This window comes from Mesoplodon bidens (assembly GCF_964165515.1).
Source record: "Mesoplodon bidens genome assembly, chromosome: 6".
In the NCBI taxonomy this organism is placed as follows: Eukaryota; Metazoa; Chordata; class Mammalia; order Artiodactyla; family Ziphiidae; genus Mesoplodon; species Mesoplodon bidens.
In genome coordinates, this window is record NC_138162.1 from 5,812,121 (window position 1) to 5,918,110 (window position 105,990).

The 105,990-nt window shown below is 48.3% G+C and overlaps 1 protein-coding gene across 3 annotated transcripts; it reads right to left on the minus strand.

Moving 5' to 3' along the window:
* Positions 1–13,232: 13,232 nt before the first annotated feature.
* On the minus strand, positions 13,233–62,165 carry FUBP3 (far upstream element binding protein 3). Of its 3 annotated transcripts, XM_081236734.1 has the most exons (19): positions 62,002–62,165; positions 50,372–50,477; positions 39,331–39,364; positions 36,938–36,987; positions 36,502–36,573; positions 35,156–35,213; positions 32,995–33,157; positions 31,643–31,741; positions 29,088–29,192; positions 27,926–28,028; positions 27,004–27,104; positions 24,842–24,983; positions 20,859–21,019; positions 20,117–20,190; positions 19,702–19,782; positions 19,496–19,572; positions 17,059–17,130; positions 15,642–15,769; positions 13,233–14,591 (listed from the first exon to the last, which is right to left on the minus strand). In XM_081236734.1, exons 1-19 carry the CDS (start codon positions 62,083–62,085, stop codon positions 14,583–14,585), a joined length of 1,719 nt encoding a protein of 572 aa, XP_081092860.1. In that variant the 5' UTR covers positions 62,086–62,165; the 3' UTR covers positions 13,233–14,582. The 3 variants fall into 3 exon arrangements, with proteins under 3 accessions (XP_081092860.1, XP_081092861.1, XP_081092862.1); XM_081236735.1 differs by lacking the exon at positions 17,059–17,130; XM_081236736.1 differs by lacking the exon at positions 50,372–50,477 and having other exon boundaries at positions 62,002–62,055.
* Between the last annotated feature and the right edge of the window lie 43,825 nt (positions 62,166–105,990).

Below are 105,990 nucleotides of genomic sequence, written 5' to 3' on the forward strand. Positions count from 1 at the left end.
GAGAGATAAAAGACATCATGCGTGGAAAGCTCATAGGATAGAGAATGTACTTGATATATCGAAAACATTAGCAACTTTATTACATTTAAAAGTAACGGGCTTTCCTGGTGGCACAGTGGCTAGGAATCGGCCTGCCAATGCAGGGGACACGGGTTCGAGCCCTGGTCCAGGAAGATCCCACGTGCCTCGGAGCAACCAAGTCCGTGAGCCACAACTACTGAGCCTGCGCTCTAGAGCCTGTGAGCCACAGCTCCTGAAGCCCGCGCACCTAGAGCCCGTGCTCTGCAACAAGAGAAGCCACTGCAATGAGAAGCCCACACACCGCGACGAAGAGTAGCCCCTGCTCACCGCAACTAAAGAAAGCCCGTGCGCAGCAACGAAGACTTAAGGCAGCCAAAAATAAATAAATAAATTAATTAATTTAAAAAAAGTAACACATGTCCATGCTTGAAATTTTGGGAAATATAAAAGTACAAAAGTGGGTACCAAATATCGCCTACAAAGGGACATTGGAAACCATATGCTAAGGTAGTTGATCTGTATGCTAAGGAGTCTGTGTTCCAGTCCATGTCTTACAAAAAGCAGTTGGAATGAAAACAACCACCACCACCACAACAATAATGTAATGAACACTTGCTGGGCACTCACTAAGTATCAGTACTTTTAAGTACTTCACATGGATTTTTCTCAATCCGTCCTCACTCCAACACACTGAGGTAGCTGCTCTAATTATCTCCATTTACCAGAAGGGCAAACAGGCACAGAGAAGTTTTAGGTGTCTTAGGAACACTTCTGGTCCCATCAACAGTGGACCTGACCTCAACGGCTGCTGTAGGAAGGGGGTTATTTTCTCACAAAACAGATTGCAGAGGTAAGTAGGCATAAGTTTGCTTAGCATGTCAAGGGTGAGAGGCCCGAGGTTCCCTCTGTTCTCATGGTCACAAGGTGGCTGCTGCAACCCTGCCGTCACAGGTGAAGGTGAAGGGGGCAGTGTCACTGACATGCCCATGGGCACACACAGTGAGCAAAGAGCAGAGCTGAGACTCAAACTCAGGCAACCTGACTCCAGGGCTGGGCCTCCACCACTGTCCTGTACAGCCTCCTGGCTGGGGCTGCTAAGTCACAGTCGTGACTTAGGCGGACCCGTGCACTGTCTGTCAATGCCAAGAGGCTGTTCCCGTGGTCAGGAAAACACCTTTCATTTGCTGTGGAGGAACTAGGCATGAAGTGTACAGAGGTGAATAGGCATGCTTCCAGGCATGATGGTGTGAACAAGCTTGAAGGACCATGAGGCCTCTGGACTTGCTTACCTTCTCTGGGCGGCATGAAGGAGCTTCTGTGTCCCAGCAAAGTGACCTCTGGGGACCGCCAGCCCCTATCAAGCTGGCACAGCCAACAAGCTAGGGGAGCCCAGATCCTCTGAACCCTGGGGCCCGGTTAAGATGTGGGAAGAGAGGCCGAGGCCCAGCCACAGATGCTCCCACCTGAGTAGACATGAGCCGTTGGGATGGGTGTCCTCAGGCCTGAGAGGCTGAGCCAGAGGGACCCACTGCTGGGGACCAGGCCCGCCCAAGGCTTTTCTTTTCCTCCCATTCGTCCCAGCCAGGGCCTCAGACTCCCTGGGCCTCCCTGGGCCTCCCTGCCTCCAGTCTGTATCCTGTCCACAGAGAGATGCCTCTCCCGTAGCACCTGATCACCACTGCTGTCCTAGTTCCAAAACCATCGGCAGCGTGAGGATAAAGTGGTGCTGGCTTCCGCTGTCTGAGAGCTCCTCTTGCCCCTCTGCTGCACTGGGTCAGGCACACGCACGCGAGACTATGAACAGTTCATGTAGCAACTCTGCAAGATAGGGCCCAACATTCACCCCATTTTACAGCAGAGGAAATGGAGGCTACGCAAGAGTAATGGATGCTCTCCAAGCCTGGGCCCTTCCCTTCTATGCCTTCCCTGCTCTCTACAGCCAGAGAAGAAAGCCCTCGGGGTTGTATCATCATATCCGTGTGCCCCATGCAAGACTCTAGAGGTGTCAGGAAATGAATGTTAAACTGGGCTGGATGGAGATTTTTTTTTAATTAATTAATTTTATTTTTGGCTGCCTTGGGTCTTCATTGCTGTGGGCGGGCTTTCCCTAGTTGTCGCGAGCAGGGACTACTCTTCGTTGCGGTGCGTGGTGCGTGGGCTTCTCATTGCGGTGGCTTCTCTTGTTGTGGAGCACGGGCTCAAGGCGTGCGGGCTTCAGGAGTTGTGGCACGAGGGCTCAGTAGTTGTGGCTTGCTGGCTTAGTTGCTCAGCAGCATGTGAGATCTTCCCGGACCAGGGATCGAACCAATGTCCCCTGCATCGGCAGGTAGATTCTTAACCACTGTGCCATCAGGGAAGGCCAAGATTTTTTAATGTTAGACTCATTTACATCCTCTCACCTCTTCCCTCCTCTTTGTCCAATGGCAGACTTTGGGCAATCAGGGAGGACAAACTCACCTGAAGACCAGTTAAATAAGGTATAGTTGGGGCTTCCCTGGTGGCGCAGTGGTTCACAGTCCGCCTGCCGATGCAGGGGACACGGGTTCGTGCCCTGGTCCGGGAAGATCCCACATGCCGCGGAGCGGCTGGGCCCGTGAGCCGTGGCCGCTGAGCCTGCGTGTCCGGAGCCTGTGCTGCACAAAGGGAGGGGCCACAACAGTGAGAGGCCCGCGTACCGCAAATAAATAAATAAATAAATAAATAAATAAATAAATAAATAAATAAGGTATAGTTACAATGAAAGGGAAATGTGCTGCTCCAGGTGTCCAGTACGTCACAAACTGTATTTATTCTGGAGGCTTCTGGACACCCCAGACTCTCAGAGCATCATGTATTTATTTTAATTATGCCAATATTTCATGCACACCTACAGTGTGCCAGGCTGGACCTGGAGCTTGGAGCATCAAGCAAGGGAGTGTCACGTCTTGCAGCGTCAGTCCAACCCTGGTAGCTTCCAGTCCCAGAGACTTTAGTTAGAGGTTGTTCAGTTCAACCAGCAACTGCGAAGAACTTGCACCGTGCCAGCCCTGTCCGAGCACTGAGAGGCTGAAAAGGACCCAGCTGGTCTCCACCCTCAAGATGCTGATGCTTCCTGAGCAAGCCAGGCACATCCTCGTGCCCAGGCTGAGAGGTACTAGCTGCAGTTGTAGAATTCTTCTCCATGGGATGTCAAGGAGAAAAGCCTCGCCTCCTGGATCTCCAGCCCGCTTGGAATGTCCTCTTCTTCCCTACAGCTCTCGGGAAGGGGGTGCCTGGTCCTGTGCCAGGTCTGTGACCCACCATGAAGTGAGGGGCTGCACTTTCATATCCCCGGACGGGGTGGCGGTGGCTTCAGGTGCCGGGTGAGTGGTGAAACGCTTTCTTCGGATGAGATCTTAGGAAGGAATCTAATTAGAAAACAGCGATAGGACTTCCAGGTACAGCTCCGCCACGTAGAAAACTGGGAAGTCATCACCCTCACCTTTACAAATGGAAAATCAGCAGTTTTTCTTGGACCCAGCAGAGAACTGAGGTTGCCAGGCAAACTGTCACGCTGCCATCTGGAGGGAAGGGGGGACTCTGGAGGGTCACAGCTGAGATCTGTTCACCTGGAGCAGAATCCCTGGACTCACAAACTGGTAGGAACACTGAATGGCAATTTTGATGAATTGCTGGAAGGCCGAGTATGGACTGGCATCAGGGTGAGAAACTCCTGGGGCGCCCAGTCTTGGGGGAGAAGGCTTGCACTTCCATGGGTTTTACCACCAGGAACCCTACCAGGTTCTCCAGGAGAAGATCTGAGAAGACCTCCTAGTGTCTTTGGTAGGGGGACAGGAGAGAAATCCTGGTGAAGTTCACCCACAGCCTCATCCCACGTGGGGGAATGGAATTCCTCTCCCTCCAGCCCCCTCCAGACTTCCTGTCTCACCTAAGGGAGAAACAAACAAACAAACAAACAGGGAACAGGAATTTGCTTGGAATTACTGCAGCCAGAGAAGGGAGGGAGAGCCAGAGGGAAAAGCTCTACCACTGGAGAAGCAGCCCTGAGACACAGGCGCACTTAAAAGACTGGCATTTAATTGGAAGATGATAGGATACTCCCCATCTCCTGCCCCCCACCACAGCACCAGCAGGGCCCCAGTATGCTAATGGTGCCCTACAGCTGAAAGAGCTGCAGGTCTTAGACTCTATCTGAGGAGGAGCACGTAGGGAAGCCCAAAGTCAAGGGAGGAGACAAAAAAAGACACTCGAGAATTTGAAGCTTGGGACACCTACAGCTACAAACTCCTTGGCAGATTAACATACATCTAAAAGCCTATTAACCTCATTTCCTATCATCTCATACAACGTGTGCAGCTTCCAACAAAAAATTACAAGGCATTCCAAAAAGCAAGGAAAAATACGATCTGAAGAGGCAAAGCAATGATCAGAACCAGACTCAGATAGGACACCAAGCCTGGAATTATCAAAAGGGAATTTAAAATAACTATAATTAATATGTTAAGTGCCGTAATAGAAAAAGTGGGCACCATGCAAGAACAGATGGGTAACATAGGCAGAGAGATGGAAACTCTAAGAAAGAATCGAATGGAAATGCTAGAGCTTGAAAACACTGTTACAGAAATGAGGGATCCTTTTGATGGGCTCATCAGTGGACTGGACACGGCTGAGGAAAGAATCACGGAGCTTGAAAAGACGTCAATAGAAACTTCTCAAACTGAAGTGCAAAGAGGAAAAGGAATGAAAGAAACAACAGGATAGGTAACCAAGAACTGCGGGACAATCTCAAAGGGTATAACGTTTGTGAAGTTGGGATACCAGGAGGAGGAGAAGAAAGAGAGATGGAGCAGAATATTTGAAGTAGTGATGGCTGAGAATTTTCAAAAATTAGTGAGAGGCACCTTATTTATTCCTCCTAATCTAGGAGCTTGGGATAAACAGCTACACACTACTGTATATAAAATAGATAAATAACAAGGTCAGGGACTTCCCTGGTGGCGCAGTGGTTAAGAATCCGCCTGCCAACGCAGGGGACACGGGTTTGAGCCCTGGTCCGGGAAGATCCCACATGCCGTGGAGCAGCTAAGCCTTGCGCCACAACTGCTGAGCCTGTGCTCTATAGCCCGCGTGCCACAACTACTGAAGCCCACGTGCCTAGAGCCTGTGCTTTGCAACAAGAGAAGCCACCGCAATGAGAAGCCCACGCACCACAATGAAGAGTAGTCCCCGCTCGCCGCAACTAGAGAAAGCCCGCACGCAGCAACGAAGACCCAACACAGCCAAAAATCAATAAATAAAAATTAAAACAAACAAAACCCCAAAACAAAGCAAACAAAAAGAAACAAAACATTTATTCAAAAAATGAATGAAATAAATTTTTAAAAAACCAAGAAACAAAACAAACAACTACAAAAAAACAAACACACAAAAGATGCCACACTTCGGCATAACATATTCAAACTGCAGAAAACCAAAGAAAACAGATACAAGTGGCATTTAAATAGCAAGAGATGAATAAGTTCACGTTTACATACTTACTTGCCAGTCAGTCCATGACAGCAGTGAGGCTGGTGATAGAATCAAAACAAGGAGTTTGGGGATGAGTTTCACGTGAGCCACAGCATCCATGTTATTTCTGAATTCGTTGCACAGTGTGGGTGTGACCTCGATTCAGACAAATAAGCAGTTGCTAAGGACAACAGTATTAAAACTGCTTACCTTGTTATTTTTATTTATTTTTTTTAATTTTAATTTTAATTTTTTTTTTTTGCAGTACGCGGGCCTCTCACTGCTGTGGCCTCTCCCGTTGCGGAGCACAGGTTCCGGACGCGCAGGCTCAGTGGCCATGGCCCACGGGCCCAGCTGCTCCGCGGCATGTGGGATCCTCCCGGACCGGGGCACAAACCCGTGTCCCCTGCATCAGCAGGCGGACTCTCAACCACTGCGCCACCAGGGAAGCCCTACCTTGTTATTTTAAATAGTCTTTAATAGAACAAATTCAGAAGATTCAAAGGCAAGGTGTAGGAAGAAATTTTTGTCTCAAAGCTGAGTTGCTAAGTAGCCATTGCCGGGCGTAAACGAACACCTTTCCTGGATGGGAAGCTCCGTAAGGGGAGAAGTGGCTTTGCTTTACCCCCCAGGGCCAAGCACAGTGTCTTGAGTATGGCTGGTGCTTTAGCAATATTAGTTGTGGGTGTTAACGGCACAATGACCACTGGCCATGGTGAGATGATCTGCCTCGCTTCTAACTGAGCATGGAACTCAGTAACAAACTGAGTGATGAACTTTTTGGTACGATGCCTGCAGGCCTGAATTCAAAGAGCAGCCCAGAGTGAGAACATTCCTCACCAGGAATGTGAATGGTGGTGGCATAACCCAGATGGAAATGGGTTAAGCTAGGAGCATGAGTGGGCATGTTTCAGGTCTTCAGTGGGTTAAATTATGGTGTAGATTATAGACCGATTGTTCTCATGAATATACATACAAAAATCCTAAACAAAAATATTGGCAAATCAATCCGATGATACACAGGAAGGATAGGTAATACATTACAACCAAGTGAAATTTATTCTAGGAATGCAAGGCTGGTTTAACATTTGAAAATCCATCAATGTGATTCACTATATTAAAATTAAAAAGGAGGTTATTCATGTGATGCTGTCTATAGATGCAGAAAAAGCACTTGAAAAATTCCACGCCCATTCATGATAAAACTGTCAGCAAACTAGAAACAGAAGGGAATTTCCTTACCCGATAAAAGGTATATACGACAAATGTACAACATATAATTAATGGTGAGTTATTGAAAGTGTTCCCTTAGAATGCAAACAAGACCAGGATGTCCACTCTCACTGTTTTCAGTTGACAATGTACTGGCAGTCTTGGCCTTGCAAGGGAGCAATAAAAAGAAACAAATGGCATAAAGATTGGAACGCAAAAAATGACACCATCACTATTTATAAATGACATGACTCTGAACATAGAAAAGCCAAATGAATCTACAAGTTATTAGAATTAACAAGGAATCTAAGTATGGTCATTGGAATCAAGGTCAATGTGTAAACGTAAATTATATTTCTATCACCAGCAACAAAGAAATTAAAAATGAAATTTAAAAATACCATTTTCTTTTTTTTTTAACATCTTTATTGGAGTATAATTGCTTTACAATGGTGTGTTAGTTTCTGCTTTATAACAAAGTGAATCAGTTATACATATACATATGTTCCCATATCTCTTCCCTCTTGCGTCTCCCTCCCTCCCACCTTCCCTATCCCACCCCTCTAGGTGGTCACAAAGCACCGAGCTGATCTCCCTGTGCTATGCGGCTGCTTCCCACTAGCTATCTATTTTACGTTTGGTAGTGTATAGATGTCCATGCCTCTCTCTCACTTTGTCACAGCTTACCCTTCCCCCTCCCCATATCCTCAAGTCCATTCTCTAGTAGGTCTGTGTCTTTATTCCTGACTTACCCCTAGGTTCTTCATGACCTTTTGAAAAAAATGTTATTTATTTATTTATTATTTATTTTTGGCTATGTTGGGTCTTCGTTTCTGTGCATGGGCTTTCTCTAGTTGCGGCGAGCGGGGGCTACTCTTCATCGCGGTGCGTGGGCCTCTCACTGTCGCGGCCTCTCTTGTTGCAGACCACAAGCTCCAGACGCGCAGGCTCAGTAGCTGTGGCTCACGGGCCTAGTTGCTCCGTGGCATGTGGGATCTTCCCAGACCAGGGCTCGAACCCGTGTCCTCTGCATTGGCAGGCAGATTCTCAACCACTGTGCCAGCAGGGAAGCCCCATGACCTTTTTTATTTAAAAAAATACCATTTTCGATAACAGCAAAATATCAAAAAACCCGGAAGTCAATGGAAAGAAAGATGTGCAAGGCCTCTATACCGAAAACTACTAAAATTACAGAGAGAAATCAAACAACTAAACAAGAGATAGGGATACACCACATACATGGATAGGAAGACTCAATACTGTTAGGTTGTCAATTCTTCCCATAGATTCAGTGCAATCCCAATCAGAATCCCAGTAGCTTTAAAGTCATTTTTGTGGGGAGTAGGGGATTGATAAACTGCTTCTCAAATTTTTATGGAAATGCAAAGAGCTGAGAATAGCCAGGGCAATATTGAAGAACAAGAAAGTTGAAGGACTCACTATATATGTACAGTAGTTAGGATAGCATTTCATTGACACAAAGATAGACAAGCAGATGGAACAAATGGAAATTCAGCATATGACATACTTGAGTGCATGGTGCTTAAAAAATTATAATGGAAAATGTTTAAAGACATTTAATGCATTTTATTGGAATTGGAATTGAACAACTGGGGAACACTAATACAATTTGGAAACCACTGGTGTGGTCTGGTTCCCGAAGACAAACTGAGATGAAGAGACATGATCCGCTCAAGTCACAGAGCAAGTCAGACATCCAAGCAGGGAACAAAAGCCAGGACTCTGGATGCCGCAGCTGGTCGCTGTCTCCCCTTGACTGAGGAAAAGGCAGGTCTGGGAAAAAACCTTTCAGTAAATACACTCAGACAGGTGACCTCGTGGCATGACATCAAGCCCCAGGACGAAACTATGATCGCTGTCCTGTCTGCACCTAATCTTGATCGTCATCCTTCTCTTAAACACAGAGCTGCAGCTGCAAGCATCTGACCGCACCCCAGTGAAAGGAAGGTACGTGGACTTTGGGGGCTTGGTCTGAATGCAGCAGAGTGGCTGGCAGTGAGTGACAGCTGGGACAGGTTGGGGGCTCAGGTCCCTGCTCAGGGGCCAAGATACCTGCTTCCCAGCAAAGTCAGGATTAGAGAATCTGATGCAAGAGGGAGAGACCAAAGGATCACATATTCCTTTTTGATGTGCTTGAAAAGGTTTTCCTTATTATTATTTTTAATTTTTTTGGCCGCGCCGTGCAGCTTGCGGGATCTTAGTTCCCCGACCAGGGATTGAACCCAGGCCTGGCAGTGGCACCGGCGAGTCGTAACCACTGGACCGCCAGGGAATTCCTGTAGAGGGTTTCCTTAAACAGCATCTTGTGGGCCAATACTGAGCAGCCTCGAATCACCGAACAACTGGCCCAAGCCGTCACCCACCCATCTGTGTGTTGGGGTCGGGGGTGGTCCTGGTCCTCATCTGCCCCTCGGGGGCAGCTCCTTCCTAATGGCCTAGCTGCCCGGACCTCAGGGGACCAGCGAGCTGGACCTGGGATCATGTGTCCTGGGGAGACCAAGAGCGCCCAGGAGAAGCTTAGAGGGTTCGTGCTGAGGCTGACATTTGTTTCAGATCACACAGTCTGTCCTGGTGCTCAGAGGGGAGCAGAAGAAGCCACCAAAGCAGTCAGAAGCCCTGGACTCAGTTACCACTCTGAGCTGCCACTGTCTGAGAGCTTATGATAAGCCAGATGTCAAGGGCTTTACATACGTGTCATTCAATCCCACCTCAGCCCCGTGATCGGGGAGGTAGTTATTATTCCCGCTGCAGGTAAGGAGACTGTTGAGTAGTGGAGCTTGAGTTTGTACCTTGAAATCTTCCAGTCTGTGCCCCCGGTGGGCTGAACCTGTTAGGTCCCTCTAGAACCAACTTAGGTGTCCCTCGCATACGTGTCTGTCCTCGGAGTGGCAAAGTGGGCCGGTCTTGCAGTCTGACGGAGGTCTGAGCCCTGCTCTGTCGCCTCCATAGCCAGGACTCTGGCAAGAACCTGTTCAAACCTGTTTCCTCATCTCCCAGGTGGGTCCCCAGGGCCAAGAGGCTCTTACGGGAAAGTAAGGTATTGGCTGTTCTTGTTACTTGCAGTGTGTTGCTCTATAAAGTTGCAGAGAAAGTGGGCCAGCGAATACTGAACCCTTGCTCCTCAGGGAAATACAGGCTCACCGCATTTTTTCACCAACCAACCAGCACAATAACTTTGCTTTATGTGTGTTTCTGTTTAAAGCCATCTTATTTAATATATATTGTCGATTCATGAACGTTGAACTCACAGCCAGCAGCACTATACCTCGTGCTTGAGCAAAGCTTGTCTAACACCTGTGTCTTCTCTGTAAAGGACATCATTAGACAGCACTTCGCTTAGGGGTCATTTTAAACGCAAAATAACCAAGGGAAAGCACAAAAATGCAAAATACACGGCACTGAAGAGACTGCCGGGAGGACCCTTGCTTGGAACAGGAGCCGGAACAGGAAGGCAGACTGTTTGCCTGGTTCGTTTCAGCTGGGAACACGAGCAGCGGGCAGCTCAATTTTTTTTTTCTTTTCTGGGAATGACCACAAAAGTGTGGTGAGTGTTGATTTTAAGGTTATAAATAAATTTTAGTGAATAGGTGAATTTGCAAATACGGAATCAGAGATGATGATTGACTGCAATGCAGTGACAGGGCCTGACCCGTGGTTGGCACACGGCACTAACTTTTAGGGCTGTGTCCTCATCCTATCAACTGTCTCACTTGGTGGTGATGGCCGTGTCCCCCTGCTTGACCATGAGCCCCCTGTGGGCAGTCGTGATGCTCTCTGTTGAAGGCCTAGGTAAAGGGCAGCACAGAACTTGGCCCAGAACCCCACGTACTTGTGTGGATAAGGGCAATTGACTTAGCTTTGGACTCTGAGCCCTCGTCTGTAAAACGGGAAGAACAGACCTGCCTACCACCCTAGGTGTGGAGAACCCCAGCAAAGGAGATGCCTGGAAAGGGCCAGAATGTTCTTGGTAGATGCTACTAAAAGGCCCTCAAGACAAAGGCCAGCGAAGATTCCCATTGTTTCAGGGCTGTCTTCACTTGCCCTTCCACCCACCCGAGATGCGGACCCAGGACCAGCACGCCCCGCGGAATTGAGCGTCAACCCACTTTCTGGCCATTAATCTCGAAGAGTCTATCAGGGCCATTTGCATTAGCCCATCTTAAAAACCCCAGCTGGGCCCCAGTGGGCCAGAAGTGGGCTCGGGAAACAGTGCTGCCGTAGCCAGCTAGAGGCTGAGGCCCCCTGGCGTCCAAACTCCCTCTTGGACCAAAGCCCTGCAACACGCCATCTGTACCCCAGCCAACCTGACTGCGGGGGCTGCAGGAGGACATCGTGGATGGTCACCACTTGAGAGGGACACTGGGAAGACTGCACCTCCTACCTGAGACCAGGGTTAGTGATGGAGGCACACTGGCTGGCGGACTCCCTGCCCTCAGCCCAAACTCTTGGGTGGGTTGGGAACAGCCCAGCTGGGTCCTTGGATCCTGAGTTTGGGCAGAGCCCAAGCGTGCAAGTGTGCTGGAGTATGGGAGGTGGGGCGAGAGTCCTGCAGACAGACTGGGCACCCGCCCTCCTCCCCTGCCTCCCCCAACACACAGACTGTCCCTTCCGTGATGACCATGCAGCTTTCTTAATGGAACACAATCGCTGAACTTGGTACATTTCAAGCACTTCAGCCTTCCAGGACACCAGACTGCTGATGAAAACCATCTTCCGTGGGCGCCATGTTAATGAGAGGCCAAATTTCATATGCTTGCAAACTTTCCCCCAGCCTCCTGCTGGACTGCACCCCGCCTCTCCTCCCCCGTGCCTCAATAAAAGGCTGCATCAGAGAGGGAGAGAGAGAGAGAGACAGAGAGAGAGAGAGAGAGACAGAGAGAGAGAGAGAGAGACAGAGAGAGAGAGAGAGAGAGAGAGAGATTTCCATAATTTATAGTATGGGCATTTCACTGGGGACAAGGGCTAATCTGTACTCACCGATACATTTAAGAAAATGCATCCTCCTGCAAGCCTGCACCATTTATGACTCTTGGCACAAACCGCAATGCTCAGTCTTCAATTAAGGGACACCTTAGGGTTCATTATCACACAATCACTCCCTGCGAACCATGCCAAATGCTGTTTTGGCACAGGGCTTGGAAGATGAATTAGAAGGAAGCCTTCTCTGTAATGCCCTCTCCCTAATTCCCTTTCCCATCATCAGCGTTTATGCCCTCCTCTGGCTCGACCCCTCCTTCCTTCCAAGTGGCTTTTACTATTCAATTTCTCAACGTCAAACTCGATTCTCTAGAGGTGTAGTTAAAGATGCCACATCTCCTTTTTGTCTTCCGGCTCTCAACAGGCCTCGGAATGGCTGCAGATGGGCTGCTCTCCATACCCCTTTTTGGCCTAAAGGAGCCACAGATGCTTTTTTTCCCCTCCTCTTAGAGCCTGGGGTAGAGAAAAGAAAAGGGACCAGAACTGCAAAACACACACACACACACACACACACACACACACACACACACACACACACACACACACACACACACACACACACACACACACACACACACACACACACACACACACACACACACACACACACACACACACACACACACACACACACACACACACACACACACACACGAGAACGAGCCATCACGAGGGTTCTAACAGGATCCTCCTAGCAGCACTGTGTCTGAATGAAGAGATGCCTCCGTGTACAGCGAGCGGCAGAGGCAGGGCACGTTCACAGTCAAGGGGAGAGCTGTGCTCAAAGCCGGCTGCTTCCGTCAACGGGCAAGGAAGCAGGAAAACAAGGAGTCGAAGGCCCATCTCCTTTGCTCCTCAATAACCCTGCAGTGCAGGGCCCACACTGTCCCCGTGTGTCCTGAAACCACAGGACCCTCCATGGTGGTTTCAACCGATGGGTAAGGACACCCCCTTTTTGTTTCCTTAATGAAAACAGTGAAACAAAGTGCAGCTCTCTCAGCAGCTCTCAGCAGCTCAGGGTCCCACAGCCGGTCCAGGGCTGAGAGTAAACAGCACCCACACAGGGAGGGAGCAGGCCGCGGGCCAGACTGACCACTTCGGTCCCCACTTCTCAGGCGCACGTGTGGGGAGGTGTGTGGAGGGGAGAGGGCGAGCCGCGCTGACCCCCTTCAATGAATCTTCCGGCTCCACCTGGGATGGCAGCACCTCTGCGCAAGGAACCTCGTGCTTGACTTCTTGGTGTCACACCCACGTCAAGAGATGAGCAGATGTGACAGGTAAGAGGGGCTGAGGTGACCAAGGCTCTCAAGTTAAACTGTTAGATTATACAAAGCCGTGAAGATAAAATTAGCTTAACGAAGTAGCTACAAACGTAGGCTGTGCACCAGCTAGGTCGGGCCGACGTAGCGCAAGACGATCGGCCAAGAGCGGCCAGAATCCTCGCCTTTATCTCAGGGGGCAGCGGGCAGGGGCAGCGGGAGGGACAAGCAAACAGAGAGCAAACAGACTAAAAATACTTTGCCCACAAGATGTCTTGTGGAAATTTTATTATGTAGAGTGTAAAATGAATTGTCAGTCCAATAAAAACAACACTTTTTTTAAAAAAACAACATGCATAACATTTTCCAATTGCCTTTTTTAATAGTTAGACATTTCAAGCATTATAAGGAAAATAAGGAGAAAAACCCCAGACACTGTAACTTCAGTATATCTCAAACGGAATGTCCCCCAGGTCAATTGAAAAACGCAAGAAAAAATAGCTTCAATTCCGTTTTTCTTTCCTTTAAAAATACATGTTATCTGTACAAGATACACTACAGTAAACACTGGAAATCATATTATCCCTTTTATTAAATCAAAATTATTTAATTCATATTGTGGTTAATGCTAGATTTATTTATTCATCTAGTTAATTTGACAAGTATTAAGAAAATATTTAAAAGAAAAAAGCAAAAAACACCTTGGAATTAAAAAATAGTTACTACATTTTTATGCGGTTTAATGTTCCACAGTGTTTGTTAAAAGTTATATTGAATTTATTTTTAATATTAAAAATAACAGTATTTATATTTCTGAGAGAATAGAGAAAGGTTTTTTTGTTTTGTTTTTAAAACAAGCTTGGAGGTCTTAGATACACAATTGCAATCGGCAGGTAATGGAGACATGAAAAAACGTCTGCTAAACACACAAACACATTTTTATATTATTACCCCTTTAGAACTCTAGAAATTATACAAACCCTATAAAATGCCCCCTCCCGAGCCCTGTTGGACAGCAATACAATTATCTGTCTCAATTCAGAATTCACACAATTAATTACAATACATAATAGTTCAGTTTTTAAAAAAATGCAATAAAACCAGACAGCCAAGATACAAGAAATTAGAAGTAAAACATTTAATGAATTTACACATTTAAGAATATTTAAATACTGTTTAAATTTTTTTTTTAAAGAATTTGTTACAAGCCACCTAAGACTTCCAAGCCACTTTCTGTTGCAACAGAAAAAACTGTAAATAAAAAGACATGCAAACAAAACAAAACAAAAACACACCATGTTGAAATGTCACTGCTCTGTGGCACATTCTGGTGCCCGAATTTGCAGGTATTGCTCCAAAAAGAATCCCAGAGCTTACACATTTGAAGTAACAAACAAAAATAACAAAACAAAAATTATCAGCAATTTTTAGTAACTGATTCTCCCGATTTTTAGAAAAATTCTGTTAATCTAAATATAGTGTTTCACAGAACAAAACAAAGGTTCTTCATCAAAAGGTTTGCACATCTAAAAACCTCTGTTACAAATAGGTTTTGCTCACAATGGTTTGTGGGGGGTGCGGGGAAGGGAGCTGCAGGCCACTGTCCTACTGTTCCTGTGGAAGGAAGCGGGAGAGCAGTTAGTCTGACGGCGAGTTCTCAAGTGCTGGCCTGGGCTCGGGGGCTGTCTGCAGGGAGGTGACAGGAGCTGACACACATGCACGCCCGCCCGCGGGCACACGCCACCCTTCCGGGCCTCGTCATGGGATCTGGCCCAGACAAAACCTCTCTTGTACAGGAGGCCCCGGGGCACCTCCTTCCACAGGGGATGCTGGGCGGGGAGAGGGGAGTGAGCGAGTGATACTTCTTCTCAGTCACCTACCACCCTGACACCGGTTCCCACCAGGCCCAGGCCCAGAGGGCCATTCTGGCAGTGAGATGAACGACTGGCCTTGGGTCCAGGGCCTGTGGTCACTGACACACTGTCCATAGGGACCCGACTGGCATCGGGTCGCCTGAAAAATGCACCTGAAATGTGGCCTGCGGGAGTAGTTGGTCCTCTTCCCTGCATTTGTAAGAAAAGCGTTTTGGGCCTCTCATGAGACAGAGCCTCCAGGCTTCCAGGCAGGGCCTGGCCTTCGGAGGGTGCGGACCAGCCCTGCTCCTGCTGGCCCGCACTGCCGACCGTGGGCGAGCGTGACAGCCTGGCCACACCACCCTTTTCAAGAACAGGCCTGGGGAGTGACCCCAATGCTAGTCTTACTCCCTAGGCACAGTGCCACACTTGCCCAGGGTCAGCTAAGTTTGGCACGCTCCTTTATAGCTGGGGGACCTGGGGTCCAGAGGAAGAACTGAGTGCCGCTCAGCACTGTGCTCTGGGTCTGGATCTGAGGGAAGATCAGGCCTGTCCTGGTAGGGCTGCCCAAACAATTCTTCCACTTGGCTCAAACCTGTCCTGTCTGGGGCGAGGAGGGGGCCAGGGAGGCTGCCGCGGGGCACTCTGCAGACAGCGGCCATGCTGAGCAGTGCCGGGGCCCAAGCGGTTCCTCCACAGCCCAGGGGCCCCGTGCTCTGGCCCCGGGGCTGACAGGCACACACAGAAGGCTTGGGAGGGGGGTCAGGGTTGGTCTGGGAAGTCTTGGCAGTGCTGGCGATCGGCTACAGACCTGGCTGTGGGCCTGAGCTTGCCCTAATGTTTGCCCGTAGAACGCGACCTGCTGTCTGTAATACTCCGCCCAGGCCATTGTGTAGTCCGGCGGGGAGCTGGCCTGAGGAGCGGCGCTGGCAGCGTGACCTGATCGACAAAGCAAAGCACGGGTTACTGGGGGCAGGGACGCACTCGAGGGAGGCAAGGACACCATGAGCCTGGAGGGATCCCTTCCCCAAGCCTCAGGGGCGTCCGGAACAAGTGCCCGACGCTCACGCTCTCCCTCCAGACCCCTCAGCGAGCTGCACCAGGACTGGTCTGCCCGAGCACTGCTGCAGAAAGCGCGGTTATCAGCCAGCCTCTCCTCGCCCGGTGCCCGCTCCAATCCTACAAGACCTTCCTGTCTGTCTTCTCTCTCCAGAATCACATTCTCTGCATCTGTCTGCCTGTCCTGCCAGCTCCCAGTCAGTGCCCCAGGCCGGAGGGGGAGGAGGGAGGGCGAGAAAGCGGGTGCCCCAGCACGGGGGTGTGTGCACCTGCGCAGGGCATCCCGGCCCATGTGTGTCTGGGAATCTGGATGGGGGGCTCTGGGAAGACTTTCACCAGGGGCTCCAGGTGACGGTGACCTCCCTGACCCCCACTCTGGCCCCCAGAAGGGTGCTGACCTTGTAATGATCCCAAACACAGGGTGAACATTTCTTTGACGGCCTATGACCTGAGCTCTTCCAACTAGCAAGTAACACCCTTCAGACTCAAGATACGTGAGACACCTCCTTCCAACAATACCCGAACATTCTGCTTCAGCAGTTTTGGGATTCACACCAGAGACCTTAGTACTAATTTTAAATGATTCACTTAGGGTATTTATTTGTTTGCTTTTGGTTGTTGTTATCAGGTTTCCTCCTCCTCTTTTTAAAAAGACTGGCTTAATTAAGCAAACTGGCACAGTTAGGAAAAGAGCTTACTTTGGAAGAAAAACAACTCAGCACCCGTTCCGACCCTGGACCCCCTGCTCTGAGCCTCACCGTCCCCTTCCTCTTCACCTGTCCTGAAACGGCCAGAAGGAGCCGGGTGGTGGCAAGACCGCAAGGCAGTCAGGAAACGGCTCGTGGCTGGCCTGAGTCCTAACCAAGTGGTTCTCAAGTGGACGGCCAAGGCCGGGACTGTCCCTGAGGGGAGGTGCCATGCCCTTCGGGCCCTTTGGAGTCCAGAAGAGAAGCGCGAGGAGGAGGAGTGGAGGACGGCAAAGGACGACTGCGCATCTCCCCTGACAGGCACACGTGGGGAGAGGGCGGCAAAGGTAGACGCGCAGATCCGACTCACACAGGGAAAGCGGGAAAGAGAAAAAGGGGTCAGGGAACCACGGACTCTGAAGTCTACAGTCTTGGGGGCTCTGTGGCCGGGGAGCTGCTTGTTAAGAAGGCCAACGCACTCACTCTGTTTTTTGTAATAGTCTTCCCAGGCCTTGCTGTAGTCGGGCTGGCTGCTCTGCGGCTGGCTCTGCTGGCCTGGGCGAAGAACACAAAAGCAGTCAGGCCTCCGGGCTCCCGGGGCCGAGGCCCCCAGCCCGCAGGCTCCAGGCCCTTCTCTCTGCACTCACTCCCTTGCCCCTGTGGCCCGGGTGGGGGTGGGGGTGGGGGGTGGGGGAGGAGCCAGGCAGACCCCCAAGAGGGCCTCCACCTAGGCCAGCAAGGCTGGGGCTGGCAGACAGCTGCCCCGCAAGGGCGACCAGCAGGCAGGGCCTCAACTCCCTTTAGTCGGGGACCCTGGGCTGCCACGAGCAGAGCCCCCGGGGCCAGAGTGCTATCTGCGGCTCCCTGGATTGGCCTGCAAACCGACAAAGAATCCAAACGGCGCTGACCACTCCCTTTCCCTGACCCTTCTGTTCAAGGACTGATGGCTTTGCCTTTGCACGAGGAGAAGTATAGGGGACACACAGGGAAGTGTCCAGAGACTGCGCTCAAGGTGACGACAGAAGACGGGGTACACACCTGACCCCCAGCCTCGCACCTGTCCGGGGTGAGGGCGAGGACGTGTTGGGGGTCGTCCCGCCCTCCTCTCCACATCACTGGGGGCAGAAAGGCTGGGCAGAAAGGCTGCCCAGGGGCACGGGGGGCGGGTAGCGTTTAAAAGACTTGACCACAGCTGCAAGTCGGGACCCTCTGTCTGCTGAGGGCCGCCCCCCACCCCCCAAGTCCTTTTTTGGGTTAGAATCACAGCCTGCAGCAGGCAGGAAGGACGTGCTCAAAAACACATCTCGTGGCACAATGCTTTCCCCAAGAGTTAATTTCCTCAAGGCTGAGGAGGGGCGCAGGCACGAGGACACTCGGTGTGTGGGGGGGGGACCCCTCCTCCCCGCACTGCGGCAGGACGGGACTCGGACCTGGACGCTGGCGCCAGGGGAAGGCAAGGCCTGGGCAACGGGCAGCAGGAACTGCCCCCTCAGACACGGAGACTGTGGGCAAGTGGGATTTTTCTTCTGACCGAAACCAATTCTCCATTCCCCTGAACGAACCAAGCGACACCACAGGTGAAGGCTGGTGCACGGTGCAAGGGGCAGGCGCTAGCTGCGTTTTCTCTCGCTCAGCCCATGTGCCTTTGCCAACTCCCCGCCCGCCTGGCCTGAGGCGGCAGCGGGGCGGGCTCTGCGGGAACCGCCCCCCGCACGGAGGTGGACGTGTCTCCTGCAGCTTCAACGCAAAGCCTCCCCACAGTCTAGGACTTCTCCCAGGTCCTCTGTCCTGGTCGATGGGCACTGGGGAACCCTATCTGGGTCGCCTCCCACCCTGGGGGTGCCCTCTGATGGAACAGGAGGAAACAAAACACGCCCGGGCTGCGGGATAAGTGAGCACAGTGAAATGCGGAGGGTAGAATCTGGGTGGTGTGTAGGTGTTTGTGGTGAAGTTCTTTAAGATATTCTGCACGTTTAAGGTATTTCGTAAGAAAGTAAGAAAGGGCGAAGAGAGGGAACAAACACAACCATGCAATTTCAGAGCTCACAAGTACTTTAGAAATCAAATCCAAACCCTTCATTTCACAGATTGCAGAACCGGAGCCCCAGAGAAGCGGGGACTTGCCTCAGGCTGCCCAGCACTGCTCCAGACGCGTGGGGGGGCTTCTCCAGCTGTGAACCTGACCAGGCGCCCCGGGGCAGGGTCTCACACCCAGCACTCTGCTCAAGGGGAAAGGGGTGGAACCCCGGGACCAGCCCCTTGTGGGCAAAGCTGCCTGGCGCTCCGAGGAGAGCCTGCAGACGTGCTGAAGAGCGCTTTCCAAACACCACCAGGCTGGCCCTTCAGACGTCAAAAGAACCTAAGGTAAGGTTTTTGGTTTGTTTTTGTTTTTGTTTGGAAGGCTGCGCAAGATGGGCTCTACCAGCAGTAGAGCTCAAGAATGACTCCTGAAGTTGACGTGGGGGCCGAAGAGTGGGAGGGGGTTTAATTCCAAGGAGAACCACCTTCTCTTTACAATCAGTTTTCTTAGAGAGCAAATTCTCGAATCGTGCGCTTTCTGGAAGTTCAGGAGATAGAGAGTCCCCTTCTAAGATGGTGCCGGGGAGGAGAGAGGGAGAAGGCCACCTTGAGGCCAGAGGAGGGGGGCAGGCGGGGCACCCATTAGGCGCGGCTGCTTGAAGAGGCTGCAGCGGTGGGAGGGGCCGAGGGGCTGGAGGGGCTCAGGTCAAACCACACTCTCGGGGCCCACAGGCCTTTCGGACCCGTTTCTGGGGGACCAGAGTGACGGAAGGCTGCAGTTCTGAGAAGGACGCAGTAGGTGGGAAAGAAAGGCCTGAGAAGGTGGGCCAGGAGAGAGGCGGCCCCCGTCCCCGCCCAGCTGGAGATGCGCCCAGCAGGCACCTCCTCCCGAGTCACTTACTTGGAACCTGCTGTGTGGGCTGCTGCCAAGCCTGGTAGGTGCTGCCCCAGCCCTGGGTCAGGAAGGCCGGAGGACCACTGCGGAGGACAAGAGGACTCATTCCAGGGCAGGCCGCCGCCGCCCCCCGCGCCCGCCCCCGCCCCCGCGGCAAGCACAGCGCCCTCTGCTGGAGAGGCGGCGGGGCGGAGTAAAGGCGGCCCACCCACCTCACAGGCGCGCTGTGAGGGCTTCCGTTCACTTTAGCGGCCATGTTTGGGAAGCACCCTGAGCTCCTTGGAGGAAAGGTGCTGAAAGAAAGTGGAAAACAAATAAAGACAATACAACGGCTTTTGCAAAGGCAAACAAACAAACAAACACCCCTCCCGCCACCCAGCCCCAGGGCGGTGAGCTCTCCTTGGGGATGCTGGCGGAACCAGAAGACCCTCCGCCCTCTGGGAAGGCTCTCGCCCAAGCACTGGTCACTGAGCAACAGACAGGCCAGAGGGACCACCAGTGAGAGAGAAGGGGAGGAGTCCTGCCCACGCCCAGAACTTGCGGCTTTCGGCTGGCACTCCCTGGAAGTAGCTGGAAAGGGAGGACCCCTTGGGGGCAGTGAGTTCTTCCAGTCAAGAAAAGACTCACTTCTGATGCGGCGCGGCAGGTGGCTGGCTGAAGGGGCCCTGTGCGAAGGCTCCGGGCGCTCCGAGACTGGCACCCTGTCAGGGCACAGAGGGAACTCTCACCTCCTGTCGGCTGCGCCCGCACCCTCTGCCCAGGCCCGCCCCGAGGCAAACCACAGCTTTCGGGGAGAGAGACAAGTGAAGTGAAGATACCCTACGGCACTCGCGCTAGCCTTCCTTGCCCACAGTGGGCTTTATCTGCAGAAACAGCTCCTGCCCCTTGAGCGACCGATAGCACCACACAGCCAATACTGGCACCGCCACAACTGCCCTGGCATGTCACCCTGGGGGTAGGGACCAACCTGCTGACTCTCCCGTCAATTCAGGCTGCCCACAGCTTCCTGCCATTCTATGGCCCCTCTGAGGTGAGCAGTGGCCAATCTGTCCTCCAACACTCCCTTTCTTTATCTGCTTTGAGGTGCCTGAAACTAAAGCCAGAGTCAATGAACGCTGCCTGCAGGGCCAACGGCTCGGGGCCTGAGCTGCGGTGGCCTGGGCGAGCTCTGCGCGTCTGGGCCTGGCCCTGGTGTCCCTGCGCCCCGGCCTTCCCCCTCAGCGAAGTGGGAGGGGGCTGTTGCCCTCCCATCACGTGAGGACCGAGAGCCACAGGAAGTACAAGGTTCTGGGGAGAAACAGGTGCCTTGGACATCCAAATGAAAACCCAGCTACTATCAGGCCAGGTGGGGAAAGGACCTTGTACGTACGCCAACTTTCTCATCTATGAGATGTCTGGCCAGCTCAATCTGCTGAGGAACGCCCCTGATGGTGAATATCCGCAGGTTGGGGTCCGTGTTGGGAGGGGGGTTCCGCTGAAGCTCCACGTGTGCTCCTGACTGCTGGTTTATGCTTTTGATGTTCTCACCCCCTGTGGGCAGGAGGACACAGAAGAATAAGTGGCTACAGTTCTCTCCTCCAGAGGAGGAATGGCTATTTCCTGCACACCAGTGCTCGTCCTAAGAGTAGACAAGTACCTTCCATCTCTACTTTAAAACGGCACTTGTAAACACTAGAGCTGTCTCATTTGTGAAGCCAGACTTGTGAAGCAAAGCTGAGGCGCAACGACACCACGTGGCACCAGCTGGTCTCCATCTCAGTGTCCTATGCACTGAGAAACGGCCCAGAAACCAGGTCTGGGCCTTGGCCCACAGATTTGCACACAATGAGCTCAGCTCTGGAGAAGGCACTCCATCCTTCTCAGCCTGAGAATGGTGACCTGATGGCCCCTCCATGGCACAATGCGGGCCTTCGGCCCCGGTGTGGGCCACCACATTGCTGTCTCCCGCCCTCCACAGGTCAAACAGACGGCCACAGGCCCCAACAATACCCAGAGCCCACTCAGGCCTTTAATATCCCATCCTGTCTCTTCTCAAGTCTCTGCTTCCTCCGTGGGTGGGGGACAGGTCTAGACAGAGCGTCAGCCCGAGAATGGAGGTCACAGAGGCCTGGGTGGAGCGGGGCTGATGAAAATGTAGTTGGACTCTTTGAAAAACCTGTGAGAGTCCCAGTCTCTTAATGAAATTTGCGTAACAAAAGCTCCACCAGTGTAACAATGGTTTGATTCTTCTCTTCAAATTTCACAGAACTTACAGATCAGCTCTGCTCAATTGGGGTGGCGGAGCCAGAATTCAAGGAAAACTTCGAGCACAGAGTTTTGCAGAACTGGAAAAAGACGATGCGTATAAAATCTGATGCAGGGTACCAGGGAGCCCCAGAGGGTCAAAGCGAAGACTGAAGGCCAGTCTCTGTGTCACCCCTCCCCACCCAGAGTCGAAACAAGCTGCAGTGACATTTCTCGATTCATTGTAACACGTCCACAATCCTTCAAACTCCCAACCTGCCCTCCACCGGCCCTGCTGGAAAGCCACGTCTGAACAAAAGCATCGAGGAGTAGGTAAGTAAGGGACACCAACAGCAGGCACGGCTCATCTCATCCAGAAAGCATGACAGGATTCTAGGAGGGTCAGGATGCCAAGATGGAGCCTGGGTCCGGCCATTCTTCCTGAAGGCAGTGTGAGCGGCCCTTACACCGCAGTAAGGAAACCAGGAGACCGTCGGCATTCAAGAAAGCTTGGTTCAAATGTTAGTCTGGGGAGGATGTTAGCTTGGTTTAGGGTAGTTTTAAATTTAAAAGCAAATTACAAAAAAGAAAAGCCCAGCAGACCAAAGTGTTGTATGCATGGCTTTCTTAAAGATCTGCTGCAGTTTAAGGGAGGTGTCCCCATGTTTTCGACCTTGAGCAAACACGTGGGCTCAGGGGCAGCACCAACCAAGGCAAGAGAGTCGCAGAAAGTCTTAAGCAGCTTCACTTTGCTTCCAGGTACGTGCAAGCCCCTCCCAGCCCCACAACTACCGACCTTTCCTCAGGTCATGAATTTTACCTCCTCTGTATCATGAAAAGTAAGCGGCTTCGCTCCTAGGCAAGAGTGTCCTTAGGGAGTGCCAAAGAGCTAAGAACAGGCGGAGACCTGCCCACCGCACAGCCAGCACGTGAAGGGACCCCCACCCCACCCTCTGCCCAGACCACTCGGTCCCGGAGACAAAAGCACAGAAGGGCGTGCGTGTCTGGAACGCAGAAGCCCACGGGCCCAGACCGGCTCCCCTCCATCAGGCACTTGGGCCAGCAGCCCCAGACTCCTCCCTGAGGCCTCAGGCCCATGCTAATAACAAGGCGAGGAGGCACCGCAAAGCTGCACGGGGCCGGAAGGAGTTAATTTCAGTTCATCTTCCTTTAAGATGAGGTCGCCAGCTTGGCACATGGTGGCCGTCTACAGGCTCATTCAGCAGCCTGCTCCATTCTTCCACCTGACGGGGGGCAGAAGCGACCCACCAGTGGCCCCCGGCTGGATGTGAAATCGTAAAGCAATTAATCAAACCTGCTAAAAGGCTTGGCTGACAAGAGCAGGGCTGGCCACACTATCTGTCACTATTGCTGTATTTATCATGGAAATCCAGCAGGGGCCCAGGGAGGTGCAGCGTCTGTCCAAGGGCTGCAGGGCCTGCCTGCGTGTGGCTCCCCTCACCCCGCGCCTTTCCCAAGAAACAGGAAGACCCCATACCCAGCCCCTGGGGCGGGGAGTTACAGAAAGACCCCTGCTCCTGCCTAAACGAAACGTAGCCTGGCTTCCCAAGGCTGCTACTGGAGCACCAGGACGCAGCATCGGTTACTGCTACGGTCTGCTGTCTGTCCCTCTGGGGATCGCTCGGGAGGACGTTGTGGAGGACAAACTATGAGCGACTGTCCTGTGAGCCCCGAGGTTTCACTGACTAGGAGGAACCGTCACAGTGACGACAGCAAGGCTGTGCCAGGTCTAGAGAAGACACTTCCCGTGAAAACCTCGTTGACAAAACGGTTCTCAAAAAGCACAGAAAAACCTAGATCTGATTCCTGAACCCCAGGCATCAGCTGGATTTAACCTCACGGCAGCAGGCCCGCTGATGGTCTGGGCAGCACGTGTGACTTATCACAGCATTTGGGCAGCCAACAATGTCCATTAAACACCTCCCAGCACGTACACCCTGCCAGAAAATTAAAACAGACCTAGGTCGTTCCTACCACCTCTGAGAGGTTAACCACCCAAGAGACAACACAGATACAGGAGATAAACGTGTTAAAAGAGCATAGAACGCACACCGTCCAGGAGTGGGACCCAGTGCCGATTCTGGGAGGTGAATGAGGGGGACAGGAGGGATTCCAGCCCTGTGCCAGCTCGTGAGGACGCGCCACGGCAGCCTCAGCTTTCTGCTGGTGAAGACGTTCCCAAGTCAGGTTCCACGGGACGTTAGCACCCCTCCAATAGCTAAGAGATGTCTGGTGACCACAGCAACTGGGGAAACTCTAGGGAGAAAACTGTATGTATTTCTTCCGTATGTTGCCAAACACATACAAAGGGAATAAATAGGCAAATACAAAACCCAATGCTGGTCACGAGCTTCCCGCCAGGTCAAGGGCTTTGCTTAGAGAGCAGAGAAGCCGGGCCCACTGCTCCGGGAGCCCCAGGCCTGCTCTCAGCAGCCTTCCTTGGTCAAGGCCAGCCCAGGGGAGCCAGCAACAACGGCCTAGAAACCGGCCTGTTCTCTCCCTGGCTCCTCGCTGAAGGACAGGAAGGAGCCACGTCAGCCAGTAATGAGGGTTTCTACCTAACGTCCTCTAAAATGCCTAGAAACAACTAACAGATCAATTTTTATTTCCCTCCACAGGGTGCCTGATACTCATGGTAAATACGTTGAAAAGATAAAAACCACTTTCACACGCTGTGTCAACAGAGAACAAATACCCAAATCCAGTAAGGAAAAAAGTGACGCGCTCGCTTGAGGAAATTATCTTAACGGTTCCTCTAAGCTCCCCGGAGGTGAGTTAATCACCAATCCGTCGATCGACAGACATTCAGAGGCCGCTCTGAAATGTTTCAGGGTGCCTCTTCAACAACCTGAGCTGCTTCCATAGGCAGCGGGTCTTCCTGACCATCTGTTTACACGCTGTAATGAAGTAATGGCTTTGCCCCATTCATGAGAAGGCCCATGCAGAGGACGGTTCCTGCAGAAGGCAGCTGATGCCTCGGACCTGGCCCCTCAGTCAAGTGCAGCAAACAGAAGGAACTTTGTGCTTCAGAGGTATTGGACGTGGCCTGTCTGCTCTCAGGTCAAACACCCGGAAGGGGAACGCCGACCTCCAGCAACCGCCTCTTACCTTTGCCTATGACGAGGCCGCACTTATCTGCCGGCACTGTGTAGGTTATCTCCTGGATGCCACCAGGGGTTCCCACGCTCCAGTCCCCGCGGCCACGGCCTCTTCCTCTGGCTACCGCCAGGCCTCCGAAGCCATCTCTTTCCTGGGAAGGAAGCAAAGCTCAGGTGACATTTCTGTCACTGCCACCAGCACTATTTTTCATCTCCCGGGAGGAGGTTAAGTGACAGGATGTAATCAACGCCACACATTAGAACCTGAGCACCTTCCCACATTTCAGATTCTGAAGTGGTCTTTACAAGTAGAATTAACACAAATCACAGGCGCATTCAAGAAGATGTGTGCGGATAAATCATGTGGTTACATAAACAGCACAAACACACACAACTAAAACAGGCAGTCAGATATAAATTCCTAAGTCTGAAGCCCAATGCCCTTATCCCTAGAGTTTTAATTACTGGGCCTTAATCTACAGGCATCAGGAGCTGGTTTTCTTCTCAATGCTGGGCCTACCAGAAAACCAGATATTAGATGCTGAAGAGCTACGAGCTTTTGAAAGTGACACATGAGTAGCAAGGATGACTTCTGACCCTCCCCCGACAAAGTTGCTACAGAGAACAATTCAGACACCGCTCTAAGAGTCAGAATACCCTGCAGTTCACCAGCAAAAAGAATAAAAGGGTTTTAAAGAAAAACTGGTTGTCTCGCTCCCCAAGACAGGGAGGAACAAGCCAGGCCCATCCGCCCATGGTCCGGGGCTGGAGAAGTCTCCCGACTTATTCTCAGTTTCCCCACCAGAGAGTGAAACCCACATCCAACACCTAAGTGAGGAAAACTCCTTTCACTCGAGGGCGACACACCTCATTCCAGCCTTTGTCCTTAGAGTCACTTTGGAGCAGCAACATTTAAAATCTTGGAAAGGTTGAGGGCGAACCCGGCCAAGCTGAGAGCCCCTTCACGGAAGGGAGAAGCTGGGCAGGCGCCCGGCACAGCCCGCTCCCGTCGATGAAGGGTGAACTGAATGTCTACCCAGAACCGAAACCAGCAGAAAGCCGAGCTCACTGGAGTGCTTTCTGCTGCACTCTGCTTTCATGAGCGACAAACGACAAGTAAACAAGGTGATTTCAGGGATTTATGTCAGAACACAAACACGTGGCCAACTTTCTGGGTACGCCACAGATTCTCAAAGACAAGCTGTCCCCTCATCATCTCACAGCCTTTGCAGTCCTGGGATCATCAGTTCTTACTACTAAAAAGGATGTCAGAGATGAATTAGTGACACTTCTCTGAACTTGTCTCATCCTAAGAACTGCCTGGCGCTGTGGGTGAGATCCAAGCCACCCTCTTGGATACTCTGATTCAGGAGATCTGGGGCAGGTGGTGGGGTCTATAAACCTGTAACCTCAGCAGGTGCCCCCAGATGACTTAGGGGATCACGTGGGGTGCATCACCTGGTACAAACCCCTTGGTTTGCTGCTGAAAAAACTACGCCAAGAGGAGTTCAAAGGCTCGCTGAAGGTCACACGAAAAATGGCAGAGCTGGGATGGTGATTTCTAATCTCTGGCTTCTTTCTTCAGCTCCTATTATTCTCAGACTTTTCCTCCAAACCTGGGGGACATGATGTGCCAACCTGCCGCTAGCTACAGTAGTTCTTCAGAGCAATTTACAACAGGGGCAGGTGTATCCTAACAGCATCACACAAGCCCGCTCACATTTCAGAGAAAGACGTGCATGGAATCAAGTGCATGAAGACAGCGTTAGGATTTTGGTAGATCATGAAGTGCCTTCTAAAGCCGAGATTAGACTTCACCTGTAGTTGTATACTAGGTACACTGAACTGTTTGAAACCTGGCAATCTGCACTGTTACATCCCCCAGTTTAAATAGTCAGGAACTTTGTAAAAAAAAAATCTAGATTCTGAGACAATAAAGGCAGAAGAATAATAAGCTAGCAGGAAAACAAAAACAAAAATGAAAGCGGGAAAGAGGCAGATGTAGAGAAGCCCATGGCTATAATCCTGGAGGGAGGTAACTGACAAGAGTACTGGTTTCCAAAACCGTGACTTGAGAGGGGGTGACTGCTCCAGGGTGCTGCCCCGAGAGCCCCAGGTGGCACTTGCTGCTTCTGCCGGTGAGATATTGAAGCTCCAGAGAGCCAGACCCACCTGGGCTGTAAGAATAAGCTCGTTGATGACATGTGCTGCATGCTGGCATCGCTCTGGGGGGCCCATGACCTGTGCAGCTCTCTCTGGACTAATACCATCATCTGTGGAACAAGGGGAGAGATGGGATTAGGAAAAGCCCAACTTCAGAAGGAAACAAACGTCAATCTGATTTGCAATCAAGGTTCCTACCAGTGCCAAAGGGGTAATAAGAACATCACCATATCAGGGAATCTTTTGGATAGGGAAGCGTGTACGGCTACATCTTTCTGCATGATCCATGTCAATACTCATTTCTTATGCAATTACAGCCATTTAAAAAAGATATCACTATAGAAACTAAATTAAACTTAAAAAAAAAAGTGCCACAGAAAACAGAGTTGAACGACAGCAGTATTTTCCCAGAAGTAGCCCATCGTGATGTCTTCCCGTCTTCAGAGAAATGAGGGAAATAAAGACACTGTAGACGGTTTTGCTCATAAAGGTAAATGTATAAAATTTAAAGAACGGTCCTTGATTTTACGATGTTTTTAAATGGTTTTAAGCTATCTTTAATTTTATGAAATCAAAATAACAGTTATTCTTTTTTATTTAAGTCTTTACTTGGCAAAATTAAAAACTGGAAATGCTATGTTGATTCCCCCCAATTTTACTAGTCCAAGGAAAAAAAGAAAAAAAGACTGGACACCCCTGGGCTAGAGTGTCCTGGCACAAGAAGGGTGACCCGGCCAGCAAATCCACAGAAAGAAATGAGGGACCAGAGGACAAACCTAAATTGGAAATTTGGTAACAGAATGGTGCAACAGAGAGAGAGGGTGAGGGAGAGCAAAGAACACACAGTGGGCTAATGACAAAGTCCTTGTTTTGCGAGGTGTTCCTTAATTCTTCATAATGCTGAGGACTTTTGAGAACCATCAAAACCTACCTGGTTTGAACTGAATTCTCACACCGGCATCATTCTGGATCTTTTTGATCATTTCCCCATTTCTTCCTATTACAATCCCAACTGCAAACCTAGGCACAGACACCTAAGCACAGAGAAACAAAACATCAGAGTTTTTCTGCAAACCTGGTGTGTGTGTGTGTGTGTGTGTGCGCGCGCGCGCGCGTGTGCATACAATGATTTTTATCACAGTGCATTTCTGGAAATGATACAATAAAGCATTTTTTTTTCCTCTTAGGAAAAATACTGTGGTTGATGACTGCATTCCTGTCCATTAAATGCATCCAATAGGTCTGATCAAAAATAGTTATAAAGATGAAGTAAAGTAAGAATAAACCTCATAGATGAAAGATTTAAAAAAAATTTTGAGATTAACAATTTATCTTCTAAATTCTATGAAATAAACATAAATGTACCATACACGCTGATTATACTATGGTCCTATAAAATGTTTTTCTTTTCCTTCACTCTTTTACTGTAGTAAAATATATATAACATAGTATTCATCATTTTAACCATTTGTAAATACACACTTCAGTGGCATTAAACACACTCACAGTGTTGCGTAACCACCACAGATGTCTACAGCCCAAAGCTTTTCATCATCCCCAATAAGAACTCCTGTGAAACCACAGTGCTTCCTTCCCCAGCCCCTGCTAACCTCTACGTGACTTTCCGTCTCTCTGCGTTTGCCTGTTCTAGGTGCCTCATGTAAGTGGAATCATCACAATGTTCATCCTTCTGTACCTGGCTTATCGTACCAAGCGTAACGTGTGCAAGGTCCACCCACGCTGTAGCGGACATCAAGGATATCTTTCGATCCCATCCCACCTCATCAGTAAAACAGGCTTAGGATTTTGGTAGTATCACAACATAGATCACCACGAAAACCCGGACTTCGGTCTTCACCTGGGCAGTGGGGTACGCTCTGAAGCACAGCCCCGGGGCAGGGGGAACGGCCCCATCCCCCGAAGTGCATGCAGCTGGCGCCCCACTCCCTCCTCACACCCACCCCGGGAAGCAAGTGCACTCGGAGGGTTCTGCAGGTGAGGCAAGAGTTAAGTAACTTGCTCGAGGTTAAAGAGCTAACGGAAGCGTGCCCTACAGCCTTAAACCTACCTGCTAACCTGTAACTCAAGCTTACCTCTATACTGCCTCCTCCCATCCGGGAGCTGAAATCACCGCGTACACCTCGAAAATCAGCTTGGTCTTTTTCTCGGATGATCTCTAACACCATTTCTCTTGCTTGCTGCATAAACACAGATAAAAGGTATTGAGGAAAACAAAATCCTGAAAACAGACACGACACCAGATGAAAGACCAAACCCTCTTCAATTGGGCTTAAAGCCTCAGGAGGTGCTCAGCGGTGGGAGAACTCACTATGTTATCATTGTTACATGGGACACGGGCAGGCTGCTACTGAGTACATCATGTACATCACATCTTAAATGACGTTTTCTTTACACTGTCCAAAATGTCCACACAGATAAGGGTTCACCGTCTTCTAAGCCGCAGCTGGGTCAGCACATTGGTGCTGGGTCAGAACTTGACGGTGGTCGCTCCACCGTATTTCTGACGTGCCATTCCTTTCTAGTGGGCGAGGGTGGGGTCTGAGAACTCTGACAGTGGGCAGTTCCCATGGGAAGGAAGACATTGACAACGCATCCCATGGCAGAGAAGCTCCAGGGAGGAAAAGGGAAAAGGCCAGCCTGGGAGCCCGAAAATACCTTCTGGCACTCAGAGCTCGAACATCTCACCAACTGGCAAGACCATCCCTCACACCTGACTGTCTCTAAGGTGCACTCAGTGTCCTCACCCCCAAGAATGCACTTGAGTCACTCCATCCCTCCCATGCCAGCACTGGCCCCGCAGGAGCCGTGCTAAGGAGCAACCGTGCACAACTCAAGGTCATGTGAGAACTGAAACTGAGTCCCAGTTCTGGAAAAATCAAACCAAACGAAAGCAAGAAAACCCAAAACACAGCATCTCGTGACATCTGGAGAAATCGGAACATGGACTGACTGTAATATGATGTTATGGGATTACCGTTACTTTCTTAGGCCTGGTTTTATAGAAGCAAGTTTTATTCTTAGGAGATACATACTGCAGGATCTGGAGGTAGAAAGTCACAGTATCTGACATTTACTTACAAATGGTAAAGCAAAAAATAAAACATAAACACACAAACAAAACGGTAAGCAGGTTGAGGGTATTCAGATGTTTGCTACACTATCTTTTCAACTCTTCTATATATTTGAAGTTTTTCAAAATAAAAAGTTGGGAAGAGGGAAAAAAAAAAAAGAAACCCAAAGAACAATATACCCTAAATACAGCAGACAGCTTCTTCATAATAAAAAATATGGAATACACAGTTTTAAAATAAAAAAAATACTGAAAACCTTTCTTTATAATAATTTTCCTGCAAATTCATGAAACATCCATGAAATAAGCTCTTTGCCCAGGTATTTTTTCTACAAAAGATAAAGCCAAATGTTCCACTGGAGCAGGCAAGAGTGGAGGGCTTCTGGGAGGCAGGCTTTCTGGGTCCAGCCGGCTCTCCCCTCCGTGCAAAGAGCTCTACGACGCACAGCACAGGAGTCCCAGGCTGGACTGCATGAGCCGAGTGAGCAAGATTAGGTGCAGTCTGTTTTTTTATTAACGCCCACCTGTTCACATCTAAAGGGGACCTGACGGGGCAGCAGATAGTGAAGGGCTGCATTGCTGACGGGAACCCAAGCAAAGCAGCCATTGTTATCACCGGCCCTCAAACCTGTTTTAAAATCATTACTTTACATATAGAAACCCCGATCAAAAAAAACTACCAGTGATATCATTTGAGTTCAGCTGAATGACAGCTTAAGAACTATGGGAATTCTTTTGCCAGAGACTGGTAACCTCTGCTGGATCAAAGCCCCACAGCCCCTGCAGAGGGACAGCTGTCGCTGCCGGGCTGGCTCACCAAGGTGTGTCGCTCTGGAGCTACTCTAAATGCAGCGAAGGTCAGGCAGGCTGCAGCGGGCAGAAAAAAGAGCGTTCGTGTCTCACGGGGACGGACACACGCCCAAACCCACAGCGCACACACATTCCTGCTAATAGCCCAGGTGCTGGAAGATGGAGCACCTGGGTGATTCAGACCTAAGCCCCTGCTTTCAGCACCTGCGGCTGTCCTCTAGGGCACACACGATGCTTGCTACGAGGGCACACACGTGCCTTGTCACCTTCGGTCACCTCCCACCTCAGCCAGGGATCTTGTAAAAACGGGTTGAGAGAAGAAACAAATAAAAGCCAGAGGGAGCCTGCATCTGAGCTGCCCGCAGCTCAACATCGAAACCTGCATCCGATCGGAGCTGTGCCAGCCAGTGAAACCTTCTGCGTTTATGGACAAGTTCCGTACACGGGCTGCCCTGACGGCAGCCACCATCCACACGTGGCTCTGAGCACTCTGAGTGCCGAAACAGGGCCGGTATAAATGAGGAACTCACTTTTTATTTAATCTGAACAAATTCCAACAGCCACGTGGCCAGCAGCTCTGGTACTGGGCAGCACAGCCCCGTTCTTTGCATCACCAAACTTGGTTTGGGAAAACAGCTCAAGGAACATCCAGTTCTGTAACTTCTCTCATGGCATGAAAGCTCTGCAAGTACTACCAAGTGATACTGCCACACCCAGGACCTGCCTGATCCATGGTTTCTCTCCTACCTGTACTTTAAATGGGTCTCCAGTGATGCGAAGAGGCTTGTCTGCTCCCGTGGGCAATGGGCCGTCCTGGATCATGACCATCTTCACACCCGTCCGCTCCTGTGAGGGTACACACACCGGTACAGCCCTCACTGTCAGGAAGAGGCACGCAGGACGGCACAAGCTGCACGGGTCGGGTCGTGTCCGCAGTAAGACATGCCCCACTACCAAAGGCACTGCTCTCTGATCCGGCCCGTGAGGCTGGCCTCCGAGAATGCTGATGTACACGCCGTGCCTGAGGGCATCCCAGCCTGACAGAGAAAACCGTTTCCCAAAACTCTCCTCCCTTTCCGGTCCCTGGAATATCTAAGTATGAATGAGCTACTGCTACAAAATACTAAGCACTGAGCTTGACAGTCTATGTAACGTCACGTGGTCAGAGCTCACGCACAGCAGTGGGAGGGAAGAGCCACCACTTCCCGACCTCACAGAGGAGAGCTCTGAGTAAGCTCCTGAAGGCTCCAGAGCCGATGAGCGCGGCACCGAAATTTGGATTCCGGGATTCCAAAGTCTGAACTCTTAGGAGTCCACAGTAGAATGCCTTCCACATCCGAGGACTGGGCTGTACGAGAGCACACAGGCAGGCCGCAACTTTGAAAGCCCAGAGCTCGGAAAGAAGAGTTTGCTCCGACTAAATCTGGCAGCAAAACCAACCTGAACTCCCGTGAGCGAACTTCCAGCCCACCTCTCGTGGAGTGTGATGTTAGGTTTAGCCATGGAAACCTGCACTTGGTTACAGGATGCGGCCCCAAAACGTGCTGGGGGTATTAAATTCAACAACACGTTTGGCCCGTGTCTCACGCGAGGGAGTCTGGAGCTCAGAGCAGCAAATGTGCACGGAGCCTTTACTCAGCGGTGGGCTCTGCACTAAGGGTCTCATGTAAATCAAAATAACGGGTATTATTTCAGCTCGTTACAACAGCAAGGCCGGCACCTCCCTGCTCTTATAGACGAGGACCCTGAGCCTTAGAAAAGTACATGAACATAACTCTGATCTCACAACTAATGAGCAAGAGTGCTCCTGGCTGAGGGCCCCTGGCTCTGGACACAGGATTTTTATCTGCGAGTCCTAACAGGGCTTCATCGCCACAGTGGATGCTGCCAGTTCACGGGGACCCCAGGCCTTGGCATCACAGCTGGCATCAAGCCTGGCCACAGAAAATGTTCAGAACCGCAGAGGCACTCGGGCAGAGGTTTCGAGGCGAGCTCTGCACCGTGGTGCACAGCCAGCCCAGCTCGGACAGAACCTCCCAACCCGGGAAGACGGAGGAGGCGGAGGGCTGTCGAGCGCTGCTCTGCCAAGGGTCACGCACCTGCAACTGCTTTATTGTCTCCCCTCCCTTGCCGATGACCAGCCCCACTTTAGACGCAGGGATGAGGATCTCCTGGATCGTGCTGTTGCCGTCTATGTCATTATGAAAGCCAGGTCCATTCCGACAGCGGTCCACAATCTGTCCCAGGAGCCGTTTGGCTTGTCTTTGGGAGGGAAAAGAACCACAAGAGAGCCAGCATTAAATGAACGCTCTAGGCACCCAGGAAGGGGAGACAGCACCGGGGGAACACGCGAAGGAGTCAAGGCAGCCCTCCATCCAGCTCCAGCTCCTGCCCTCACAACCCAGGAGGTCTCTGCCATCCGCCACGCTACTGGACTGGAATTTAAAAGCAACGCACACCACAACAGCCACGTTCCAACACAGCCCCTCCATGTCTGCCCTCTGCTTGCACTTGTGTCTCGCGTGCACACCACAGACACGCCTGTCTCCGATTCAAATGTCAGCTGCTCTGGTGGCAGTTGTCTACCTTTGACCCCTCTGCATCTCTTGCTGCTCCCCGATCCAGTATAACCCCTCTCACAGAGCATACGCTCAACAGATATTTGTTAAATAAGGGCAGGAGAGAAAGCAATGAGAAAGACGGGAAGAGAGAAAGCAAGGGTTAGTAATCATCATTTGAATTCTCAAACTCCAAATTTCTTCTCCATGACCGACCAGACTGCTCCATGACTTCTAAGCTATGGCTACAAATCACCAGTATGATTTCAAGGGGTGGGAAAAACAGGAGGCAGGGCCCTGGTGCAGCTGCACAGTCATATACACCTGCTTTGTGCTTTTCATGTCAGATTGTCAAGAGGCTGCATTTCACATGGGGTTTTATGCTGATTTACCTGGAGACTGGGGAGGGAAATGGCAATGCTGAAATAGAACCACCCAGCCTACCAAGGTCATCTGTTGGGCCAATTTCCTTTTCTGCACCAGAATTTCCCCTGGCTGTTATTTGCAGTATTTATTCTTTGAGTCACCACGTACAATCTATTTTGTGGTTCTTTTAATGGGGAAAAATTCAGCTACTCAACAGGCTGGCTGTGCTGCGCACTGAAGAAAAACTGTTTCCTCCTGAAGTTGTAATCCCATTGCCTCCACTGCTTGGGTAGAAGAGGAAGCAGGAATGTTTAGAAGAGCAGGAAGAAAGAAGCGAATGGCAGGAAATAGATGTTGCCTTCTGCAGTCTTGAGCCTTTGTGTATCTTCTCAGTTACGGCAGCTTTTTAATATTTTGCTTGTGTACCAGATTAACCTGTGTTGGAAGAAAAGTGTCTTGACTCCAGCAAAAGCATCCTGCTTGCCCTATAATGCACACCCGCCAGTGATATTTATTCTGGTTCACTGCTTGCAATGTTACAGCAGAACAAGAAAATTTAAACTCATCTAGACTCCCTGAGAAATGGAAACAATAAAACAGCCCTACCTACTGAGCCAGACATAATCTCAGCACCCCTGTCCCCAAATGCTACGCTACTCGGTAGACTGAAAGAGGAAGGAGAGCAGACTCTAAGTTAGTACCTCCCCTTTCCCCAGGGGCTTCTTGGATTTACGAGGCCTGCATCTGGTACAAGGCTCCAAGCATGCGTGTACCAGGAGAGCAATGCTCGTCTTAAGGCTGCAGTAAGGGCCCCAAAAGTCCAAACACCCTCTGGCCGGTCCATATGGCCCTCTGAGTGGAGCGATGGCCACAAAGAGTAGACTCATTTGGTTCACAAACATCAGAAGGGCAACGGGATGAGCCCCAGGCAAAAGACCTGATGCCAGGATTCTCAATGCTTCACAAAGTGAGAGGCTTACTGATCCAGACCTGCTCAGGTAAAGGAGATATTAACACGGAAGAAGCGAGTTAATGAGAGCATTCAGACAGGGTGAAAGTACACTCTCGAGGACCTGGTTTATGAAGCAGATGTTATGACAGCTGTGAGAAATTCTGTGGGGTTTGAAAAAAAGGTGATACCTTATGTGTTTAAGGTAACAGAACAACTCCCCTGGCGTGGCAACCTCCCAGATCCTTCTCTAAGGGAGCACCTGCTTTCGTGGCCAGATTGCCGCACAGATGGACAGTGCTCAGTAACGGTTCTGCCCTTCCACTTCTCCCCATCTGGGGAAGGAGGAAGAAGAGTGAAAGGAAAAAGTAAATAAAATAAACTTACTCAATACTTTCTGGGGTTCCGGTAAGTACACAGGGCCTCTCTGGAATCCCAGAACTCTCTATAAGAAGAATCAAGAAGATGAGGTGTGTTGGTGGGCATCAGGCAACCGTGCACCTTCGCCTCTGTGTACAGACTGTCTCTCTGGGCTGGTTCCTACACCAGCCCCACAGAAGGCCCGGCTCCCAGAAAAAGACAGCTTGCTTCCACTTGTGGAGAGAATATCAAGCTGGTAGCTCCACCCAAGATTCTCCAAATGAAAACAAGGCCTGAACGGGAAGCTGGGAGGACGCAGCAGAGGTCTCTGAGTTGGTCCTGATTACCAGCCTCAGCTTCACATCTGACCCGCTTGTGCGCTAGTAAGTGCCAGAGTCACTTAACCCGCTGTTCCTCAGTTTGTCCATTTGCAGTGCAGTTTAATGGTTATCTGTTTGCAGCTCTGAGGCACACTCGTAAGGAATTTAATGGCACGCACATCAGAGTTATGACCAGTAATTGCATGAACACTTCAAGAGAACAGTGACATCCATGTGGAACTGGTTCCAGGTCATTTGACAAGAGAGGAAAAAAATCTTACTTTCCAACACCACACACGACGCTTTATTTTGTTCCTAAAAACAATTGCCTCTGAAAACTCATATTCAAAAAAAATTAAAGAGAAATAGCTAACAGCAGTGACTGCCTTCAAGACACTGTACTAAGTATCTTTTAAAATGACAAACGTTTCTGTGGTCGAATGTCCTCCAAATCCCATCCTCTGCTGTGGAAAGAGGTCAGACTCAGATGATGAAACTTATAAACGAAAAGTAAAAACTCTCCTTCCTCAGTTTGTCTCTCTCCATATCACATGGTCAAAATGCACCAGGCTGGGAAAGGTCCTGAACTGTGTTTAACATGTGCTAATTTAGCCAGAACCTTCAGCTGGCCTCTTTCCACAAAGGGCAGGACGGTCTAATCCAGGGGAGCTGGCGAGCAGTCCCCAGGCGTGAGCCCAGAGCCCCAGGACTCGTCCACGCCCCACTATGTCTGCCATAACATTCTGGTGCAGAAAACAGAGGTCCTAGACCAGCAGGTGTTTGGGAGGGGCCACACTGGGCCCAGAGCTGCAGAGGGTCTCCCCAGAGGCCAGACGGGCGGCATCACCTCTGGGCCCACTTCTGCTCTGGTTTTTCTGGTTCTCAACTGGGAGGTCAGCTCCAAAAGTGCAAGGAAAACAGCAATCACATATACTTACCCAAGCCCCTAAACTTCTAAGCAACAAGCAAAGGGACTAAATATGAAAAACTCTGTAAAAAAAGGACTGATTTCTACCAAACTGAGATCTATGAAAAAAAAAAAGTAGCCCTTACCCGAGGCAATCTGAATTTTGCAACCAGACTCTGCTTGAATCCGTGAAATCTGCTCACCTCCCCGGCCGATAACTGAAACAAATTAAAACAGGGTGAGACCACGCCCCCTTCATTCCATATTTAACCACACACGTGTGACAATCAATTCAGCAAACATTCACGCTTGGCTCACAGCACAACACATCAGGTCGGCCTCAGCGAGCCCACAGGAATTGCATGTGAAACACAGCCGACGACACGGGGTTCTCTAGCTGAAGTGGGGGCGGGGGTGGGGGGACCCAGGGCCCAACCTTCCGGTCTCCCCCTCAGCCTGGTTCCGGGGCTCTAGAGAACACGATGTGCAGAGCATTCTACCACGGGTGACACTCACACCAAGAGATTAAAATGAAAATAAGGGACAGAAATGAGGGAAAAAGTAGATAATGTGGATACTTACTAAATCCAACCATTTTATCAGGCACTTTGAATTCTTCTGTTATTACTGCCCTAAAAACAAAGAACATTTTGGAAAAATACACAGAATAAAGAATTCTGCAGTCATTTTAGGTTCCCCGAATTTCCCATATTGGCAATGTTAGAAGATAAAGGCTTAAAAGAAATCATGCCAATTTGGCTAACAAGTCCACAACCATCCACAAGGACTGTCATCTAATGAACCCTTTGGTCCATCACTCCTTGAAAAGATCCAAGCCTCCCCTTTCCTTGTGTCAGAGGAGGAAACCTCTATTTTTTTCATTAAACCATCAACTGCACTAACAACTGCTTTTTCTTCCTACAGCTACCCTCAGCGTTGCTGAACACTTGAAGATCCTCTGGGGACTGGGGAGTGTTTTAGACTTCTATTCAAGTCTCCCTAGATGAAGAGGGACAACTACTCTTCAATATTCCTTGTTTCCCAATCTTTTTATTGCTTTCTGGCCTCCCTCTAATTTATCTGCCTTTTAGTGTGAGACATCCCAAATGGAACCGGTATCCAACCGAGGCCTAATCAGTGCTGACCAGTACAGAATAATTACCTTGCTTACTTGGCAACGTACTTCTGTTAAATGCTACCCCGTCCATTATGTGTTTGTTTTTTTTTAAAAAAACAACAACAACGATTGCACTGGCTCTTTCAAACAAATCTTCAAATTTGCTGTACATTGTGGACAATATCCAATTTGTCCAACACCCCAGAAAGCAATTAAATCTAAACATTTACCTTAGGAGGAAGCTAAATGCAAGTAGTTTAAAAAAAAAAAAAAAGTAAGCATTTTTAAACATCTCTCAACACAGCTGGAATTTTACCCATCATGGAGAGGAATGAATAAAGTGCATGTTTTCATATCATAAATGCAATATCATAAATAGCACTGCCACTGTATCATTCTGATGCGAGCAAACAGACTTCTTGTGTTTACATCCTCAGATTACATATGCACAGGGATTATCTCTACCTCTTGGGATATCCAAATTCACACCGAAATCAGGCAATTCCCGGCTTCCTGATCAGTAAGAGTGTGGCTGTTAATGCCAAGGCTCGGCTGGCCTAACAGTAGGTCGTACAATAGACGGGGGGTCCCTGTTGGGATGTTCCCTGATGGTGGTGAAGGGTAACAGTGCTCCTGTATGTGTAGCCACCAGGCTGCTGCTCACACGCAGCACAAGCTGTCTACTCTCAGGAAACAGTACTGGGGAATTTACTAGAAGGGGTTCAACACCAGCACAACTCAAAACTCAGGCAGTTCCTCAGCCCGCAGGAACAAGTTTAGCAGACTCTCTTTGAGGAAAAAACGTATTAGGATAAACTGCTTTGGGCTTCCTGGAAGACAAAGCTCTATTCTAAATGCAAGGCTGAAACTGGTCTAACACATAAAGTATAAGCATTTTGGAAAGTAAAATCCTGATTAACTATGGCTTTATAGGAAAGTTACATTTGATACTGACACAACCTCATTTCAATTCATTAAAAAACAAAGCAAACAAAGAAACAATAACTAAAAAACCCCAGAATAGATCTTTTGGTTATCTGATGCCTGGTGATTTCTAGAAACTCCTAAACATTTGCATAGAACACAAGAGGACATAACTGTATCACTGCTGGTGAAGGTTAAGGATAACATGTTACAGCAACAAATACACAGCATAAAATTTCACCCCTTAGGGAAGAGATGCCTTCCTGGCGGTTTCCTGTATATTTTATCCTTTTCTGAAGGACAACACTGTGACCGCAAATATTCCATCTTACAGACTGGTCTTTTTAAAGCCCAGAGGTCTCTGTCTCTCTCTAAATCCTCAGTGTTTAAGGGAACTCTGTGAGGGGAAACTAAGGAAGGGAGTCAACCGGGCAGCCATCCAAGGTTCCGTGGCGAGGCCTCTCCCTACAGTGGGGGGACCCGGGCTCCCACCTCCCAGACCGTGATTACTGGAGCAACAAAAGCTCCATCTTGTGAAAGCCCAGCAAGTCACACTTCTTCAGCACAGCTTTCCTCAAGCGAAGAGGTTAGGGTCCATAAAACAAATACTGGGAAAACCATCCAACCAGGAGGACAATCCTCACATTCTCTACTTTTAAATTCAATGTATGTGGGCAGCAAGAGCAGCGCCAACATCCCAGAAGTCTTCTAAGTTTACAGAAGATAACGGCTGCTTTTTAATACCTTGTATTAGTTTATCCCTTCAGCTTACACTGTCTTGGAAAGGACTACAAAAAAAGTTGAGTCTTATGGAAATCGAGCCCATGTTTTTTCACACTCTCAACCTCTGACTTTCTAACACTCTAGTACAGATGGTGGATCAATAAACAATTAGAAATGATCAATAAATAATAAAACATAACCCACTGCTTACCTTTGATGTACCAAGGCCCCTAACTGGTTACCTACTGCGGCAAAGAGAAAGAGAAAAGAAAAATCAAAGCATTAGCATGGATAAACTAACTTCATCCTTACATGAGTTCTTACCATTTCAGGGGGGAAAAAAAAGAAAGGCAGAAAGAAAGCAAACAGTAATTTAGGCTCAGTGGCTGAAATGAATGTGTTATATGATATGAAACAGGAGGGGACGTCGTGATCAACACAGTCTCTAACCCAGTGTCCAGCTGAACGCAGGATAAGAAATTGATCTGTGTGTCCACATGCTGAGAGGCCTGGGAGAAAATCCCGCTTGCCTAAATCCCTCTCTCTTCCTACCTCCCTCCCGCTTGGGATCCAAACTCAATGTAAAGATGGCGAGGGTCCCTTCTTTCTCTTTTTAAAACAAATGAGAAGATTTAACCTCCTAGCTCGGAAGCATTGTTAAAGACTGCTCCGTGGCAGCTGCAGTCACTAAGAAAGTGCACATATGTTCCCGCCGGCCATGCCATGGGGCACCCCCTTCCACTCTCCCTACCCTCTCCAGAGCACAAGCATCTCAAGGAGAGGATCTGGCCTCCTCCCTCCCCGGGCCTCTCACTGAGCCACCACCGCCGTCTGTATACAGTGGACACTAAGAGTGAGCAACCACCTTTCAAGCCCATTTCACAGAGACAACGGTGCCCAACAGGCTCTAATGATGAAAACCAAATCTGCAATCATAGCCCCACAACATTTCATCTACGCTTTTTGTTCGTTTCTCCTCTTTCAGCTACTGATGAGTGTCTCCACCAGCCATCAGCAAAAAATGATTCTGTGGTGTTTCCCTTTTGGAAAATGCAGCCCAGAAAACACGGTCAGCAGACAACAAAAAAGTATAAGTCCTAACTGTCTTACAAAGAGCTGAATGAATCTTATAATATGCTAACACGAGCATTCAAAAATATGTCTCTGGGGAAAGTTAGAAGAAGGACAGATATGCGATAAGTGGGGAAGGATCAATTACATCAACCTCAGAACAAAGACTGGAATGCTTTGACGTCCGAAATCTAGGCCTCCAATATAGCTCTCCTCTCTGCTTGAACTTAACCCTGTCATTCTCTGACCGGGGAGGAGCTGGTCATAAAACGACAAAGGAAAAGAAACCAGATCATGATGTTTTAGAAGAAGAATAAAAAGCACGGAGAAACACGCTAGCAAAAAGTACAAGAAGCCATTGAGTCAATACCATATTTCTCCCGGATCAACAGCAACATAATGGTCTACAGCCAAAATACTGACATTATATACTATTAACCTGCTTATCTCAGGGATAACAGAATTGTTTTTTATTGCATCTTAAAATTTTCTTTTTGCATTTCCAGTTTGAATATGACAAACGCCCTCACCCGGGATAGGCAGTGTTCATGATTCCCATTCCACGTGAAAAGTGGACATTGTGAGAGGGGAACGCCCACACCTAAGGCAGTGGGTATGAAAACAACACACTGAAGCAGAAGGTCCACGACAGAGTGTTGCTGAGTATGGCTGGCCCCCTGTTCCTATTTAAGGGTCAAGCTCAGCTTCCCTGCTTACTGTTGACGAATTCTTCTCTTAGGGGTAAAGGATCCAGGCAAGACAGAGGAACTAAAATGTCCTGAAATGATGCAAACACAGAGGAGAGGTGCCCAGTCCCCAAACGCGGCAACGTGGCCGGACCTTGGCTCCTGGTCTCCTGTGCTATTTGGTAAGAGGTGTCAAAGGGCTGATGATTTTCTGATATTTCAGCCAGAAAAGCCGCAGAAACACAGTAAAGGACTACACTACCATAAAGGACTTCATGAGATTCACAAGAACAGTCAGAGGGCAAGTGGTCAAAAGCCATTTGAAATTTTGTGCTCATCAGAAAAAGGAAATTCCTTTTTGTTGGCAAAGTACGTGTGACGGGTGTCATGCACACCGTATCATTTCTGACAGCCAACTGCTTTGCTGCCAAGTGGAGGCGCCTACAGAGATCGAAAATAAAAGTGCACACACCACCATCCCCCAAATAGACGGACTGCTGAGAGCCACAGCACTGAAGAATGAAATCAAATTCAAATCCAGATCCAACTCTTTGAGCTGGTGGACTCTTAAGCAGGACAAATCGCCTCCCTCCTCCATGCAAATGCTGTAGCCCAAGGCTGCAACGCCATTTAAAGTTTCATTCCCTTCGGAAACATTCCCATTTGATGCCTAAAAATGAAAACCAGCAGTTAGATAAGGGGCACTGGGCACTCATACAGCAAACCGCTAACGTCCGACTCCACGAACAGGGGGCCTTCTCTGCGCCTTCAGGATGAAAAGGGGTCAGGAGAGGGAGGCACATGGGAACGCCTATCAAGCTCAATTTATGGTAACTACCGTCATTTTACTGTAAAAAAGGAAAAGTGCTGAATAAAATCAGTCCTATTTCCTGTTCATGGCACCTGCTGGTCGACCACGGCTCAGCCTTGCCTCTGAAGCTCCCCTCGGCGCAAGCGTGCACAGGTGTGGTTCTCACGTATCCTGCGCGCTATGTAATGGGAGGCCGCCCGGGCGATGGGAAGGTGAGCTTCCTAGAGACAATATTCACGCTAGAATAAGAGAAATCCTTTCTGAAGAGTAACCCTCTGCCAGTTTCAATCATGATCTTTGAAAAAAAATAAGGCACTGGACACATTTTTTTTCCCCATTAGTGAGGAGGAAAAACGTCTCCATTTTCTTCCCCCCAAACAAATGCTATCAAAATATCGCTGGGGAACACACCCAGCTTTATAATACACAACAATCTTAACGGTTACCCCCTCCCACTCCCCTTCAGAAAAGCTCAAGGGACCAAAGCATCCGTCATCCCTCGTCACAGCGCAGACAACAGGCCGGCCTCCCGCACAGAGCAGCAGACCTGCAGCAGGTGAGCAGGCAGGTCCGGAGAGGAAGCGCCGGCAGTTCTTATGTGACCCGTGACCTGCGGAACAAAGCAATAAACCAAACCTTCCTCTTCAGCCTCTGAACACAACCCTCCTGCGCCCGTGCTTGGATTCCAGTCTCCTCGACTCTGACCGATGCCTTTCCGAGCCCCAGTTAAGGGCAGTGAGACTTGCAGTTAGCTGCAGGGACGTCTGCAGTTTCCAAGGCATTTTTAAAAAGCTTTTCTGCCAAGGACAATAGGAAGGCTTCCTGTGTTCTAAGGCAGCAACCCCCATCCCAGAGTCACAACACACGACACGCTAAGTTCAGCTGTAAGTCCCTAGACACATAATCTGTAACTAATTTGGCAAATTATTTTTTTTTAAAGGTGAGAGTAAATCCAAGTTTATCTCAATAATGTCACTTTCACTTGCAGCTGACATGCCCTGTGAGTGGAAAAAGACCACCAGTAGCTTCAAAGGGCGCTCCTGTAGGTGCCTCACCTGCACGAACCCACTGAGTCCTACAAGAGCCCTGAGAGGCAGATGCTGTTACTACCCGTCCCATTTGACCGATGGAGGCGCGATCACACCCAAGCCCTCAGAAAAGGGCACAGGTGAGCGAGTGCCCATGCCCACGTGACCTCTGAACCGTCACGCCTTTCAGGCGTTGGGCACTGTGCTGGGTCCTGGGCGTGAAATGGTGAACGAGGTCATCTTTGCCTTCAAGGTGAGAATCTCACGGGGAAAGCAGACGGCTCTGGGATGAGCAGCAACCTACCCTGGTCTCCAGGAGAGCAGAGGTGTTAGGACCCCACCCGCACCCCTCCCCAGTTCCAGTGCCCACCCAAGGGTCTCGGGAGAAAAATTAAGAGGAAAAATAAAGGGTATGATACTTATTTACAGCACTATGCCTTATTTTCATTTCATCCAGCGGTTATGAAGTCAATTTAGGGGGTCATGACCAGCTTTATTAAAAAATGAAACAGAAAACAGAAGGGACCATGTGTGTTAAGGGTATGTATTTCATAAAGTCATAATTTCAATTACACATGTGATTTTAGTATGTGTGTAGTAACTAGTTCTGATGGAGATATGAGTATTTCTTACACTGTGAGTAGTATTTTAAAAATGTGAAAATTTCTTACAATCCTGATGATAATTTCATGAGGTAAATATTATCTCCATTTCACAGGCGAGGAAACAGACTTAGAGAAGTGAAGCAAGCTGCCCAAGGCCACACAGCTAATACCACGCAGAGCTGGGATTCAAACCCCAAACTCAGACTCTGGAGTCTCCATTCTCAAGCACTCCCTATTACAGCACATGAGACAGGGACCCAGGTTCAAGTTTTCCTCTGCCACTTACCAGGTACCCGCTCTTGCTCAAACCACTTCTCTAGACACCTCTACAATAAGGAGTTCAGGCTCCAGGGCTCCTTCCGGCCTCTTCTTATTCTGTACGGGCCCTCCCACCACTCCATCTCTAAAACCTGGTGATTGCTAATCTATTTTCTGTTCCAAAAATGTCATATAAGTGGGATCATACAGTATGTAACCTTTTGGGGTTGGCTTTTTTCACTCAGCGTAATTTCCTAGAGATCCATCCAGGTGGCTGCAGGTATCAACAGTCTGTTCCTTTATATTGCTGACTGGTATTCCATGGAGACCATGGAGGTACCAGGTTGTTAACCAGTCACCTGTTGAAGGACATCCGGCTTCAGTTTGGGGCTATTATGAATAAACCTGCTATGAAGATGTGTGGGCAAGTTTTTGTGTCAACACAAGTTTTCTTTTCTTGGGGATAAATGCCCAGGAGTGTAACTGTGGCCTGAATGGTAAGTGCATATTTAGTTTTGCAAAAAGCTCATCAGGGGGCTTCCCTGGTGGCGCAGTGGTTAAGAATCCGCCTGCCAATGCAGTGGACACAGGTTTGAGCCCTGGTCCAGGAAGATCCCACATGCCGCGGAGCAACTAAACCAGTGTGCCCCAACTACTGAGCCTGCGCTCTAGAGCCCGCGTGCCACAACTACTGAGCCCGCGCACCTAGAGCCCGTGCTTCACAACAAGAGAAGCCACCGCAATGAGAAGCCTGCACACCGCAACGAAGAGTAGCCCCCGCTTGTCGCAACCAGAGAAAGCCCACACATAGCCATGAAGACCCAACGCAGCCAAAAATAAAAATAAAAAATAAATTAAAAAAAAAAAAGCGCTAATCAGGTGGTTTTCACATACAGCCAGGGTCAAGAACCACTCTGGGTCATATATTCCCTAAAAGAACTTTGAAAAACTATGAAACCCTTTTGATTTGACGATTAAGTTATTTTCCTAGGTTAATGGGTGCAAATAATACATCAGGGGGCTTCCCTGGTGGCGCAGTGGTTGAGAATCCGCCTGCCGATGCAGGGGACACGGGTTCGTGCCCTGGTCCGGGAGGATGCCACATGCTGCGGAGCGGCTGGGCCCTGGAGCCATGGCCTCTGAGCCTGCATGCCCGGAGCCTGTGCTCCGCAACGGGAGAGGCCACAACAGTGAGAGGCCCGCGTACCGCCAAAAAAAAAAAAAAAAAAAAAAAATCAGGTATTGTACGTGGCTTCAGTTATATCTCTGCTGCAACACTGATACTGCAGATTTAGCTCATTTATTTTCATGGAAGATGTCTACGATTTCATCTACTTGGCTAAGCCAGCTGTCAAACCAACCAGTCAGATCATACTTTGCCAGGGGAAAAAAAGCTCACTTCCCTTTTCCAACTCACACATGTGTTAATATAAACTCACGTGACTACAACTCACTTCTGAATTATAATCCTAAACCGGATGGATCAGATGGAGGGCAGGAGGGGACAGCATGAGCCTCTGCCATGAGCTGCTACCTGGATAAAATAAAAATCAGATCCTGACCCCTTTAATATTTCTTACCAAGACTCTCATGCTTTTATCATCTTGGGATTCCCCACTCAGAATCCTGGACTCACCCCTTTTGAGGCATTTGAGGATTTTACCGCTCTTGGTGACGAACCGCCATAAACTAAAGAAGGGCGATGTGAAAAGGGGCATGGAAAGGAGAAGGCCCACGTGGCATCCCCGGCAGAGACACAATTCTCAGAGAGATTCATTTTAGGGGAGAGGGTGCACAGAAGTGTAAGAGCTGGAGAAGGATCCCGTGAACCTGTCCACACCCACCTAACCCTGGGAGGACATCATGCACCCCAGCTTGAAGACTACTGCTTGACAACAACACCCCTGATTTACTTTCCCTACTTTGTAAAAGGCAGATCTTCCCCCACTCCCTCCAACTCTCAGGGACCGGGTTTTAGTCTTGGCTCTTCATCCCTGTAGCATCATTTTTACCCTCCATACAGGGAGAGTACGAGCATCTCTGAGATGCATTTTTCCCTCTTTCCAAAGCAGAGGCTCCTGCCTGAGGTGGTGCAGGCTCCGTGCCTGCAGCTGCACGGACGCCCCTGCCATGCAGCTGCAGGTACACTGGCCCTCGCCACTCCCGAGCACGGGCACCTCTCATCCCTCTTCTCTCTCTGAAAGTCTGGAATTTAAAACGTTCTTTCCTCCTCACTCTTTTTTCCTCCTCGTCCTTGCCCTATGCCACAAGTGCTGAAATAAAACTTGGAAAGGACCATATTCTATTCCGATCTTCCTGTATATCATTCATTTGGTAGCACCCCTAAAAATTCTCCCTCCTTCATTCCACAAGAAGACCGGAAAGTGTGGTAAATCTAAGATGGTACTACGTAAGTATCAAAGGTAAGTCTCTGGTAGAAAAGGCAGGCATGTTTTCAAAGTCACTAGCATAACACTCCCCGTCCCCCAACCCCGACCCTTTGCAATGGCAGGAATGGTGCTTTATTCACCGCAAGTTCTGATTTTGGTGCCACTCTTTACAGAGAAGACAGGAAGAGAGTGTGGTCTATTGGAACTAAAAAAGCTCAAGGGGACGTGATTACCTAAAACTCTCCCAGAGTAAAAAAAACCGGAGAAGATGCTCTCATCGCCCCTCAAAATACGGCGGGGACAATGGGAAGAGTGCCTCTTCCATCTGTCAACCAGCTCGACATAAATAGTAGAAACCACTTGTTTTCTCCAGCAGTCAAGACAGAGAGTGGAACCTGAGACAAGGAGATTTGTTTAAGGAAATGAGGGGAGGGGGGGACCCTCTGTACACCTTCCTAACTGACGATTAGGCAAGTGTTAGAGTTAATCATCTGACAAGGCTGATTTGAGATCAGAGGTTGGCAAACTACGCCTGAGGGCCAGCTTTCCACTTCTGTAAACAACCAGTTATTGGGACACAGCCATGCTCATTTGTATACATACTGTCTAAGGCTACTTTCCAGTGCCAATGGCAGAGCTGAGTGGGTGGGACAGAGACCATACAGCCTGAAAGCCTAAAGTATTTACTACATGGCCCTTTAAGAAAAAGCCTGCCAACTTCTGATTTAGAGTAAAGTTAAACTTGCATTTCTAAATCAGTTAGCTAATACTATTCTCTTAAATTTGGAGCTTCCTTTTCACAGAATTTCCTCAATGCTATCATAGGATACACAGAGGGAGAACTTAGGTATCAAGCATTTATTCACTCACTGCATGAGGTAGGTAGGGAAATAAACTGTCTTTACGATGATGGCACGTGGAATCTGGTAGGAGAGGGATGTGACGTTCCCGTCACCTGCAGAATAAAGAAGATGAAATGTGCCCCAAGAAGGGGACAAGTGAACTGCTGTCCAAGTTTAGAGCGGAGTGCCATTTATTACTTCCCGATGAGGTGGGCGTGTGAGAACGGGAGGAAGAGGGGGAACAGGGGGGGAGGAAGGAGTATAGGGGGCGAAGGAAACGAAAGAAGGGAGGGGGCACGCGAGCGGGGCACTGAAGAGAGTCAACAGGTGAGGATGAGAACAGGTTTCCAGGAGGAAGTCACATCACATCCGAGACTGAGGGTGAGCAGGAGTCAGCCAGGTAAAGGGCTGGGATGGGGGAAGTGTTTCTGGAAGAGCAAAGAGAAGAAAGCTGATTAGGCCGCTGCAGAGTGCAGAACGGGGGAGCGAGACTAGAAGGGCAGGAGGCGGTGGCCAGGTTAGGAAGGGCTGGGCCCCCCTGGTTACCAGAAGCTGCCACAAGTCATAGAGCAGAGGGATGGAACTGGTTGGATGGGCTCCAGCAGAAGCATGAAGAAAGTACTGGATGGAACCACTGTCACGCCAAGAACAGCAGGCAGCTTCTTGCATCCGTAGGGCGCACCTCAAAAACGGTGAGAAAGCACGGGTGCCAAGAAGGAAGATGCTGATAGTTAAAATGACCTGACCCAGATGGGGAGGGCAGCAGAATGACTGCTCTTCCCAGATCAGGGACCAAGGCAGGCTCTGGAGGCTGGGTGCAAAGGTCTTGCTGGCTTCCAAGTGAGCTCATGAACTGGCAGTTTGACGGACAACTCACAACTGCCTTGGTACACAACTAACCCAAATCGCTTTCTACATCAGAACACAACGAACTCAAATCGCTTTCCTCCTGTTTCACTGTCTAGCACTTTAAAAAAAATCTTCCCATTCCTACACGTGTTTGCACATCTCAATGTCCTGAATAAGCCCTATGTTGAGGTTCTTTATGGTTGACTTAAGAGTTGAAGTACCTTTAAACAGACCCAAATAACACCTCCAAAAACTTCTAGGGGACTGAACTTTAACCTCCCAGAGGTCAAAGAACCTGGCTTCCTGGGAAAGTCTGCAAGTTCATATTGCTAAAGAGGTGATCTGATGAACATCCGTCAAAAAATCCCAAAAGCCCAAACAAACCAAAAACCGCAAAGCCCTGAGGGAAATCTTTACTGCTAAGAAAAAAGTGCCAGCATTCCTGCTTGTTGTTCGTCTCTGCTTTTCTAAACTTTCATCTCACAAACAGCAAGACTGTGACCCTTAGAAAGCTGTCGGGTAAACACGAACATCACCTTCCTTGACAGGATGTGTTTATCCACATATTTATTCAAGAGAACAGAACTGGCCCAGTGACCTCACCCCTGTCAGGAGACAACTTGACAAGAGGCTGGGGCAGGCCCCAGATGCCCAGCTCTCCTTAAGCTCCACAGCAAATCTCAAACTCTACACAGAGAGACCAACTTGGAGAAAAACAAACAATTTGTGTAATTCTGTTATTTAAACAGAAGAGAGGATTAACTTTATCAAACCATTATGTAGAACGTAAAAAGCCTGAGAGAAATTTCTCATACTTCAAATACAGTCTGTCGTCATGGTAAAACACAGGCCTGGGGATGACAGGAGACGCGGTTCAAGGCGCAAAGGGTCTCCCTCAGTTCTTTCCTACTAAAGGAGACTTAATATTTGGGGGGAGGAAAGAGAAGAATTGTATTTATTCTCTAATCACAAGAACTTAGTCCCCCAAAATGCAAAAAATTATGGTTCTCAAAAAAAAAAAAAAAAAGGTGACGATACACATATAATAATGAACTGGAGTTTCAAGTGAGATTCTGGACTTACTGGTGACTTAACGAGCCACATTCTTTCAAATGGGTGTGCAAAGGATTAATGAGAGAAAAAAAGTCTGCAAGATGCCAGAGGTTTCATTTGTAAATTTTCAGGCACTCATTATGCAAAGGACATAGTGATACTATTCTCTGTGGGCACAAGTTTTACACTTCAACTCCACGCAGTGGGTGAAAAAAAGGCTAAGAGTTGTGGAATGTATTGATCTCAATTTCTGGAAATGGTGGGCCAGAGAGACACACTGTCCATTAATGAGACATATGCTCAGAGCCAGACAACTTAGTGTTCTTTTTATATTGATGTCCCATAAGAGGAACTGAAACATGATTGCCCCGAAAAGGTAAAAAAGGTTGCTTTGCATGACAGCTTTCTGCTAAGGCAAAAATGCAGATAACGCAATCACTCATGTCTGGTCTAAGAAATCACTAATGCCAATCAAATATAAGATGATCACAAGATACCGTTTCAGAGTAGCAGTGTAAATGGTCACCTTAGTTCCAGTGGCCCTGCGGTAGATTTTCTGTGAGTGACCATAAACATTAGTAATTTTTTTAAACAGACAAGAACTTTTACACCCAAATTGCGGGTTGTTCCATTAAAATCTGCACCGTGTGGGTCTATATAATTATTCCAAAAAGGTTCCCACTTACAAAAACGATGGTGATCTCTCTTTTAGAATCTCCAAAGAGACCAGAGCAATTAGTCATGCCAAATTACATTTTTTCTATGAACGTAAAACATGCACTTTTTTGGGGAAAGGAGATTACAAAATATACACTGTTGTATACCTTGACTGTTTTTCACTTAATAATGTATCACAGAAATATGAACACACATACGTGGCTGGGTACATATGCAGATTAAGGACAGGAAGAGAAGACACTGGCCCGCCCACTATGTGCATATTCACGTGCAATCTAGTGTATTTCAGAATCCCTTTTACAGAGCTACTTTGTGGGAGATGAAATATGATAAAGGAAGTCCAAGTTCTCTGCAGAAACACATCTGATACTCTTTGCCAAAGTGCTGGTAATGACGCACTTCTAAGTGGTCTCAAATTCTTTTGGGGATGAGTAGGGTATATAAACAAACCAATGAAATAAACGAAGGAATGAATGAAAGAAAAATGGATGCTGCTAGAAAGAGCCTGTTATAAATGGGAATGGCGGGAAAAAAACAGCAGATAAACTGAAAAAAGGCCATCACTCCCCTTTCCTTTCTTTAAGGTCAGTATGTAGCCACAGCCTCCCCAGAGCCATGCACCAAATCTCAGCTTTTCTCTGGAGAAGAGTGGGAACTTCAATTCCCGCGTGTGCACTGAGGAATAACTGAGGGCTAAATCAAGCAAAACTCTCGAATCAGTCAAATTACTTCCAAGCTGATGCTCGAAGACTGTCTTTTACCTTACAGCCCAGCCGAAAAGACTTCCTGTATTATCAAGGCAAGTGAGAACTCAAATGCCGTGGAACTGCTGAGGAAAATCATCTTAAATACTTCCCCGCAACCATTCTTCTTCAGAGAGTGACGCTGGAGAAAGCTGTTAAGGAAATGGCTGACACAGACTCCAATTTAACTGGCAGGTTCACTACCACCTGAAAGGCAAAGATATTTACAGCAACTTACCTCCGTCATCCAAGGGCCGTTTTTGTACTCCATAGCCATACACTGAGGGGTCCACTAGAGGTGTGGAATTATTCAAGTGAGGAATTGAATCAATTTTAGCAGCAATCTACAGAGAGAATCAGATTTAAATGCTCAGTAACAAATCATGGCTCCATCGAGGGAGAAAGACAAGAGTCTTCTTTAAAGGGCTGTTACCCCATTTCTCCCCCCGACGGACATTAGTGTAAAGCAATGTCGTGACAGGACATGGACTCTGCACTATTAACTGAGTTCCCTTTTGGTCTTAGTAATAATGTGTCTTTAGAAATGACACTTCCAAAAATTTGTCTTCTACAAGCAAATTTTTAAGTCATCACTTAAAATACAGGTATACTACATTTTAAGGAAAAAAGCAGGCCAACAATATGAAGAGCTTTGTTCAAAAGGTTTCAGCACAGGATTCCCTTAAGGAACAAATTCCCCCAGCAATATTTAAAAGGCCATGTTTGCTCAAATGTTGACAGTTCTTTAGGAATATATTCGTCCTATTAACTTTAACCCCTATAAAGTGATGATGTGATCTACAGAAACATAAAACAAGCTGCTCTTCACTGGAAGTTCAAACAGCAGGCAGATGACCATCTGTCCAGACTAGTTTGGAAGGATTCCTGCACTGGAGAAATCGAGATAACCTCTGAGAGCTATTCTAACTTTCAACATTTATCATCAAAGAACAGAACATAGCTATTAAGTTTTTCCCCTAGAAACAAATGCTATGTAGAGCTTCCTACACTTATCTGCTTTGTTTCCATTAGGAATTAAACGTGATTTTCACAATAAATTAACTCTTTGATTTAATCAAAGGAATATTTACGACTGGTCTTGATGTTAGTCCCTCACTTAAGCCTAACAAGCAAGGGTGGATTAGGGGCAGCCGGCACAGATGTCCCAGACCTACGTCTTCAGTGGTAGTTTTCCTGAGGCTGTCCAAATGTGCCCAGAATTCTGAGACTTTCTGGGACCAACATAAATTAAACAAATAAACAACCAAAGACAATCACGATACTGAAAACCTAAGGCAGACTTTAAATGTCAGGCATCCTGGGTCAGGTCTCGTCCCTTCCATTTCCTAGTTCTGTGGTGTTGGGCAAGTCCCCTTCCTCTCTGCCGAAGATCCTCTGGGTATAATACCATCTGCTTCATAGTTTTCGAAAAGATAACAACATTCTCTGAACACAAAGGAGCTCTGTACACGAGAAAGCACTTCACAAATACCAGGGCTGTGAAAGAAGGCAACTCACCCAACAAGTGCTGAGTGTCTACTATGTCCTGGGCCCTGCAGTGAACAAGAATAAGCAGGTCCTTACTCTCCCAGAGTCGGCAGTCAGTGGGGAGTCACAGGTACACAAGCTAATCAGTCAACTGATCATTTCAGCTGGTGATAAGCATGATACTAATAAGAGAAGACAAGGACACACAGAGCCCTCAGGGGAGCTACTTTAAACAGGGTGATCAGGGAAGGCTGCTGGGAGGTGAGATGTGATCTGAGACCTAGATGATGAGGAAGAGCATTCTAGGCAGAGGGCACAGCTTGTACAAAGGCCCTAAGGCAGGAGAAAGCTTGATAGGTAAGCTGACGTCACTAGAACAGAAGGAACTAGATGTGTTCCAAGGGGTGGGCAAGGGCAGTTCACATAGGGCTTCAGAGGTCATGGGAAGGGGCTTGGATTTATTCACTTATTTATTTATATTTATGTATATATTTAGCTGCATCTCGCAGTCTGCAGGATCTTAGTTCCCCGAGCCTGTGCCCCCCTGCAGTGGAAGCATGGAGTCCTAACCACTGGACCGCCAGGGAATTCTGGGGCTCGGATTCTATATGAAGGGTGATGGAAAGCAACTACAAGGCTTAGTAAGGGGAGTAACCTGCTGATTTATGATTTAAAAAAATGCCCTGGACAAGGAAAATATCAAGAGATTCTAAGGGGACAAGAGTAGCAGGACCATTTAGGAGGTATTCTAGGCCAGGAGTCAGCAAACTCCAGCTGGTGAACTACCTGCTTTGGTAAATAAAGTTTTATTAGAACACAGCCACACCCATTCACAGAGATCATATGGTGTGCAGAGCATATGTGTATATATATATATATATATGTATATATATATATATATGAAATTTACTACCTGAACTTTTTTTTTTTTTTGGCCGCACCACACGGCTTGTGGGATCTCAGTTCCCCGCAAAGGGACTGAACCTGGGCCCTCGGCAGTGAAAGCGCAGAGTCCTAACCACTGGACCACCAGGGAATTCCCACCATCTGGACTTTTGAAGAAAATGTTTGCCCTGTCTAGGCTACAGATGATGGTAGCCTGGACAGGTGCTCGTTGAAAAACACCATTTTAAGCTAAACAGTTAAAATACTAAGACTGCTGATAGAAACCCCATCTCTTAAATTCAAATTTCAAGGCAAGCGGGCATTTGCTCTAAAACAGAATACTGTATAAATCTCGCCTAATAGCATTCTACCACCAGCTTTCTACCTTGCTCTCCGTTATTTGTTTTGGATAAGCTTGTGGAGGTTGGCTACTTACTTAAGATGCAAAACTTATCTTTAAGGACTCAGCTCGGGAAGCAGGCAGATTAAAAGGTGAGGACACTGCAGTGGCTTGTGCCCTACCGAGACCCTTTCGTCTGCTCAATAAACTGAGCAGTAAATGGCCAATGTGAGGGTTTTCAAGATTACTGGCCCAGTTGTCTGATGACAGACCAAAACATTAGCAAGAGACAGTAAGGACGACCCCAAAACATGAGAGAAAAGGCTACGGTTATCAGTGGAGTCCCCCAGTAGTGTGCATGTCAGATCACCCTCAAAGACAGGACCCTAAACGTAAGCTCTACATATCTGGCACTCTCTCTACCCTCTTCTGATGAGACCTCTTAGCTTCCAGACCTCTTCTTTTCCTTCCAAATTAGCTCAGATGTCATTCCTGAGTCCTTGGCGTTCCTTAGAATTTATATGGTATGTTTCATATATTGCTGGAACGTAATTTTTTTCCCCAAAGTTGATATGCCAGAAGTGTTACAATAGTTTTCTATTCCTAATTTTGATTAAATCAACAAGCGACCTTCTAAAATGTGACTGAGGATTTCAGATTTGTTTTCAAATCATGTTTGCTTCAGGTTATCTATAATTTGGGAAATTTTCATTAAGAGAAAAGCAGCACAGGATCATGGTTAAGAGGTGTAGCTCTGAAGTCAACAACTGCATTTGAACTGTGGCTAAACAAATGTTAGATGTGAGTTTAACATTATAATATACAATTATACCATAACTTACATTGATATCACATTATATATTATATTACAATATGCTATAAAGAAACAATGTATTCCTTTATTGATACAAATGCAGCCTTGTTCTAAGACATGATTTTAAATGCCTACTAAAATAATGAGTTAAAATTCAATGAGCGCTTACCATGTGTAGGCACTCTGCTAAGAACACTGTAAAGATGCTACCCCATTTATTCCTCATGATGATTCTTCAGGAGGTTAGTATTATTGTTTTCACTTCAGGACAAGGAAAAGTGAAGCTCAGAGAGGCTGAGTGACCTGCCCAAAGTCACACATCTTATAAATGGCAGAAACAGCATTGAAGCCCAGGCCTGCCTGACTCGAGTCCATGCTACTGACCACAGCACTAGGCTAACTCTCTTTCCTCCACCCAATACTTTCTTAGACACAGTCACCTGCCGAGGACTTAAAACCTAATGATTTCCAGTGCACAGAAGTCAAGTAATTCCTCACGTCCATAACTGACCATTCTGAACAGTAGCTGCTTAAGGGAAGTGAGGTACATTTTCAGTTAATAATGGTGTAGGCCAGAAAATAGTCACAGAAGCCACGATATTCCAGGAAAACCAAGGCCACTCCAGTGGTTATCTGAAAGCAAGGCCTTGAGGGGACGCTGCTACCGATTTTCTACTACTTGATTCACTTTCCCCCCTTTCTGGGGGGAGGCGGCAAGAATGGGTTACCTCACTACCCGTGCTATTTTAAGCACAGCTAATAGATGAAATATAAATCAACGTCACAGACATTTACCCTCCGCTGCCAGCAGTCGGTGGAAATGTGGAAGAGCGGAGCACCGGACCAGGAATCAGCCAGGAGACCTGGTTTTCTAGCTGGCTCTTCCGGTGTACGACCTTGGGCAAGACCTTCAGTGGTCTTGCTCCCTGGAAAACGCAGGGATGAACTAAACCAGTGTTTTCTAAAGAGTACAAAGCAATTTGGGGAGGTGCATGGATGAATGTTCAAAAACATTTTAAGTAAGTCTAAATTTAAAATGATTTTAAAATACAAAGTAAATAGAATACTGAGGGTTCACTGATAGGACAAAAATCATAATAAGGGTGGCATACGACTCACTAAAGTTAGGAAACATGGCAATTAATTATTCCCAGTGCACATCTGTAAGTTTTGCAATCAGAGTCGCTCACCCTATAAACCCAAACAGAAAGCTGTGAATATTTCCACAACTTCACATTTAATAAAACTTCGCACTACATGGAAACAGGCAAAGCTATCTGAATGGCGGCAAGTCATCCACACACTGGTTGGGTCCATGTCATTCAACACAGTCACTGTCGATGCTAAAGTAGAGGTGACAGCTGACACCACCGCTTAGGGAGGAGGAGCCCAACCTGCTTCCCTGGAACCTCTGCTCTAAAGTCACCCAGGGGGGCCCCGCCCTGGCGAACGGACAGACCCGACTGAAAGTCTCTACTCCCCACAGCAGGAAGACACAGTATGTGGCCAGAGCGGTGGAGCCCAGTGGCTGAGAGTGAGCAAGTCTCGGAGGGCAGGTCTTGGAGCCATGGTGCACAGAGGCCAGTCCTCGCTCTGCACCCACTGCCTAGGTTACTATGAAGACAGCAGGACATCAAATTTATCGTGCACTCACTAAGTGCCTGATGGTGCCCTCATTTCATCTTCATGGTGACCTCAGACAGCAGCTCAATTCTGCGGGATCTGGAGCCAGTCCGCCTGGAATGGTACCCATGGGGATACCAAGACAACAATGTAAAGCACCCAGAACAACGCTGGGCACATCGTAAGGCATGAGAAAGGTTTGCTATTTTAACCTTCTATTGAAAAATAATAGTAATACAAAAAAAGTACATGGGTCAGTTGATAGCTTGAATTTTCGTGCACTAAAATGCCTGTGCAACTAGCATCCAGATCAAGAAACAGAACAGAACCAGCACCCCCGAAGCTGGCCTCATGACCCCTTCAGTCACTACCCACCTCCACCTCCCAAGGGTAACCTCCTAACTTCTACTATTAGCTATTCCAAAAAAAAAAAAAAACCTATCTATCTATATAGATATAGATAGATAGATAGATATAGCCACCATCAGTGATCTCCCTTTTACAGATGAGGAAACTGAAGTTTAAAGATGTTAGATAACTTATCCAAAGTCACTAAGCTAGTAACTGGCAGAACCAGAACTGGAGCTCAGAGACTGAATCCAGAGCCTTAGTAACCACTTCACTATACTACCTCTTGGGTATTCTGCAACCATCAAATGAGAGAACTTATACGAAAGCCCTTGCCTGGCACCCAGCAGGACACAAGCTCAATGAATGGTAGCTATTGTTGTCACTAGAGATGGGGCCCTGGCTGATTCTGCCCTATTAACTGACATGAACCAAAACAAGGAATTCTATATGTCAATCGAGTAAGATATCAGCTCTTCTTAGTAGCTTTTGCTGACAACTTCATGCCACCCACATTTGGGGAGAATTAAATACTCCCTTATCTGTCTGCAAAGCACTTTACCAACTACCTTTAAGTAGCGTGACCTCACTGAGAAAGTTGCTGGTTATACTGTCTCCCCATTACAGGGAGCTCTTTGAGGTGCGGACCTGTCTCAATCATCTTGGTACTCCCAGGACAAAGGTTCCTTGACTGGGAGCTCCAGGGATTAGCTTTAGAGAATTCACGAAACTCCTGAAATTACAAACTACTTAAATATTTCTGAGGAGCGGTTCAAAGTTCTCAAGAGTCTTAAAGAGGTCTGTGCTCCAAAAAGAGTTCAAGAACTTCCCTAATGCACAGCAATGTGTCTGGCACATAGAAAGTACTCATTAAACGTTTGCTAAAATTAAAGTGAACATGGAGAAGCCTGTCGGAAAAATGCTAAGATGACCAGCTGAGGCTCCAAGCTGAAATACTGTTCCAGCTAGGATCCCCCCTCCAAAGACCCTCAAGATGACATGACCATTAGTTTTCCCCGCTATGTCCCATCTAATTCCACCAGCATCCCCTTTGATGCTTTGAAGATTCTGCTGCAGAATTCTCATTGAGATGGAAAACTGCCCAACTACCTCTGTAAAGGAACCGAGTCCCTCTCAGAATGCAGAAGACATGGGTCCAAGAACTACTGCATATACTAACTGTTTGTGTGCCTCCGAGAATACTGCTTTCTCTCCCTTTGGCTTATTATTTCCAAATATAAACTGAAAATTATAACCCTTGTCCTGACTATTTCACTTGGTTGTTCTGAGGATCTCATTCCACAGTAAGATGAAACCAGCAACAAACTTGTCCTATTTATCTTTACACTGGCCCGGCATCCAGCAAGAGGCCTTGGACTCAGCAGATCCTCAAGCAATAGCAGGCGATCCCCATCACATCACAATTTCCACGAACACTACTCAGCCTTGCAAGTGGTCTGCTATCATCTGATACGAGGATAAAAATGTAGTTCACGCCTCCCACAGTACTGGCTATTCTTTCCCAAGTGTCTTTAAACAAAACTCCAAATGCAGAACATTTTCAAGAGGGATGATTAACAGAGTAAGAGAATTGCACAGCGAAGCTAGGGAGAGGGGAGCTTCAACAGACACCTAACACCACACACTAGAAAGTAAAAGAACCAAAATAATATGGCCAAAACGTTTTTCACATCTAGCTAGATGGAAGCTCTGAATGTTGGTGAGCTTGGAGGGACCACTGAGATTATCTAGCTTAATATTTCCTCAAGGTGGATCCACAGACAGTGATTTGGTTTTATGAAAAGAGGGTAGGGAGTGACAGGACTTGGGTATATTGACAATGCACATCCCAAAGCCTAGGAGGACTTAACGCACAGAAGCATACTAAGGGCTCTGAGAAGTCCTGCAGTAAAGAAGCCAATTCACCTTTATTTAACCCTGTATCCCCCAAACTTCTCTGTCCGTGAGCCCTTTTCCATGGAAGATCTATGAACAGCTTGCAGATCAAATGCTGGGAAAGGCCAACCTAGCCCAAGGTCATGCAGCTACTTGCAGGAGACTCAGATCTCCCAACTCTCCACCAGAGCTCTTTCCATTAGAAATTTAAATTATTGTATGGGCTCACAATTTGGAAAAAGGATGAGGAAAAAAAGCTGCTGACTAGGCATCCCGATGGGCAGTGCAGAACAAAAGCAAAGTGGTGAGAACAAAGGCAACTCGGAGAGTCCGTGCCCCGCGCAGAGGGGCAGCTGCTGCCCAGCTCCTGCCAGATAAAGTCACTGCAGAACGCGGGAGCAGTACGGCCAAGTATTAGATAAAAATCTCACTTTTTACGTGCAACTGTTCTAGTTTCTAAGTGTTGGCACTGTGTGGTCAAACAAAGTACGCCTGCAGGCCCGCTCTGAGCCTCCTCCAGCCCACAAGCCACCAGTCTGAAAACTCTGGTCTAGGCAAATTTGTATTGGGGACTTAAGAAACCTTACTTTGATGATACACATGGGTTATCAGATTTTAAAAGAAAGATAAAGAAGTCCCAGCTGAATATCAGAAAGGCGTTAGAGGCATACAGTGGAATGTACTGTTCACTTACCATCTACTTTTCAAAACCAAATATGAAGTCCAGTGCTTCCACTGAAGGGCGGTGACCCAAATGGGCTCAGTCACGTCATGAAAACCCTTAAACAAGAACTCGCTCTCTGTAGGGTCCTCTACTGGGTCCCATCAAAGCAAAGACCCAGAGCGACCCACAGATGTCCTGCAGACACTGCTTTTCTTCAAGTGTCTGAGAAAGCTCAAACGAATGTACATGCAGGAGTTAGTCCCTTGTGAAATGATGATCTGAGCTACTCAACCACTGGGCACGTCTAAGACAGTCTCAGTGGAGTAAACTTAAAGCCACTGAGCATTCAGCACACGTGACTCTGCCATGAGGCACAAACATCACATACGAGGTGAGCAGAGGCAGTATCTCTCAAGGAGTGCCCAAGAGTCAGTGAACACAGGCCTTTTCTTTAAACGGCGGAGGCACATTCTTCTAAAGGAAATTTAGTGTTTCCATACAGCACACGTGCCAAATCATCTACTGCTCAGGCTCGCAGTGTGAGACGGCAGCAGTGGGAAGCATTCTCTGTAGGACTGTGGAACTTCTGAGGCCCCACACCAACCAACAGTTCCAAAAAACACTGCTAGGAGAGAATAGGCTCTAGGCCTTAAAATCTGTCAAAGGTTACTTTCCACGGACTCTTCAGTGGCTTGGTCACAATCATTTGGGAGCAGAATCACCATGATGCCCAACTCCATGAGGTACCAATTAACACTGTATTTATGTGAATAGAACACGCTGGAATCACGCAGTGCAGAGGCAATGCCTGGGTCTAGGTCAAAATAGGAGCTTAAAGTCCTAAGAAGCCCTAGCAGTTTGATAAGAGAACGTCTATTTGGGTGATGACTGGCAGGCGGTTGGTCCAGCTCATGGAAGGAAGGCTGCTGGGAATGTGAAGTACACTGTGGTGTGACATCGTCCTGTTAACATGCGAATGGGTGCAACTGGTGATGGATGCTACTAAACTATCAGCCGTGGGCTTTCCAGGAACTCTTTTATATTTTTAGAAAAGCTAAACAAAACAGAATTGTATCTACTCATCCATAATCTCCATGAGGTCCCCTTGAAAGCCTGACAGACAGTAGTCAGCTTAGAGGTGCAGTGTGGCCACAGAACAGGATAATCTGGCTTTAAGTCCATATCCCATTCTTACTAGGGTCCTGCGCTCTCTAAACGACGAGTTGAAGAATTGAAGAAACACTTTATTTTTGCTAACCAGCCAGTGACTTCAGAGAACTGGACATGATTTTTTTTTTTTTTTTAAACACCCAGCAGTTTTAGATCTTCACCAGTGGGACTGAATCAGATCACATTTCTACATTTGTGTACTTCCTTACAAAATGACTCTGTTATCCCTTTGGCCAAACACTATTAGCTCACTGGACTTCGCACTGCTGCAGAAATTTTAAATTTTATATGACATCTTCAGAGACTCCCTTCAGATCCAGGAATACCATGCTTAGAGTGATCTAACATCAACAACTGGTTCCCTTTGTGGGAAAGAGTCCAAAGGATACAAAAGGAGGCTTCAAGATGCCAGGAGGGAAGCTCAGTGGATTAGGTACTGGACTCTACATATCAGACTTAATAGAAACTGCAGGTTCAAACCCCATCAGGGGCAACTCAGACTCTACTGTGATATTCTGGATAAACTGAGCACCAGACAGCTTACTGCTCCCTGACAAACTTATGAGGGCCTTACAGACTGTCCCTGGTGTTTATGAGGACATCTAAGAGGAGAGAAAGCTTTCCAATCATTTAAATAAAGAAATGCACTGTCTTTTATCTCCAGTTACCGGGGGGAAAATCACATTTCTGCAACATGCTGTGTATACAATGGCGAGGTAGAACCACCATCATCAGATGCCCAAATGATATGAGACCCTTTGAGGTAAGCTTTACTATTGATACAAGCACACAGTATTTTAGATTTCTAACATTCCATTCTTGCCCAATGCAAATCTATAATTAAACCTAAAATTACCCACAAACCTGTGTTTTCTTTAGTTTTTAAAGGCCATCAAATCCTTGGAGATAGGATCGCCCTCCAGCTGTTAATATTCGGAAGTAATACACTTACAGCACTGTCTCCATTGGGCTTACAACTGCTCCAGTCAATGGTGCATTTCGGAGCTGGGAACATTTCCAGTGAAGTTTCCTCTGCTAGTAGTAAACACCACTGCTTCAACAATCCACATTAGGTCAGCATTTAACAGAGGGTCTCCCTCCCTCTTGAGCAGGTTGTCCAAGAATATGAGTTCAACCACTGGCTCAAGAGAAGCAGAAAGTCTTCTCAATGGTTCAAAATTCATTTTATGTTCAACTACAGGCCTTCTGCAAACTGAGGATCTGAGCTCTTTAGGGTAGTGACTATAATTCTTCCTGGATACAGAGGCCGACAAGGTGATTGTCACACATCAGCACAGAGTGAAAGCCATTACAAATTAGTAGCCAGTGAGAAACAAGGTTCAGGACCCTGTACTGTAGAGGAGAGCAGTGTAACACGCCGGCAAGCAGAGTGCTGGAAGGGGAGCTGGATGGCACTGTTCATCCATTACAGCCACTGGTTGGCTCTGAAGTCTAAGTAAGATGGATACTCACTATATATTGGTTGGTGCCTAGGCAGTAAGTAACAAGTCATCGGATAAAATTTTAGGCGAAACCACAGGTTTGGAAACTTCTAGGATCCAATGTAATGTCTATAAGAGCATCAGTATTACAATGAAAAGTCAGTATCTGGGAAACAGGTAGGGTTCCCTCCCCTGGAATACTGGAAAGAGGTGTAAAGACCGTATCTTCAAGCGACCGAGTGGAGGCTTTCTTCTAATACAATGAGTCCTGTAGCTTTCTGTTAGGAATCAAGCAGTAATTAGTGATAGCCCAACTTTTAAAGTATCCGTTAGTATGCCTACAATTAAATAGGAAGAGACGATGAGTATAAGACACTCAGCAGAAGAAATTTAAGTGTTAGAGCTAACACTTAAGTTCAGTAAGTTTCACACACAATACAAGGACATGTTCTGTTCTAAACATCATACCAGAAACCAAAGAGTATTTCTGGCAGGTCCCATATTCATTCTCCAGGGAAGCTTGCAACCTCTTAAAAATCAGTTTATTTAACTCTGACAAAATGCACGACATTGTCAGATGGTCAAGTTTCACTGTTGGAATGACTTCATATCACATGCTCCCTGAAAGAGGAAAAACTATTGCCCATAAGGAATTTCTACGTCTTATGGACCACCCACACCTATCTAACATCTTTCCTTCTCTCCTCTCCCAGAGCACCCTCAAAGGTAAAATACCCTCGAATTCCTTCCACTCCACCCTCGAAATATAAGTCTGAAGAGAATGTTTTCCAAGTTTTAAAAAGCTACTGGGCCTGAGACAGCCCCCTTCTGTCTAGACCGGGTCCTTACCGTGAGCTCCCCTAGCCCCCAACCCCCGTAAACCTCAGAACCCCACGCTGGCTGCCCTGCGGGTCCAGCCCCGGCGTGGGGACGCGATAGCGCCAGGCGTCCCGGACAAATCCTTTCCCAGCGGCTGCAGGCACCTGGGAGACCGGCCCGACAGGCTGGGCCTGGGCCTCCCAGTGGCGCCTCATCCCTCGGTTCCTCTCGGCTGCAGGAGCTACAAGGAACGGCCGAGCCCAGCTGGGGCGTCAGCCAGGTTACCTCCCGCCCCCAGGCCGGACCCCCTTCTCCCCATCAGGCCCGACCCAGCCCCGCCTCGGGCTCCCGTGCTCCTACCAGCCGGCCGCGCCCGTACCTGCCGGACCCGGTGCAGAGCGTCCACGAAGCCCTCGGCCTTCATCCCCACCGGAGCGCTCTGCCCCTGCACCAGCTCCGCCATTACCGCCCCCGCCGCCGCCGCCGCTCGGCTCCCCCGTCGGGCCTCCCGCTCCGCTTGGGGACCCGTAGCCGGAAAAGGAAAGTCGCCCCACTTCCGGCGGAAGGGGAGACGGGACGCTCGCCGACGCGAGAGGAGCCGCGTCTGCGGGGCGGGGTCAGAGCACGTGACCGCGGTCCGGGCGGAAGTGGGGGTGGGCCCTGCGAGCGAGGCTGCCATCTGGTTTCGAGGGATAGGTTGCGATCCCGCCATTCCCAGACGCGATTTGATCCAGGGCCGTCGATGATGTCGTGAAAGACGTGTGTGTGTGTGTGTGTGTGTGTGTGTGTGCGCGTGTGCGTGTGCGTGTGCGTGTGTGTGTGTGTGTGTCTCGAGGTGGGAGTGACCTGGCTTTCCCTAGACGGCACCCTCGCTGCCCCTCTCAGAAACGACCATCGATTAAGAATACTGGGACTGAGCGCTTTGAAATGGCACCGTGAGGACCCAGAGGGAGGCTGGAGGGCAAGGAACAGCACCACAAAATCATGCCCCACGTTTGCAGAGTCCTGGGCCCGAGTTCTTGCATCTTAATCAGTTTCCTCGAGGATGGGCTAATACCACACCTGGGGTTGCCTAGCGACACAGCTTAGGAAGGGCGCTTCTACTGGAAAGCCAGCGTGGTGTCCTCTTACACATTCCTTCACGAACTCTGGGACTCTGGGGATACAGGAAATACCACAGGACCATCATTGCTTCCCTGCCTGCTGAGTCAAAACAGTATTGCAAGAGGGCTTCTTGGAATGCTTAAGTAACTTTTAAAAATGATGGTAACTAGATATAGATATTTCAAAGCAAGGGAAGGAATCTTAACGCTGGAACACACTTGAGCTTTTGAGGTGGATTTTACAAATGAGCAAACAGCCACCCCCCGCCCCCACCAAGAAACAAGACTTAGGGGCTTGACACACATTTTGTCAGTGGCAGATCCAAATAGAGGTGCCCCTCTTTGGATTAACAAGATTGCCCTCATGATTAATATTTCCAAGCTCTATGGTGCCAAGGAATCGAATTTAATGGAGAGTCACGTTGTCAACTACTTTATGCCCATCTTGAAGTTATGAAGGAAGATGAGCACTAAGAAAGGGGAAATGAAGTAAAATCCAATGTGACTCTTGAGCTCTCGTGTCAGCATGATAGGAGAACTTTAGATTTTGGAAAGTAGTATGAGCAATAAATGGCCAATAATCAAAGAGCAGTTCTTCATTTGTTAATGACTTCACTACTAGACTGAGTTCCTTTAGAGCAGAGACTGAGTCTTATTTTTCCCTGTATCCCTAGGTGCTTAGGAAACTTATTTTGAATTGAATAAAGCCAAATGGGATTAATTCCTAGATTATGGTAAAGTAAAAGAATTTGGCAAAATTGCAATATTGGAGAGTATCGCTTCTGGACAAAATGGTTCGAGCCATGTAGGAAAGCACATAATTGGTGGTGTTGCTGTTGTTGAAGTGCTGTTGTGAGGCAGGACCAACACATGCCAACATATCTATCTGTGGTCCAGCTTGGGTGTGTTGAGTGTTTTAATTTGCTATCCTTGTAAAAATCAAGGATATGGCATCAGCCTTCCCAAACAGGGATGGTTCTGCTGACCCAGTATCAGTGATACTTGAGTTTTGAATACTTTAAAAAATCTGAGGTGAGTATGTTGGTTCATCCAAATTCCAGCTGGCTCTCCCTGTGAGTGAAAACAGGGTTATTGACCCAAATATAAGGCCCAGTTCCAGGTTTGGTCCAAAGATCACAGAATGCCTAAGTAAGAGGATGAGGTTCTGGTTCTTCCCCCTTTTAGTTGTTGAGTAACTCTGGGCAACTCAGTTATTTCTGGGGGCACCAAAGAGGAGGATGACCCAGACCCAGTCAGGTCCAGTGTTCTATGTTCTACTAACACCGTAGACTTCATCATCTTAGCATTTATCGCGACTGTTTTTAAATCACTGTGTAATTATTTGTTTATTGTCTGTCTTTTCCACTAGAATAAAACCTTTGTTGAGACAGGGACCTCACCTGCCTTGTTCATTGCTGTTCCCAGTACCTAACAAAATGCCTGGCATTTTGTTGGCTCTCAATATTTCTGAAATGAATGAATAAGGATGATTTTGCCCAAACTGGATAGGAAAAGATTCTCAGAGGTTAAAAAAAATCCACATACTGTGGTTGTGACTCGCTTTGCATATGAGACTGTCACCTAAATAAGCCATCCCACCCTGGGATTTAGAGGTACACTACTGATGACATTGAAATGCTTCCTTAGATATTACCAACTAGAAGCCACTCTAAAATGAAATTTTATCTGTGAGAGTCTAGGTTATGCTTCAGTAAAAACGTCAAAATATCAGTGGCTAATAACAAGAAAGGTTATATTTCACATGAACATGAACATTCATGCTACATGATGAACATCGCTGGTAGGTTGTGCCTCTGCTACACGTTGCCTTCACTCTTCAACCAAAGCTGATAGAACAGCCTATCTCAAACATTAAACGTCATTGAGGCAAAGGGAAAAGAAAGTGTGGTAAAGCACGGACTGTCTTTTAAAGCTTCTGCCTCACCTCAGAAATGCTATGCATTACATTTGCTCACACTTCATTGACCAAAACAAGCCAGTGGTCAAGTATTGGCCAAATGGCAGAGAAATATAATCTACCTCCAGGGAGAAAAGGCGAATATTTCTGAACATTGATATGATTTTCTAAAGAAATTAAGAGGAACAAAATATATATGGGGAATGTTGTATAGTAGACCCTTACCCTAAAGGATATAGTATGGGTATTTCCAGTATTCATTATGCTAAGGATCCTTGACATCTGGTCATTTGTAATTTGGGGAAGGCTTGCATTCCTATCGCAGGATCTGCACTGTTTTTCTTTCTCTCTGAGGTAGAACGAATTCATAGCAGTAACTCTTTGTGAGTGGGGTGTTCTCCATTTAGAGGTTTTCATAGACCCCCTTTTCTATTGTCAAACATCCACTGGAATTTCAAATGCAGACTAAAGAGCATGTCAGCATCAAATCTAAAAATAAAGGAGAGTTACTAAGAATCTCCAGCACTGATGAGGAATAAGGGCATTCCTTCGAGCAATGTTAAGACACAGGTACCCTGTGTCTTACCATCAGAGTAAGAGTACCAGTCTTGCCCTCATACCACCCTACTCTTCATAGAGTAGTGCTACATCCTCAAGTAAGTTCCTATGAGGGTACATGCAGTAAATACTCTGGGGCCATGTTGTCCAAAACAATATTTATTCTGCTGTCTCAACTAACAATTTAGATAGTTGTAGAATTTGGTATTGCAAATAATTCTCCTTTAGGACACTGAAGTCATCATTCATTGTCTTCTAACACCCAGTATTTTTTTACAACAGTGTTATTGATAAAATTTGATATATAATAAAGAACAAAAATTTTGGATATACAATAAACTGCACATAGTTAATGTGTATACTTTGACACTGTTTTACATATACACCCAAGAAACCATCATTACTATCAAAGTCATGAACATGCACCCCACCAAAGTTTCCTCATGCCCCCTTGTAATTTTTCCATCCCACCCCTCCCCATTCTCCAGCCTCCCCGCCTTTGGCCTCCTCATCCACAAATAACCACCCATCTATTTTCTGTCACTATAGATTAGTTTGTGTTTTCTGGAATTTTATATAAATAAAAGCACATGGTATGTACTCTTTTGTCAGAGTTCTTTCACGCAACATAATTATTTTGATATTCATCCATGTGATGCTGTGTATCGTAGCTCATTCCTTTTGAATGCTGAATAGTGTTCAATTGAATGGGCATACCACAATTTGTTTATCCATTTACTTGTTGGTGGATATTTGGACAGCTTCCAATTTGGGGCTGTTATAAATACAGTTGAATATCAGTCTTTATTATGGACATATACTATTATTTCTCTTGGGTAAATACCTAGGCATAGCTGGATCATATGGTAAGTGTACATTTATGGTGAGTTAGTGTTTAATGGGTACTGTTTCAGTTTGGAATGATGAAAAAGTTCTGGAAATGGATGGTGGTGATGGTTGCACAACATTGTGAACGTTCTTAATGCCATTGAATTGTGCACTTAAAATGGTAAATTTTATGTTATATATATTTTTTAGTACAATAAAAAATTTAATCACCCTAGGAAATAAAATACTGAGGTGCCAAAAAAGGGGGGATCTGTTGGAGTGCTTCTGTGGGAAGCTTGTGAAATGCAGGCCATGAAAGGAATGGGTTTGGCAATGGAGCAAGGCTGCCAAGTCAGGAAGGGTTCTCTTTTCATCTCTCACCTTGGTAACTGTCTTGTGCCTTTTGGGGCTTCATCCTTTCTTGTGGCCAACTTGCTATTTCTGCTCCTCGGACTGGAAGGTGGAATATCGAAGCAAACAGCACTGGAGTCTACACAACATCATTGCCAGCCACCTGTAGAGAAACTGACTTCTTTATCTCCATTCCAGTTTAAGAATCCCAGGGTGGGGCTTCCCTCGTGGCTCAGTGGTTAAGAATCCGCCTGCCAATGCAGGGGACATGGGTTCAATCCCTGGTCCGGGAAGATGCCACATGCCATGGAGCAACTGAGCCCGTGTACCACAACTACTGATCCTGTGCTCTAGAGCTCACAAGCCACAACTACTGAGCCCACGTGCTGCAACTACTGAAGCCCATGTGCCTAGAGCCCATGCTCCACAACAAGAGAAGCCACCGCCATGAGAAGTCCACGGACGCAACGAAGAGTAGCTTGTGCTCGCCACAGCTAGAGAAAGCCCACGTGCAGCAACAAAGACCCAAAGCGGCCAAAATAAATAAATACAATAAATTTATATATATATATATAAAAAGAATTCCAGGGCAAGGTTCTGATTGGCTCAGAAAGGTTGGGTGTCCACCCTAAACCAATCGGCTGTGGCCAGGAGTGGAGTTCCCCATCAACTTTAGAATTGGAGTGGAAGGGAGGCTACCCAGCTCTCCAAATACACTGTGTGCCTGGAGATGTTTGCTGGGCAGACAAAAGTCAGTGCTGATAACAGAGCTAAGCAGAGAAAGAACTGGATTCATATTTGTTCATATTTTCCTTTTGAGGAGCTGAAAATACTCTCTCTCTCATACTCTTGTCTTTTCCATCATCTTTGTGAGGCAAAGCAGGTGAGCATCTGACCCATTCTAATAGTGGAGAAAGTAAGGACATAGTGAAGTCAAGTGACATATCCAGATTCCTGACAGAAATTACACTGTGTTGTGTGTCAGTATTCCCAACACCAAGTATCTGGTCCACAGAGACACTAAGTTATGTTGAGTGCATGCATCCCAGTTTATCAAATCCCAGCATATTATCACTTGGATACAATTTCCCTCAGATGATCTGCTGGAATTTAAGTAGTAGAATCAATCCCACTCCTTGCTGACAGAGGGAAAATTACTCTAGATCGTTACTGATCACTCTCACTGTTGATGCATAGATCGGCTGGGTAAAGAATTTTAGATTGAGGGAATAATTTCCAAGGCATTCCTTCATTATCTTCTAGCAAGCCTTGTTGCTGTTGAGAAGATTGATGCTATTCCGATATATTATCCTTTTGGACTTTTTTCCCCTTTTCTTTGGAAATCTAATAGACTCTTCTTTTTTCCTCCAATGTTCTGAAATTCCATGGTGATGTGTCTTGAAGTGGATCTTTTTTCATCCATTATGCTGGCCACTTAGTTACCCTTTTGATGTGGAAATTAATGTCCCTCAATTCTGGGATATTATCCTGAACTATTTAATCGTGGATTTCCTCCATCATTTTCTCTATTTATCTCTCTAGAGCTTCTATTATTTGGATACTGGACCTCCTTTACTGGTCCTCTAATTGTCCTATCTTTTCTATTTCCCATCTCTTTGTCTTTTGCTTTTCTTTCTGGAGAAAAAAAGAGTATTCCCTCAATTTGATCTTCCAGTCTTTCTGTAGAGTTTTTCATTTATGCTCTCATGTTTTTAATTCCTAAGAGATCTCCTTTGCTCTCCCAACAGTCCTTTCTTTAAAAAGTAGCCTTCCATTCTTGTTTTGTGGATGGAATACCTTCCCTTATCTCTCTGAGGATGATAAACATAGTTTTTTTTTGTTTTTTTATTTTTTTTGCAGTACTCGGGCCTCTCACTGTTGTGGCCTCTCCCGTTGCGGAGCACAGGCTCCGGACGCGCAGGCTCAGCGGCCATGGCTCACGGGCCCAGCCGCTCCGCGGCATGTGGGATCCTCCCGGACCGGGGCACGAACCCGCGTCCCCTGCATTGGCAGGCAGACTCTCAACCACTGCACCACCAGGGAAACCCTAAACATAGTTTTTTAATAGAAGTTTTTTCTACCTGCACAGTTCATGTTGCAATGATCTCAGTTGTTTTATGTATGTATATTTGTATGTATGTATCTAAGTAGGTAGGCTTTATGGTCCCTATCTTTCATGTTACAGACTTTCCTCAGATGTTTGGGAATACATGGTGGCCTGTTCATGCTTCTGGGTGGGTGGGGGTTGTTGACTGTGGGTTTCAATGTAGAATGGTCCAGTTGGGCTGTTTGTTGGCCATCTCCCAATGTTAGCATCTTTAAGTTGCTTCTCTTGGACCAGTTAAACCCTTCCATAGAAAACTCCCAGTCTCCTTCCTGGAAGTCAGAGCACCTATTTGAGTTTAGGTTATACTTCATTCACCTGATTATCTGATTAAAGCTTGTCTCCCCCACAAGATCATCAGCTTCAGAGACAACAGCAGTGTGTCCATGTTGCTGCCATCGTGCAACAAACATCAGATGGATTCACTGCTTGACGGAGGCACAGGTAGATGGATAGACATGAGATAAAGCAAACGTGGTGAGACGTTCATAGCAGGAACTAGGGGGTGGGTGAAGGGGTGCTCACTATTGAATTCTTTCAAGTTTGCTCTGTTTGAAAATTTCATAGTAATATGTTGGAAAAAAGATTACATAAGCCATCTTGGGAGGGAGGAAGTTGAGTCATGGATCTCAGCCATAGAGCTCTGAGAGCTCAGAGATCTCAGAGCCATAGATATTGAGAGGGAATGAAGGGATGGAGGAAAATATAACTGTTACCAGAAGAAAAGTGGATACTCTGGAAATAAACAACTCTTGTCCACTAAAAATGGTGACACAAAACCAGTTTGAGGGTGTGGGAGAAGAAAGAGATTTGGTTGAAAGAGGATGCATTCAAATGGGTCATGCTCAGACAGCATTCAAAAATATATGTGCCCTCAGGGAACTATATTCAACATCTTGTGATAAACCATAATGGAAAAGAATATATATATATATATATATATATATATATATATATATGGGAGTCACTTTGCTGTACAGCAGAAATTAACACAACATTGTAAATCAACTATACTTCAGTAAATTATATGTGCCCCACTGGTCACATCCATCCTCCCTCATCCTTAGCTAAGACTTGGATGGACTTATCTTCTTTCCTGGCTAGACCAACACAAAATCATTTGATTGCCTATGAAACTGTTTCTTTTCCTTCTGCATAGAGAGTAAATAATGACTGCTAGGGATTGTTACATTAAACTTTCTCCCTTCCAACCATCTATCTAACCATCTATCCATCCACCTGTCCATCCATCCATCCATCCATCCATCCACCCATCCACCCACCATCCATCCATCCATCCATCACCCTCTGTCCATACAACCATCCATCCATCCATCCATCCATCCATACATACATACATCCACCATCCATCAGTCTATCCACCATTCATCCATGCATGCATTCATCCACCCATCCATCCTTCCAACAAAAGCTCTTCCTGTGGATGGATTATTGAGGTATGGTCTCTGAAAGGCCCTTGTCTTCAATAATCATCCTCACCAAGATGGCATGATATCAGGAAAAAGATAGCTAGGATGGGGGCTGGAAATGAAATCCAGGAAGGAGTTGCAAGGAACACAAGATAATAACCAAATCATAAAGAAAACCTGCAATTGATATCTGTGACAGGAAAGAGACATGAGTCAGCAGACAGAAATGGGCTGGAGTGGTGGTGGTAGCAGTGACGAACATTGCAAAGAATAAACTAGGCGCGGAGGCTGAGTTGCTTGTTGTAAAGGAAAAGAACAGTTTCTATCAGAACATATGCTCTATTTGTTACACAGAGATTTCTAGAGATTCTCAAGCCTTTTGGTCCCACAAATTAGGGATAGAGTTAAAAGTGTGTGTGTGTGTGTGTGTGTGTGCACACGTGTGTGTGTGTGCGTGTTGAATCTGGTTGAGCCTGGAAGTATCTGGAAAAGAGAGAGGGAGGTAGGCAGGCTTCTCTCTCGCAGTCACATAGGTGTCCTGCTTCTATTCTATGTCCATTTTAGGAACACCAGTTTTCTGCTCTGCAGCTTGGTTTTTTGTTTTTGTTTTTTTTTTACTTTTTGTTGTTGTTTGTTTTTTATTTATTTTTATTTTTTATTTTTAAAATTAATTTTTAGTGAAGTATAGTTGCTTTCCAATGTTGTGTTAGCTTCTACTGTAAGCAAAATGAATCAGCTATACATATATCCCCTCTTTTTTGCATTTCCTTCCCACTTAGGTCACCACAGTTCATCAAGTAGAGTTTCCTGTTCTGTACAGTAGGTTCTCATTAGTTGTCTATTTTATCTGTGGCTTGGTGCTTGACTCAGCTCTGGACCTGGAGGCCAGGGGGAAAAGCAATGACTACTTCACTAGAACCAGGCTGCCATGAAGCAGGAAAAATGTGATGCTTCCAAAGAAAATTCTACCCCATGTGGAAACAGGAAGTAACCTGGCTGCATTTTCAACAAAATGTCACTCTTGGTTAAGGGCCTTTCATCCCTAAGACAAAATCAGTGGCTGGAATTGCCTCAAGGGTCAAAAAGTCTTAAAGGCCAGGTGGTGGGTTATCCTTTCTCACCCCAATGCCTGGGCCAAGGTGTGATTCCAGGGTCAAATCACAGGCTGCTTTTGTAATATTCGGGTGTGTTTTCCATGCTTCGCAGCGACACATGTCTTTCTGGTTTTTCTTGTTGATGATCACAGCTTCCAAAAACTTGGGGCTCAAGAAAAGAGGCCTTAGATGTATATGTATGACTGATTCACTTTGTTATAAAGCAGAAACTAATTAAAAAAATAAAAAGAAAAAAGAAAAAAGAAAAAAGAAAAAAAAAAAAAGAAAAGAGGCCTTGACAACAGGCCTGGGCCTCGTAGCCGCAGACCCTGAGCTGTCTTTTCATAATCTTGTAAAGAAAGCCTCCCTCCCACTGGCTGGGTTTGATGGATACTCTTGTCCGACTGAGTGGAGAGAAAGATGTTTTCATGTTTTAGAACCTGAGGCTTGCAGGTGATTCAGACAGAGAACAACTGTGGTTTGTTTGCAAAGATAAAACAGATAAGCCACAGGGAGAGCAAAGGTGAGCTCAGCAAATTCAAGTGTCCCAGTGGAATGACTAGTCTGTGAGTTGCAGTCTTTGGTCCTGAAGCTTCCAGACCTAGGATGCCCCTCCTTCTTCCTTTCTTACTGACATTAGTAAATCGAAAGAGGTGTTATTGAGTAAGGGTCTGATCCCTTTATGTAAAAAGCAAATCAAATGTACTGCATACACATAAATTCATGCGCTGGCAAATGCACAGAAAAAAAAAATGCCCGAGGCAGAGGCAGCAAATGATAATAGAGATTACCTCTGGAGAATTATGGGGAAGGATGGGGTGGGGAGGGAAGGGATGAGAAGATGGCGGAGCATATAGGACAGGCACTCAAAAGAGACTTTAGTCTTACCTAAAAGATGTGGCACATATATATACAATGGAATATTACTCAGCCATGAAAAGGAATGAAATTGAGTTATTCATAGTGAGGTGGATGGACCTAGAGTCTGTCATACAGAGTGAAGTAAGTCAGAAAGAGAGAAACAAATACTGTATACTAACACATATATATGGAATCTAAAAAAAAACAGTACTGATGAACCTAGTGTCAGGGCAGGAATAAAGATGCAGATGTAGAGAACAGACTTGAGGACCCAGTGGGGGAAGGGGAAGCTGGGACGAAGTGAGAGAGTGGCATGGACATATATACACTACCAAACATAAAATAGATAGCTAGTGGGAAGCAGCTGCATAGCACAGGGAGATCAGCTCAGTGCTTTGTGACGACCTAGAGGGATGGGATAGGGAGGGTGGGAGGGAGGCACAAGAGGGAGGGGATATGGAGATATATGTATATATATAGCTGATTCACTTTGTTGTACAGCAGAAACTAATACAACAATGTAAAGCAATTATACTCCAATAAGGATAAAAAAAAAGACACTTTAGTCTTACCTATAATGGTAGTTTTTAAAAAACAAGTAGTATGTATTTGTGCATTGCTCATATAATTAACACTCAATTAAAATTTTTTCCTTTATTTTTTTAATTGAGGTATAGTTGATTTACAAGGTTGTGTTAGTTTCAGGTGTACAGCAAAGTGATTCCGTTTTATGTATATATAACTGAATATTATATATATAATTCTTTTTCAGATACTTTTCTATTGTAGGTTATTACAAGACATTGAATATAGTTCCCAATTAAAAATCAATTTTGGAAAAAGATCTTATTCTTTAGTGCATAGTGAGAATATCTAACCGGGTGAAAAATATATTGTAGGTCAGATAAAGGAAGGATAGAAATGAACATTTGCCTGTCGTTTGCCCCTCATCATAACAAGTGACAATGGTGACGGTGGTGATGATGATGCCAAGTTTATTGAACTAGGGGCAGCTTTATCTAATTTAAGTTTTATAACCTATGAGTTGGGTACTGTCAATTATTCCCATGTTACAGATGAGGAATCTGAGACTCAGAAAGCTGAAGGGAACTGCCCAAGGTTAGTACACTGCAGAGCTAGATTTCAAGGCCATGTCTGCTGGACTTCACAGCCTCAAATTTTAACTACAATGTTACACTATCTGGTAAAAATTTTCCCCTGCTACTCAGACTCCCTTATCTTCTAAGAATGTTAGGAGAGTGATGAGAGTGGGGCAGGGAGGAAGAAGAAGGAAGAGAAAGAGACCGGGCAGAGAAAAGAGGTGCTGGGAGCCCTGTAGGGTGAAGCCTCAAGAATCCCGAGGGTCCTGAGCTGGTTGAACACTGCCACCAGGTGCCACACCTGGGCTGAGGCAGGGTTGCCCAGTGGCTAGGAGCACAGGTTCTGGAGTCAGACCCAGCTCCAATCCCAGCTCTGCCACTTAGTAACTAAGTCACCTTGAACAAGTCCCTTAAGTCTCTGACTGAGCCGAGCCACCTCGCCTGGAAAATGGCCATGTCCCATGGCTGCTCTAGGAGTGCACATGGGATGCACGCAGAGCATTCCGGAAGACGATGGCAAGAGGATGCCCGGAAGTGCCCGTTGTTAGTATTGGCATCACCGATGAGGCTGTGGGCTGGGTCCTAAGCAAGCACCGAGCCACCGAACTGTGAGCACTTCCACTCTGTAGCAGAGACCAAGGAGGATGGGGCCTGTAGCACAGCAGCAGGAAGGCACTCCCATCCCTACCAGGCCTGCCTCTGTTGCCTGAGGGTTCTGAGAATGGGAGCTTGAGGGCAGGGACTCTGTCTCTCTAGTTTGCACTGTAGCCATGTGCCTGGAACAGTGTCCAGCACACAGTAAGTACTCAGGGATTATTTTTAGCGGAGCAAGAAGGGTGGGCACTCAATTATGTTTCCCGTGTGAATAAATAAATGTATGAGTATATAAATGAAGACTTCTCTGTGACAACCCAGTCCACACAGCCTCCCCCTTCTCTGGGGAGGTCTCAGCATTTAACACCCACAAAAAGTCACGTCTCTAAGTCTTTCTGGTTTATCCTTGCAGCCTTGGTTTTATCTCTAAGCAGTAAGGGGTTCCCAGTAGCGCCTGTGTCTACAGGAGCTGAGCTATCACACGAACTTTATAGTTCACATTTTTATATCCCTCCCATGCTTTCTATATAAAAGCACTGAACATTCAAAAAAAATTTTTTTTTGTACAAATGAACCTACTTGCAAAACAGAAATAGAGTCACAGATGTAGAAAACAAACTTACAGTTACCAAGGGGGCAAGGGAGGGGGAGGGATAAATTGGGAGATTGAGATTGACATATACACACTACTATATATAAAATAGATAATCAACAAGGACCTACTGTATAGCACAGGGAACTCTACTCAATACTCTGTAATGACTACAATACACGGGAAAAGAATCTAAAAAAGAGTTGATATATGTATATATATAACTGAATCACTTTGCTGTACAGCAGAAACTAACACAACATTGTAAATCAGCTATACTCTGATAAAAATAAATTAAAAAAATTTTGAAGATGAATTCCTGATTTACACACGTAACAGGTTATTAAAGGAAAGTAGAAATGGCTGTTGCCAAATCCTGATTCTGTGACAATGATATATGGATGGATTAAAATTGCCAGAATTTAATTCATGACTTTTGCATCTGTATTTGTAAGACACATAGTCTGTGATTTTCTTTTTTTGTGCTGTGTTACCATTTGACAATGAAGTTAATGCAAATTTCATAAGATAAGTTGGGACGCTTCCATTCTTTTCTCTATTGTGGAAGAGTCTGAATCTTGGGATTACTTATTCCATGGATGTCTGAAATAATCCAGACATAAAACTATCAGGCCCTGGATACTTTCTTTGGGGAGGGAATCCTTGGAGAAAATTGTCTACCTCTTCCATAGTTAATGTATTATTTGGTTTTCCACTTCTTTTAAAGTCAATTTTAGTAATTTTATAATGTCTTGGAAACTGTAAATTCCATCCAGATTTTCAATTTTACTAGCTAGATCTATACATGGAATCCCCAATCATTTTTGAAATCTCCATCATTGTATTCCCTTTCCCATTCCTAATGTTTATATTTGTTGTTTTTCTCTTTTTTTCCTTTTTAGTTTTTTTTTAACGAAGCTGAGTTTTCTTTCTAATGTACAAAAAACTTAAATTGTAGTGAAATATACATAACATTTACCATTGTAACCATTCTTAAGCACACAGTTCACTGGCATTAAGTACATTCATACTGTTGTACAACCATCACCACCATCCATCTCTAGAGTTTTGTCATCTTGCGAAACTGAAACTCTGACCCTTTAAACATTAATTCCCCATTCTTCTTTCCCCTCAGCCTCTGGCAACCACCGTTCTACTTTCTGTCTATATTAATATTCAGCTTCTTTAGATACCTCATGTAAGTGGAATCATACAATATTTGTCTTTTTCTGTCTGGCTTATTTCACTTAGCATAATGTCCTCAAGATTCATCCATTTTGTAGCATGTGTCAGAATTTCCTTCCTTTTTAAGGCTGAATAATATCCCACTGTACGTATACCACATTTTGTTTACCCATTCATCTGTCAGTGGGCACTTGGGTTGTTTCTACCTTTTGGCCGCTGTGAATAATGCTGCTATGAACATGGGTGTGCAAATATAGAAGCTGACTTTTGAAGCCTTTGTCATGGCGGGTGGTGGGTGGAAAACCAAGAACTCCCCCTGCTGGTTCCTTGCTGGAGAAATCAGAATTAGGGGAACCCCTGGTGGCAAAGACCTCATCATTTCTTCCGCAGATGAAGAATTGAGGCTCAGAGGGGACAAGCAACGTTACTGAAGCCACACAGCCAGGAAGTGGAGGACTCAAGGTTTGGACCCAGAACTGCCACAGGAAATGCTGCTTCCCAGCCAGCTGGTCTCTCTTGTCCATCCTTCCAGGCCATGATGGTGTCTGCTCAGTGATGAGCCCGGCCCAAATGTATCCTGGGGAGAGCTGCTTCTCAGCACTGGGCAAGCTGGCTGAGGGAGTCTGAAACCCATTTTGTTCATTACAAATGAAAAGCAGATGAGACTTTAAATGTTATGCTTTGGCTGCCAGTGCTGCATGGAGCAGGGTCCCTGTGAGCTGTCACACACCAAATAAACTTGTGTTGTGAGCCCCCGAACCCACTGGGGAGCAAACCAGGCCTGGCTCTGGAGCACGCGCTGAAGGGGAAGAGAAAGTAAGCGAGTGAGAGAAAAAAGACGTCTCACCCCCAGTGCTTCTTTGTAACCAGGGTGTGCATTTAACAAAGCTCATCCCGAAATGCAAATCAAAACTACAATGAGGTACCACCTCACACAGTCTGAATGGCCACCATGAAAAAGTCCACATATAACAAATGCTGGAGAGGGTGTGGAGAAAAAGGAACCCTTCTACCCTGTTAGCGGGAATGTAAGTTGGTGCAGCCACTGTGGAAAACAGTATGGAGGTTCCTCAGAAAACTAAAAATAGAATTACTGTATGATCCAGCAATCCTCACTTCTGGGCACGTATCTGACAAAACTATAATTCAAAGAGATACATGCATCCCAATGTTTATAGTAGCACTATTTACAATAGCCAAGACATGGAAACAACCTAAATGTCCATCAACTGTTGAATGGATAAAGAAGATGTGGTACATATATACAATGGAATACTACTCAGCCATAAAAAAGGAAATAATGCCATTTGCAGCAACATGGATGCAACTAGAGATTACCATACTAAGTGAAGTCAGTCAGAAAGAGAAATACAAAGAACGTAAGGTATCACTTATATGTGGAATCTAAAATATGACACAAATGAACCTATGTACAACACAGAAACAGAATCATGGACATAGAGAACAGACTGGTGGTTGCCAAGGGGGAGAGGGTTGGGGGAGGGAGTGAGTGAGAGGTTGGGGTCAGCACATGTAAGCTTTTATATATGGAATGGATAAACAACAAGGTCCTACTGTATAGCACAGAGAACTGTATTCAATATCCTGTGATAAACCATAATGGAAAAGAATATTTAAAAAAAAGAGAGGGGGCTTCCCTGGTGGTGCAGTGGTTGAGAATCCGCCCGCCGATTCAGGGGACACGGGTTTGTGCCCCGGTCCGGGAAGATCCCACATGCCGCGGAGCGGCTAGGCCCGTGAGCCATGGCCTCTGAGCCTGCGCGTCCGGAGCCTGTGCTCTGCAACGGGAGAGGCCACAACAGTGAGAGGCCCGCGTACCGCAAAAAAAAATAATAATAATAAATAAAATAAAATAAAGAGGGACTTCCCTGGTGTTCCAGTGGTAAAAAATCTGCCCTACAATGCAGGGGATGTGGGTTTGATCCTAGTTAGGGAAGGAAGATCCCACATACCGCGGGGCAACTGAGCCTATGCGCCACAACTACTGAGCTCGTGCACCGCAACTAGAGCCCACGTGACGCAAAGTACAGAGCCCGTGCGCTCTAGAGCCTGTGCACAACAACTACAGAGAGAAAACCCACACGCCACAACTAGAGAGAAGCCCGTGTGCCACAACGAAGAGCCCGTGCCTCAACGAAAGATACAGCATGCCTCAACGAAGACCCTGCATACCCCAACGAAGACCTGACACGGCCAAAAATAAAATAAATAATAAAATTTTTAAAAATCTTTAAAAAAAAGAATATGTATATGCATACCTGAATCACTTTGCTGTACAGCAGAAATTAACACAACATTGTAAATCAACTCTACTTCAATTTAAAAAATTGAAAGAAAACAATGTTCATTCCATCCCACCCCCTTTCTGCTTAAAATGCTCTCATGCCCTCCCCGCATGCCCCCCCCAACCCTGCTCTCCAGATAATGTCTCCAATTTTGCAGGATCTGGCCCTGCTGTACTCCAGCCCCACCCCTTTCAAACTCCCAGCACCCCCCTTGCTGAATCACACGCACGTCTCAGAACATGTTGTTTCATGCGCTCCAGGCATATTAGTTTACTGGGGCCGCTGTCATAAGGCACCACAAACTGGGTGGCTTCAACAGCAGCATTTACTGTCTCTCAGATCTGGAGTCTAGAAGTCTGAGATCAAGGTGTCCACAGGGTTGGTTCCTTCTGAGTCCTATGAGGCAGAACCCAGCTTCTGGTGGTTTGCTGGCTATCGGTGGCACTCTTGGGCTTGTAGAAGCGTCCTTCTAATCTCTGCCTTCATCTTCATGTGGCCTTCTCTCCCTGTGTGTCCATCTGTGTCATGTTGCATTAGGGTCCCCTCCTACTCCTATGTGACTTCATCTTAACTAATTACATCTGTCAGGATCCTATTTCTAAAAAAGGTCATATTCTGAGGTACTGGGGGTTAGGAATTTGGCATATGAATTTGGGGGTTACGGTTCAACTCATAACACTAGGCTTTGCCCATGCTGTTCTCTCTGTGTGGAACTCCCTTCCCTTACTTGTCTGGCAGGAAAGCTTCCATTTGCTTCCAAATGTCAGCTCAAGCACCGCCCCATGGCAAAGGCTTCATAGTAGCTGAGCTACTGTGACCTAGCCTCCACTTACCCTACTGTCCTTGCACAGCCACCGGCCAGCACACCAAATGCTTTGTACCCATCTGTCTGCCTTCCTGACTCTACCAGATTGTTGTTTCCTCAAGGGTAAGGATTGTGCCTGCAGACCTTCCTGTGTCCAGAGCCCTGGCAGGATGGGCACATAGGAGGCGGCCCTGGCTCAATGCCCCTTGAATTAATGCATAAATTAAGAAGGAAAGAAAGATGAGAAAAGATGAGAGAAATGGGGAAGAGTGGGCCAAATCAATGTCACGTGTCCCTGCTGGCCCTCCCTCTACCAGGGGAGACGTGAGTGGTTCCCGCGCTTCTGACAGAACCTCAAGCATCAGTGTTGTGTTTGGGGTCTGGGTTTTCTCTGGTGGATGGTTGGGGTCGGGGTGGGTGGCGAGAAGAGAGTGATGGGAGTCCCTGAGGGCTCAAGGTGGTGGACCTGGGGGTGTGCACGGGGGAGGGGGGTGGAAGCTGGAAACCTACAAGGCCAGGCCCAGTTTCCCACAGAAGCAAACCACAGTCCTTAAACACTCCCCAAACAAATTTATGATGTAAATCTGGTTTTGAAATAATAACAATAATGATAAATAAAAAGAGTGAGCGGATGCTAGAGGGAGGGAACGGGGGCTCAGCCAGGCCCCTCCCCCGGGACACCGAGGGGGGAAAAGCACATGGAAAAATTGAAATTAGTTGTGACAGCTGAAATTCTCTGCTCTGCAGACGACATTTGACAGGGTACTTAAAAAAATAATAAGAAAAGGGAAAGTGGATTGGGCTGCCCGGGGAGGGGGGAGATGGGGGGATTTCAAGTGACACAAGACGCATAATTCAAGCTTCTTAGATTGCAAAAGCTCTTCTTACCTAAGGGGCCTGCTGCCTTTATTTTTATCCAAATGGCTCAATTACCTCAAAGCCCCACAGAGAAAATTATGGATGTTTGCCTCTATTTTTCTCCTCTTGTCTCGACAACTGTAGATATTTTGTTTTCCTTCTTTCTCTCGTGCTCTCTCTCTCTGTTTTTTTTTTTTTTTTTTTTTGTGGTCGGGAGTGAAGAGAGTAGGGGGGTGTTCCGATGGGCTAAGGGGCTGGAGGCTTTTGAAATTGCTCCTCCGAGCCCGCGTCGCGCGCGCGCGCACCCCCCCCCCCCCCACAGCTGGTCTTTGTGTGCGTGTCCGTTTTGACGTTTGTCCTTTCCATCTTCCGGTCGTGTCCGATCGTGCTGTCCTATCGTCCTCCCTGTGACTCCTTTCCCTCCTCGGCCTCTTGCTCTGTACCAGTGGCAGCAATTCCCTCTGGCCTCCCAGCTGCCCAGTGGGTACCCCGCCTGGTGGCTCTCTTTTCATCTCAGCTATTTCCAAACCCTGCAATAGACACAGGGAGGCGCCAAGGTGCCCATTTTCCAACCTTCTTATTGGGTCTCCATGTGTCATTTTCAGAATTGGTGCTCCGGGGAGCCGGGCCTGGACGCTGCAGCGCTCACACCTGCCTGCTCTGAGACTTGGAAGCTGCCTCCGGTTCCAGAAAGCTCCTTTTGGGGCTCTGAGGGGCCAAGGAATGATGTCTGAGCGTCAGGCTCCAGGACCCTGGTGGGTGGGCTATATGGGGGATTCGACCTCTTGCTTGACTGGGGCCTGTGCCTCCCTCTCCAGCCCACTCTCCTGGCCTTCTTCTCCTCACCATGGCCCCAGCCTCCCCTTCCACCCATCTCCCTTCCCCCTTCTGGCCCCTCCCACCAAGCCAGGACCCTCTCTTTCCTTGAACCTCTTCTGGTTCTTTGACCTTGGGATAAGCCCTTCATTGGCCTGGCTTTGGGATAAAAACTAAATCTCCCCCCACTCCCACCCCCCAAGGGCCTCCTTCCTTCCAGCTTCATCATGGAGTCTCTCTCCGTCCCCTCCCAGCACCTTCCCACCCTGGGCCTTTGCAGCTGTGTCTCCTTCCTCCTGGCTTTCCCTCTGCTTGTCTCTCTTCACCCACCTCACTCTCACTCAGCCTCAGGTATCCCTGAAATGTCCCCTCCTCAAGCAGCCTTCCCAGCTCACTCCTGTCCGCCATCAGGGCAGGCCCTCAAAGCTCTCTGTAGCCTCTGCACCTGGGGGTACCACACAAAATCCTGAATGGCTGCATGGACCAGGTACAGCCAACCACAATGGGCGCTGACTGCAGCCTGTCCTTGTCCAACGCGGCTGTCCACCCACTAGTCATTCTTGGTTTGATGCCCATCACCCCCCACGAGCTGTAAGCCCCGTGCGGACAGACCGTGCTCCCTGTTGTATCTACAGGGCAGTGCACAGCGCAGGTGCTGGATAAATAGCTGTTGACGGGGACCTCCCTGGCAGTCCAGTGGTTAAGACTCTGCCCTTCTAACGCAGGGGTGACGGTTCGATCCCTGGTCGGGGAATTAGGATCCCACATGCCACACAGCATGGTCAAAATTTTTTTAAAAATAAAAAAAAAAAAGCTGTTGATGGACTGGAAGGCCGTTGGGACAAGGCCCTTTCTGGGGACCACTGATTTCTGATTTCTGTGCCCACCAGTCCCCTCTTATGCCTGCATGTAGCTTAGCCATGTGTGGGCAGCCAAAATGTAAGTAAATCAAGTGGAACAGGACATGGGTAGGACCCATGGCATCATAGTTGTTCTTCAAAGGTTCAGGGTCAAAGGGCCTGGATGCAAATTCCAGCCTCAGATCTCTCTCTCTCTGGGTGGCCTTGGGCAATTGATTGAGCTTCTGTGCCCTCACCTGTAAATGGGCAGGGAAAATGCTATTGTGTGTAAGTTACTTAACCTTTTGTGCCGGCTTATAGCATTTTGATTATTGAATTAGCTTTATTTCTTATTTTCTTATCCTCTTGTCTTCCATAATCAAGAGAGATCCCTGGTTGATCCCCGCTTGCCTCTGCAATCCACTGTCTACTTCTCCATTCACTTGACATGTATTTACTGCATGTCTATTATTTCCGGGTGTGAAGATGCAGCAGTGAGTAAATCAAGCAAAAAGCCTGCCCACAGAAGATACCGTCCATGGAGCGCCCACTGCATGTAGGTCCTGGGCCGATGGCTTCACACAGTGTCTCAATGACTCCTCTCCACATCTCTTGGTGGTAGAACCTATGACTGTCCCCATTTTATAGCTGGAGAAACTGAGGCTCAGAGCTTGAGCAATTTGCCTGAGGTCAATGGTTAGTGTCAGAATTGAGATTTGAATTCAAACCCTTCTGAAGCCAGATCTTGAACATTCCTCCACTAATCACGCATCTGATTGGGCCACTCCTTTGCATAATCCTCCTCCATAGCCTCCATACTCCTGAACTCGGCCCAAGGGTACAGCAAGACCTGACCCCTGCCTTCATCTTCTCCCTCAAGTCTCTCCCGTCCCCCTTGAGCCCCTTCACCATGGCTGGGTACTTCCCTCCAGCCACACGGATCTGTCAGGTCCCCAGACGGGTCTATGGCTCTCTGACCTCCTAGCCTTTGCACGTGCTGTTCCCTCTACCCAGAACACCCTTCCCCTTCTCTTGGTCTGGTTAACCTTCCTTCTCCTCCAGGTCCCAGCCAGACCTAACCTCCTCAGGGATGCTCTCCTCCTTTCCCTGAGGCTGTTATACTAACTGGCTAATCCCTCTACTAGCCTGTGGGTTCCCAAGGTCAGGGCTTTTGTTTGCCCTTTTCAAAGTTATATCCTGAGCATGTAACACAGGGTCTGCCTGGCACACAACAGGAACTCAACAATATTTGCCGAATTAACGAATCAATGAAAAATTGCAGAAGTCGCTCTCCCGGCCTCCTCTTCTCACCCATGTACTGCAAAAGTGAGCTGTCACATAAACATAGGGGATATTTTTTTATGAGAAATGAAGATGGGCTTATTGACTGTATATAAACTTGACCTATCTGGGGAACAGGAAAATGAGCATTCCACTAGCATTTAAAGAATTATTTTCCTCTTAAAAAAGAAAGATGTGAACAACCTGGGAAAGATCAATGAGCTCCTTGTGCGGAGAGACTATTCCATAAAAGCGCCCACGACGACATACTTTGTAGAGAGGGCAGCGCTGAGAAGCAGAGTGGCTCCTCCAGAGGGGAGCACACTCCCCAGTCGTGGCACCCCGTGTGGGTTACTGCGTGGCTTAATCCAGCATCAGTGTTGCAAAACAATGTGTCACAGGGGCAGACTTACTGGAACTCCGTGCCAAACCACGCGGCAGCTTTCTCGAGCTGGGGCTGGATGGGAGCTCCAGGAGGGACCCAAGACATCAGGGGTGTCAGGAGGTGCCCTGCAGAGCAGAGGGAGAAGAACTGGGGCGTCTTTGGGGCTGAGGGTGAGGAGCAGAGGTATGGGGGGAGCACGGGCCTCTCTGGGACCCCCTAGCCCAAGCATCTCCAGGAAAGGCCACAAAATCCATAGATGCCGGTGCGAGCGACTCTACAGCGGGAGATGAGGATGGGACTGGGGCTCCTCTTGTAGCTGCTGTGAGAGAAGGTGGACCCCCAGAAGCAGAGCAGGAGGCCAAGAGGAAGGACCCTTAATGCTGCCCCCAGCACAGGCATCCTGGGCAGCCTCCAGGGCCCACATCCCGGGATTGGAAGTGACCGCCCACTGTCAAGGGCAGGGAGGCAATTAAGTTACTTTCATTTGCAAGATTTTTTTTTTTTTTTTTTTTTTTTTTTTTTTTTTGTGGTGCCTCTGAAATCACATGCACCTAGGACGGTTAAAGTTTGCAAAGCAAACATAAAGGAGGCATCAGAAGCGATGGTGAAGAGGGTGGTAATTGGGCTTCCCTGGTGGCACAGTGGTTGAGAGTCTGCCTGCTAATGCAGGGGACACGGGTTCGAGCCCTGGTCTGGGAGGATCCCACATGCCACGGAGCGACTAGGCCCGTGAGCCACAACTACTGAGCCTGCGCGTCTGGAGCCTGTGCTCCGCAACAAGTAGAGGCCGCAATGAGGAGTGGCCCCCGCTTGCCGCAACTAGAGAAAGCCCTCGCACAGAAACGAAGACCCAACACAGCCAAAAATAAATAAATTAATTAATAAACTCCTACCCCCAACATCTAAAAAATAAATAAATACGCTGAATGTTTAAAAAAAAAAAAAAAAGAGGGTGGTAGTTATACCAGGAACCTGGGAAGAGTGAGTTATTTTGACCAGCGGTTCACTTTGACTTTGAGCTTCCAAAGACAAGGCCAAAAGGGAAACTGGCAGAAGCGAAAGACCGGGTGATGATAATAACCAGCACCTCGCCATGTAGCAAGGCAGGCGAAAGAAGCAGGGAATATGATAGCAGCTCCGGTGTGCTGGGCACTTCCTTGAAGCCTAGGGCCTTGTTGAGACCTCTCCGTGGCCTCCTGGGGAGGCTGCCATCACCATTTTCACCGTGCAGATGAGAGAGCTGAAGCTCAGAGAACTGAGCATCGTATCCGAGGTCCAGGAGCTGCAGAGGCAGGCTTCAAACTGGGGCTGCTCAGAGCCAAGCCCACACGTGCTGCCTGCACCCATGGCTCTCCTGCCTCTGGGGAAGCGGCAGGTGGAGGCTGCAGCGTGGACCAGCGGACAGAGCTATCTTCACATGCAGGTGCAGTGGGGTAAGGACTTGCCGTCCTCAAGACCCCCGGCCTGACAGCTGCCAGCCAGTGCCTGGGCCCCCTAATGGAGTCCTGATACAGTGCACAGCGGTGACAGTTGAGCCCAGAGATAGCAGGGTGCGTCGCACCTGTCTGACAGAAGGGACAGGTCACCCGCAACCCTGTAATCCTCTGCTTTCTGCAAGGCTGTGGCGCTTAACCCCTGCCTCTCCAGACTGGGCAGCGGCCACACCAGCAGGGCCAGCGAGCTGGGGGTCCTGAGGATCCAGAGCAGAGGGAACACTGGCTCCTCCCTCTTCCCATCCCAGGGAGGACCTTTCACTTCTGCCGCCCAGCCAGCGCCTGCTTGGGTTGTTGGAGCAGCGGAGGGAGAGCTCCCTACCTCTGCTCTCAACCCCTGCCTCCCAACTCCTTCTCCATCTGGAAGCCAGTAGGGGTCTTTGAAAAAGAGACATTTCGTGAGAACACCTTGCTGTTCTCATCCCTTCCATGGCTCCCTATTGCCCTCAAGATAAAGCCAAGCTCCTACTGTGTCCTGCGGGGTCCTTCTGGCCCGGTTCTTGTCACTTCGTGAGCCTTTCCCCTGGGCTCCTTTCCGGTCCTCCAGTTCAGCCCTGCCTCAGGACCTTTGCATATACCGTTCCTTCCAACTGCGATCCCGCCCCACCTCACCTCTGCCCACGCGGTGTGCAGGCTCAGCTCTTAACCTTCAGGTCTCAGCTTTACCTGCCTGATTCCTGAGATTGGGTCAGGGTGCCCTGTAATGGTCCCCAGCAGCCCCATCCTTCAGACTGTGATTCTCTGAGGGCTGGGGAGGGCCTGTGCTCACGACTCCAAGATCCAAACAGGCACCACCTCAGTGAATCCTTGTAGCATCCGTAAGGGCTGACATTGCAACTATGCTGCTTTCCCCACGAGGAAAGTGATGCTCTGAGAGTGTGGGGCTACAGGTCACATGGCCTGTCTGGAGCAGAGTGAGGATTTGAACCCGGGTCTGTCCGAGGCTCTGGAGCACTACACCAGGCAGGCTTTGGGAGCTGGGAGAGACCTTAGACGCCACAGTCCAAAACCCTCCAGGGATGTAAGCGGAAACTGAGTCCTAGAGTTGGGCAGTGACCCCTCCCCCTCCCAGGGCCCCGTCGCAAGTTGGTGGGGTGCTGGGAGAGAATCCTGTCCCCCCACCCAGGCCTGTATTCTTCTCTGCCCCCCACCCAGTGAGCCCTGTCTCTTCTCTCCTAGCGAGAGCCTCCCGGTGCAGAGGCAGGAGAGGGGGGCGATGCCTGGGCTAGGACCCTTCCCTAGGAGCTGGGCTGGGAGCAAAGGGGCTTCTCGCAGAGGTCCCCTCCTCACCCCTCCCCCAGCCCTGCCAGCAGCTGCTTAGCACAATTAGCCAACAAGTGGCTGTTTTGCGGAGTTACTGCTGATGTGTTTTAAGTGGCTTTCTGAGTGGGAAATGCTCAGTAGGAGAGTCAGGCAGACAAAGGGGAGCAAATGCATTAGGTTTTATCGGTCTGTTTTGCACACATCTGACAGCACTCTTTGAAACAAGTTCTCTTTAGCCCTGGGAGAATGATAAAGAGACAAGAGGGAGAGAGTGCAGACAGGCAGGCACGCTCGCTCGCTTGCACACGCACCCATCCTCCGAGTGGAGGCATAATGGCCGGAGACATTGGAGCGAACTGTCCGACAGATGGGGCCTGCCCTGCTCCGAAGGAGAGGCTCAGGCAGCAGAGACAGTCTTCAGGTGAAACAGAATAACTGAATTAGCCAACCATTGTGCGGTGAGAGGGTAGTGCGTCCGCCTCTTCCTAATGGCCGCCCAGTTGCCAGAGAATGAAACCTCTTCTGATCACGCAGACGATCCAAGGACAAAAGTCACCGAGAGATGGCAGAGGGAGTGGGGAGGAGGGAGCCCCCCTACCTGGGTTGAGGCTTGGACAAAGGGTCCATCTCCTGGCCACCCTCATGCCCAGGGCTTCTGCTCTAGGCTTGGTAAGAAGTAGTGAGCAAGGAAGTAGCTACTTGTGAGGGGATGCTGGAGTCGGGGGCAGGGGTCCTGGGAGCAGGAAGGAGTGTGGCAGACAGGCAGCTGACACAAGGGTACGTAGACAGTGGGATATGGTCTGGGGTTAAAGCAGTTTTCCTTAACCTCAGTTCAATGCAGCCATCTTTAATAATCCTCTTTTCTCCCAGGTCTTGTTTCTTAAAAGGAGAGGATTTGATTTAACCCATTGTCCATCCATCTATCCACTCAATGATTCATCCATCCAGATGGACAGTCATTCATTTAACAGACACTTTTGTTCAGTAAAGGTTAAAAATATTTTATTTTGCTGTACATACAGCTGTGAGTATGAGGTTGACATACACTTTTCTACTATCATTCCTTTTTTTTTTTTTTTTTTGCGGTACGCGGGCCTCTCACTGTTGTGGCCTCTCCCGTTGTGGAGCACAGGCTCCGGACGCGCAGGCTCAGAGGCCATGGCTCACAGGCCCAGCCGCTCTGCGGATGTGGGATCTTCCCGGACCGGGACACGAACCCGTGTCCCCTGCATCGGCAGGCGGATTCTCAACCACTGCGCCACCAGGGAAGCCCTATCATTCCTTTTTCATGGTGAGCTCTCTCCCTGGAAACCCCCATCTTTCCACCTTTGTTGATTGACATTTTATCTACTTTCAAAGTCCATTTTGCATGCTAGCTCCTGGGCGGCTCTTTTTCAGATTCACTCATCTCTACTTGAGTTAGAGATCATTTAATAAGTATTTTTGGAGCCCAGATTATGGGCCAGGCATTCTGCTAGGGGTTGGGAATACAGAGTGAATGAGAAGCTCACAGGCTAGCAGACGGACAGATGATAATTAAAAATCCCAGAGATAATCATTAATTATAGTCGTGATGTGTACTCGGTGGAGAAGCTGCACGGATCTGTAGGGCACCTTGGTGGAGGGTCGGGAAGACTGCCTGGAGGAAGAGACCTTGGTGGGGGAGTGGGCGGTGCTGGGAAGTGCGGCAGGAGGAGGGGGATGGGGGACACTGAGAGCCTCAGACGGGCAGAGAGGGAAGGAAAGGAGACATCTGGGCAGCAGAAGTGTAGTGAGAAGGCTCTGAGGAGGGCCAGAGCCCTGAGGAGTGGGAGGGGACACACGGAGGGCCAGTGAGCCCATGTGAGCCTGGGCACAGGGGTGAGACCAGGCTGGGTCTCTGTTCCCCACGTTTCAATGGCAAACACTGGCAGTGACAGAGGGGCGGATGGAGGGAGATGCCAAGGACAATCCTTGCCCAGGAGGAACTGGCCTTGCAGGGGAACCCAGTCTGGGCTGGGAATCTAGTTCATGGAGGAGAAGGACGCTCTTTTTATCAAAAGCAAGAATTTCGTTCAACTCACCAAAACCTTCTTGCTGGCCCTGTTGCTCGCCCCACCCCCGGTCCTCTGTTCTGGGCCTTCCTCTGCTCTGTGCATCCCTGCGGGCCTTGGTCAGAGGCTGGAGGACAGGAAGGGCATAGAATCAACAAGGAGAATAAGAGACCTATGTGTGTAGCAGGCAGGTTCGGACCCGCCCTGCTTAAAGTTCCCTAAGTTGGATAAACCATCTTCAAGGGACACCTGGGGAAAGATGGCGCCTCCTGTAACATGCTCCCCTCAGGATGGCTTTCAACGAAGAGGATGCTTTTTTCTCCCTTCAGTAAAAGATGTACTTTCTTTTTTCTTGCTCATTACAATAGTAACAGGTATTTGCTGAAAGAGAAGGTCAAAAGTCACAGAACTCAACGGACCAGAACCTTGGGGCCCCCTTTTCTCCCACCCCCATGTCCAGTCCATCAGCTAATCCTGTTGGCTCCACCTTCAGAATCAATCCTGACTCCAACCCTGGCTATACCACTGCCACCCTATCGCCTGGCCGCAGCCCCCATCATGGATCTTCTAGACCTGGCAGTAGCTTCCTAATGGTCTCCAGACTGAGCTCCTGCCTCAGGCTCTTCACTCAGCAGCCAGTGGAGACCATGCCATTGTGGTGGGGGAACAGCGAGGGACCATGACACATCTCTGCCTAAGAGCCTCTGGTGCCTTTGGTCTCACTCAGAGCAAAAGTCAAAGTCCTGGGGCTTCCCTGGTGGCACAGTGGTTAAGAATCTGCCTGTCAAGGCAGGGGACACGGGTTCGAGCCCTGGTCCGGGAAGATCCCACATGCCGCGGAGCAACTAAGCCCGTGTGCCACAACTACTGAGCCTGCGCTCTAGAGCCCGCGAGCCACAACTACTGAAGCCCGCGCGCCTGGAGCCCGTGCTCTGCAACAAGAGAAGCCACCTCAATGAGAAGTCCGTGCGCCGCAACGAAGAGTAGCTCCCGCTCGCCCCAACTAGAGAAAGCCTGAGTGCAGCAACGAAGACCCAACGCAGCAAAAAAAAAAAAAAGTCAAAGTCCTCTTCTCTACCCACAAGACACTATATGATCTGCCCTCCATCTCTCTCCTCTTCTCTCCCTGCCGTCCTCCCTATTCTTTCTCCCCTTCTGTCCTCTACCCACCCCTCTCCCCCACTAGCAGCTTCCTTGCTGCTCTTTAAAGCCATGACCTCACTCTCGCCTCAGGGCCTTTGCACCTGCTACTTTGAACATCCCTCCCTCACCCCCCATCTGGAGGGCTAGCTCAGGTTGCTCCCCAAATGTCACCACTTCAGAAAGGCTTCCCTCACTGCCTTGTTTAAAATAACCCCTTCCCGGGCTGAGGGGAGAGGGAAATGGGGAGTTAGTGTTTAATGGGCACAGAGTTTCAGTTTAACAAGGTGAAAACTTCTGGAGATGATGGTGGTGATGGTTGCATGACAACGTGAGTGCAATCAATGCCACTGAACTGTACCCTTAAAGACGCTAAGATGGTAAATTTTACATTATATGTATTTACCACAATTAACAATAAAAATTCAATTAGGTATGCAAATACAGCAGATGGTACTCCCATGGGTAGACCTCATAGGAGGTATCAATACCTGAAATGCAGCCTCTGACCTATGAGCAGATATTTTCATTCTTTGAGACTCTAACGTGGAAACAAGTGGATGGTTTAAATGCTATTTTCAATTACCAAGTAATGTAAGGGCTCTAGGGGAGAGGGCCATGCCAGCATTCACTGCCATGGAGCTAATGATAATAAAGCAAGTCCCAATGAAAAAAAAAATAGTCCCTTCCCATCACTCTCCACCTCTTCGCTCTGCTTCGCGTATCTCACTAGCCCTCACCATCATCTGACACCTTATGCTATTTGTTTCCAGGTCTGTGATCTGCTTCCCTGCCCCTTGAGTGTGGGCCCCATGGGCATAAAAACTTGGTTTGCCAACCAGGGCATCCTCAATGCCTGGTGGAGTGGAAGTTCACAGAATGACTGTGGCTGGACCAAACGCTGACCTTCCACCACCTTCCTCTCCCTCCTTCTCCATTCTGGCCGTCAGAGCAGGAAAGGGGGTGGCTCCTCCAGCGTCGTTCGTTCGTTCTTTCATTCATTTATTCAGTGCGTGTTGATTAACTCCTGCTCGGCCCCAGTTGTCCTCCCCTTTAGGATCAGGACAAGATCTTATTCCTTTCTGTCCCTTCTGCTTCCCCCCAGGGTTAGCCCAGCAGGTGGCGCACAGCCCATCAGTGCCCACTGTGTGCAGTGCCTTGTGCCACAACTGAGCTCCCTCCCATTGGTCTCTGCCACCCTGGCTTTTCAGATGAGCCTGGCTGTGACGGGTTCCTTGCTATCATCCAGTGTGAGTGAGATAAGGAAGCAGGGCGGTGGGTAGAGGGGGATGGACACTTGCAGAGCTTGCGGGTCAGGGAACACAGGTTTTATTTTTCTAAGGATAGTTTGTCCAAATGGATCAGGTGTGATTTTATTTTCCTTCTCCTTGGCCTGACCCTGGTGATGCAGGAGAGATTTAGAACAACAATGAAAAAAATGTTGGGTTTCATCTGAGGGCACCGACTCCAGCCCACGCTGAGGGAGAGACAAGAGACATCAGGGAGATGAAGGCCCTCAAGGGCCTTGCCCAGCATTCTCCTGGTAAAAACTCACAGGCTATGGACCCCAGAGTTGGGTACTGATTGCCCCTCGTAGACACATTAAAATATCTGAAGACTAGGGGACAGGCTGGGTTTGGGGTTCCTTCCTCTTAACCTCTCAAGCAGCTGAATGAATAATTATAGTAAAACAAAATTGAGACCCAGCAATTCCACTCCTGAGTAGTAATAGATAAGTGCCTATGAAACTAATGTACAAGACTGTTCAAAGGAGCTTTACACCTGTGCCTCTAGTAATTTTTGATTATATACTGGACATTGTAATGATGCGTTGTAGAGACTCTGGATTCTGTTATCTTCTTAGGAAGACTATGGGTTCTTATTGGAGCAGGAGTTTCATTGCCAGCTGATCACCTTGGGCTCATGCATGCTTGGCTTTGTACCTTGTTAGAGCAGATCTGTAGAGAGCCCAAGGTGTTTCTCAAATCCCTCTAACTTGGCAGGTCTGAAACTCTTAATTTTGCTTCCCCTGTGGATCTTGTCAGGGCTTGTTTTTTTTGTTATTAGGACATGTAGACCTTACTGTAGGGCACAGTCCTCCTTCCTAAGGGGAGACTCTTCTGATGTCAGAGCTGGAGGCCCACGATGTTAAAGAGGTCTCTCCTCTCTGGCTGGACCAGAATGCCAACATCCCCCAGCATTGCTTGATTTCAGCATCTCTGTTCCACTCCCCACCCTATAGCAGGTGCTCTCTGGGAAGACCCAAGGGGTCTTGTCCTGAGCACATACAGCCCAGATCTGGACCAAGGACTTGCTTAGAAACCCATGGCTGTGCAGCAACCTCTTCTCCAGCCCCACAGATTCCAGCTGCTTTAGCAGCTCCAAACTCTGACCTCTGCCTCCCCAGCTCAGTGGGATGACTGTATTCACCTTGGACCCCAGCTCTCTGACCTGTGGTTGGGGCACTGGCCCCAGGCAGAGGGCCAGGTGAGTGCGGAGCTCCCCTCACAGGTTCCCCTTCCCCCAGGGATTGTAGTCCTGTACTTCCTGAAAATAACTGCCTCATATATTTGATCCAGGTTTATGGATGTTTATAGTGGGAGGGTTAGTTGGTACCTATTACTCCACCATAGCCAGTAGCAGATGGTTGCTAGCAGCATTATTCATTTGCTTCTTAAGTAAAATGTTTATTTTGGGATAATTTTAGCTCTATAGAAAAGTTTCAAAGATAGTACAGAGAGTTCCTCCATACGCTTCACCCAGCTTCCCCCGCTGCAGTTAACATCTCATAGGTAACTATGGCACATTTGTCAAAACTCAGAAATTAACATTGGTCCAATATTATTAAATCAGACTTAGATCTGATTTTACCAGTTTTTCCATTAATGTCCTTTTACTGTTCTAGAATCCAAACCAGAATCCCAAGTGCTCGCAGCTCGATTTGACTAGCCAGAAACTAGGAACAACTGAAATATCCATCAACAGAGGATGGGTGAATACATCATGGTACATTCATGGAATGAACCACTATGTAAGAGTGAAAAGAAACAAATTGCTATATAGGCAACAACATGGATAGATATCATAGACACAAGGCTGGGTGAAAGGAGCCTTCCACAAAGAGACACTGATTCCTTTAATGTAAAGTTCAAATTGTTGATGATAGAGGTCAGGATAGTCATTACCATTTGTGGGAGACAGATCCTAGGATGAGCCCCATAATTCCTGGTGTCTACATCCTGTATAATCCTCTTCTCTTAACTGTGGGTGGGACCAGTGATTTGCTTTTAGCTAATAGACTGTGACAAAGGGGAAGGAGTTTTGTGGATGTAATTAAGGTCCCAAATCAGTTGGATTTTGAGGTCACCCAAAGGGTGGGCCAGACTTAATCAGGCAAAAGCCTTAAAAAGAGAGATTCTCCTTTTTTTTTTTTTTTGCGGTACACAGGCCTCTCACTGCTGTGGCCTCTCCCGTTGCGGAGCACAAGCTCTGGACGCGCAGGCTCAGCGGCCATGGCTCACGGGCCCAGTCGCTCCGCGGCATGTGGGATCTTCCCGGACGGGGCACGAACCCATGTCCCCTGCATCGGCAGGCGGACTCTCAACCACTGCGCCACCAGGGAAGCCCAGATTCTCCTTTTTAAGCAAGCTTCTGTGTTGTGAACTGCCTGTATGAGGGCCACATGGCAAAAGCAGCCGCAGCTGACAGCCAGCAGGAAAACAGAGACCTCAGTCCTACTGCTGCAAGGACCTGGATGCTGCCAACAACCACGAGGTCTCAGAAGACAGTTCTGGGCCCCAGAAAGGGACACGGCCTGGCCGACACCTTGACTGCAGCCGTGGGAGATACTGAGCAGAGGATCACAAAGCTGTGCCCAGACTCCTGACCCACGGAGACTGTGAGATCATAAATAGATGTTGTTTCAAGCTGTTAAGTTTGTGATCATTTGTTGTGCTGTGATAGGTACCTAATACACCCTTGGAAGGAGAGTGACTGGGAGAGGGTATAATGGGGCTTCCAGGATGCTGGAAATGTCATATCTGGATCTGGGTGGTGGTTATGTAGGTGTATTAAGTAGTAAAAATTCATCAAGTACACTGAAGATTTGTGGAATTTATCGTATGTAACTTACACCTAAATTAAAAAAAAATTTTTTTTCCATTGGCGAGCACAGCGGATGGCCAGCCCTGGTTCTCTATCCCTCCCTCCCTCTCCCACCCACCATCTTCTCTTATCTATCCAGACACTCAGGACCACCAAGGCCTTCCTCCAAGTGGCAGACATCCTCTCTCCTCTTCCCCTTTTAGTCATCACTTGCAGAAAATCTCACTTACTTGGGCAGCATTTAGAGAGCAGAGGCGGTAGCCCTTTTCAGGTGACCATCTTTCCAAAAATTTAAATCAAAACATGTCACCCCTTTCCAAAATCCTCCAGTGGCCCGAGACTCTGAGTGATTAGGGTCCTGCCCAAACTACCACCCATCTGGGACCCCCCCTGTCTCAGCCACCCTACCTCTCTCTGCTTTGTTCAGGTGGGATCTATTTTGTTTTTCTTTTTTGTTTGGCCACACCGCATGGCTTATGGGATCTTAGTTCCCTGACCAGGGATCAAACCTGTGGTCCCAGCAGTGAAAGCACTGAGTCCTAACCACTGGACAGCCAGGGAATTCCCTATTTTGTTTTTCTTCAAGTGAGTTGCCACGTGCTGTTCTGAAGTTACATCAAATACTTTTGGACACAAAAGAGTATCCTCCCCCCAGCCCCCTTCTTCCCTCCCCTCTTTCTTTCTTCATCTGTAGGCTCTTTTTTTAGGGTAAAGATCTTAATATGGGGCTTCCCTGGTGGCGCAGTGGTTGAGAGTCCACCTGCCGACGCAGGGGGACACAGGTTCGTGCCCTGGTCCGGGAAGATCCCACATGCCGCGGAGCTGCTGGGCCCGTGAGCCATGGCCACTGAGCCTGCGCGTCCGGAGCCTGTGCTCCGCAACGGGAGAAGCCACAACAGTGAGAGGCCAGCGTACGGCCAAAAAATAAAAAAATAAATAAAAAAAAAGATCTTAATATGTACACATGCCCCCTGCACACACACGCCTACTTATTTAACTTTATGAGACCAGCACCTCTCATCCCTTAACATGTATGTGAATCAGCTGAGAGCCTTGCTAAAATATAGATTCTGATCAGTACATCCTAGGGAAATGGGCCCCTGATTCTGCTTTTCTAGTAAGTTTCCAGGTGACCCCTTTGGTCCGTGGACCCTGCTTGGTGTAGGAGACTGGAGAACCACCCCCTCTTCCTGCTGGCCCCACTGGTGAGGGTGGCAAGTCACAGGATGACTGAGGAAAATCTGGACTCAAGGCCCTCCAGCTTTTGGTAAACTTCCTCCCTAAATAAAGGCCACCGTTCTCTCTGGGGAGTGAGAGGGTCTGAACACAGGGTGGCTCGGTGCCTCTGGCCTCTGCCCTTGGTGGGATGTTTCAGCTGAGACAGAAGACTGTCCTGAGGTCTGGTTTCTACACGTGGGGTCAAGGGCAGGGAGCTCCATCCTGGTGGCACGTTGGATCCACTGAGGTCCGATTTGAAGGCTGTGGGAGAGACAAGCTTGGCCTTCCAAGGTGCCAGTGACACCCCAAATACCAGGACTGCCACCCTTGCCCACAGGAAAAGGCAGAAGTGCTGAGCAGGGACAGGAAAAACCAGAGACCTCCTTGAACTTGCCCTGTGACCCTGAGGAGCTCCCTCAGCCTCAGTTTCCCCATCTGAAACCTAGGTGGCTGGGCTCAGTAACCTCCAGCTCTTGCGGGCTCGTGCCTGAGACACTTTGGCGGACAAGCCTGGAGCTGTCCTGCGCCCACGTGTGCACACAGACCTCAGCTCAGTGGCTGCCACGGTGGGGTTTCTGGGGGAAGGGGTCCTTCTCTGCTGTCCTAACTGGCCCACTTGAGGCTGTTGTTCACAGCACCGCTGATTCAGCTAAACCAGGGAGATGCACTGTATCTCCTCCCGAGGTCAGGGGTTGGGCAGCCCAGCTGGTAAATCGCCCAGCGGCAGTGTTTTAAAACCTTGCCCTGTGTTTTGCCTCCTTGGGGCCTAGCTTGGGAGCAGCGAGGCTGGGGGGAGGCTGCTGAAGTTTGATATGGCTCTGGGGGCTGGCAGGGGCAAAGGGCTCCAGCCAAGGGAGGGACAAATAGATCAATGGGGAACTGCCATGACCTCATGACCTCAGAGATGGCTTCAAACCATGTTCTTCACATGCCCTAGTAAATCTGGGAGTGGATCTACCTCCCCTGGGGACAGTGAGGACTGTGGGGACAGTGGGGACTGTGTGGACAGGGGCAAGGGGGAGGTGAGGCAGGAGGTGCCAGGGAAGTGACAGACAGTGGCCCAAGTGGCTAGATGCCCAGCATCCCTGGGCAGCCTGGGTGTGTCTGCTTTCCTCTGTCATCATAGAATGGGGTCACAGCATTTTACAGTTTGCATTGAACTCTCCACGCCCCATCCTTTTTGCAGCAGACTCCGAGGGGGCGGGGTTCATGGCCTCCTCTGACAGTGGGGAAACTGGGCTCAGACTTGGCTCAGCTCGCTGGTGGCAGAGCTTTTGAGGAACTGCAAAAGGGCCACTTTGACTGGGGGACAAAATACAAGGAGGTCCAGACAAGTGGGGGTGAGGCCCCAGAGGCGGCCAGAGACCAGCTTCACTCTTTAAGGAGCCACAGGGGGATGTCAGCTCAGGGTGGGGAGGGGCACGGCATAATGCGATTACTGTTCTGGAATGCTCACAGGGCGTGGGTGTGGCGCTGGGCATCCGGGGGCTGTTGATGGATGATGGGGCTTTAACTTCCCTCCCAGCACCACTCCTGGCCCCCACCATCTTCCCAGGCAATCACCCCACAGTTCACGGACAGACCTGAGTTCCATCTCTGCCCACAACTTGCTGCGTGGATGTGGGCAAGGGACTTCGCCTTCCTGAGCCTCCGTTTCCCCAAACTTACCTCTTTGAGTGTGAAAGGTTTAGCAGCGCCTGGGGTGGAGAAGTGAGTACAGGCTGCTGTCTTTATCCCATTTTCCCTTTCGTGGATCTCAGCATCCCTCCCCCGGATGACTCAGTGCTCCTGGCCTTGCACTTCTTTAGCTGCCCTCCAAGGGGGCCTCCGGGAGGAGGTAGACATCTCACCTGCAGGTCCCTGGTGTCCAACACGGTGGGCTGAGGGCACAGGTGCAATGCAGAAGACTGGGGCATCTGCCTCCTGGCGGCACTAACTGCCCTTGCTGGACCCTCCAGCCCTCCAGGTGAGGTTCATCCAGACGCCAGTGGGCCCAGGTTCCAGCCTAGGCTTTGCCACAACTGGCCCTGCACTGCATCTTCTCTTTGGGCCTCAGTCTCCCCATTTGTACGATGACTGGTGTTTCCCCAAAACAACAGGCACAGCTGCAGGCCCACAAGCTGAGTTAGGATTTTGCATGTACGAACATTGGACCCTGTTGTGATAAATATACTGTCCTTCCAATTCTCTTCCAACCCTTCTCATTATGTCAGGGAGACTTGGGTTGGTGTTGATTTGTCTTTAGTGGCTTTTTATAAAATAACAAACTTTTAGTTTTATATTGGAGTGTAGTTGATTAACAGTGTTGTGTTAGTTTCAGGTGTACAGCAAAGTGATTCAGTTATGCATATATCTATTCTTTTTCAAATTCTTTTCCCATTTCAGTTGTTACATAATATTGAGCAGGGTTCCCTGTGCTACATAGTAGGTCCTTGTTGGTAATCCATTTTAAATAGAGCAGTGTGTACATGGAAATCTCAAACCCCCTAACCATCCCTTCCCCCTACCCTCCACCCCTGGTAACCATAAGTTCATTCTCTAAGTCTGTGAGTCTGTTTCTGTTCTGTAAATAAGTGCATTTGCATCATTTCCTTTTAGATTCCACATATAAGTGAGGTCATATTTCTCTTTCTCTGTCTGACTTACTTCACTCCATATGACAACCTCTAGGTCCATCCATGTTGCTGCAAATGGCATTATTTCATTCTTTTTAATGGCTGAGTGATATTCCATTGTCTATATGTTTAGTGCCTTTTTAATCCTCACTAAACTCACTTTTAAAAAATGTTTGGGGCTGGGCTTCCCTGGTGGCGCAGTGGTTGAGAGTCCGCCTGCCGATGCAGGGGACACGGGTTCGTGCCCCGGTCTGGGAAGATCCCACATGCCGCGGAGCGGCTGGGCCCGTGAGCCATGGCTGTTGAGCCTGCGCATCCGGAGCCTGTGCTCTGCAAGGGGAGAGGCCACAGCAGTGAGAGGCCCGCGTACCGCAAAAAAAAAAAAAAAAAAAAAAAAAAAAAAAAAAAAAAATGTTTGGGGCTTCCCTGGTTGCGCAGTGGTTAAGAATCCGCCTGCCAATGCAGGGGACATGGGTTCAAGCCCTGGTCCAGGAAGATCCCACATGCCGTGGAGTGACTAAGCTTGTGCACCACAACTACTGAGCCTGTGCTCTAGGGCCCATGAGCCACAACTCCTGAAGCCCAGGCACCTAGAGCCCGTGCTCTGCAACACGAGAAGCCACCGCAATGAGAAGCCCGCGCACCGCAAAGAAGAGTAGCCCCCGCCCACCGCAACTAGAGAAAGCCCACGCGCAGCAACAAAGGCCCAACACAGCCAAAAATAAATAAATAAAATAAGTGATATTTTTTTAAAAATTAAAAATTAAAAAAAATGTTTGAACATTAAAAATTGTTTTTAAAAATGTGGTAAATACACGTAACATAAAATTTACCACTTAACCATTAAGTGTACAGTTCTGTAGGGCTAATAATCTCCCTTTTTATCAGAGAGAGCAGAGTCCCTTAAAGAAATAAGGGCAAGTAAGTAGATAATAGCAGTAAGTTGGTCCCCTGCAGGAGGATGACCAGGTGTCCTCTCAATTCTTACACCTGCTGTGTCCACAGATGGGGCTGACATGGGGCTTCTGCACACACCTGCAGAAGGCACTAAACATATAGACAATGGAATACTACTCAGCCATTAGAAAGAATGAAATCATGCCATTTACAGCAACATGGATGGACCTAGAGGTTGTCGTATGGAGTGAAGTAAGTTGGCTGGTGGGCAGACCCAGCTCAGCCAGGAGGCCTGGCGTTCAGGGCCTGGACTCTGGCCTCTGACAGTCCCGGGTTCGAGTCCTGACTCTGCTTTTCACCAGCTAGGTGGCTTTAGGCAGAGTCTAACCTCTCGGCTGCTGTATCCACACCTGTGAAACAGGGCTGCCATCCCCTGCCACAGAGGGTCTTGTGGACCTCAGAGGTAATCTCCGAGGAGGCACGTCATGGACACCACGGATGCCATGGTCAACATTAACCAGGGCTAAGCAGGGGTGACAGATGCAGCTGGAAGGCATCTCTTTCTCTTTCTGGTCCTCATCTCCAGACTGCCCGATGGTGGCTTAGGGCATAGGTCTTTCCAGAGGTTCCTTTTCATTTGGAAGACTGCCCGCCTTGACAGTTGTTCCCACCCTGATGCTTCCCAGGACCAGAGAAAGGGAGTGGGGAGCAGGCCCAGGAGATCTGGTTACAGGCGGCTCAGCCTCACCTGTCTCCCTTCTCCCAAAGGGCAGGGCTGCACAAAGGGCCATGTCACTGACCAGTGCGATGGAGTGACCAGATTGCAAGAGGGTGCCTGTGTAGTTCTCTTGTCCCCCTCTGAGGTGGGGGACAGCTTTGACAGGCTGCCCCCACCCCCCAGGGCATTCGTTTGTCCCCGGCCTCTTTCCGCATCTGCGGCCTCAGGAGTCAAGGCTGAGGCTGCCGCCTGGCCCATGTGCCAGCCCCGGCTGTCCGTTTCCCAGCGATCTGCCCTGAGACACACATAAAGCCGCCTTTCAGAGCTTCGTTCAGGCCGCTGCAGGGGGCCGGGGAGGAGTCCTGGGGTCCTTGGAGCTGGCAGACAAAGCTGCCTTGTTGGGAGGGTACAGAGAGAGCAGGGACCCCCCCCACCAACCGCTCCAGTGAGACCCTTCCCCTTAGGGTCTCTCCAGGGTGCATGGGGCCAGCTGCTCCCAGGGGCAGGGCATCTGCCTCACTGAGTCCTGGGCGCAGGAGGGCAGAGAGGGTGGGAATAAGGGGCCTGGATCCCTGAGAGCAGGGCTTCTGGATTTGGGGGTGCTCTTCTCAACCACGTAAGCCACCCGTTACGCTGGATGCTCTTAGAGCAAAGCCAAGGCCCATGAGGCTGTGGGTGGCCCCGCTGAACTCACCTCCTCAGGCCCTCTTTCTCTCTCTCTCCTGAGCCCGCTCAGCCCTTTCGGATGCTTGAACCTCAGGTCTTGGAACGTGCTGTTCCCTCTGCCTGGAATGCCCTTCCCAGCACTTCTCACATGGCTGCCCCCTGCTCACCATCCTCGGAGGCCTCCCTGGCTCCTCTGTCCAACCCCGCTCCCACCTCAAACCCCATTTATTCCCCCTCTCAACGTCCCTCCAGGACACGGTGGAGGTGGGGGGAGCTTGTTTTCTTCACCTACAACAGTGAAGAATCTAGAACAGCCAAGCACCTAGGACACGGGCAGTAAATAATTGTCGAATAAAAGAAGCAGCCCTGTTTCTGACTTACTTCACTTACCGTGTGACATCACGTATATGTGGAATCTAAACTATGGCACAAATGAACCTATCTACGAAACAGAAACAGACTCACAGACATGGAGAAAACACTTGTGGTTGCCAAGGGGGAGGGCTGGACTGAGAGTTTGGGTTTAGTAGATGCAAACTATTACGTATAGAAGGGATTAACGCCAGGGTCCTGCTGTAGAGCACAGGAAACTATATTTAATACCCTGGGATAAACCATAATGAAAAAGAGTATAAAAAAGAATGTATAGGGCTTCCCTGGTGGCGCAGTGGTTGAGAGTCCGCCTGCCGATGCAGGGGACACGGGTTCGTGCCCCGGTCTGGGAAGATCCCACACGCTGCGGAGCGGCTGGGCCCGTGAGCCATGGCCGCTGAGCCTGCGCGTCCGGAGCCTGTGCTCCGCAATGGGAGAGGCCACAGCAGTGAGAGGCCCACGTACCGCAAAAAAAAAAAAAAAAAAAAAAAAGAATGTATATATGTGTATAACTGAGTCACTTTGCTGTGCAGCAGAAACTAACGCAGCATTGTAAATCAACTATACCTCAATAAAAAAATTAAAAAAGAAAAAAAGAAGCAGTCCTCTTCCCCGAGGGGGTGTCACCTAGCCAGTGGAAGCAGTGGCCAGGGCCTGGAGCCTGCCTGTGTTTATCCCAAAGCTTTTCTAGGGCCTCACAATCTCCCACCCACAGCTGTAGAGTGTTGCCCTTGGGCCACGCCCACCCCAGGAAAGGGGAGAGGTCCCTGTGCCCCCACCTCTGTCTCATCACCCACCCTGCCCTCTGAGTGGTGCTGAAGGGCTGGGGGCTGCCTCTCCACAGCCATGGCCGGGACATCTGTCTTCATGATCGGGGCCTGGCAGGTGCAGGGCGAGGCCCAGGGGAAGACCAGCAAAGACCAATGGGAGGTGGGAGCCGGGCCGTGCCTGTGTAACACGGACGTAAATAAATGATCACACCAGGCATAAACAGCCGGGCTGGGGGGTTTGGAGTCCACACAGTGATTTCTCAGACCTCAGGCAGGAGTCGGGTCAGCCGGGGTCCCAGATGGGAAGGCATCCTGTGTCACAGCCGCTTCATTACCGTCTTAACTGAGTGGCCGGCTGGGTCCCTAGGAGCCCCAGCGGAGGTGACTAACGTCGTGATTAGTCACAATTGGCGCCTGTGCCCACCCTCAGGGTCAGGGTGTGGGGGAGGGGGAGGGGGGGCGGAAGCGAGTGTGTGGGGCGCTGGTGGAGTTGTGATCATTAATAATAATAGAACAAGAGTTCTCGTTTCTTGGACAGTTACCAGGGGGCCTGGCCTGGTTTAAGCTCTTTAAGTGCGTTATTTATTCCTCAGGCCAGCCTCAAAAGGGTGAGTACTATTATTGGACCCATTTTACAAATGAGGAAACTGAGACTCAGAGAGATGAAGTGATCAGCTCCAAATCCAGGTCCACCTGAGTTCTCACTGGAGTTTGCAGCCACTGTGCTCTCCATTGTGACCGTGGCTCTGCAGGGAGCCCTCAGAGGCCTTGGCAGCTCTGGCCGTCTTCCCCAGGGAGGCTGGTGAACACGGCCAGTGCCGCCTGAGTCTGCACAGTCCAGTTTAAATACACAGGTACTTGGCCCCGCCTAGATCCTATGGAGGCGAGATGGATAAAGAGGAACCATCACAGAACACATTTATCAGGCCTCCCCCTCGGTGGATGCAATCAGCCACCATCTCTCCAGGCCTATGGTTTTCAAGTTTCAGGGAGCATCAGAATCACACAGGTAGCTTGTTAAACAGACAAGAAGGGCCCAACTCAGGAATCTGCCTGTTTATCAAGAAACATCGCACCACCAGTGGCAAAACACAGCTCTACCATTTCAGAAGTCACAAAGGAAATGAGCCCAGAGTGCTGTCTCATTGGCCTCCCTGAGCTCGTCCAGAAGGCGGACAATTGGGCTGGAACCACGTCTATAATTCTGACCTGTCCTCACTGAGCTCTCCAGGCTCTCACCAGCTGGGACCCTGAAGATTCACGGGGAGGATGCTGGAGTGGCTTTCACAGCCTCACAAGCTGTAAAAAGAACATTTGAAAAGAAAGGGAACCTAGAGGTCGTGAAATCTAAGCCCTTTGTTTTACATTTGGGGAAAATAAGGTCCCTAAAGTTAAGGGACCTACCTAAGGCCACACAGCACGTTAGTGGTAGAGTCCTTTCAACAATTTTCCATGATATCAAGCTGCTTGGGGCAACAGGTGTCTGGGGTTCCATCCCTGGAGGGCTAGTACTTACTGCCAAGGTCTCTCAGGTGCACATGAAGCCATTAAAATAAAGGGCTTTGTGTTAGCTGGGCTGATGTGTTCCAGCCTGGCACGGGGCCTGGAATATAGAAATTGCTCAGTTAATATTTTAGAAATATGCACTGAACATCATCCACAGCAGTGGGCAAAACAGACGCAGCCCTTGCTGTTAAGGGGTTCACAGCCCATCAGACCTCTGTGGCCTGTGAGCCAGGGTAAGGAAGATGAGGTGGTGGCTCCTCTTTTCCAGGGGAGAAAGCTGATTCTCTTCCTTCTCCTCAACCCTCTATGCCAAGACCTCAGTTTCACTGATCCCAGGTCAGACAGGGAACTAAATGTATGAAGCGGGTGGAGTGTGAGACATTAGGGAGAGGTAGGGACTGTGGCCAACAGTGATGGTCTTTGAACCCTCGTTTTTTTCAAGAAGCATCGAGCCAGACAATGGAAAACACTGACATATCTAAAAACCAAGTATGGCCCATGGCCATGGGTTTGCCATGGCCAGCATGCTGTGTAGTACTGGATCAGGAGCGTGAAGACCAGAATTTATTTCTGGTCCTTGGCTGACTGAGTGACATTGGGTGAATCACTGGCTTCAGTCTCCTCAACCATGCCCAGAAGGACTGGGTCATGGTCACCTCTGAGGCTTTGTGCCAGGAAGCTGCCGGGAAACCAGGACGGACACCAGCATGCAGCAAAGCTGCTGTGGCTTTAAAAGTGCCTGGACAGCCCCAGTGGCAGCAGCTAGCGGTGCGGGCCACCTGCGGAGCCCGCCACAGCTGGGAAGATTAGTCTCTTCCACTAGACAACACCCATTACCATGTTCCAATAGCCATCACTTCCGCTAGGAGAGCTGCAGATGAGATATCGATTGCACCGACCCCAGGTGAGCCCTTTCCCCAGCCTGAGAGGCGTGCAGATCAGCTCTGCACCTGCCGGCGGCTGCCGGGGTCCTGCCGCCTCCTATCTGCACCCACCCCACCCCCGCCCCGTGTGCTCAGGATCCAGGGGAAGCTGACAGCAGCCCCGCCAGGTGCGCTGATCTGGGTTGGCCAAGGCCTGGGCTCTACAGGTTCTTTGCTTTCAAGAGGGAGATGGGGAGGGGGCAGTTCACATGGTCAAAGGTGAGAAGGTGGGAAAGGACGGTCAGTGGAGAACCTCGAGAGTGAGGTCTGGCTGGGCGCCCGGGAGAGGGAGAAGCAGGCTGCAGGTGGGGGAGGACGGCCTGATGCCAGCATTTGGGTGGGCAGTGCAAACTTTGGGACAGGAGGTGACACGACCTCAAATCCACCTTTGCCCCCTGAGAATCCAGCCTCCTCTCCAGGCAGCCTGGCCTGCTGGGAGCTCCTAAGGTCTGTTCCTTCTCCCTAGGTTCAGGCACTGGAGCACCGGAAATGAAAAGGGGATGCCCACGGGCCTGGGTCCTGGAGGTAGGTTCCCTGAGGGCAGAGGCTGCGTCTGCCCCTCCCTGCCCATCCCGCCACCCCGCCCCCACCATGGCACAGGGCTGGGCGCATTGCCCACGTGAGAGGTGGAATGCCTCAGTAGAAATCAGCTGAGCGTCAGAGGCAGATGCAGCCTCCTTTACGCATTCACTCATTTGTGGAATCCCGCAGGGCAGTAACCAATCAGAGCTCAGAGCTTTTCTCCCACAAGCAAGATGCTCTCGCCGGCCCCGGCCATCCATGGGCACTGTGACGGCCGCAGCCCAGATGGCTTGAAGCTTTCTTATTTGCCCAGCACACCCCAGTACATTTTTTAAAAGAAGAAAGACATTCTCCTTTTCTTTTTTTAACCCTGTGATTTCCACCAGTCTCACCGTGGCACCAAGGGGCCTTCTGGACACTGGAAAGTTTCCGTAGCTTCACCTGGGTGGTGGTTACACAGGTGGATACACAGGGAAAATTTATCAAGCTGTCCACCTCAGATGTATGCACTTTTCTGTGTGTGTACATGTCTATGCGAGTGTATGCATGTGTACGTGTACACGTGTATGTGCATATGTGTACATGTTTATATGCATGTGTCTGTGTATGTATATTTTACCTCAACAAAAACCAACTCTATCTTCCGCCTTTGAACAGGAATGTTTTGCTTCTTCCAGGGAAGCAGGAGGGGCCTGGAAGGTGGGTCTGGCTGGCCGGTGGCCTGGACCCCTCCTCAGCTCCCCAACTACAGAAGGTGAGGGAGCCTGGGGTCCTTGCTTGACCCATCCTGCTGAAGCCCAGCTTCCCAGCTCCTGACTTCTCAGAATTCGCCCAGACATGAGAAACCCCCCATTGCCCAGCCAGGAGCTAGAGGAGGGAGTGGGGGGATTTACAAACAGTAAAGAAAATAATAAAATGATAACCGAGAGGGGATGGGAGAATCCCACCATTCATTCAAGACAATTTCATTGAGAGCCTCTTACCTGCTAAGCCCTGAGCTGAGTGCCAGGTGATACAGTGTGGGTACAGCAGACATGGTCACTGCTCCCAGGGTTGCCTGCAGCCTGCAAGGAAATGGAATCCATCCCAGAAATGTCCAGGGATGGGCATTTAAGGAAAGCTGGAGGATGTGGTTTTTAACCTCAAAGGCCAAGAAGGTGGCCCTTGTCAGGGCCCAGGCTCACCAGCTCAGAGGCAGCGGCTACCAATAAACAAAGTGCATCCAACTGCCATGTTGTGACTTTATAACAAAAAATTGAATTGTCACACAGGCCAAACTCGCACCGATAGCAGCCGCTCCCTGTAAGCGTGCTACATGGGCTGTCACGCTGCGGTGAGGAGCCAGGAGCCCTGAGACCCACAGTTGCTGAATAAAAAAGTGCTCCTGGGCTTCCCTGGTGGCGCAGTGGTTGAGAGTCCGCCTGCCGATGCAGGGGACGCGGGTTCGTGTCCCGGTCCGGGAAGATCCCACATGCTGTGGAGTGGCTGGGCCCGTGAGCCATGGCCGCTGAGCCTGTGCGTCCGGAGCCTGTGCTCCTCAACGGGAGAGGCCACAGCAGTGAGAGGCCTGCGCACCGCAAAAAAAAAAAAAAAAAAAAAAAGATGTGGCACATATATACAATGGAATATTACTCAGCCATAAAAAGAAACGAAATTGAGTTATTCGTAGTGAGGTGGATGGACCTACAGTCTGTCATACAGGGTGAAATAAGTCAGAAAGAGAAAAACAAATACCGTATGCTAACACGTATATATGGAATCTAAAAAAAAATGGTCATGGAGAACCTAGGGGCAGGACAGGAATAAAGACGCAGACCTACTAGAGAATGGACTTGAGGACATGGGGAGGGGGAAGGGTAAGATGGGACAAAGTGAGAGAGTGGCATGGACATATATACACTACCAAATGTAAAACCAATAGCTAGTGGGAAGCAGCCGCATAGCACAGGGAGATCAGCTCGGTGCTTTGTGACCACCTAGAGGGGTGGGATAGGGAGGGTGGGAGGCAGGGAGACACAAGAGGGAAGCGATATGAGGATATATGTATATGTATAGCTGATTCACTTCGTTATAAAGCAGAGATTAACACACCATTGTAAAGCAATTATACTCCAATAAAGATGTTTAAAAAAAAAAAGAATAAGGGAGGACAGCCTACTATGTACTAGATGTTATGCTAGACCCCTGAGCTCTACTAATACCTACTAACAGCCTGCTCTTCTATCTGTGACTCTGTTCTACAAGTAAAAATAAGTAGTAACATATGTGATAAATAAAAATTCTCAGAATTCCCTGGCAGTCCAGTGGTTAGGACTCTGCACTCTCACTGCCTAGGGCCCGGGTTGAATCCCTGGTTGGGGAACTAAGATCCCACAAACCACGTGGCATGGCCAAAAAAAAAAAAAAAAAAAAAAAATCTCTGCATGTCTCAGCAATCCCTGGGGGGAAAAGAAAAGAATACGGGAGGACACAAATCACCAAGGTAAGTAATGAAATAGGGACGTGGCTATCAATCCTGCAAACAGTTAAGGATAATAAGAAAATATTATGAAAAGATTTACGCCAGTAAAACTGACAATCTAAATGGAATGGGCAAATTCCTCAAAAGACACAAATTACCCAAAGTTGACCCAAGAGGAAATGGACAACATGAATAACCCAATATAAATAAAAGAAACTGAATTTATACCTTAAAAGCATCCGCCAAGAAAATTCTAGGCCCAGATGGTTTCACTAGTGAATTCTATCAGATATTTATGAAAGAAACATTACCAATCCTACACAGGATAAATATAAAACACATACCTTTCTTATTTTTGATCTTTTAAAAACGATATTTGACTACCTAAAGAAAAAATAGCAACATATTGTGGGTTTTTGTAGAAGCAATATATATGACAACAAAAGCACAAACTGAAATGTTCTAAGATTGTATTGTTGTATGGTTCTTATATTACACATGAGACGGTACAACATTAATGAACGTAGCCCGTTGTAAACTAAAGATATATGGATACTGTAGACCCTAGAGAAACCACTGAAAAGACAAAAAGCATAGCTAGTAAACCAGCTACTAAGAATACTCAATTAAATCCAACAAAAGGCAGGAAAATAGTTTAG

What these genes read in the sequence shown, in the direction of transcription:
- FUBP3 (XM_081236734.1), bottom strand. Translation starts at nt 62,085, where the DNA reads ATGGCGGAGCTGGTGCAGGGGCAGAGCGCTCCGGTGGGGATGAAGGCC. An exon ending in AGACAATAAAGCAGTTGCAG is followed by an intron (nt 31,742 to 32,994) that starts GTGCGTGACCCT and finishes GTACCCTCACAG; the next exon opens with GAGCGGACGGGTGTGAAGAT. An exon ending in AGCTTATTCTTACAGCCCAG is followed by an intron (nt 24,984 to 27,003) that starts GTGGGTCTGGCT and finishes CTTCCTTCCCAG; the next exon opens with GAAAGAGATGGCTTCGGAGG.